General features: G+C 36.7%; 4 protein-coding genes across 9 annotated transcripts; all 4 read right to left on the reverse strand.

The window, feature by feature from the left end:
• Nucleotides 1-922: 922 nt before the first annotated feature.
• Nucleotides 923-6,769, reverse strand: LOC123869069 (WD repeat, SAM and U-box domain-containing protein 1-like). The gene is made up of 11 exons (XM_045911805.1): nucleotides 5,907-6,769; nucleotides 5,463-5,843; nucleotides 5,103-5,212; nucleotides 4,881-5,028; nucleotides 4,351-4,526; nucleotides 3,787-3,956; nucleotides 3,287-3,474; nucleotides 2,592-3,236; nucleotides 2,015-2,121; nucleotides 1,667-1,796; nucleotides 923-1,161 (listed from the first exon to the last, which is right to left on the reverse strand). The coding sequence occupies exons 1-11, from the start codon at nucleotides 6,454-6,456 to the stop codon at nucleotides 1,016-1,018; spliced, it is 2,751 nt and encodes a 916-aa protein (XP_045767761.1). The 5' UTR covers nucleotides 6,457-6,769; the 3' UTR covers nucleotides 923-1,015.
• A 3,473-nt stretch (nucleotides 6,770-10,242) lies between these two features.
• On the reverse strand, nucleotides 10,243-26,895 carry LOC123869212. Its single transcript, XM_045912031.1, has 6 exons — nucleotides 26,725-26,895; nucleotides 16,614-16,762; nucleotides 14,607-14,721; nucleotides 13,531-13,729; nucleotides 12,883-13,045; nucleotides 10,243-11,449 (listed from the first exon to the last, which is right to left on the reverse strand). Exons 1-6 carry the CDS (start codon nucleotides 26,729-26,731, stop codon nucleotides 11,342-11,344), a joined length of 741 nt encoding a protein of 246 aa, XP_045767987.1. The 5' UTR covers nucleotides 26,732-26,895; the 3' UTR covers nucleotides 10,243-11,341.
• Nucleotides 26,896-34,468: 7,573 nt separating this feature from the next.
• LOC123868692 (sodium/potassium-transporting ATPase subunit beta-1-like) lies at nucleotides 34,469-35,477 on the reverse strand. The gene has a single exon (XM_045911243.1). It carries the CDS (start codon nucleotides 35,411-35,413, stop codon nucleotides 34,505-34,507), a length of 909 nt encoding a protein of 302 aa, XP_045767199.1. The 5' UTR covers nucleotides 35,414-35,477; the 3' UTR covers nucleotides 34,469-34,504.
• A 5,241-nt stretch (nucleotides 35,478-40,718) lies between these two features.
• On the reverse strand, nucleotides 40,719-110,231 carry LOC123869027 (chaoptin). 6 transcript variants are annotated; one of them, XM_045911749.1, is made up of 28 exons: nucleotides 109,820-110,231; nucleotides 78,596-78,660; nucleotides 63,701-63,790; nucleotides 63,095-63,299; nucleotides 60,261-60,431; nucleotides 57,117-57,325; nucleotides 55,721-55,875; nucleotides 55,488-55,590; nucleotides 54,931-55,131; nucleotides 54,508-54,647; nucleotides 53,749-53,787; nucleotides 52,888-53,107; nucleotides 52,579-52,800; nucleotides 52,251-52,492; nucleotides 51,987-52,159; nucleotides 51,778-51,819; nucleotides 51,543-51,624; nucleotides 51,268-51,433; nucleotides 50,921-51,063; nucleotides 50,596-50,737; nucleotides 49,665-49,793; nucleotides 47,839-48,036; nucleotides 47,292-47,435; nucleotides 47,010-47,150; nucleotides 46,657-46,899; nucleotides 45,910-46,145; nucleotides 45,139-45,265; nucleotides 40,719-44,695 (listed from the first exon to the last, which is right to left on the reverse strand). In XM_045911749.1, the coding sequence occupies exons 2-28, from the start codon at nucleotides 78,596-78,598 to the stop codon at nucleotides 44,591-44,593; spliced, it is 4,071 nt and encodes a 1,356-aa protein (XP_045767705.1). In that variant the 5' UTR covers nucleotides 78,599-78,660; nucleotides 109,820-110,231; the 3' UTR covers nucleotides 40,719-44,590. The 6 variants fall into 6 exon arrangements, with proteins under 6 accessions (XP_045767705.1, XP_045767706.1, XP_045767707.1 ...); XM_045911750.1 differs by lacking the exon at nucleotides 53,749-53,787; XM_045911751.1 differs by lacking the exon at nucleotides 51,778-51,819.
• Between the last annotated feature and the right edge of the window lie 19,728 nt (nucleotides 110,232-129,959).

The raw sequence follows: 129,959 nt of genomic DNA on the forward strand, positions 1-129,959 counted from the left end.
TATAAGTATCAAAACATTTCTCTAATAGGTTTTGGGTGGATACCAATAAGTCACCTGACTCAAAAAGATATAGGTAACAATCATCAAAATATTTGTTTTAAACAAGCTTTCATAATTAATTGTTTTATCTGATTCGTTCGTATGGAAATCCTACATAAAATTATGAATAGAAGTCTCTAAATATTCTCTATTTTTCCATGGATTAGCATAATATTTCTCCGTGATCAAGAATCAAAGTGCAAATAAAGTTATCGCTCCACATTACTTCCACAATTGGATCTTAAAACCGCAACGGATAGACAGATATATTTTCTCATTTAATTATATTAAATTTAAGTATGAATTTAAATAAAATCATAGTAGATAGATAGAAAATTTTATTGAACACAAACATGAAATAACCCAGACATAGTAGGTAAGTAGACAAAGATTACTTTTCCTGGTCGTACAAGTCTTTAAAGCAAATAGAAAACGCAAGAAAAGGGTTGTAGAGTGTCTAACAAAAGCTGAGTATTTTTAGCATTTTTAGAAAAATTAAGGATCGACGGCAAATGTTACATGTTGTTTTTATAATCTCACCTGGTTTTGATACTTAAAATGTGAAATCTAACTGTCCGTCCGTCTAATGTCTGTCAATCAGCGAGCTAGTTTTACGAACCGAATAGGTCGGGAGTTTAAACTTTTAGTGTTTCTATTGCCGCTATGATAAGTAAGATGAAAATGGCCATTTAATACATTTATTTATGAATAAAAAAACTAAAAATTAAATACATAATCTTGTGGATGGTACGGAACCGTTCGTGTGCGAGTTCGACTACACTTGACTGTTTTTTAAAGCAGACGTTTCCCACAAAGCTTTCTCTAGACAGATTCTTAACAAGTATACAGTTTAAGATTTAAACTGCACATTTTTACCGGTCAATCTCCTTCAAGCTACTTGAGACTGGCAAAGTACATTGTGCTGTTGTGGCACTGAGAAAAGCCATATATTATGAGAAGAAGAAGAACAAGTATGTCACTGGTCGCAGTGTTGGTCGCTGGTTGGTTGCGGCTGCAGTAGTGGCCAGCTGAGGAAATGCCGCAGCGCGTCCCGGACGCCGTAGTTGGGAGCCACGGCGGCGCTGAGCAAGCGGCGCGCGGTGACCGGCGACACCAGCTCCTCTGAACATCAACAATACAGAACGGATCTAGTTGAAACTTCTTACTTTCAGCATGACTGCTAAATTATAATTACTTTCAGTTAATGAAATCATTATTTTTCTTCCCCGCGATTTCACAAAAGATTTTTCACGGAAAATGATTTTCTGCACCATCGTATTGCTGCAACCAGAATTCGTCAATTTTCAACCGAGTTCAAAAAAGGACTTCATTGCGTCGGCGGTGTAGCAAAAATTGGTGTGACTCGTTGGGAAATGCATCGAAAATGTTTTCCCAACGAGTCACACCCACAGCTATGAATTAATAATCAATTTTCAAAATAAAAAGATATTCAAGGACCCTAAATTGCAAACATCAGTGAGTTTGCAGAGAACAAAAATAACATCAACAATTATATTTTCCTATAATATTATGTATATCTCCTGAATGAAATCATTGCCCACTATCTAGAGCTCAGATATACAGAAAATATGCGCTATTATTGTTATCGATTCATATGCATGCTTACCGCTGCCACTCGCTAGCCGCCAATGCAGGAAGCTCTGTCGATCATACGTGAACCCATCCGCTGCACGCGCCGGCTCGCGCATCACGCGGTGTGACAGCGGACAACGCAGCGCGTGCGGCGCTGCACTCTCCTGCACAGTCACATTTTACTCTTCCTGTCATCATACCTCCCCATAAATAAAATGGCAAATAATAGTCATTCATCTTATTCAGTTTTTGGCTAGTCAACGAATGCTCAAAAAGGGTAAGTAGTGTGCGTGGAAGGAGGCAGAGTTTTTGACTTCAGGGTTGTGCTATGCTGATCTATATGTGCTGTGCCGTGTTGTGCCGATGATGCATAAGTACGTACCAGCTCATCGGGCAGAGCGTCCCGGCGGAGCCACAGGATTTCATCCCGTAATCGCTCCAGGATTGCATCTTTTCCATCTGCTTTTATCGTTTCCTCATCCTCAGATCCTACAGTATTACAATTTTAATGAACAGAACTTTTTTAACTAAAGATTTTTTAAATTGAAAAATTTACAACAAAACTTTAAGCTAGCCTTATCTATGTAAATACTGTAATCATGTGGCATGGTCTCAAGAATACTGGCTGCATTTCCGTGTTGGATATAAAAAGAGCCAGCCCTTCTACCACCAGGTGACGCAATAAACCACGATGAAAAATCTTTTTACCATTAAGACTCCACGACCCCAAGGTGTCCACGGCAAACGGAACAAAAAATTACACTAGATAAGAGATGCATACTTACTTGCGTCAGTTACCAGTTTCAGCCAGTTTTGCTGCGAGTGTCTTGATGCTGTATCCCTGATATAATACGGGGTCACGTTGCGTTCAGGACCCGGTCCCGTTCCCAGCCAGCAGAACTAAATAAATCTATGTTATCTATTCTATAAGAATGGGTCAGAGAGTGCATGTTTCGTACCATAAGTAAAGACTTGCAGCAGCTCTTGCAACGGTGTATCCAGCAGCTCCGCACCCGATAACGCGGCTGAACGCGCCGAGTCCAACAGCCGGGTTTCCTCCGCCTCAGATATGAAGGTGCCTGGCGGTCTGGTGACATACTCGCGCAGCCACCGTGTCACTCCAGCCGTCCCCCAAACGCGGGGCTCAGCACCTTCGGTTCTATCTAGCTCAGTGTCTGTTGGAAGCTGCCACAGGGTCAGCGAGCCTGACTGCGAACCCACAGTTAGGAAGGGGGCAACAGAGTCCCCGAACAGGCACACGGCGAGCGCACCGCCAACGTCTGTAGGTACGGCGAACAATGCACGCACTTCTAATTGGTCTTTATTCACTTCCACGCTCCACACGCGTGCCCAGCGGTCATTACCACCAGTGGCCAGCACGTCCCCGGCACTACTCCAGCGCACGCATTGTACAGCACCTTCGTGCGCCGCCAGGGAGTGCGCTTCCGTTAACTGCCCATCATTATCATCCACGACTGCCCACCAAAGCTTCACCAGCGCGTCCTGTCCACCCGTCGCCAGTAAATATGATTCACTTCCCTCGTCCTCGTCACGTTTCTCCACGCTAGGGTTGAAGTCACAGCTAAGCACACCTGCACCATAATGAATTTATGAAGTTAGTCATAATCAAGCTACTTTGCTCTGAAATCAGTACTTTGTATTCTCGTATTATTCGAATGCAACTCGCCAAGATCGTGCGCGTCGGTGCACGAGGCCAGCACAGCGGGGCGCGGTGGCGCGGCCAACAGCAACAGCTCGCCTGCTGCGCCACCACATGCGCATGCGCGAGCTCCACGCGCCCACGCGCAACACGTCGCCGCCGCAGACAGCGCCGGGTATACGCTGCAACACATGTCGTGAATACCTTAACATCGCTTACAACTATGGGGATTGCAATCCAGTGGCATTTTCAATCCAGTTGGATTTATGCTGGATCGAATTAAATCCAGTGCGAATCCGCATCTATCAGTTTTAACAAAGAAATCAAAGAGTTTTTATTTTACTGTAAAAACTTTGGGAACTAATACTAGTAACTACATAGACTAATACTAGTAACTACCTATACCTACATACTTTCTGGATCCAGCATTGCAAAATTCTAATAATACAAGTCGATGCCGTTGCGTTACGACTCTATCTCAGCCCCAACTTAACTGCAAAGGATCCGGGGTGACGGGGTCCACACCCCACACGGCCGCCACCCCGTCGTCACTAGCCAGCAGCAGCAGCAGTGGCGAGCAGCGCGCGCCCCTCACCCCGCCCCCGCCGCCGCCGTCCGGCGCGCCCAGCCCTGCCACCGACAGCGCCGCCAGCGCACAGCCTGACTGACGCCACAGAATAATATTATAATATTACTATACGTACTAACGCATAAATATACACCTCCCTACGGGAGAAATTTGAACGCCTCCACCGTCCACACGCGTTGAAGTTGACGGGCAGCAGGGGTTCGGGTCTGCAAGCAGCTCATGCTTATAAGCATAGGTATGCCGCGTAAAAACCGATAAAGTATAGGTTATATATTAATAAAACTGTCATAACCTTTCCAAGTTAGCCCGCTTCCATCTTAGACTGCACTATCAGTTACCACTAGGTGAGATTGCAGTCAAGAGTTAACTTGTAAATAAATAAAATCTCGTCGGAATAAGAAAAATCTCGTTATCTTAATTTGTACTCTTTGATAAGTCCTGCTCATCCATGTGCCCGGCAGCGTCTCACCTCCACGTCCCATAACCTGGCACAGCCATCTAGCCCTCCACTCAGCAGCACGGTTCCGCTCGCGTCGAAGTCTACGGCCAGCGCGGGGTACGCGTGCGCGAGCAGCTCATGCTGCAGCACCAGCATCCCATCCGCCGTCTGCCAGCCAAACACTCGCACCCGCCCGTCGCTGAAACCTCAACGCGGAACTCGTCAGACTCAACACCAAACAGCGGCAACAAGTCAAACAGAAACCGTTCCGTAATACACAACCCCAACATCGTAGGTGCTGCCCAACAAGTCACACCCAATCGAGTCACACCGTTACTAGTTGCAACTTTTTTATACATTAGCATTCCCAACGAATCACACTGTACCTGTGGGTGTGACCCGTTGGGAAAAAAAATCAATGGATCCCCAACGAGTCACACTGTAATACTGAGTGGGACTCATTCGGAACCCCACCTAGGTTTAAGTTGCTACATTAAAGGAGTTGTGAATTATGGGAAGGAAATGAATGATACAGCATGCTCGTATTCATACATACCTGCAGGCGGTGGCCAGCCGGTCCCCCGAGGCGACGACGCAGTTGACGGCAGCGGGGTGCAGTACCCGGTGCACGCGCTGCGGCTCCAGCACCGTGCCCGGCGTGCTCTCCGCACCGCCCGCCGCCGCCTCGTCGTCCACTGGCCCGATGCCCTGAGTCAAACCACGCTAAACAGAATCTGTCCACGGAAATAAACTTTGTATCACTTTGTCTGTTAATGTTGTACCTCGAGATCGCCCAGACCGAAATGGTCGAGGGGCATACATGTCGGATCCAGATCGTCATCCAATGAGAAGCTGCCCAGAGACCACGTGCGGATCGATCTGTCATTGGAACCTGCAACGACCGCACAAAATTATTAGATTCCCACGAAATTCTTTATGGCCGAATCACTACCTTGCTAGTTGCTACCCATATTATAAATGCGAAAGTGTTTGCTTGTTTATTGTTGGTTTGTCCTTCAATCACGTCGCAACGGATCGATCTGATTTTTCGCATGGGTATTTATTATAGTTGGGGAGCGACTAAAAACCTAAATTCACGCGAAGTCGCGTGCATCAGCGATAGTATTGCTATAAGTGGGTACCTGTGACAATATATCGTAAATCATCAACGAGGGCGATACAAGTGAGATAGCGTGCATGCGCGTGCAGCACGCACAGACACGCGCCGGAGTCCGGCGTCCACAGGCGCGCCGTGCGGTCCAGCGACGCGGACGCGAGCACGCCGCGCGCCCAGCTCAGCGCCGTCACCGCCGCCGTGTGCCCCGACAGCGTGCCCGCCGCCGCCACACGTCGCGCGCGCCCCGCGCCAAGCACGCGCCACACGCGCACCCGCGCGTCGTGCCCGCCCGTGGCCGCGCCGCGCGCCCAGCCCGCGCCGCACAGCGCGCCCAGGTCGTGCGCGCCGTCCTCCCACAGCAGCGGCGCCGGGCCCGTCCCGCCCTCTGCACCCGCGGACGACAACTCTGAACACGATCATATCAACATGAAGTATATCCTCTGAATGCCGCTGATCTGAACAAACTAACGAAGTAATATGCTGAAGTATTCACCTTCAAAATCATACACTTTCAAAACACCCTCCGTGCAAGCGGTAAGCAAGAGAGCCGCTCCTGCGAGTGCCACCACGGCGTGCAGTGCGCCCTCGTGTGCGCGCACGTGTGCTAGCAGTACACCAGTGCGCACCGCCCACACGCGCAGCGCGCCGTCGTCATGGCCGACGCACAGGCGCTCGCCCGTAGCCCAACGCACGGCGCGCGCGGCGGCCACACCCGGTGCCGCCAGCACGCGCCGCGTTTGCAGTGTGCCGCGCGCTGCCCACACGCGTGCTGCGCCATCCACGCCCGCCGTAGCCAGCAGCACGCCCGAGTGCGCGAATTGCACCGCTGTGACGCCGTAGCGATGAGCGCGCGTTTCGCCCACCGCCAGCCAGCCCGTGCCGCTGCGCCAGCGCCACAGCCGCAGCGCGCCGTCACCGCCACCCGCCGCCAGCAGCGCGCCGCACGTCGCCGCGCACGCCACGTCGCCGCGCTGCACTACCAGCGTCGCTGTCAACGTCGGCTCGCCGCGCAGCGCCATCCTGCCACCGCCGCGCCGACTCGCTCATGCAACGCCACGCTTCATTGATGACTATGACGAACCATGTATTGATTCAATGTGTATAGAATACATAAATAATAATATTATTGTAAGTTACCTATAACAAATGATTTTTCAATTGTGCCATTGAACTTATGGGAAGCTATAATGTAAAGATATCGACGAGCTGCCACCGCGCCACGGTGTGGGTGTATGCACGCGTGGTAGCGACCGCTGACGTGGTCACTACTCACTGCTCGTATCGATTGCAGATGCGACCTCGCACGCGAGGGCTCGTTAATGTAAGTACATAATAATATATGTATGTACAAACTTAACAGGTGTCATGTAAAAAGCTTTTGCCCTAAGAGCTTGTGGCGGGGATGTGTCCGCGCATGTGTGTATTCTTTTCTACAGTGTATGAAACCAACGACAACCAATGACCAATGAACCAAGACAATGAATGACTGACGAACCAACGCGCGGTTAGACAATCGACCCCGCCACTGATATCACATCTCTCGCCGTACCTATTATGCCACTGTTTCAAAGGATATAGAATAATGGCTGAATACCTATAGAATATAGCATTTATTTCCTCCCCACTACTACTGCCCCGAAAACGTAGTTGTGCTTTCGGCTGTACCTGAGCGCTGGACTCTAGAGTGCAGATCCCCCGTCTACTAGTGTTTTCAGACCAAGTTCTGTACCAGGAGTTACCTGAAGAGACCCACTATAAGCTCCCGTGTTATTTATTATGCCACTATTCCAGAGGATGCCGAATAAAGTTTATTTTGCATAATTTTTCTTTGTATGCCTTCCAACCTACCTTTGTGCACCTAGTTATTTTGGAAGTGTTTTGGAATAAATCTTGTATACACTTTCATATTGGATGTTTTCTTCCATGAGTATGTCGCTTAAATTACTGTAGTCAAGGACGCAATCTCAACAGGCTTCCTCCCTCAATTATCAAGGGAGATATTGTAGGGCTTAGGCGAGGTTTATGCAGAAATTCAATTATTTATAGAAAATATACTGTTATTAATGATAGAAGACGGAATGGCAAATATCGCGAACCACTTTCTTTTAGCTGTGCTACTAAGCAGGTTACTTATATCTTCCTTCCTACTACAGCTAGGTTAAACTTACATTATTACTTATACAATTACTTATACAATTCAGATTCGAATCTTGTTTTTGCAAATTGGATTGACCTTGTAAGCAGCCTCTTTTTCTTTTAACGGCTAAACCATATCATGGTGGCGAGGCGTTGCTAGATAAGAAAGTTTGAAGACCGGGTGTGGTTGCACTCATTAGGACACAGGTCTTCATTATAAATTACGACGTCCACAAGCTGACCATGATGATGAAGACTGGAAGACAATGAGATGATGCAAGCTACAGGTGTGCCGTTTGACTGGGACGAATCGTGGGGAAGGGTGACAGCGATGTTGAATTCCTTGACTCTTACATCGACTGTCAACCTCCAGTATCTCGCGCTCTGTCTCACAAGCCGTGTCAGTAAAACGTTATTCAAGTCCCGCTGTCCCCGTTAACGGGGACACGGCTAACGGGGACAACGGGTTTACACCTACCTACCAATATCCATTTCAGATGAAAGGGTTACCCTAGTTCTACATTGCGATGCTGTTCAAGCGCCAAACTCCAAAGTATAAATCCAAGCTAAAATAATCGACAATAAGGCGCAAGAGCGCACGCAGCGCATTAATCAGTTTGAAAATACGTCTGACGTTAATAGCATGATTCAGCGGCATCGGGCGCTTGAAAAAATTCTGATGATATATACGAGTAGAGGTAGGCACTGACGTACTCTGTTTGACGACCTCCCTGACACAGTGGTAAGCGCTGTAGTTATGAGCACTACCACTTTGGAAATTATTATTTTCTAAATTGTCTCTGGTCTGGTCTGGTGGGAGGCTTCGGCCGTGGCTAGTTACCATCCTACCAGCAAAGTCGTGCGCCAAGCGATTTAGCGTTCCGGTACGATGCTGTGTAGAAACCGAGCATAGGTGTAAGTTTAATTTAACTGCCATAGCCCTTCCAAGTTAGCCCCTATCCATCTTAGGCTACATCATCACTTACCATCAGGTGAAATAGCAGTCAAGGGATAACTTGTATAAGAAAAAAAAAATCCCTGCTTACGCATTTTGACAGCGCGCCCGATGCTGCCAATGTCGCTCATAGATTAGTTTTATGGATCTTACGGCTCTTGCACTTTCTGCGTATCTAGCGGCGAGGCGATGTGCTATGATCTTGCAAAGTACTTACCAAAATTTTCTTGTTATAAACTTCTACTATTAAATCTCTTTATACTTCAACCGACTTTTTTCTGATAAAAGTTAGCAAGTTTTCTATTTACGTAGCGAAATTATTATCATGAAACTTGAAGATATTTTTCTTACAAGTTTAAGATAAGAACTTGATATCCTGGGCCAAAATCTGTTGATATTGATAATAAAAGAGTTCGCAACTTTTTCGATTCCGAAGATTTTTATCTGTCACCTGGCTTTTAGTAATAGAGTCCTGTTGTTGGCACCCTTCGAGTATTATTGAGCCTCCGCAATCTATTCAACTTTAAGGGTGTCTTGCAGGGGGTTGCCACGATCCTGAGTGTCTGGCAATGCATAACGTGATTTGTAATACTATTTTGATGAACTATAAAAAATTTGACTTACTTATACTCTGAGGAAAGATTTTATACGCCTTTGTTACCTATTATCTGCCAAAGCCACCATAATCCAAACATCATAGTCACTGATCGCTCCTCCCTGTGTTGGGGACAATGCGCAGAGAAATTTTTAGCTTTTATAAAATAACGAGGGTCTAGCCCTCCCGGGCTCTTAGTCAATTTTGTACAATCTTGGAAACAGATTAGAGATTAATAAAAATGACAAAAAGCAATGGACGACCTAAGTGCTTTTCGTCATAAAAACTTTTTTTCATTTTAACAATTGTCCTGAAATGGTTGTGAACTTCAAACTTCGTAACTTTAATAACAAATGGGCGGTCGGGTCTCACTCCTACATCTATTACTCCTTTGTCAACTGCTACGTCGACGGAATTTTGTATTAAATGTATACTTGCGTAACTAGTCTGCTGCTTTACTTATAAATAAAAACCTCGAACAAACATTTTGCATCTCTAGAGTATAATATTATATGATTTAGTAAATAATTTTTTTCGTGAACACGATGTAACCATAAATTCATGGTTTTCGAATATTTTTCTTTGCTTATGCTATATTTAAGACCTACTTGCATTGCCTTGCTAATTTTATGAATCTAGGTCAACGGGAAGTACCTTTCTACCCTATAGGTTGTTTTCTTGACAGACACGACGGACAGGCGGACAGACAACAAAGTGATCCTACAAGGGATCCCTTTTTTTCCTATTGTGGTACGGAACTACACTAATGGTAGAACTTTGTTACCGCGAAATGATAAAGAAATCATGATATTATGAATGAAAAACCTAATTCCTGAAGTTCTTCAGGCTAATGGCGTCGCTTGCTAATCTCCGAGCAGGTTTCTGCAATTTGTGTATCTTTAAAATCGGCTAAGGAAAACTAAAGTACTTTATAAGGCCTGGTGGAGTTTGGACTGGGGCAAGAATCATACAAAAGGACTCTTTATTTCTAGGTATACAGTTACAAATCTTCAATATTTTATTAAAAAACTTGACACATTATTAATTAATTTTTGTCAACATAAAAGTCCCTCTATTTTTTTTGTGGAGATTAAGTAATCAATAAATAGGTAGGTACATAAGTATAACATAAAAATAAATTTTTCAGCTCTATACATTTACACAATATATTATTTTACAGACAAATATACGTATTTAGCTTTAATATACAATTAAATATTTATCACATTATCTTTTACAGGTCATGATCCAATGACGAGTCTTCAATACCACCACACCACTGTATGTATGTGGTTAAATTCGATTGTCAATAGCCCAAATATTGTAAACAAAATGTATTCAGTGTGACGTAGGTACCTATTGCCTGTGTGATTTTTAAGGCCTCATTCAGGGAGACGAGGGTAATTTTGCCACAGTTATGGTTCGGTGGCGTGGCCTGTCTTGTAGTTCTTTCGTTTATGGAAAAGCGGGTGGTGGCGCTCACAGTGATGCCTGCAGAACCCATAGCACCAACAGTGCGTATGTAGGTACGTCAAGGTACGCTCGGACGGGACAATGACATCCCAATAGCACGGAATTATTATTTGAACAAGTTTATACAAAACTAGATGGTGCCTGCGACTTCGTCCACGTGGATTTAAGTTTTCATAAAAATCCCGTGGGCTTTCTTTGAAATTTGGAAGTCTTTGCTTTTCCGGGATAAAAAGTTGCCTATGTCAATTTCAGGGACGCGAATTAAGTAGGTACTTACCTCTGTACTAATCGGTTAAATGGATGGACCGTTAAGAATTCCGTGGGTACTCTTTGATTTTCCGGGATAAAACGTAGCCTATATCCGTCCCCGGCTAATTCTGCACCAAACATCTGAATCAGTTAAACTATTGGGCCATGAAAAGCTAGTAGACAAACAGACATACAGTCAGACAGAGAGACACACTTTCGCATTTATAAATTAGTATGGATGTGGAAGTATGGATGAAAAATTTCACAACCCAAAGGAACCCCCATCAGGAGTGTCTTAACAGCACTTAATTATTTCTCGATCATTCGTTCGGATATGTTGGTGCTAAGATCGTAAAGTTGGTTCGTCCACGAACCTCAAGGGCGGGCGTCATCTCTCTGTGCGTATTTACGCTGTATGAGCTTTCTCGCCAAAGGATCATCGGTTCACATTTCATCAAACACCCAATATTTACAGTCCATATTTGTAAATTGCACATCAAGTGGGCGGGTCGGGCGGTTGGTTCTTCTCCCTGCTGAGAGGGCTGCCTTCAGGACAGCCGTCGCCGCTGTTGCCGCTGTTGATCGCCACTGATGTTAGAGGCACCTGGGAAATGATTAAGACACTTCGCTTTATTAGGGCCCTAGTCGGAGTGGGAAAGAGGGTAACTCTAACAAAGAGATAGTAGGCATTATATAATAAATTATATCAAGCGGACGAAGTTTGGGGTAAAAGCTAGTAATGTATAAAATTCAACACACGCACAACCTAAATTACTGCGTTTAATTATATTTGCACACCTCAGCTATAATTTTCACGAAGTGATTAAGAGATATCTTTCCTTTTGTCTGAAGATTCAGGAATCTGTGATTCTTACGACGCTGACAATAAAGATCATATTTCTGTGGTATTTACCTAGTGTTCCTATTGTTTTAGGGAGGCCACATACGTGAGAGGAATTTGTTATGAATTGTCTGAGACCCCGTTAATCTGGTTCAGAATATCTCTGATGGCTTTTATTTCTGAGGTTATTTCAGTCAGTAAGTTTATTTCACAGTTGAAAGATGAACCGCAAATTCCTAAAACATACTCATTGATAAGTCTAAAACTTTTGAAGATTCTTGTTCAAAATATTTTCTGAAGAATTCTTTGAAGTTTCTCAAGATTTTTGTTCAAAATAAAAATAATAGTGTGGGGCTGTTCATCCGTGCATCTTGAATGCATCTGACAGACAGGTATACAGACAAACAGACACTTCGTTCGCGCAATTTGGACTTTACACTTGGGAATAATGTAGCTATCAATCAGTGAAATAATTTTCAGAATCAGAGTATTAGTTCCGGAGATTACGCCCTACATCCAAACTTACACACTTTACCCCTATATAACATAAGTGCAGATTAGGGCTTTAGAGCTAGTCTCAATGTCCCTCGCACGTCGTATCGTGGGTGTCATCGATAGACCCTGACAGCAATCAAACGACGATTAAGGTTGGACAAACAACATCACAACCAATATTAGTTCGATCTTCGATGCTCGTGCAAATGAATATGGCTTCGTTAATTACGCAGGCTTTTGTACACGACTGTACAGCATGTTTTGATTCGTAATAACTCTCTCTCTCTTTGTTGTATTAATTATTACTAGACGATGCCTGCGACTTCGCCCGCGTGGATTTAGGTTTTTAAAGATCCCGTGGGAACTGTTTGATTTTCCGGGATAAAAAGTTGCCTATGTCAATTACAGGGACGCAAGCTACCTCGGTACCAAATTTCATACAAAGGTTAAGCGGATGAGTCTTTAGTAATCCCGCGGGAACTGTTTGATTTTCCGGGATAAAAAGTAGCCTATATCCGTCCCTGGGATATAAGCTAACTCTGTACCAAATTTCGTCAGAATCGGTTAAACGTGAAAAGGTAGCAGACAGACAGACAGACAGACACACTTTCGCATTTATAACATTAGTATAGATTATTTCTGAGGTCCGTTATTGATCACATAATAGTAGGGGTTTATGGAAAAGTAGTTTTTATACTAACCATAGATACAGCAGTACAGATATTGGCGTCGGAATGCCGCGGCGGCGAGAACGCGGCGTCAAACCGGATGTCCAGCTGTACCATGAAGAAAGCCGCGGCTAACGTTGTTATTGACACTGACAGCTGCGCCACTGCTACTCCTATACAAGTTTTACTGCTGCAACTGGGAACAAAAAGTATTTAAAACCTAATATTTATTCTATTTAATACAGCAGATTATAAAGGAACTGACTGACTGACTGACGTAATGTCATCATACTTAAGCTCAAATCACTGAGTCTGGAAAGAAAAAATTTTGCGTATAGGTTGTCTCTGAAACATAGATGCCCACTAAGAAAGAATTTTGTGACTTCCAAAGAGAATCTTTATAAAATCTAAATCTACGCAGTCAAAGTTCCGGGGAAAATAACTATTTAACTACATGTCTGAACTATTAAACTAGCATTAACTTCTGCACAAAAAAAAAAACTACTTAAACAGAAAAATTGTAAAATAAAAATATCGTTTTGTACAACAGCCTCAAATAGACCACTCAACTTGTGTTGGGAGTCTACGAATCTAAAGTACCTACTTCTACGGTGATTTCAGTAGTCGCCTTGTATTTTCGCACGTTGGCGTATAAATATCGCATATGTTTGTGTTTCTCACCCAAGATTCAATAACGATCTGATGCAGAACGCAAGCATAGCTATATGTGATGCTATCGCGAGCGTCCACAGCAGTGTCAGAGGTATGGCTGCGCAGGGCGAAGGCCCCAGGACTCTCCACGGCGCTCCCCAACTCCTCAGGGCTCTTGAACGAGCTGATACCCAACCGCCGAACCCTCGACTGTAGTAGACTGATGTAGCTGGTAAACAAATTAAATGTAAAAAAACCGGCCAAGTGCGAGTCAGAGTTGCGCGCCGAGGGTTCCGTACTACAGTCGTATTTTTTCGACATTTTGCACAATAAATCGAAAACTATGATGCATAAAACTGTGCCAGCATGGCCAACTTATGGCAATAACCCTTATATTTACCATCAATCACAGAGTTCCAACTTCCAATCTCTATTTCACACCTCTTTCATCAGAGTCGCCTAAGAAACTATGTCATCTAAATCACACATGATCGTAAAATTTCAACTCAATTTAAAGTAGCTTGGCTTGTAGATAAAGATACCTACTCAATGTAAAGGACACTCTCTATGTGTATTTTTTTTTTTTATTCTTGATTTTTGGGAGTTTTTCCATTTGGAAAATGCCACTCCGTAAGGCCACATTAGATACTTAACCACTTATCCACGTAAGGCCTTCTTGTACAGCCGTAACAGTGCCCTAGCCTCTTAATTCAGCACAGAGTCATCGAATGAAGCGACTGTGAGCAGTTATATCATTTTATCCAGATGAGCGCGTTCCTTAGATAAATTACTTACACTAACAATCAGTCTATTCAGGTGAATGAGATTGTATAGCGTAAACCTGTTTTCGATAGCATCAACCTTTTTTTAGAGAAAAATATAGAGCCTATTTTTCTAAAAATAAATGTACGTACCTAGTAGCAGAAAAGTGCTGCTGTGGGAAACAATTTACTGAATCGGTTCACTATAATTTAATTTTTAATAACCTCTTGAATCTAAGGAAAACTGAACCTAACACTAGTTTTATATGTACTTATAAATCATTTCAGAAGATTTTAGCAAAGAAGCTGTCTACCAAATATAAGATTATTAAACTAAAAACGTACCAGCTGCAAGTACAGTGACTGCTCCTGCTGGCACACCAAGTCCAAGTTCAGGCTTCTGTTTCTCTTCCAGCCACCCGACAGCGCCGACGACCAATCCTCCAATACCGCAGACTATCTAGAGTAAAAATGTTTGAAATTTGAGTTCTACATCTTTGGTTTACGAATGAGTTTGTTATTAAAGAGGGGATCAAGGCGCGGACCGAAAAATCCAAAGTTCTTAATTCTTTAAAGAAAATGAAGAGTTTTTTGGAAAGGATTAACCAGCGTCAACCCTCAGGGCTTAGAGCATTACAATTCAGTTTATCTTAAATTACAGATACAATTTTCTCTGTTTATTCTCCTGGAGTTAATCCACTTATGCGTTGAAGCCCACATTTGTCAAAGTCTGCGTCTGTACGAGTATGTTATCTAAAACCCTTGAAGTCGTTTGTCAGAGTTGGCGGTCCCGATTATTATCCCTCATAACTGACAACAGTCGTTAAATTAGCTCGAATATTAATCTTCTGAAAGTGTTGGGGATAAAATCGTGTAACAGGGTTGCTAAGTTACTAATCGTAGTAATAATATTATGTACTAACTACCTACCTACTTTGGTATATAAGTACATATAATTTTACAAGATGGTAAGGAAAATTTCTTATTTAATGCTCTCTTAAAATCTCTTTCTTAATGCTAAAAATCTAGTTGGTCATCAATCAGCTATGTATCGTAAGAGACTATATTTAATTATATATATATATTATAATAAATTAATTTTATTTGGCAAACCAAGGCTTAATAAACTAGATAGTCTTAAAATTAGATAACTTGAAGCTAGTTTTAATTTTTTTCATTAGCACTAAATTACTAAATTTAGAATTAAAATTTAAAATGGAAATAATTTTTTTTTATTCAAGCAAACTTTTACAAGTGCTTTTGAATCGTCAAGTAAGTAAATCTTTTTACAGGTAGTACCTGGTTCGGAATACCATTTAAGGCAGGCATTACTATAAAAATATTTTTTTTGGTAATATTACAACCAACCAATTAGACTTACATTTCATTACAATTACATTACATTACAGACCAATGTGTCAAGCTTTAATGTGATGTGTGTGTGTGTCTGTGTGTGTGTGTGTTATGTGAAAAACTCTTATGAGTTCAGAAGTCGGTACCTACCTACTTGGTAACAGCCAAAGCTTTTCAGACTCTATTTATACCCAACCACAATCCCAAGAAACGATTATTTCCAAACAAATAACCGTACCTACGTTTCCATGGATAATAATATTTTGCTATTTTCATACAAAGAAATCACGAACTGTTATAAAAATAAAATAGTAAATAATATCGTAGAATGAATAATCCATTTTCATCCTTAAGGAAAAGATTCTGTGAAAGTATCCCAGATATTTAAATGTCTTTTGTCGGTGGCCATATTTTTTGTTCCATGAATAAAAGGATTAAATTTACACGCACTAAGTAGTGCAGTTATTTATATTTCGTTTGAGACAAATTAATTTCTGTGATAGTTATGGAGGATAGAAAATATAAATGCTAACATAGATTTTGGACTTAACAGGATTTGTATAATATAATATAAAATACTTGTAAGAATAGCTTTATGCTATACTTACCTTTTGAATTTCATATGAAAAGAACAGGCAAGAAAAGTGAAGTTAATTGATGAATTAAATCCACTGATCTTTTTCTTCTATCTTTTCATATTCGAAAATTCAAAGGCCTCTTATGGGATTCTTTCAAACATACCAGCAGCCTACCAATGCCCATTTCCCCATAATGTTTGTTTAATAACTGATGTGACAGCTCCAGATTCTAGTATTTTGATCTGCCACTATGACTAGGCAATCGTTTAAAAAAAACATTGGCAAAGTTAAATGGGCTAACAAGCTAAGGTGCTTACTTACTTGCTTGTAGAACTGAGAGAGAGAGAGAGAGAGAGAGAGAGAGAGAGAGAGAGAGAGAGAGAGAGAGAGAGAGTAGAGAGTAGAGAGTGGGCTTACTTACTTGTAGAACTCTAACCCGGAGAGCCGTAGCGAACGGATAGATGCGTAGTCCGGCCGGCAGCGGCGCATCTTGCTCGTCGCCCTTGGACGCGCCGCTGACGGCGCTGCAGACGGACTGCTTGCGCGACCACATCGCTTTTGTGTTGATTACTGATAGAACAAAGAAGCATAAAAAAATAAACCAACAGCAAAACCTGGCCAATAGCCATTTAAGCAGTGACAGATGTTTTTTGTTAAGGGGCGGCAGGGGGGAATCTTCTATCGAACATCCTGGAAAGGATACGGATTAAGATTTTTACCTACTAAAACCCCCTCCCCTCGGTAATCAGCGCATAATGGAAGGCTCCGAGATCCTAGTCGTTAAGAGCCCGTTTCGGGATTCGGGAGATTGGTAGTTTAATCCCGGGCACACATATTTTTTTAATAAAAATAGCGAGCAAACAAACGTCACCTGATGCTAAGTGATTACCGCCTTCAGTGTGTGTGCCAAAGTGCACCAGGCACCCAGGTAGTGAGGTTGAAATTGCTTACGGTGGCGTGCGGTGCGGTTGTAGAAAAGATGGGTGGAAGTGGTGAATAAACAGTTAAATATCGTTTGCTTTAGTGGTGAAAGAAGACATCGTGAGAAAACCTGCATACCTGAGAGTTCTCCAGAATGTTCTCAAAGGAGTTATTTGGCCAGTTTGGTGGACTGAAGACTAAATTTTGCAAAAATTTTGATAGGACACCTGTGCTCAATTAGTGGGCTGGCGATGGGCTGATCATCATGATGATGAAAGTCTTACTGCACGTAGACGCTGCACATTGACACAAAATACTAACTATTACCCACTAATATTGGTAAAATATCAAAAGTTACCCAGTGAAGGCAAAGTCGTAAAAACCATGTTTGTAAAATCGATTGCTATCTGTGTTATTATCACTGAATATTGAGGCCATCAAAAAGATTGCAGATAAAATCCTTTTTTATTAAAATCCTGTTTATCCAACAATACACGTGTCATCTATCATCATAAGTTGAAACTTTGTGTAGTTGTTATTGACACTTGCTTGAAGGTTTCTGACCTACTTACGTACAACAACGTACAACAGGAGGCGCGCGAGATGCATTAGCTAGTAATTACATAAAATACTTATTTATTATACCTAAATGTGAAATTTTGTCTGTTCGCTTATTATGTTTTTATGGCTCAATAACTCAAACAGGTATAGGTTCCTGGAGAAGCAAATAGGTTTATTACGGGGAAGAAAAAGATAAAGCAATCGCGAGAAAATAAAATCTATCAGTCAGCCTGTTAAAAATTAGTAGCTACCTACTGAAAAGTTTGTTTCGAGTTTTTACAATTTTATTTTTGTAAATATTACAGCCTCATCTAATTACAGTACAAATCATGCCCATGTTTAAAAATATTTTTTTAATGAGAAGCACTTGACTGTTATATAACCTGTCCGGCTAAAAATTATATCCCCGATTATATCCACTGATTTCTATGACATCAGTGGATATAATCGGGGGATATAATTTTTATCTACTGCCCATGCTAGCCGGGCTGGGGGTAGATAAATTCATGATAATGTACTGCGATGGAACAAGCTTGATTTGGAAAGCGTATGACAACTAAATCCATCTTTATCATAAAAACACACGAAGCCAGGCTAGGTCAGCTAGTATTACAGTAAAAAAGAAAAACAGGAAAAATTATGGATTACGTGATCAAGGAAGTATCTTATCTGAAAAGCTGAAAGCCCGTGAAATTTAATCAGACCACGTTTGATTATTACCGAAAACACGGTTCGATGAAGGAGCTAACAAAATATAGCTAGCTTAAATTACGTATTTATACCTGCTGCGCCTAAAACCAGGGGCGGACTAAGGAAGAAGTGGAGTGGAGTTAAGTGGAGTTACCCCGGGTCTAGGGGCCTTCTAAATCAATAAGACGTCTTTTAGTGAAATCCCAAATTATTATGTTCAGTAAATAAAAGCAAGTTTGGAGTTGGAGTCCCCATTAAAAATTAAAAAATGTTAAAAAACTTATGAATACCTGCCTGTTTCGAAAAAAAAACACGCTTTGTTGTGCTCACGTTTTTATTTTGTACTAATATTTTGATTTGATCATAGTTTTTAATTTAGGTACAATTTAAAATTTTGGAATGGCTGTGCTAGTTTCCTTTTTTCTTTCAAAAGATACGTAGCCTAAAAAAATAAATATTTGCGCTCACTACGCTCTGGCTCTAATTTGGTGTTTAGATAGTTAAGATAAATGTTCATGTTACTGCCAAATTGAATGACAAAATTTTACTGACCGGAAAATCTTTTCTCATGAGACGGTTCGATAAAAAATTTAGCCCTGAAAAATCCCCTTCAAGAATCAATTCCTTGATGAGGCGACGCTTGTCTGAATAGTGCAGATTCCTCTATAACTTTACTTAAGTCTAGTAAATTGTTAAGCACAAGCTTCAAACTAGCTTGATAATATAGTATTCCCATGGCCACACAACAGTTAGCGAAGTTTAAATTACATAGTTGGTAATAGACGTTTAATTAACTACGTATTAACAATGTATTAGCAATAATACAACGCTTGCCCGGTGCCGACCTTGAAATTATTATTCAGTCTAATAAATATGTACCTACTTCCCTTTAATAATAATGTGATCCCGGTAATTTACATCAACCGTGAAAGACAGGCGTGTTCATAACGACCTACTTCATTTAACTAGATGTAATATTGCTTACTTATATAAAACCTACTGACATTGTGGCATATTATTGTAAATTGTACATTTGAAAAGAGCAACCGCCGAGTTTCTTGCTGGTTCTTCTCGGTAGGAACAGCATTCCGAACCAGTGGTAGATTATTTTGACGATTCGAAAGCACTTGTAAAAGTTTACTTAAATAAAAATGATTTGATTTGATTTGATTTAAGTCCTAATTCGCACGAGCGTTAAAAAAGCGTTGCGTTAAAACCCAGCGTTACGCTGACAATACAACAGTTCGCGATAAAAAAGCGTTGACGTGTGAACAGATTTGGGAATGCATTTGTTCTATTTGAACGCTTTTTTAACAGACGTTAAAAAAGCTCTCGTGCGAATGAGGCCTAAGTGTTCGTTAACGTACGGAGTGATTTTATTGTTAACTTGGCGGTGATTTAAGGGGTATGGTCACAGAAATCAAGGTATCTCTTCACTCTTGATTCGAAGGTGTATATTAAAAGCGGAAGAGAAAAGTTTCGGGGAAAACTGAAGCCGGAAGGGCAAGGTAAATAACTCAAAACTCAATACTACATTGTTATGTTAAGTTTTGATTCAATAGGCAATGTGGATGGATAAAATGTCTCTATGCATTGAAATATTAATTTATCTTCAATTAATTCTCTACGTGTGACCTAAATTGGTCAGGAGTAGAAGTCAAGATCTAAGTAATTACTATACCTACCTATCCACTATTCATGCCATTTAACTTCCCAGGTAGGTTATACAGATAGCTTTCTGTAATTGTATCTAGGCCCTTGATCCGAGTAGCGAAAGTCTCTTGAGACGACTATTAGGATTGTTAGCTAGTCGTTTAGATGTTGACCTAAACCACTAGTAATTCAAGGGATATGGCCGCAGAATTCAAAATAACGTAATAGAAATACCTACCTCCTCGCGGACAAAGTTTACTCGTATGAGAGAGCTAATACGGCAATGGATTCTCCGGCACTAGAAATACTGCCCCGTAAATACCGGGGAAATTTTATTGCGAGAATTATTGACTTACGAGTGTATATTATTATGGCGAGTGTATATTATTACTTAACCGTAAGGGCGTGCATTAAACAAATATTTACATAAAATAATTATGTTGATCGATTAGGATTATGTTGATTGTTAGGATCACTCCGATGCATGTCTGTCTGTCTGTCGTGTCTGTCAAGAAACTTATAGGGTACTTCCCGGTGAATCATGTTAGGCAGGTAGGTAGAGTCGCTAACGCGTGACGCTACCGTCACGTACTGTTGAATTTTTTTTTTTTTTTTTTTTTTTTTTTTATTATTTTTTTACAAAATATATACAAATAGAAGCTTAACTAAAACACCGAAAAAACCACAGAGGTTTGTCCTCGGTGCCTAGCTGCAACGAAGGTACATAAGGGTCAATAGGATTAGCACTAATATAAATAATTATAATATAATCTACATAGACATAGAAGACTCAGCCATCTAACTTTGCTAAAAAATATTCTTTTAATTTATACTTAATGTTTTTAATATCTATTTTTTTAATCAGCGTTGGAGGTAGTTCATTTATGAATCGCGGAACCAAGTACGCGGTGGTTCGCTCGCCGTAAGTATTGTTAGCGCGCGTAGTGTGCAGGCGGTTAGCCGTCATCACTCGCGTCTGTACAGGATGTTCTATTTTCCGGAGTATCTTCTCGTTGAAGAACTCCTCCTTTATCAATGAGCATTTAAACTGTTCCTGAACGGGTAATGTTTTACAGTGTTTAAATAGCCCTAGTTCATTGCCGTCGTATTTCGATTTGATGGAACTGGAGACAATAGTTTTTAAAATTCTTAACTGTAACTTATATATATTGTTGAGGTAAGTTTTATAAGTTCGACCGTAGCTACTGAGACCATATTGTACGTAAGTTAGAGCAAATGAGTTATATAGCATTAATTTGGTTTTAAATGGAATCCGTCGATTCAAGATAATTATATTAGCGAGAAATTGCCTTAGTTTGTTACATACATAATCTATGTGCAAACCCCAGTTGAATTTACAGTCAATGGTGAGACCGAGATAGGTATATCGGTCGACTAGCTCAATCGAAGGGCAATTACAACAGTTCAGATTATCACTGTGTAGACAGACATGATCGTGAGCTATAATTTTTTTAAAGGGGAGATATTTTAGATAGGCTGATCTGATGTGAATCAATTTGGTTTTTTTGACATTAAGAACTAAACCCGCATCGTGACACCACATGGTCAGGGTGTTGAAGTCCGTCTGCAATGCATCACAGATCTTATCAGGATCCCGGTCAGCGAAGAGGATGCAAGTATCATCCGCGAATTGGTAGCATGAACAATGCTGGATACAGTTTCTCATGTCATTTACATACGACAAAAAGTGCAACGGGCCAAGGACGGAGCCCTGTGCCGTGCCTTCACTAGCCACACGGGTGTCGCTGTAGGCGTTACCAATCCGTACATTGAATGTACGATTACGGAGATAGTCTGCGCACCAAGCGAGCAATGGACCTCGAACGCCGCATGTTTCTAATTTACTTTGCAGAAGATTATGGTTCAGAGTGTCGAAAGCGCGTGAAAAATCAATAAACAGTGCAAGGACGTGCTTTTTTTGGTTAAGGTATTCATTTACTTGGTCACTGAATTTTGAAAGAAGATCTATTGTTCCCTTTCCCTGCTGAAACCCATATTGATTGTGGTAAATGACTTCATTATTCTTATAAAACGCGTGAATTTGTTCGCAGATAAATTTTTCCACAATTTTATCTACCGACGACAAAAGCGTGATCGGTCGATAGTTAGAAAAGTCATTGCGTTTCCCTTTTTTAAAAACTGGTCGCACACATCCTTTTTTTAGACTGTCTGGGTAAAAGCCGCTTTTGACACTGCTGTTAATAAGATTTGCTATGGCCAAAGAAATCTTGTCACTAGCTGTTTTTATATGGCTGACCTTGATGCCGTCCGCCCCTGGTGCTTTGTTTACATTTAAGTTTTTAATAATCTTAGAAATTTTAGTGCTTGTCGCTTTCTGAAACAAAATGGAGGAGTTTAGGGACTTTCTATATAAATAAGGATCCAGAAGCTTGTTAGTGCAGGTTGGAATTATAGACTTAACGGCCATGTCGAATTCGTTTGCAAAGCCGTCAGCAATGGCCTTACAGGACAACCCTTGTGCTTCGAAGGCTTTTAAAATTGAATCATCTATAGATAACGATACACGACCCATCATCTCATTTATTATTTTATAGATATTTTTAGAGTTGTTAAAGCTGTTATTTATACGTTTAAGGTAATATGAATTTCGCCGGTCATCTAGTACTTTATTAGCTTTATTACGCGATTTTATGTAGTCTAACCTTAGTTTGTCATCATTAGGATTCTTTTTCCACAAGCTGAACAGTTTGTCCCTTCTATCACAAAGATTTATTACGTTACAGTCGATCCACGGAGCCCTAAATTGTTGTTTCCGTTGTTTATGGGTGCAATTTTTACTAGCCGTGACGCAAGCTTTCGCATGAGAATCAGTAATAAATTTAAGAATTTGATTAGGACAATTCATTGAATTAGTTTGCGCCCAGTCAACTTTATTTAGTTCATCAAATAAAACCTCGCGGTCAACGTACGCTTTCGAAACAACCTGTGCATTGCTAGGAGTAGGCACGGCGTCGTTTGCGCACGCGAACACAATAGCGCGATGGTCCGCCAGTACGACGTCCAGCGCAGCGGAGTACGGTTGTAATGTGGGGAATCGCGCAAAAATGTGGTCTATACATGATTTTGTTACTCGATTAAGTCTCGGTTCTATTCTAGTGTATGTCGTGATTCCGCACATTAAACCGGCCTCGCTCAATGTGTCCAGATATGAATCTGTGTATGATGATATGTTTTTTAGGTCGAAATTGGTGTCGCCGATAAGAAGAATATTGCTTTTGTGATCGAAGTGTGAAACATACTTACTTAATTCCTTTACAAAGATAATTTTGTTAGTACACGGTGGCCTATAAACTGCACACAGGACTGTGTCCTCATGACCTTGAAGTTTAAGAATCCCTGTAAGGTTTTCAAATGTGTTACTTTTATACAGGACGGGTGTGAATTTTATTGAGTTGTTGGTATAAACAATAATACCGCCCCCTTTCTTATTTATTCGCAGTCTTGGGTGCATGTTATAGCCAGTTATATTATATAAATGAACGATATTGTCAGAAATTCCAGCTTCCGTGACTATTATAACATCCAATGGAAAACTACAACTGTGGATTACTTGCAACAGTTTTGTAAAATTTTTAATAATGGATCTAATATTGATATGTAGGCATGTAAAGTTGAGTTTACTATGGCTGGGTATATTTCGAAAAAAATGATTAATAGATTTACAATCAAAAATTTCATTAACTTTAGACATGATTTATCGACAAAAATATGAATAATAGGTATATATAGTTATAATAAGAGACGTCGGGTAGGTACGCTTAAAAGATTAAATTGCAGTTTCCCTTAAGACTAGATCAATGTCTTGAAGACAACGAATATAAAAGATTTTACTATTGTTACTTTTCCTAGCACAAACCTTCCCGTCTTTGCACCATACAAATTGAAAAGAGTTGCGCAGTTTTAGTTTAGCATTAAAAAGTAGGGTTTTAACGTATTTAGTTAACGCTTCTCTCACAAACACACGATCGTCGGCCTTTTCTTTAACAACATTAGGCAGCACCTGCGCGACTGTAATACTTTTTTCCTTACTAGCTGTAATCCATTCGTTTCGAGCATTTTTTGTCTTGAGTTGTAGTAGGATGGTGCATGGTTTATCCTTGCCACTAGACAAACGTTGGGTCGACTGTATTACGCCCTTGTCTACGTTTAATTTAGATGCTACCGCGGTGATTACGTTGTCGAGTTCCACGGGAGGAAAGTCAGGCAAACCGGCGATTTCAAGCGATGCTGACAGCGCGTTTTGCTCGTTCTGCCTCGCGCCTTGTTCCAGAACCGCAACGCGAAGCTCCAGGTGTTTGTTTTTGTTAAATAAGTCTTGATTTTTGTTCTCGAGGGTTTTAATTTTAGTATCTTGAGCTTTCATCGAATGTTCCATATTATTGAGCTGATCATGTAGGAACTCTAAGGATGTCTCCAATTGAGAAATTTCTTCACGGAATGTTTTTTTGAGTTCTCTGCTGATGTCCTGGACCAGCTTTCGTGTGTCGATGACGGATTTTGAATGCAGGGTGTGCCCAGAATCCGAGTCCTCGTCCGCGTCATCATCAGGGACAATGAACGACGACCTGCGAGTCACGTTTAGTAGGCACTCCTCACAACTCCACTCTATACCCGTAGCGTTTTTTAAGGTATGCAGCTGCTTGTTCGAGAGTTTAGTGCATGATGGATCAGCGTGGACCACTTTGTTGCACCTGCTGCATTCCAGGCCAGGAGACTTTCTCGTAATGTTTTTGTTGCACGATGCACATTTTTTAACAACCATTTTATCTGCGTCTTACATAAACCTTAAAATTGCTTTGAGTCTCTACAGACTCAAAGCAATTCAACAGCTGCCTTATCGCATTGTTTTGACCAAGGCTTTACCCACTTATGCTTTAATTTACCACTTTTTGCGAGCTAAATTTTGAGATTCTAGGTCAATGACAGTTATCATAATTTTGTACGCTTACGTAGGCAAGTTTGAGCTGTTGTTCATTTTCGTTTCGAATATTTTGTCGCTCTGTAGTAACGAAAAGTTCATGAAAGTGGCTTCTCAAAAATTTTAGATTACATTCGTCACTTACCATACCATACAACTGGTAATAAATACCAAGCCATTCATTCCAGGAACGGCTTTTTACAGGTTGCCGCAAAACTGAGTTGTGTTTCAGAGGACGCAGTAGTTTCTATATAATTGTTTTTAACAAAAGAGCCCACATAATATTTCATTACATAATATTACTGAATCAGCTTTTTGTTGGATCCCGCAAACCGGATGTTCGTTCGTACAAACGTCCACCACTAAACGACATCCTGCAAAAACTGTTCTTGATCAGAAAAGAATGTTTGCCTTGGAGGCCACTAACACCATTCCAAGAAGGTTTGGATTATATTATAATATAATCATCTTTCATACATATATAAATGATAGGTATAATGAGATATCAACATACTGTTCTAATGACAAGGTCAAAAACTTGAGATTTTGTATGTACTTAGTTATTGAAACTGCACTATAAAGGAAAACTAATAAATAATTAGTTTACAGTTAAACCTACCTGATCACTATCAATTTCCGGAAGTTTGCGATATATTTTATTGAAGCTTCAAATTTTAGCTTCACATATTTTTACTTTTATTATATTAGGTTCTCGTAAAACGTTTATAAAAAGATATGAAGCTAAAATAAAAAGTTCTGGTGTAAAACAGGAAACTGTGTATAACTAGGTTAAGCGGTAGGTACTTCATGTTTGGCTCTGAATTTTTTACTAGGAGTGGTTGTGCGATGGAAATCCGGAAAATTTTTGCATTGAATTTAGTTGTAAATGTCTATAAGGTGGCTTTAAATGAAAAGTCTACCATGTTTAATTCTAATTAATTTATTATATTGCCATTTCGGATCGTATTTACTCCAATCTTGCAGAATTTAAATTCGATATTTAAATTGAGATTCCACATTTATATATAAAAAAACTTAAAATAGACTCGTTTAAGTAAAATAAGAATTCACCAGCTAGTCTGTTCGAAAGCTGTAGGTACGTAATCACATTTAAATACCTAGCGGTAAAGTGATTTTGTTCAACTCTAATACTAGCTATCTAGTATAAGAGTTCCCCAGAACTCTATAGTTCCCCAGAGATTTTACTAATACTTTATAAGCGAAGCCGAGTACCCAAGTCAAGTAGTGGAGAATGTTGTGTTTGATTAGCGGGAGTCCTCGAGTTCGATTCTTAGCAGATGCAATTTGGCAACTATTTTCTAAATTGTTTCTAGTCTGGTTTAGTAGGAGGCTTCGGCCGTGGCTAATGACGTGTAGTTAGCGTTCCAATACGTTGTCCCCTAGAAACCGAAGGATTTCATTAAAATGCTAAACCCCTTCCAAGCCCGCTTCCATCATAGACAGCATCGTCATGAAATTGCAATTTACAGTAAATGGCTGTTAGTCAACTTGATTAAGAATAAATCTCTTATTATAAATGAGAAAGTGTGTGTGTTTGTTTGTTTGTTGGTTCGTCCTTCATCACGTCGCAACATAGCAACGGATTGACGTGATTTTTTGCATGGGTAGGTAAATTTAAAACCTGGAGAGTGACATAGCCACAGGATACTTTTATCCCGGAAAATCAAAGAGTCCCCACGGAATTTTTAAAAACCTAAATCATCATCAATACAACTCGAAAACTCACCGGGCATTGATAGCTTAATCCGATCACGTCACATTACAAAATAATCACATCAATATTATTACTGGAATCATCGCTTGATTGAAATCAATTTATTTATAACCATGTTATTCCCATCCTACAATTCCCGTCCAGCGTAAAGTTCGGCGCACTGCAAGGGGACACAAACACCCGTTCCCTACCGCATCGGAAAAGCTACTGGTGCCAAACTGGATTAAGCTGGAACTGGAAGGGTGGAAAATTGTTTTCACAATCGTACATGCTTTATATAGGTTTATATTGGTGATACGCTGTTGTCAGTGGTTGATAAATGATAAGAAAGATGGGAAAGAGGTGATAAAGAAGTTTTTATCCAGAAAATAATAATATGGACGGCAAAGTGGTGATAGTTTCAACAGCTTTCCTGGCGCAATGGCCTTATTAGTCGGAGGCCCCCGGTACGATTCCCGGCAGGGGTTTGGAATTTTCTAAATATCTTCTCTTGTGGGAGGCTTCGGCCGTGGCTGATTAGCATCTTACTGGCAAAGCCGTGCCCCCAAGCGATTTGGCGTTCCGGTACAATGCCGTGTAAAAACCAAAGGAGTATAGGTTTAATGAATACTGCCATACCCCTTCCAGGTTAGCCCGCTTCCATCTTAGACTGCATCATCACTTACCACTAACTAACTTGCATCTGAATAAATAAAAAAAAGTAGTGATTAAGACGTTGGCCTTCCATTCGGAAGGTGCGGGTGTTCGATCCCAGGCGCACATAGCTCCGAAAAGTTGCCTCTAACTTTTGGGAGCTATGCGCCTTTAAGCAATCAATAAATAATTATATTATTATCACTTGCTTTACCGGTGAAGGGAAACATCGTGGGGAAACCTGCATGCGTGAGAGTTATCCATAATATTTGCAAAGGTGTGTGAAGTCTGCCGATTAACGTTGGGCCAGCGTGGCAGACTACGGCCTAAACCTATTCTGATTCTCAAGGAGACTCGTGCTCCTTAGTGACCGGCGATGGGTTGATCATGATGAATATTATACATAGTTATAAGTATAGCACTTATCGGAAAACAGATTATTTTGAGAAACAGTTTGAGGTACAGTAGGTACCTGTGCGGTTTTCTTTTGAAGATACGGGTGAAATCCGCATTTGTCGATATTTTCCTTTGAAAATATCGGCACGAGCTTCAGCTCAGCGTTCAGCTATAAATTTTCCATGGCTTGTTGTCAAGACATAAAAGTGCTTTAGTTTTGTTCAGTGTGTTTTTGATATCATTATTTTTTCTAGTTTTTCAATATTAGCATAAAAGGACTGACTGACTGACTGATCTATCAACGCATAGCTCAAATCATTGGACGGATCGATCTGGCGTACAGTTAGCTATTTATATTATTATGACATAGGTATCCATTAAGAAAGATTAAAAAAAAAATTCAAAACCTAAGGGGGTAAAGTAGGAATCTGAATATGAAGGTCTGTCATGAAAATTGGTATTTCGTCTCTTTCGGTTATAAATGAAGGAATGCTTATTAATTAACTATTTTTGGATAATCCAAACCTAAGGGTTGATTAAATAAGGGATGAAAGATTGTATGAAAATCTCTCATTTTTCAAGCTACATCCATGAAAATTGGTATTTCGTGCTTTTGACTAAATAAAGGAATGTCGATGCAGGAATTTAAGGAAACTGTAACGGAAAGCGAAGGGAAAATTTAAAGTATTTCTTACAGGCAAGTGGAGGGTTACTACACGGGATTTTTAAGAACCAGATTCCCCGCGGGCATCATATTGTAGTAAAAAAAAACCGACTAAGTTCGAGTCAAACTCGCGCACCGAGATTTCCTTACTATAGAAGAACTAAGACGGTAAAATCACTTTTGTTACCCCAAACCAACTTTGTTTGTAGAGGTTTAAAAATATCAATACTTAAATGAAATGAACGTGTTCCGTATGCGAACGTAAAATAAACTATATTATATTATAGTTGCGTAATATAATATTGTGGTATTCACATGCCAATTAATTATTATCTAAATATATAAAAGGAAAAGTTGACTGACTGACTGATTGAGTGACTGATCTATGCACAGCTCAAACTACTGGACGGATCGGGTTAAAATTTGGCATGCAGATAGCCATTATCACGTAGACATTCACTAAGTAAGAATGTTCGAAAATTCAACCCTTCGGCTCCATCTTAGGCTGCATCATCACTTGCTAGCAGGTCTGATTTCAGCCAAGCGCTAGTCTGTAAATAAAAAATAAAAACGGATAAAATAGGGGTTTGTGTAGTCGACGTGGACGAAGTCGCAGGCATGAGCTGGTGAGGTTAGAAAATCAAAGCGATTTCATTTGGCATGAAATCAAATAGATTTGATAGAATCGGCTCATATCCGCCCGGGGGATGTTACTTCACGTTAGACTCAGCAAAGGGTCGATACCCAATTTGTGATAAATCGCGATGTTCGACACGCTTCTGATAATATGGCGCTGAATATACTCTGACAGTAATCATAAAACGTACCTACTTTTTTATCTACTTGCCATGTATATATATTATATACGATATTCCGCTATGCATTAATGATGACAGTTGTTTTTTATTTTATTCGTTTTTTTTATTCTGATACAAGTTAGCCCTTGACTGCGATCTCACCTGATGGTGAGTGATAGTAAGATGGTAGCGGGCTAACTTGGAAGGGGTAAGGTGGTTATATTAAACCCTTCATACCCCTAATTCACTATTACTTTAATATCTAAGCAGTAGGTACTTTGTACCAAAAATCTTTGTATAACATAAATCTTAATTTACTCTCGCCACGAGATTATAGCCTGCGTGACAATAAAAGTAAGACATAAACCATGCATTCTCGTTAGACGTATCAGGGCCACTAAATTCTTATTAATTTGGTACTTTCGGTAAATTGGGCGGGACCCCTTAGTGAGAGTTTTACGAGAGTATTACAGAGTTCACTACATATTTATCTTTTACGACATTGTCTAGAAACTAAGGTGGTTGTTAAACATCTATCAACATAAGAAGGTGAAAAGCTCACTCGGTGCAGAGTGCACAGTAGCATTAGAGGCGATTGCAGTCTTCTTCGACTTAGCATTTTCCCACCTACATTTTGCCACTCATTTTGCCTTTCTGAATCTATTGGCTTTCAAGTCTGCATTCATCATGTGAAGCCAGGACTTTCTAAGGCAGATTCCGAAACAGTGACAGATCAAAAGCACTTGTAAAATTTTATTTGATTAAAATTCTATTTCTATATACCTAGATAGTATATTACAATTTTATGTAAGCAATGCTACAAATCAGTTTAAACTGATCCAAAATGAACACCCCCACGGGAAAATAGCAATAACTAAGGTTTGTTTAACACAGAGCCATTAGAAACATTTTCAATCCCTCGCGCCAAAGCCTTCGTTATCTCCTATTTTAAGCTCCCGTAAGCCTTCATGTCCACTGCAACTACCTAGCGGCCGCTTACTCTATATTAAGTACTAGCTGATGCCCACAGCTTCGCCCGCGTGGATTGGTCAGATCCCCTGCAGCATCAGGATTGAGGAGTTGGAGTCCAAATTTTTTATGAAACAATGTCGCAAAGTTCCTCTATCGATTAAAAAAGAAATGACGCAAATCGGTTCAGAAATCTCGGAGATTTCGGTGTACATAGGTAGAAAAACACAACTCCCTTTTTGAAAGTCGGTTAAAAAAGTAGCCTATGTTACTCCCTGGTCAATTCTCTACTTGTCTGTGAAAATCCCGTCAAAATCGGTTCAGCCGTTCCGAAGATTACCCTTTTTAAACAGACAGACAGACAGACAAAAATTTTAAAAACGTGTGATTCGGTGTTGGTATCGTTCAAATAACCATATGAGCTTAATATGAGGTAGTTATTTCGAAATTACAGACAGACACTCCAATTTTATTTATTAGTATAGATATAGATTATTTAAAACAGGTGACTAAAATAAATAGCTGACCCACCCTAGCTTCACTCTTACTATAGACAAAACTTTCACGCAAAATCTCTAGTTTCTAAACAAAACATTCATTGATATGTTAATTTATTCTTGTCACTCGGTGGCTCCTAACCCGATCACTGAGTCAGTATTACATTTTATCGATTGCTGAGATTGAATCACTTATGTGATCAGTAATTTTGCGCCAGTGACTGTAAGAGCGCTCCCGCTACGTATAGTTTTAGTAGCTCTGTGTGCCCGAACTTTAAATAGATCATGGTTCTGGACGATTTTTCGCGATCCAAAGCTTCGTCGACTTTGATGTGGATTTAGCCGCTTAATATTTTCGTGTTTTTTTTTTAACAGTGAGCAAAGTGAATTAAGCAGAGATCTATAAAGATTTTTATAACATTTTTATACTTGGTAGGTAGGTAGGCACTACATTATTTTGTCTTTGTAAGTAAATACATGGGTTTCAAGCAGTAATAGCCTACTGGCTAAGAATTCACTTATTTTATACTTAACGGTAAAGGAAAACATCACGTTGACTATGGCCAAACCCTTCTAAGTCTGAGAGGAGACCCGTTCTCAGTAGTGAGCTGGTTGGTGATGATAATGATATACGTACTGTATAGTTGTTTGTTCTTATTTCTAGAACTGAAATAAAATGATTCGTAAATAAAAAAAGTGCTATAAAAATTCTGCACCTACTGCTGACTATTTCTAAAAGCTTTAAATAAGTATCTGCTATTTACTATCAAGACGTGTTAGTTACTTTATTATTTTTATTGGTAAACTTTTCAACACGTCTTCTATAGGGTCCAAACTGTAATAAAAAGCTTTCGTGAGCTTTGCGGTAACCCTTAAGTAGGTAGATACATTAAAAGCTCTTGAAGAATAAAATATTACCTACCTCACCATGTATTCTCAGAGGTATCTAGTTTAAAGGCATCTTTGCTTCTCTATTTTAAATTGTAAAACTTTGTCTGTTTATTTTTGTGCGAACATCACATAATATACCTACCTAACTCAAAAGTTTCATCAGACCGTTCCAAGTTTAGTTAAAATCGGTCCACGAGAACGTAGAGGTACGAGTAGGTATGTACCTATGTCAACAAAGCTCTGTACCCATGTATCGATTTCCAAAAAAATCTCGTAGGAAGTTTTAGGTTTTCCGAGATAAGAAGCATGCTATGTCCAAAACAAAGTCTCTGCCAGATATCGTTAATTCAGTTGTATAGTTAAAACGCAAAAAAGTAGGCAATAAACAACAAACAGACACACATCGATCATTTTAATATAAATAACTAGAAGATGCCCGCGGCTTCGCCCGTGTTGATTTCGGTTTTTAAAATCCCGTAGGAACTCTTTGATTTTCCGGGATAAAAAGTAGCTTATGTGCTAATTAAGGATATTATCTATCTCCAATCCAAATTTCAGCCAAATCCATTCAGTAGTTATTGCGTGAAAGAGTAACAAACATACACACACACACACATATATACAAACTTTCGCCTTTATAATATTAGTGTGAAGAAAAGTACCTATGGATTTTCCCCTTAGACTGTTATTTGAGAAGAGGAACTATACGAGTCACCAGTGCATTTTCTTCTTCAGAAAGATTTCGACAAAAGTTTATCCGTCCCATTTATCAAAAAATCCCAGCTCTGTGTTCAGTTTTTACCCTTCTTTTTACTCACTGTGTGTATGTAGTATATTGTGGAGCTATTTGACCGTCCCCAGCGTGCGATCTCATAGTGGAACATGCCGCTGGCTTAACAAGGATTGCCTTTCAAACTAATGCATCGCTCGCAGTGCGAACTTAATACCGTCACCTCACCACAAGCCTCATTTTATATCACGCTGTCTAGGGTACAATATTCTGGAGGTTATATCTAGATACCGTGTTACATTGCCGTCATCAATTATTAACCCCCGACACAAAAAGAGGGATGTTATAAGTTTGACGTGTGTATCTATGTATCTGCGTATCTGCGTATCTGTGTATCTATCTGTGGCATCGTAGCTCCTAAACGAATGGACCGATTTTAATTTAGTTTTTTTTTGTTTGAAAGATGGCTTGATCGAGAGTGTTCTTAGCTATACTATAATCGAAAAAAATCGGTTCAGCCGTTTGAAAGTTATCAGCTCTTTTCTAGTTTTCTTATACTTAGAGGTTTTTGTGTCGGGGGTTTTTAAATTTTAAGTTATTAAGACTAAAGAAACCAAAGTGAGGTAAATTTACATTTTTTTAAAACTATTGTGATACTAGACTGGATGATGCCCGTGACTTCGTCCGATTGGATTTAGTTTTTTAAATTTCCCGTGGGAACTTTTGATTCTTTGTCTATGCTCGTCTTCAAGATGCAAGTTATCTCTGTACCTTTCGCCTTTACGGATGGGTCGTGAAAAGCTAGCAGACAGAAGACACACTCTTATTTATAATATTAAAGTATGTTTAAGTATCTAAGTAAACAATATTCTCTTTAAAAGACAATAAAACACGAGATGTTTTAAAACCATAGCTCACTTATATCAATACGTGAATTAATCCAACTATTGACATAAAAAAAATGTACAGCTTATCTACCTAATTAAAAAAAATATGCGCTTGAATTTGAATCGTGCCTTAAATAATTCCAGCTTACGCCTCTGCGATGCGGTGCTCTGAGCTTTCCAAACAGCTAGTTAGTTTGAAATTCGACTGTAATAGATCCAACGAATAGAACGATAGAGAGTTGGTCCAACGAATTAACTTTGGTGATTAATCCTTTGTGTAGCTGGTATTTTCTACTTCCACTAAGCTTCCAAGACATTGATGTAGATAAAATAAATCAAGCATCGAGATAAGGAGAGTATAATTCAAAGCAATTTAAATAAATACCCATTTTGGATTGGGCTCAGCGTGATTCATTGCGACAGCTTAAACGAAATTATTTTCAAGGGAAAATCCCTTAATTTTGAGAGATTTATTGATATAAGCAGGAACTTATTATTAAGACCTACTAACTCTAAGTTATTATTGATTACTTGTGAATATGCAATCATATTAATACGAAGTCGCGAATAAAATCTAGTAGGTAATCTAAAATCTAGGTAATAAAAGCTTAAGCGTGTCAATCGGTCTTTTTGTAATCGATACAAGATGAAATTTGGTACAGAAATAGTTTGCATCCCGGGGACGGACATAGGCTACTTTTTATTTCGAGAATCAATTCCCGCGGGATTTTCGGGATGGCACGAAGTCGCGGGCATCCTCTAGGATATAACATTTAAATTTTAAATCCTTTCTATTGCAGTCCGTGTGACATCACAAGAGTTTTATTCAATATGCGCTCACAGCACACGCGAATAAAATCCAAGCTCGGAATTAGATTTCGTTTCAATGTACATAGTACCCATCTACCCATTCGAGCATTTTTCGCTTCAAAGTTCAACGCTTATTATGTATCCTTTTTACACTACATTGAATTCATTTCAGAGAGATGTCGGTGGCTGGATATGAGGTTTACAGTTTCACATTTGTAAAATTGATTTTCTATTTCGGTTTTTGTATTTTGCTTAGAAAATTTTCATATTTTCTTTGGCATAAACATGAATATGTATTAATCAATCAATGCGTTATCTTGAATTGCCTATATACACATTTACCATGTCGATCAAATTATTTGTATGCTTGCCTTGATTGGTCAGTAGAGTATTTTAGACCGTTGCCTGTGGGCTCGACGTTTTAAATGAAAGGAAATAAATACATAGTTATGTACAAGAAAATAATATTTATTGTGGTCATAAAAAATATCTAATCTTTTCATAATATCTAACATCCATCACTTTCTCTTGGGCGTCACATATAATATAAACTCTGTTGTTGAAAAACCTCCTTCATACCACAGACTGCACTGAATAGCTAATGATACACCTAATGTGAATTCAGAAATTTGTATCGCTATCAACGGTGACTGGCTATATTTGTCCAAAGGAAATGATTCAGGATCAAATCCAGGCGGATCAGGGTAATATCTGATCTTACCAATGTGCTCTTTATCATAGGAATGGTAACCATCACAATACAGCCAAAGTTTCTGTTTTCCCAACTTCAACCAATTCTGTACTTGCTTAGGAATATTTGTTCTAGTAGAATTTGCATTCCAAGGTTTCGCTGACCATTTTAGTTGTTTGTTTATCCTTATAATCACACAAGGTTTATCTCCATAACCAAAAGGAGGTTGGCTACACGGTCCTAAATCAGGGATATTATTTACATCTCTTTTCCGTCTCTTACTGAGTAAACTCTCCAAATTGTTGACGTATTTTTGATAATCTTTCGAGTCATTTCTGTACCAAATCAGTGGCATTGCGTTTAAAGATGTTGGAGTCGCCGTCAATCCAATACCGTTAGCTGAATATGTAAGAAGCTCCATCTTTTCAATCGTTTGATAAGTGTCCATGAGTTTGATCAATGATAACGTGCCGTATAAGAATATTAATGTGAATGTAGCCAAAAATATCAAGTATATTATTGAATATGTTATTATATAAAACCAACTTTTACATGTACGGCTGCAAAACGTTTTCTTTTCTCTATTATAGAAAAACTGGCAGCAACGTTTCCTCCAAGGTTTATTTGGTTTGTCTGCATCTTGAGCTGCTTCCGTTGTTGTTGAAGGACCAGGATTTTTAGACGGTCCGGGTATTGGCAACGAAGGACGTTTTCTGGTGGGCGCATTTTTGGTCATTTTATCTATTTTATTTATAAATTATATCCTAATTATAATATTATCTTAATAAATCTAAAATTTATTTGTGCGTACAATATGACAATCATTACATGTCACTTTAATGCCAACTCTACGTGACAACGGTGACAATTGAATGGATCCAACTGTAAGGCCGCGATTATTACGGTTTTGTATTATTAACCGACTTCAAAAAAGGAGGAGGTTCTCACTTCATCGAAATCTTTTTTTTTACATTAATAATCATTTAATAATAGACCATATACTTACTATTTAAAAATTCACCGATTCACTGCTTTACCTATATTTTTGTTAACTGCGAACTTTCCTTGTGTGACGTGATGCTTTGGTCTAAGGTAAAACGGTACCTATGCCTACTTACCTACCTTAAAAAGTGAAAAATTAAAATGGGACCATACAGCCGTTCGTATGGTATTTTAAAAAAAAAATCGTAGCCCAGGTTTCACTCGGGATGTAGTGTATTCTAACGATACCCCATACATTTTGTTCAGGCATTAAAAAGTTATGGTGGAATGAAGAAACTCACATTCATACACTTTGAAAAGTGAAACATTAAACTCGCATTTTTTGGGGCGTCATGTAATATAAAAGTCATAAAGTTAGTCGGTAGCTACCTACTCCAAATGAAATTAAATACAATTGCTTTACTCAAGCAGCTTGATCTTCAATTTGCTCAACTTGTACCTACCTACTTTAGAAGGCGGTGTAATAAAAGGGCAGAGATCGTTGGGTATTCCAAGTCCGTCACGTATTCTTCAACCCGAATGTAATTCTAAGAAAACTTTGCGACTGTGGCATGAATTCAAATAGACCATTATCATGGCTCGAGCTTTTGTATCCGGCTTTGGTTATATTCTTAGATCACGATCCTTGTAATGGGCTAAGTATTTTCATTTTTTCTTTATTTTTCTTTTCTTTTTGAAAAGCCATGCTAATCATGATTAATACTCCCCTTTCCCCTCCAATTAAGCGTAAAGCTTGTGCCAGGAGTAGGTACGACTATATTGCAACGGGTGGGGTTTGAACCACCGACCGTTGAGCTATCGAGGCTTTGTATCGAGATTCAAAGGACATTATAAAAAGAACTTTGGGCTTTAGTGCTAATGTCTAGGTACATTGTATAATCGAACCACGATGGATCGCCAAGGTCTGCATTCCTACATAGCCGAAATCCCATGAACCCGTACGAAGCGATTTGCTTCCTCGTTTCTATTACGCACTGCTAGAATATGGAATGCCCTATCGACCTCCGTTTTTTGCGCTAGCTATAATATTGGTTCCTTCAAAAGAAGTGTGAATAAAACCTTCTGTGCAGGCGCGCTCCAACTTAGGCTGTATCATCTCCTGCTTGATGTGATTGCAGCCAAGCGCAAGCCCATTTCGTTATTTAAAAAAACTTAGATAATAAAAAGAGTCACTCAGAGAGCGAAGAACGACAGTGATGTTCGGAGTTTTTCTACGTTTCAGAAAGAATCCGTAGAAGAACCAGAGTAACCAACACAGCGCATTGGGTTGCGAAGCTAAAGTGGCTATCGGTGGAACTGTATACCTACCGTATACAGTTCAACGAACAGATAAACAATTTTGTCAACATTCAAGTAACTTTCTCACAAAATGTCTGTTCTTTGTCTTGAAGCAGATGTCCTATTGAGATGGACTACCTACTTTCATAAAAATCAAATTACTTATTGCAAACCATCTGGATATTAATTACTTGGAAGAACTAATAAATCAACGGCAAGACTGTTAATCCGATTAGGGAGACCCAAGAAAATTGTTCTAATCCATCGGAAAAGAGTAGGAAATAGTCCGCCAGTCTGCAATTCTGTAATTGGTGGATAAAGTAGGTAATTGCTTTTTCCAAGATGAATTGCAGAGACCAAATTTTGATCTGACGTTTAAACATGCAACTTACTTTGCTTTTTGGACGGTCAAAGTTTAATAGTACCTAACCGTAACGTTTTAACCGCCTGCTGTGCAACTGGACATACCTAGGTAAAAAGTTCTCTCCAATTTTTAATGACTTTCAAACTTGGATGAAGGATTATATACTATCTCTATGCTTTCAAACGTCTGTCAACACACCTTTAGCCGTCTATGTCGACAGCTAAGACTGGTTCTACCATCGATGTATATGGATGGGCCCTTCGAAGAAAAAAAATGCGCTCACAAGTTAAAGAGAATTGGCAAAAGTCTCTGCATCACGCATCAGTCGGCCGCACACGCTTTATCGTATCGCACGTGTTTTTGACTGTCGAAAATGCCGTCATGTGCGGTCAAATCTTGCAAAAACCGTACGGAAATCCATCAAAAAAAAGATGGAATAACATTTCACTCGTAAGTATATCGTTTTCTCATTTAATTTAACGTATAAGCTGGGTATATTTTTAATTTTGTTATGATTAAATATTTGCCGCAAAAATATCGTACAATTGGAATACAGAAAGAATGGAGTCGTGTTATTTTTTTTGAAGTAAAACTTTTTATTCGCGTATGACAGACTACTTATGATCATGAATATATTTAACTATGATTGTATGTTTGTAAGTATTTAACTATGTATGTTTGTATATAATTAACTGTTTTACTATGTATGTATATTTGTACTAGTAGACTAGCGATGTTTCCGATATTCGCATCCTCACCCGCAATTGTGAAGGTTACGCATTGATTTGGGCATCCACATCTGCATCTACAATAATAATAATCAATGCGGATAGTCACGCGGATGCGGATGTTGCAAGTCGCGAAAACTATATATGTATGTTTGAGTGTATACATGCTTATATGTATTTTTTATGTATTTAACTACTAGCCGATGCCCGCGACTTCGCCCGCGTGAATTTAGGTTTTTTGAAATCCCGTGGGAACTCTTTGATTTTCCGGGATAAAAAGTAGCCTATGTGCTAATCCAGGATATTATCTATCTCCATTCTGAATTTCATCCAAATCCATCCAGTGGTTTTTGCGTGAAGGAGTAACAAACATACACACACACACACACACACACACATACAAACTTTCGCCTTTATAATATTAGTGTGATGTATCTTTATGTATGTGTTTAACTATTTAACGATGTGTGTATTTTGTATGTATACGTCGTACGTACGACGTAGCTATATTTTAGCGATTTTGCAGATAAAATTGACGAAATATTGCACAAAATAGCTCCATTCCATCCTTGTTCTTTTTTATAGTAGAGAGTTGACGCTCGCGTCAAATTCACTGACGAGTTCAATGACGTAATATTTATTTTTTTATAGGCTCATTTTTGTAAACGGATTTATATGGGAATGACTTATCCTTATACATCGATGGGTTCTACACAATAATTTTCACGAATTAATTAATTAATTTCATTAATGTAAATTAATGTTGGCGAGCGTGTGTCAAGGTAATCCCTCTTAACTAGTTGTACACAAAGATTATTAATTAATTAGATAAGTAATTCATATTACGACCATAAAGAACCAAGTCATTTTTGTAAAATAGGTATATATTTATCATCATAAACCTGACAGTGGCATGTGCCCAATAAAAACCTAATAACATGTTATATGACAAAATGGTTGAACAAGTAATCTAGCGTGTGACGGACTGATGCCCCTTATCTCATTTCGAGCCAGCAGGACACCTCATTCAATTAGGTACCCGCTGAGAGCGTTTGTTGATGAAACACACCCAGAACTTTTCATATTCGTTATGTTATTGTGTTAGAAATAAAAATAAAATTAATCGCACCTGCTTGAATTAAACAGCAAACACAATTTTTAGGATTGCTATTTTAATACAACAGGCGCACTGAACAGGTTACTTGTCGAGTAATTAATGATATGGAAAAAATACTAATAATGGTGGCATTTCAATGGCTTAACTCTCTAGTCCTTTATAAATACTTCCATTGCATCCAACGTATTACAAGAAAGTTAATATTATGTGTGTTTTATACATGCAAAACCAAAATATGCCTTAGTTGTACTGAATTTAGCTGGGAACACGACATAAGCCACACAGTCACAGCACAGGCAAGGTCATTTCTAATAACGTACGGATTTCATCAACAGCATCATCCATATTTATATAGTAATGAGGCTTGTACAAAAGAATAAACCTAAATAAGATGCTTTCACTATAGTGACAGAAATGTTTATAGCCAATATATTTTAACAAACTAAATACACAGTAATTGTAGAAAATGAGCAAGTCGAGATCAAAAGAAATATGAACCATATGAAAATATGACTTTTATATCCAAAATAATTTCGTTGATCATAAGTGGCTATAACTTACTTTACTGTTATGAGAAATAAACATTGTTTGTGTATATCGCCTACGCAATATATATTTTGCAAAATTATACTATTCCAACCCTTCTCTACCAATTCTGATTCTTAGAACCTTACACCACCTGAAATAATAGAAATGTTACGAGTTCTGAATAAAATCACAGGCACTAAAAATCAAAGCACTTAAGTGAGAATAATAATAAAAACAATATGATTATGGGTTAATGTAACACCTAATATTAACGTAAGGAAATGGATCAATAAAGTGCTTGCTTATCATTGCATACTAACGATTCACTTAATTATTAAGTACTTGATAACTGAGCTTTGTGTCGAAAACAACATATTTGTGAATATTATTACTCAACTACGGTAAGGTATTCAATTCGGTTTAAGTGCTGCACTTAGTTTAATTATTGCACGCTTGGTTCTTCCAATGAAATATCAAAGTGGAATCTAAATTTCGGTCATTAAGTTCGTTTATCCAGACTCAAAGTTAATTTTACGAGACAGTTTTATTAAAGGTCGTTATGATATTGTGACCGATAAATTAGTAAAACAGAAATTATTTTGTGTGTCGCTAATATATCCATAGAAATTGATTATGAAAGTTGTCACGTCATAATTTATTTTTTTGATATCTACAGATTGCCTACAGAATAGAAGGTATGTATTATTCTCATCTGAAAAATCCTCAAATATGAAATGTTTATGAATTTTGTTTAAAGCCATCGAGATCAAACACTATACATCTGGTGTAAGTTTTCAAAGAGTAAGGTAGTGCGCAGTTTATTTCTGATTGGAACATAATATTATTATTATTGCAATGTGGAATTTTGAGTGGATTTATCAAAGAGAAAATAACCACTAAGGGATTACCAATTTTTTTTATATGGGGTATCTCTATCATTAGGTAATCTCTGGCCTGGTAGGTACTCAGAGCAAGGTGAGAAAAGTAAGAAGAAGAAAGATAGGAGAAATTAGACAAACATAAGTATTAACTCAATAATTTATTTATATGCTAATAATTCAATGATTACTTTTAAATTCACACTATTTAAAAAGTTGTTTTAAGTAGTGAAGACATTACAATCCTTGCCCTAATCCTTTTCAAGGTACATTTACGACAAACCCATCGACACATCGAGACTAATATCCATCGGTAGCTTCAATATTTACAACATTCATAGGCATTATAAATAAATAAATAATAAGTAATAGATTCAGTTATTATTTTTTCGATAGGAACTCGAGCATTTAATAAACATCATGATATACAATTTTGAAATACCGCCTCCAAAAAACAAGACGCTTTATCTCTCAAACACAAAACACAAAAACATATTTTTGGATCCTCTTTAATGGTTAAGCACCTTTTAGCGTTTGTGAAGTGCAGAAATGTAAAGCATTATAAGAAGTATTTTTAATTACGTCATCTTAAAAGTAAGTGGATTACATTAGTGGCCATCTATTTTTTCATTACACGAAGAAAAACTAGTATCACTGGTATATTTGAAGATTTTATCTCAGTTTTCTTTATGATATGACTCAAGTCATTACTTTTTAGAATTTTATTTTGGGTGGCTATTATTTTTCCTGAACATTTTTGTAAATGCATCAATAGTTTTGAAACATGATAAAATTTAAGTACATATCATTGATATCTTCAAGTATTTAATCCCAGTTTTGTTGATGAGTTATTTTACTAGATGTTTTGTTTCGGCTAGCAATTTTTTTTCTCTTCAACTGTTTTCTGATTTTGTTCAGTTTTGCAACATGAAAAATTTTGGTACCATTTTACCAAATGTATTCACTTGATTCATCAAATAATAGTCCACTATATTAGAATATAATATTAGTGTTTATTTAGCTCATTCAAGATGATTAAATACAAAATGCTCGGACAGTTTTTATCGAAAAAATAATATTTTTCCCGAGTATTTGATAAAGAATATAGTGGTAATTTTTAAATATTTTAAAATTATTAAATTTCATTATTTACTTTAAACTATTTATTGGCACTAGCTAATTACTATCACATTCGGATCTTGCGTATGAAAATAATATGGAAATATCGAAAGTATATATTCTATACTTCACAACAAATTAAATTTTAAACAAGTATATAGCTTGGTGTCGAAGAAAAATCAAATAAAAACCGTAACTTATAAAATAACATGTTCAAACAATTAATTATATTAAAGCCTTACTTTAAACGAATAAGTATCAATGAAGAGAAATAAATTCTATACTAGATAAGAAATTAGAACTTTTTGGTACATGGTTGCAACCATTACTAACTAGGTAATATTACTTGAAATTGCCGAGTTTGTTTGTAAGTTAAAAACTAAAATAATAATGTTACACATATGTACGTAAATGGATTCAAAATTGTCTTATTTATATATAAGCTCAAACACTGAATTTAATTTTACTTTTATTCATTTGTTGAAGTAATGAGGTACGCCTACGAACATTATTTAATACTTTTGTATTTATATTGTAATTTATGATTGTATTTTTAACTTTCATATGACTTTTTGGTTTAGTAAAAGTCAGTTACTGAAGTACCTATCTTTAAAGATTTTTGTAATTAGCAAATCGGCAATTTCAATAAAATTGACATGCTATTCAGGAATCTAAAATCTTAAAAGCTGTATCCACTATATTTTAGTAACCATTTTATCTCCTGCTATACAATTCCCATAAAGATTAGCAATATTCATTGTAGGCTTATCAAAAATAGAAGGATTAAAGTTATATCACAAAATATATTCATTGTCACAACAAACGATAACGTTTTGTTTTCATTACCACAATCAGCAATACAATTAATTTCTGTTTGGCAAACAAACGAATACTTCATACGAAATAATCTTGCCCAGAATAGTAATTGCTAATCATATAATTATATATTTTTTAATAAAGGCATCAATCGATGATACAAATTATTTAGATATTAGATCTGTTGTTGTTGAAATCTAAAACATAAGACTAACTGCTAATGTGTAAATATTATAAGTAATATTTCATTAAATTTAAGCACATTTTGAATGCATGAAACAATGTAACAATGCTTTATGATGGTATTGAAAACAAAATTCAACATGTAGGCCTGACACCATTCATTATGGACCACTGGAAAAGAGGTATTCCATTTATTCACCCATTTTATTAGAGTTTAATCAAGCTACTGACTAACATGCATTTAGCTAGAGACAAAAATGTATTGAAAAACTAATAATGTGTAAGGATATTAAATTGTTTTGAGTGACGTAAAACATAACCAAAAGGAAAATATAATTAAGTTTCATTATTAAACACTAATATGTGGTCACAAATATCGAAAACCACGTTACTAAGCACTAAATACATGTATTATAACTGGAGTAGTCAAATTCAGTCAGTATAATCCTAATTAATGACATATATTACAGCATGATTTGTATAATATCCATTATATTAATAGCTACTAAAGTAGAAACATACCTAGATGATAAAATATTTTCAAAAGAGATAACCAGATAGACTTTGAAATAGAAACAATCAAAAAGAGCGTACACGTTAAAAGCAATTTTATTCAAGATAAACTCTGCGTAAAAGTACAATTTGTCAATAAAGTGTATAGGTAAAGATTTATGTTTACGTATTTTATGAAATAATATTATGTTTGACGATGAGATAAAAGGACTTCTCTTTAAATAGCTACAATTATAATGAGGCTAAATGTGTTTTACAATATAATCTCTAAACTGAATTGACAGTTCTAAATCTAATGCTATGTTTTTCCACATGATCTGTCACTTTAGTTAAGAGATTGTGTACAGTATCGTTAGCCACAATGTCTGGTTTTAACAAAGTTAGCTACTAAATAAGAAATAAAATCACATCCAATGACAATTTAGGTGAAATAATGAGTGATGATTATTCTAATACACAAACACATATAAATAATATTAATCTTAACAATGGACGAACACATGTCATTCGAGCGAATGCAGTCTATTCAGACAATTTAATGAAAGTCATTGCTTTTAGTGAACTTGTAAGTTCAAATTGCGACTGTAAGATCACATTAAGTGCACTTCACTCACAATGCTTACTTCATTTTACTTACATTGTATAAAACATTACACATATTAATTGCAAGATTATACGTAAAATATAATTAAAACCTTAATACATAAATAAGTAAAATGATAATTTAATCTATTTTATTGCTACTCCGTGGGGAAGCTATAAGGTACTTAAACAAATTAATCCAATTTTTGTTATTAAACGGTAACTTTGTAAAACAATTCATTGAGATCACACATCGCTTTCAGAATATTGATAAATCACAATTTAGTAGACTTCCACGTGATTTTATGCAATCAAGTCTCTCTTTTTGTAGCAACGTACACGAATATCTTCCGTAGTTCACAGTCGACCTTTACAGCAAATACCTCCAAAATCACTACACTAACTAGGATTTGGCTATTCAGTATCGTCCCAAAATTACTGAGTAGGCCACTTGACAGGTACAGTATAAGCAGTTGATGAGATATCACTACACCATCTCACTCATGTTTCTTTAGTATTTTCTTTATCAAGCAGATTTTTAACTAAACTTAACTTTACTTGACTTACTTTATATTATAGTTAAATTAATTTTGTAATCTTTATCAATCAAATGTCCTCTTAGACGCCCCGCAGTTGTTCGAAATCACTTTATTTTACTTGAGATGACAATTTGGATCTTATTTATCAGGTTTAGTTAAAAATCATTTTACTTGCTTGTGTTACACTTCAAAGTCTAATTACTTTCATACACCTTTGCTATAACAATGTGAAATTCTTCTGAGATTCGAAACAGCCAAAATAACCCTCAAATATAGAGGCACGTCAAAACTGCCGTTAGTATAACAACGTAGAAGTTAGGAGATCCCCAAAATCCTTTGCTCCAACTGCAATCTAGATCTTTTGCAATTACCTACGAAAAAGAAAAAATAAGATAAGTCACTATTTTTATTTTGATATTTTTTATGTTGGCCTGTAAGTGGGGAGTCTTGAATTTTCACAGCTGACTTAGTCTGGCAAACTTTGATATCTAAATTGAGTGTCTGGTTGCACATACTGCTACAATGTAAGTGGAAGATTCTGAATTCAATACCTGGCAAAGGCAATCTGGAAATTTATAATTTCTAAATCATCTCTGGCCTGGTTTGGCAGAATTCTTTGGCAGTAATTACTTACTGGTAATACCGTGCAGCGTTTTGGTACGACGCCACGCGTAGAAACCAATAAGTGTATCAATTAAATAAAACTGCAATAATATCTCTTCAGGGTAGCTTGGTACCATTTCAGACTACATTGCTACTTACTGCAGTCAGATCTCAGTCAAGGGCTAACTTGTCATCAATAAAAAAAACTTACATCACTAAAGGTCCTGTTGTAATGTGAAGGGCATTTTGCAAAACGGACATCATCTCTCGTCGCTACACATTCTGATGGGCTCTCGCATAGATATTGTCTTCGCTTACGATCCCACGCTTGAATCCACCTGTTAAGTAAAATTAAGTTTAATTTTAAAGAACGTGCCAGAAAAAAGGAACTCGATAGGAATGTGAAACTTTCCCGTGGTTTAAAAGCTTTGCATTAGTTTGAATTGTACGTTATCATTCCGTTGAAATTGGTGACTGATTTTTCAGCTGCTTTCAACTGTCTGATTGAATTAAAATTTTCTAGACACGTGTAGCTTGGATGACAATAGATGATTATGGTATTATTGAGCGTCATTGGTGATGGTGGGGACATTGGAACTCTGTTGGAATATGGCGGGCTGTTGAATTTCTACTCATTCGTTTCACTTGAGTTTCATGAATCATCAACATCATTCTTATCTATCAATATCAATTAGACATAGGTCTCATGTATGGACTTCCAAACGCCACGGTTTTTCATGAAGATTTTTCAAAAAAATTATGGACCGGAGATGAAGATGTAAAGTGGACACTGGAACTGCCAAATAGACTATTTGAGAGTTGGCAGGATAGTTGTGTTATGACCTATTTACATATTTTTGTATTCAAGAGAAAATTACAACTTTTCTTAATACATTAAAAAAGCTTTGATTTGGAAAGTTTTTTTGCACGTAACTTGTTCTGCATATATTTTCATAGTATTCATGAAAGATCTTTTTCTTACCCAATACGACAATCACAATAAAGAGGGTTGCCCGCAACAAATATATCATGCAGGAACACTGAATTGGGAACACCAGGCCATTCATTTCTAGCAGGGTTAGGTGCTCTCGTGATTAAATTGTCTCTCAAGTCCAGGGTTAAATTCTCAATGCGACCTGGTCTCCAGAATATCTCGCCTTCAATTTCCTCGATGCTTGTGTTGAAAATTGTCAGCGTCATCGTTTGGGACATGACACCCTTGAAAAACATAATGTTAAATGAATAATTAATAGTACAAATATTCTGATGGTAAAAAGCTAAGATCAAACGTAGGTACCAAAAACTTCCAAATTCTATTGCTTTAGTGAATAAAAATTACGCTTATCTATCTGTCCAAGATTATGTCCGCGTGGATTGACTAAAATCTTGTCAAAAAAATGGTTTCTAAAAAAATTGGTTGTCTGTAAAGTCGGTTTACTGACGATAGTTGAACGTGACAACAAAGGCCGATTGTGCTTCTTTGTCGCTCGTTCCGCGCTCTCGCTTGCACTTCAGAAAGCCTTACATGGAACGCCTCAGAGCGAGGTAACGCCGCATGAGTCATGTTTTTTCGTGCGTGCAGCCGGCTCTATCGAATTATAAGACGTTGTCACGTCAAAAACAAACAGACAGAGTTTTTTCGCTATGAAGTTAATTTGGATTTGTCAATGAATAAAGATGAAAGCTAAGAACTTTAAAACGAAGACAGAAAATCGTATTTGGTACTTACGCTTAAAACATGTTGTGAAAGAAACTTCAAAGCCTTTCCAGTTATGGTAATATTGTTCAGCTTGGAAGGCAATTGTCCAATCATTTCTTTGCCAAGATCTATTTGGTTGTTAGACACTTGTATGTATAGATTTTCTAAAGCGTAGTTATGTGTTAGGATTCTGGGAATATTGAAATCCCTGATGTTTCCATTGACAGAAATTTTTAAGGTTCTTAGTCCATACATTTTGCTGAAAACGCCATGCTATAACAAATAAATATTTATTTAATCATAGATAATGCCTCAAATAATGGTGTAATAACAAAAGTTATAAAAAATCGTACTATTTTAAAGTTAACGATCAGTTAACTTACCTCCAGAATATTTAACCGTAAATGGGTAACGTCAAGATATTCCAGGCGTGGTGATACTCCATACATACTCGTGTTCATAAGAGCTGGTATAGGGTTACCAGATAAAGACAGCCAACGGAGGTCACTTAAAGAGTGAGTTGCCTAGAAAATAAGTAAAAAATATATGTTTTTCACATTTTGTTTTATGGATACACAAAATCACCATGTTGCATTCTGCTGTAGCTAAAAGCGTTACTTATAATTAAATTTTTTTTATTTTTTAAGACAAAATTATATGTTTACCACAGGCACGGTTGTCAAATCATTGTATGAGAGGTCCAGGGCTCGAAGACGAGTTAAGTTTGCTGTTATGTCCGTTGGGACTGATGGCAGATTATTGTATGATAAATCCAAACTTTTTAGCTTCGGTAATGGCATCGATGGCACCTTAAATGAAATACGAAATAATAAATACTACGCCAAGTCTTTCTTTAGCTTAAAAAGTAACTTTCCTCTGAAAATACTTTAAGATGACGAAATATTCGATAGCTATGATTTAACTCATTTGAATTTGAAAGTAGTAGACACTTAATATGAGTATTGAGAACTCAAACAAAGATTTTCTTTATTTTATTTAGATATGTAATATGATGTTGTAGATATGATAAAACAATTGCGCCTGATTGAATTAAGTAGCAAACTACTATCCTTTGAATTGCCATTTTAAAATGGCAGGCGTCCGAATACAATTGGGTGGGTTGCGTTTGACGTTAAAATCAAGGAATCAACGTCGCTACAACACCTATAATAGAGATTATAATTTAAAGAATAACAAGTAGTGTATGCTTACATTGGTTAAACTGACGTTCTTAAGGCCTAAATGTGACAACCTTCTTTCCAGTCCTTTGAAGATACTTCCACCTCTTTCACCGTTTTGGAAAGGTGTATTCATGCCTAGATCCAACCAGCGCAGTCTAGGCAATGCTGCAAATGAACCGCTTTCCACTCGCACCAAATGATTGTCGGAGAGATCCAACCAGGCCAAAGACTAAAAAAAAAACAAAATGTGTATTCCTAGATGGCAGCATATTAGCAAATAACAATATTATCTAAAGCTGGAAGTCAGCTAAAAATGATTACCATAGTAAATAATTATTAGTTAGCTCAAACTTTTATTTTGTTAAAGCATTAAAATATGTGAATTTTCAGACATAATACTAAAGTTGTTCGCCGATATTTTTGCTTCTTTTATAAGTAGGTACCATAAGATAACAAAATAAAATTTAATATTTTGGTTTGCAGGCATATCAATTTCCGAATGCAAGCTACAATCAATCAATTTCCGAAGCATTCTACTGTGCATTTTCTCAATTAGTGATTAAATTGTGTGCAATTACGACTCAAGCAACTGACTACACAATAAGCAAAATAAGTGCATCAAAATTTAAAACAAAACAGACTAAAATTGTCAAATTATGAGTTCAGAGTTCAGACATCATATCAAACCGCACGTGTAGAACATTTTTAAATTACAATATTATTAAATATTTCCAAGAATCTACTTAGAATTCTTCAAAGAAAAATATAAGATGTGCAGTGGTGTAGTGAATACGATTATCTGAATCTGGCCTCACACGAATTATAATAGAAAAGTTACAGATCGCGTAAAACTTCTACGCTAAGAATCACGGAATATATCCATTTATCCGGGTAAAAGTTTTATGACAGCAAATTAAGACGGCGAAGACGTTTCTCTACCTATTCCCAAGTTCAGAAATTCATAGAAGTTTTTCGTGATCTGGACTTCCTACGAGATTGAAATCGTATTCTGCGTAATACGCGACAGAATCAGTTACTCATACAAGAAGAAGTCACAAAATGCAGTTTAAAATGTGTTACGATTTGAATGTCGTAGCGAAAAAGTAGTCAGAGCCCGGGTTCTATAACTTTTTTGACATTTAGCGAATTTTTAGATTTGACAGCAGTTTTGCTATGACGCAGTTTGGACAGCAGCCTACAGTATGATGATCGCTTTATGATTGGCTGTTGCTCACTCACTATTGACTGTAATAACGTACCATTCTCTAATATATTGTCAAGTAAGGCCTGTGCTTGACGACAATCATGCCTGACGAAAGGCAATGATGAGGCCTAAGTTAAGGGCAGGCTCGCTTGCCTAGAACATGCCTATTCAATCTTGCCTTGAAAGTACGTACATAAGACGTGGAAGGAAATATGGCTGCCAGAAGGGCGTTTAGCTATTTGCACCTTAGCGATTTTTATTAGAAACGTTGAACAAAAATATTTGTGCGGCCAGATTGACTCTCGACCGCATTTAAAAATGCTAAAGGTCACGGTTTTGCGCAATTCTATGGTAGAACGGTAAATATTATTTTAGCCAAACAACGATATTGCAATTAAGTATAGCAATTTGATAACAAAGTAGAAAAACTCCTGGTATACAAAGTTCATATTTCTTATTTAAAAAGTGAACAGAAATACGTACGTTTGTGTATGACACGCATTTGCGTAGCGCCATATACTACATAAATACTAGCGCGGTCCAGTCTATAGAAGTCATTTGATAATCACCGAGCTGAGGAAAAATCGCTAAATTTCAAAATAAGCTAAAGAAGCAACGGGTAATAATTAAAGTATATACATAGGGCGGTCTACCTTAAACAATATATTCTGCGGGTATTGCTTTTTTTGGTGGAACACCCTGGTGTGATCTCGCCTAGCCGTGTGGTACATGTATTCGTCGCTGTAGTCGGGCTCCTCCGGCCAGTAGTCGCCCGAGTCGTGCTGAACATGCGGGACACGCCACATTAGCATCTACCACACCTCACACCTCACACCTCACACTGGCAACACATAACAACTGCTATCTATTGGTTAGTAACGTTCACTGAGGGTGTTACGTACTGTTTCATATCCTGTACGTCATTCTTTTCAGTCTTTTCTCACTTAGATTAGCCTTCAAGTATCGAGATTAATTAATAGACTTCTAAGAGTTCTAATAACATTGATCTAGAATTTCCTTCCTCAGAGAAGAAGTTTATTGAATTTCATTTTACGTGGAATTTATTTTATGTAATATTTAAAATGCAACACCATAATTTTTAAGCACAGGTTTGATTCGTATTCTATTAAGTGCATAGATAGGAAAGAACATTACTTTTAACGGATGAAAATAATATGTATCAACTATGAATTTCCAATATGCAATCTTCTTATAAAACCATGTCACCATTTGGACAAAAAATTCAAATGAAATCCCAAAAAATTATGCAATGTGTAGCTTTTAAAATTCAACGCAAAGGATATTAAACAAGTAATAATTTTGTTAATATCTAATTATTTTGTTTTACAATAGATTTAAGATAAATACAATCAAATATCACAATAATATAAATAAAACATATCAAAGTACAAGTCCACTCAATTCAAATACATTACCTTAAAACAATTTAATTACGTGTGGCAAAACTTTCTTTATCATTTTATTAATCAAGCAGTTAGTATCAAAACTACGTCAAAATTTTGTGTATGAATATCAGTTATACTGTATAAAAAGATCAAACTAATAATACATTGATGGGCTTACTCTAAATCTTTGGACCAGATCTGCAATAGCCACGGCTGGTATATGATTCCCACTAAGGTCTAGTTCAACCAAATTAATGGCCGCTGCAGGGGATAGACAATTAGTCGGTATTCTTGACAGTTCGTTTTCAGAAAGATCTAACCTGTTGATCATACAATTAGATAGTAAAAGTAGGTTTTTAAAAGTAGGTATATTCCTCTGAGAGACCAATATTATCATATTATGATCCTATATTACGAGAAAAGTTAATTGTGTGTATGAAGCATTTCATTCATAAATATTAAATAAATTGTTGATTTATTTACCAAAGAAACAAAAATTTTACCTTTCTAAAGCCGGTGAAATAATGAGATTATCCGCAATATTTCTTATGTTATTATCAGAAAGATCTACCGAAGTCAATCCATGCATGTCATGAAATACCTCTACCGGCATTTCGATTAAATAATTATGCGATAGGTCTATAATCTGAAATATAATGTACAACACATATTAGTCATCTTGATCATATTATGGGTGTATAATTATTATAAGTTGAAATCATACTTCTGAACCATTCAAACCTAAAAGGAAAGGAAAAAGAGATAGATAGAAGAAAAAACAGAGAAAGAAAGTAGAGAGAAGAGTAAACTATAGTTTAGTCATTAGAATGTCGTTATAATATTAACTTACCTGTAAATTCCTCACTTTCTTAAAACAATCATATTCCATATGATATATTTGGTTATGTGACAAGTCCAAGTATTGCAACATAAGCATAGAGCCGAAAACTTCCCTTGTAATGTTTCTAATCAAATTATGAGACAAGTAGAGTTCTGACAAGGTTAAATCTGCGTGTCTGAAAAACAAAACGTATTTCATCATCATAGATACCTACTTATTACGTAATAATGATAATATCTCTAGATATTTCAAGGGCCTTTACAATAATGAAATATATTATATACCTGAAGTAGTAAGGTGCAATGTAAGAAATGTTGTTATGTGATAAATCCATGACTCTAATATTAACTGACACAGTACCGAGACCTGAAAAATATAAATTGTCTTATAAATGAAAAAAAAAAATAGATCATATTCTTGAAGTCTAGATAAATCTAGTCTTTCTTAAATAAATTACGTAGGTAACAGTTGAAAAGGTTGCAATATAAATAAATATAAAAAAGCAAAATATAAAATCACCTCTTTCTATACGTAGAGGACTGGGATCCTCAGATACTAATCCTGTGATTAAAGCAAAAGATAAGACAGCGTGCAATGAAATAAAAATAATATTAGTAAAGAAAATCACAAAGAGAAGAAATACGTTAAAATAAGATTTAAAAAAGTGAATATTATTGAAATCAATGAAGTAAAATGATTAAACGAAAATTATTACATTCATTACTTACTCTGCGCTTTAGGTGGAGGGTAGAAGTTCGACGAATAAAAGCTGGGAGCATTTGAATCCGCCAGTGCAATTATTCTGTTGTACGAAACGTTGACTTTCAATGCCGTAGCAGATCCCACTTGGTCAAATATAGAGAATTTAAAGGTCTCTAACTGGTTAAACGAAATATCCAATCTGAAAAGAAATAAAACGCATTAATAGTATATTCTTAATACCTTGTGAAAGTTAATTTACTAATTCCTTCGTTTTTGGATGCTTTACTTACTCTTTCAAAGCTGGTAAATTCTGAAATGCCTCTTCGCTAATTTCAGAAATAATATTTCCTCTCAACCTGATTACTTTCAAATTATCCAAACTTGTAAATGATCTTCTGTGAACAGTTTCTATCAAATTGTCCTCTATCAAAATTTCCTGCAGCTCTCTTAAGTTCACGAAAGTATGCATGTCAATCCTTTGCATTTGATTTAACGACAGGCACACACTTTCTAGCTCTTTATGTATGTCAGTCTACAAGAAAAAACAAATACATGAAAGCCAATAATAATCAAATACTTAACAATTTTTTTTGTAGGTATGCATATTATAAATATTACCTGTAAAGTTCCTTTGGAAAAGTGTTCAATAAAGTTGTCTTGCAAATTAAGAGTTTTTAATTTATACAAAAAGTGGAATGAAGTATCAGGTACATTTTTTAATTTGTTATTGCTCATGTCTAGATTTTGTAACTCTATTAGAGCTTTTAATGGTTCAAATGGTAATATTTTTACTGTATCTGCCAAACCATTTGCCATTTTTAACGTGGTTAAGCTGTGTAACTGAAATTTAAAAACACATGAATTTTAATTAGGTCCATCGAAAGTGAAAACTAGTTGAACTAACGACATATTTTTTGTAGTTTTTACCTCAGCAAATGCATATGGATCAATGTATTCGATATTGTTTTCTGAGAGTTCTAACGTTTTTATCGTACGAACGTGTTGAAAAGCACTGGCTTCAATTCGATTGACCGTGCTCCCGATGATTCTTAGATCTTCCAAATCTACACCAAATTCAAGAAAATCTTCTGAAGTTATACTTCGTCTTATTAATTTACTGACTGATAAGGATCGAAGCGAGCGCATCCTGAAAAAGAAAAATTTGAGAAATTGCATAGACATTTTGAATAAACATAATACAAAAACCATTAAAGTAAGTATTTGAACCCTTGGAAGTTTGATTTTTTTTGCATTTACACAACCTAAAAATTGCTAGTTCGATCAATATTCTAAATACGACAGTAACTAAATAACATCACCATAACAAAAGTAATGGCAAATGAATACCTAACGCATCATTTTAACTCAAGTTAAAGCAGAAAAATAACAAAAAATATTGATAAATGATTTGAACGAATACCTCTAACAATCTAAAGTTTTGTGTAGAACATGTCGGTGATCGTGTTGTGAATGATTATTGGTAGGAACAAAATAAATCCGAGTGGTATTTAGTTGTATAAAGTACAAGAAGAAAATATATAACACAAACATAAAACACAAATTGTATAACAGCCCAACTGAATAGTAATAATAGCAGCAAAAACATTCATGTTTCATGATAAATATTAATAGAAACTATATTATTTGAAGAAAATATAAAAACGTGCAAAATGTAACTGCATTTAACAATAAAAAGCAGTTCTACGACATCTAAGTTGCCATTAATAATGTGATATAGGTACAACGGAAAAAGCCTCAAGTTGGTACAAATAACATACCGTAACTTACTTGCTTTGATAGCGGCAAAATTCAATGTCTGACTGGTTTCTGCAATAAAAATGTAATAGCAGTCTTGTACGAAGCTATATTTCTAGAGAAAAATCTTTATACTATCGACCTACAAAAATCTATAAATGTTCAAGCTGTGCCATATTATTATGTATTTACTAAAAAAATTACACGCACAAAAAGTATTTGTAAAAATTTAAAAACTAGAATTACCTATTCTATAAAAATTCCAAATCTAACTAGATTCAAGTACACGTTATAAGTGCTAAATTTCATGCAGGTGAAGAAACGAGTTAAAATGAGGGTAGAAAGATTAAAATTATTATAGAGATTAAACAGAAAAAAAATCTGTCAATTTTTGCAGGGCAGACTTTTTATTAATTTTACTTTTAGGCAAAACCTAATCAAAATCAACGCTGTTAATATCCTTATATAAGGAAAGTAACACTATTGTTTTATTCGAAACAAAACATTTCGTAATCTTTGTTGACTAAGGTGGAGTCTAACTAAAAGCAGTCGAAAATTTTCTCAAAATTTTAACAAAGGATGACTATTGCCAAAATACAGATCAAATACAAACTAAATAATATACTTGGTACTTATCACAACTACAAATTCTTTACCTTCTAGTTATAATCGGAACAACTGGAAACAGTTTTTAGGTTGTGTAAATTTTATATGGATTGTTAGTCTACTAAGAACTATTTAAATTATTATTGTTCTATTTTGTCAGTGTTGTTTGTTCTCTCCAATACGAACCTCCGAACGTCTTGCAAGCTCATTTCCAAAGAAGAAGATCCGCTGATGTCCAAAAAGAATAGTTTGTATTGAAAATGATTAACTGCTGGTGATTGATACTGTTCTGGTGGGCTGTTCGTTGCTAATAAGTTGGTGTCCACCTGAAATGGAGTGTTAAATTAACGTTCGATTTCGTATTTTAACTATAGTTGTTATTATACTATATATAGCTCGTTGTATTATATAGTTATTTATTTATTGCGCTGTAATAGCTTATTCGGTCTATTATACATTTTCATTTGTCTAGTATCCAAAGTTCGTAGATTTATTATGGCTTTGTACAAGTGACATTTTCATCTTCTATATCAAATTCTACATGATCACACAAGAGGAAATCATAATAATCAATATCACTGTCAACAGTATTGATGAGATTGTCATTACCTTATTCTCTCTCAGGTTCAAGAACCGCAACGAATCCAATTTGTTCAGCATGAATTTGGAAATCATTGTCAAGTTATTCTCCGAAAGATCTAGATATTGCAGGCTATTCTCGAGGCCGGCGAAGGATGCTGGAGATAGATCTGAGATGCCGCAGTCCCGGAGGGATAACGTTTTGATCTTTGCATTGCGGAACGCGTCTTCCTGAAATTTTATATTTTGACTTTATGCTGTTATCAAAGAGAAGTTCTTACTTTCTTGAATAATTTTTCACTATCATCATGCTAAGTTACAGAATCTCTTTGTTCTTCATTTTAAGTTTAAATTCAATATTTATTATGTATTCTAATAATATGCCATAGTTTTCTTATTTTATCTAGATTTCTTAGAAAATCATTACCATTATTATTACAGTTTATCTCAATTAATACAAGGCATTAAGTGGCAATTGTTTTATATTGAAAACAATGTAATCTTTAACGTATTCCTGGATTTATGTTATCGATTCAACATAATTTTCTTTGATATGGAATTGAAAAAATATGTTATATATAACTTACTCTGATCGAGTATATTGGATTTCCATCCAGGGTTGTTGTGTTCAGAACGTTGAAATGCTTAAAAGAGCCCGGTAGTATAACCCTTATATTGTTCTCATCCAATCTGAAAATTAAAATTGTTTCAATGAGACCGCTTAGAAAATATATATAAGATATGAAAATTATGAAGAAAAATTCAATTCAACTATTTATTCAAAATTGATTCTTAAAGATCTATCAGATGATACACATACTTCAAAAGATCCAGTGACAGTTTGACACCATTCAAGTCGTGAGCTGGAGGTATTTGCTTGATAAGATTGTTGGAAAGATCCAAAACACGTAACAGTCGCAGCGGGGATAGCTCCTCGTAAGGAATCAATGTGAGCTGATTGTCTCCAAGGAGAAGCTGAAACAGTTTTGGCACTTAATCATATGTATCTAAAAGCAACTAAATTAAATTACAATAATTTATGTATTGCAACTCGTGTCAAGTTTAAAAATAGAAAACCAGTGGTAGGCTTAACTGTCGTAATAGACAGTTAACTCTACCACTGGTTTTCTATTGATAAAAAGCACGTAGGAAATTCAGGAGTAACTCTTTACTATTGTTTAGTAGTAAAGTATTGATTTATTTAGTGCACTATGAAAAGTATCCAAAGAACAGCAAACGAATAACAGCCAAATTATTTTTTTCATTGATTAACATCGGTAACCAATCGAAATGACGAGTTTAAGCACTAAATCGGGTGTGATTCGCCGATGTAGATGTCAAGACCACCATAACTTTGTATTTTTAGAGAATTTTTCATAGTTTAAAACTAAATTAAATATCTACTGAAGTCGTGGACTTAAGTCTAAATTCTGTTCACCTCTCAACTGATAACAATATTCATGGCTTCCGTTAGTTCCACAGTTCCCAAAACAAAAAGCATTAAAATCTCTTCGCCGCTGTCCGTATTTTCACAAAATAAATTCTAAAATACGCTCCCGCGTAAAACTGCTCTACCTCCCAATTTAAACAAGCAAAACTTTTTCGAATTCATTATTTCGCAGTTTATATTGCATCATCAGAGTTTGTAGAGGAAAATTTTTGAATATATTTTCTTTTAATATCGTATTTTTAATGCTCATTATTTTAGTGGCTTTGAAGCATGGAGTGAAAATAAAGTTTTCAGAAAATGTTGTACCAAATGTGATTTTTAGCGTTTATTTCTTCTACACTATTCTCGTTTACTGGCAACATTATATTCTGAACTATTATAATATTATGATATTTTCAAATAGCCCCTTACTCTCACATATTAATTTTTCACTCATATTACAGTTCCTTAAAATGTTCATTAGAAGTATATAAAAACATCCTTAAAATTAATCACTAACGCAAATTGTGATTAACGAAAAGAGATCACGACCTTTAACACTGAACTATTTAAAACGCAGAAATGGAGTACTATTATAAAATGATATTATTTTGATGGTTTTATTTAAAATCGGTTTAATTTAAATTAAAACTACGAGATCTGTTGAGATAAAAGTTGGTCCAACTTAGATCGAAATCGATGCACCAGAATTCGGGATATTGCGGGCAAAGCCCAAGACACAAAAAATAGCACGACAAACAAAAGAGAAATTGAAACTATACTTTACCTTGCTCAGTCTGCTCATACCATCTCTAAAGACCCCACTGTCGATCACAGATAAATGGTTCCCATGTAAGTCCAATGTTTCAAGCATCGGTAGTCCAGAGAACGCATCGAGGGGTAGACTGGCTATCGAGTTGTCAGCTAGGATGAGTGTTTGTAAGGTATTCTCTAGACCTAGCCAGTTGTCCCCTGTTACATCTGTTATTTCATTTCCTGGAATAGAATTTATTAAATCAGTACCACATCTTACTCTCTTCTCCATCAAACGTATTACGCGAATCAATCTTTTTTTTGTTGTTCTAGAATCTAGATCTTAAATGAAGACAAATATTAATTAATCTCTTCTCTATCTATCACCGAAAACAAATAATATAATAAACATAAATAAATATTTATTTTGAAAGTAGGTAATATGGCCCATAAAACATTTTAATTTCAGATCAAATTTTGTATAACCCAAGTTAGGGCTACGGATGTTCCCTTGTCACAATCAGATGACATGATCAGAGCACAAAAAAGCAGTTGTCAGAGAAGAGAAGAAATGGATAGTCAAATATATCGCAACACTGTGAAATGATCACGACAGCCGTGCCAAGCGTAAGAACAAAGAATAAACCGCGTCGGAGATTCCTTTATGGAGAGTATTCGAATAAATAATTATTGATATACTTTTAATAACAGGTGTAACATTAATTGCATTATGTAAGTAGTTTACTTTAAAGGAAGAGTTTACTTTATCACCCACGACTCCCACGAGCCAAAATAATGAAGACCAAAAGGAAGAGTTTACTTTATCACCCACGACTCCCACGAGCCAAAATAATGAAGACCAAAATAAACTGAAACAGTAATGACGTGGGAAACGTCCGATTAAATTTTATGCTTATGCCTCGCAGCAATTAAAGTAATTCAAAAGCTCAATAATAATATCTTCAAGTAGGTGAGTACTTATAAAATATTCATAATTTTACATTGTTATTTGCCGCAGTCAGTGTTCACGTTGCTTTGTGGAATTAATTACTTGACAAGTTTAATGGCACTTCGGAACAAAGGCGTCATAATGTAGATACTGCTTAAACAAGAACAATTTACAAGTTAAGCAGACAAGCAAAGTATTAATTGATGCAAACGGACGTTAACAATGCAAAGTTTGGTTTGCAAAGGGACTTTACTTTTGCTGATAGTGAAAATGATATCATTTTACAAGTGTAAATTAAAAATTCATAACACCCCCGACGATCCAAAGTATTTGAGTTTTCCAAAACATTATTTTCAAATAAATTATTATGTATTTAGGCAACGTCCATCTTGACAGCTTGACATTTGTCTATTGACATAATATTATGAACCTAACGGTTATCTAACCTTCTTTTCTACAAGAAAACTAGAAAAGAGCTGATAACTCTTAAACGGCTGAACCAATTTTTTTAGATTATAGCTAAGAACACTCTCGATCAAGCCACCTTTCAAACAAAAAAAACTAAATTAAAATCGGTTCATTCGTTTAGGCGCTACGATGCCACAGACAGATACACAGATACACAGACACACAGATACACACGTCAAACTTATAACACCCCTCTTTTTGGGTCGGGGGTTAAAAATAAAATAATATATATCTGATGCTAAGACAAACCGTCTTAACTCCCTAGATAACGCGAACGTTAAGTTGATGATGAATAAGTATATTATTTCTTTTTCAGGTTTGCTTTTCCTGCAGTAATGTTATCATTGTTGGATAGATGTTCCACCGTCTTGTTTCTGTGGCTATAGACCATAGATTTGACCATGTGTGACCATAGATTTAGTAAAACGAATTCTACCATCTATAGGTACTATATCCTACAATGATCTTAAGTCTATCATGACTGAGAAGTTGCAATTCGGAGTTTTCATTGTATTGTATTGGACCGTAGAAGTAATTAATAATGATAATAATCCATCGCAAGGTTTGAATCAAATACATGAAAGCAACTTAAAACCTGTTGGTTTCTATCAGATAAATCTTGCTCAAAATAAACGATTCTTTGCCAAGGAACTTGAAGGAATTTTTGCATCCAGTTTAGCTTTCCTACAGAATTTTCCGCATTTCTTTCTCTGTTGAATTCTAATGCACTTTTATTCCTTGCTCATTTTTGAGAGTACTCTATCGAAAATTCTCTCTCACTGATTGCCAACTTTGCATCAGGAATTTTTATACTATACATTAAAATATATATAACTAAAGCGGGCCACAATATCTACAAATAAAAAATATAATATTATGAAGTATGTATTAGAGATTATGAAGTATATTTCGGTTTGGTTTGGGGATAATGACATCTGCACATGGCTGCTTTCTAAATCAAATTATGGGTAGTGAGAAAGACTTATTTTGTTAGGTTAAGAATTTTGTTGTATTGTTGTATTTAATTAGATTATTATAGGGCTGACATGTACTTTTGAATGTATCAAAGCCCTTAAATAAATAAAGAAAAAAATAATACCAGCAACTCCCTTTTGCGCCGATTCAAATATACTTTGAAACAGAAAGAAAAGAGATTATTGCAATTACGAAAAAATTCAAAGCTTCAAAATTAAGCAAACAGTGGGTACGAATATGCTAAGTTGAAGGAATTTTAAATGAACCAATCAATTAGTGGAGTACGTTGACTTAGATCGTTTATTGAAGAGGCCAATATGGCTGATTTAATATTTCCTTATTAAATTCCTTTGGGTCTTTGCGTACATAACAAGCTCTTTGTATGACCTAGTATGTGTTTCACGAAAGATCTACGTCTATGTGGCTTTTAGGCTATTTTTACCGATATTTCCTTTATTACTTTTTATTATTTTTCATTTAATAAAATTGCTGGTGACCTTAAGTAGCAATCATTTTTAGTTTAAAGTTTTAACCTAGACCTTAAAAGCAAGCGTAATATAAGAGTAGATAATTTTTATTTATTTCATTTAATTTAATAGGAAGCTAACGGTATACAAACACATAATATACTAAGAGACATTAAGAGATAATAATATAACAATAGTCTAATGAATGGAATTCGAAACTACGGATCTTTCGGATTTAGTCCGTCTCCTTATCATTGAGCTTATTATTTGGTACTGTTAGGTACTTTAATTTTGGTGCTGGTAGGTTATTCCTTCTTACCTGTTAAATCAAGCAGCCGCAACTTCTGAAGGTATCGCAGAGCACGGCTCGGCACCTCCGTCAGTCTGTCTTGCTTCAGTTCCAACTCCCAAAGCGTGTTGTCGAGTCCGTAAAATGCTTCTTCATGGATGTTCTCCAGTGGGTTTTGATTTATTGCTAGCCTGTATAAACCTGGAATCCCAAAAGTAGAGGAATTGAGGACAAAAATATTCGTGCAATAAATGCCAATAAGATCAAAAAATAAAAAAGAGCTAAACATAAGGTCTTAAAGGCTCAAATTGTCAAATTGAGATCCTAAAAATAAAGATCTGGAACAATTGCTCACAGCCACAGAAACTGGATGAAGCATTTTTGCCAATGACCGACGATACGAACAACTAAGTTTAACAATTCATAGAAAGGTGAGAAAGCTTTACAAGATTAAAGGTTTTGAAACTAAAACCGTCTTAAACCCTGAAACAAAACCGTAAATCTCCTTCAACGAATTTCTGTAGTGACCCAACTAACTAAACTAGAGCGGTATATCGGTAAAGCGAACACTATCAAAGTTTGTCACCGAGATTGTGCTGTCACCACCACCTGGCTCTTGTTTGAACAGTTAATTAAGAGATCGTACTAACATGTACGTTGGTTGGACTAAGCAAGCTTTGGGTAGATTTTAGAAGCAAACTGTTTGCTTCAAAATAATTAAATTTTGGCTTCAAGCTAAATAAGCACAAAATAGTAAAACCGAGCTTAAAACAAAATTATAACGATACGATAATAATCACGAACATTTTCTTTTTTCAGTGACAAGCCCTTGTCTTATCTCACGTGCTGGTAAGTGATGATGCAGTCTAAGATGGAAGTGAGCTAGCTACTAGCAAAAACATTGAATTATTATGTAGGTAAGTGTTTCCCTACAGACCCCAAATCGGTTACTACGTTTCGCCGTTCCGGAATGCTAAATTGCTTGAAAGCATGCCTTGCCGGTGGAGTGGTAAGGGGTAACTTACCATGGCCTAAGCCTAAAGGAAGCCAGGTAAAGAAATTATAAATTATCCCTATATAGAATTGACACCTAGTTATAAGATCATAACGCTCTCCAAAAATTCCCGGTAGTTGCTCCTTAAAAATACTTATTTATATTTATTGGTGAACACCCAGCCAGACCACAAAACAGCAGTAAATTAAATATGCAAAAGAACTACCAACCAAAAATAGAGCACATAAAAATCCATAACATAAACAACGAGACTTTATTTTGATTGAAACAAGCAATTTCCCTAGTGGGCTACGATGTACTCTTTCACTATTCACGGCGACCGTGCATAAATCTGCGACGCTTTTTTACAAAACGTGGCACTGTGTAATATAACTACGGACTGAAATACTTTGATTTCAACTACGAACCTCTAGGGCACCTGCCAAAAAGAAATGAAATCCCACCAAAAACATTTTATGTAAAGGTTGCCAAGACTGACAAGTTCATAATGTTCTAGTAAAGCCAAGCCCCTAGCCAAGCTTAGATTTGTGCTGGTCATGGTTTATTGGTTTGCTCTTGACTGGAATTATTTAATGTTGCAGTCAAAGATGGCTTAAGATAATATTCTTTGCACCCAAGCCCCTAGCCAAGCTTAGATTTGTGCTGGCCATGGTTTATTGGTTTGCTCTTGACTGGAATTATTTAATGTTGCAGTCAAAGATGGCTTAAGATAATATTCTTTGCACCCAAGCCCCTAGCCAAGCTTAGATTTGTGCTGGCCATGGTTTATTGGTTTTCTCTTGACTGGAATTATTTAATGTTGCAGTCAAAGATGGCTTAAGATAATATTCTTTGCACTTAACAGCCTGTTAATTTAGCGATGGCAGTGTAAATACCACCAATCTCTGACTTCGGGAGTATTTTCAGATAGACAAGCCCGATAAATCAACATAGATAAACCCTGACACAAATATATCAGATATATTTATGTAATCACTCATTTACTGCAAGATAAATTCGGTCAATAGCTGCAAGTACGTCAATGATGATAGAGACATCCAATCCCCCTAATGGGACATGTCACGGGGTTCCCTTTTATTATTCAGATCGTCCACTGTGACCGGCATTTACTCCTGTTATCTATCTTCCAATATTCGGTACCTGATCCGATTCATCAATTTGTAAGTCCTTTTTACGGTAGGATATCATCTCACAAATTGATGACAGTAATGATGGCGCATTTTTAAAAGTCCGTTAAAAAATAAGACCTTCGTTTCTTTAATTTTACAATCTCGTAATTAAATAAAAGAATATTTTCATTGAAATAAAGGCTCACTTGATTGAGAAATAGTAGGTATCGCTAGCTTTACAAAAGCCTTAATTTACTGTAACTTTATTTAATTATTTGTGACTTATTTTGTTAAGCTGTGTCTTTTATGCTTATTAGGACTGTCATGCTGAAGGATAGATACATATGCTGGAGTAAAATGGACCGACGAACCAGACAAAAATAAATTACTCTTTAGGTACATGCAAACGGACGGAATTTGTCTAGTGTTAAAAGAAACAAAGATTAAAGTTCAAGAACTAAAACCATACTACGCTCCTTTTACCAACACCACCGATAAGAAGATTTGATATCAACCTCAAGAGATATTTATCTTAACATTCTCTATTCGAATATCGTAATTTTTTTTGGCCTATCCACAATATTCTTGGATTTGTCTATACGATACAAAATTCGTGTCCAGGGATGAGTAAGACGGAAGATATAAAACGCAAGAGAACACAAGATATTATAGCGCTCTACAAAATATGTGATGTGTGATGGTGAATATGTAAACATATTTAAGTTCTCAATCAGACTCACCGGTAGCCTGAAAGAACTGAGGCTCTAGATCTCTTATCTTGTTCCCAGTGAGTTGCAGCGTAAACACCTTGGAGCTGTTGACTGCAGCTGGCACTCGCAGGATGGGCACGTACTTGCAGGTCACGATGCCGAGGTCACCAGCTGGTTTGGAGCAAGTGCAGAGTGCTTGGAACAGGCATGGTGGATGACCTGTGTCTACGTGTAACTGGAAAGAAAATATACTGTGGAGAAACTGATTTTGGCTATCATCATCATATATCCAACGCCGAATCACTAGGTCTCCTCTCATAACGATACGGGTTTGGCCATACTTCTCCACGCTGGCCAAGTGCGGATTGGGAGACTTCACACACCTTTGAGAGCATTATGGAGATCTTTCGGGCATGCAGGTTTCCTCACGATGTGCTTTCTTCATCCACGTATCTACACGCATAACTCCAAGAAGTTAATGTCTGGGGTTTAACCGTTATCGGGAATGCTTTGCCAAGTTCTTTTTGTAAACTTAAGAGGAGTTTTTCTGAAGCGCTCTTTATAGAAACCAAGTTTGATTTCTATTTGAATTATTGATCAATCGTATTGTAGTAAAAAGAAGGCTTAGATACTCACTTCTAACGCCCTTGCGAGGGAGGCCCATATCATTAACAGGAAGGATACCACCACTATGGTGTATCCGAACTTGACTACCGCCATCAAACTCTGAAACAAAATAAAATAACCATTAATCATCAGTCACCTTTGGTAGGTATCATTTAGTAGGTACCTAATGACTAAATACTAATATTTGTAAATCCAAAAACAACAAAGCCTAAAGAAATGCCAAAGTTTCTTTTGGTTACAATTTTATTCCATTCCATTTCATCAGCCTGTACGCGTCCACCGCTGGACATAGGCCTTTCCAAGAGAACAACTTTATTACAATTACTAAACTAACACTTAACTCTTGGTAATAATTAATTAATAAACTTTTGTTAAAATTATAAGTATAAAAATTTTAAGTAAGGCCAACGATATGAGATAAAAAATGTAAACAATCTGAGAACATTATTGTGTACGAGAGATAAGGACAGAGATAATAGTTTTATCTTAGTCGAGAGATAGAGATGATAATAACGATAGTAATTATTATCTCAATCGAGAGATAGTGATGATAATTACAATAGTAGGTAATTATTATCTCACTCGAGATTTCAGGACAGATAAAAAGTAGGTAATTATTGTTATCTATTTCCTAATCTCTCGTACGCAATAATGTTGCCAGTTTGTTTACATTTTTGACGTGACAACGTCTTATAATTCGATAGAGCCGGCTGTTCGCACGAAAAAACATGACTCATGCGGCGTTACCTCGCTCTGAGGCGTTCCATGTAAGGCTTGAAGTGCAAGCAAGAGCGCGGAACGAGCGACAAAGAAGCACAATGGGCCTTTGTTGTCACGTTCAACTATCGTCAGTAAACCGACTTTACAGACAACCAATTTTTTTATCTTCTCGTTGGCCACTTTAGTTTTATCACGAATACAACAGCTGTTGAGTAGTAATTTTAGTGATGTTTTTTAGTAGTGAAGAAATAGTAGCCATGCTAATCATGACTAATACTTCCCTTTCCCCTCCAATTACCTTCGTAACAAGAACCACACGTACGAACCGTCAAAAATCAACACACACGTCTGTATGACCTATGCAAATATTACGTCACAGTAAACAAACTCCATTTTGGAAACACAAACGTTGCCTGTGTTCGCAACCAGTTAGCCAAGTTATCAAACTCGGGCTCTATAATTTCGATGCTGGTCAAAGCTTTGCAATAGCTGCAAAGCTCCAATGTTTGAAAACTTTACCGTTGTCGATTTGCAGGAACATTTTCTGCTAACCCACTACACTTGCTCTTCAAGGCTCAATGCACATTGCGGCAGAGCCGCAGACGCAAGCGAAGATACGCGTCTTTTTTAAAATGTCATAAAATAACTAAACTTTAACTCTTTTATGTAAATATACATCTATTCTTCTTCTGAAAGTTACTGAAAATTAGCGTTGGTGCGTCTGGTACATTCATTTATATTTGTGTGAAGTAAAATAAAAACAACGCTGAATCGACACTTGTATTCACTTTTAAATTGTTCCCCACAAAAGTGACAGTGACATAGCGGAGATAAAGTTAAGTACCTAATCTCCCGGCACTTAAAGATACGTCGCGTCACTTCAACACATTCAACAGTACCGCAGTATGCCTTGAGCCTAAAAGCAAAGTACAAATGCAATAAAAAACGATCCGAAGACCCTTTTATTTTTACAGTCTGTCGTCAATTTGCCAAACGAATTTTACGGACGTAGATACATTATCGGGAAGCTCTGCTGAAGTCCATTATCCTGAATTATTTATGCAAACATTTTCTTTTACAAAATGTTGATGCCAGCTGTTGCCAAGATAGAAAAAGTATTTAGTTCATCGAAATATTACTGCCCACAATATAGCCTTTATTACGTTAAAGCCTAAACACACAAAGCGCAGCAATAATATTATGTTCAACATCGCTTCTAGATCTAGAACTGCGCATACGGCTTTCATAACGTCTTCCTTCGCAGTGTGACGTGGTTTATATACAGTTCTCTATATAAAGGTATATTTACATATTCGTCAGAGAGACAGCGATGGGTGGCGAGCCTAGACGTGAACTGTGAGAATGTGTGACAGTAATAATTATGTCGATGACATTAACCGCGCCGGCGAGTGGCAAACCACGCTGCTATGGCTAACATAATATATATGTAAATGCACGGTAACTAAATCAGATAAAGTTACATGCACATTCAACGTAACATCCTACTGCGCAATTTACGTTGCGCCGCACTGTCGCCACGCGTTTTGTATGTTTCAAGCTTAACAGCTCGTTTACACAGGCTGCGTAAGCGTAGACGCAGCGCGTACCATTGCGTTGTAAAGTATGGAACTGTATGAAACATGGCATACCGCTTGCGTGGCGTGCACGTTCACGTAGACGTAATGCGTGCAGTATGTCTACGGATTCACGCGCGTCACTACTCACGTGTTACGTGTACGTGCTGCATACGCAATGGGTGTGAATCGGCCTTTAATTCCTATGCCATTGAATTCCTTGCTGAGTTTCTTCTCAATATAATCAACTTTAAATACCTACGCACAGACGTCCAGCGAATCAAAAGATTTTGTACAGCTTCTAATTAGAATCTTACTTCAGATTTGTCTTTGTAAATTCCAGCAAGGTTTCTGAATTTATTTGTGTGAATTACAATTCGTCCATCCGACCGTATCTCAGAGCCTTATAAAGTTATAATTTTTGAATTAATGTAGGAATTAATTCACGAAATTGATTTCAAGTTTACATAATACAAGATATGTAAATCAGTTACATTAATGAAGTACCTACTTATCAATAATAACACTTTTTCGACGGGATGCTAAAATGTCGTTAAATCGGTTATATGGACGGGCCGTGAAACTCAGACAGACAAACAAACGCATTTATAGTATTAGTATTGATTATTATCCACAAAAAGGTAGCAGATAGATAGACTATACTTACACACTTTTGCATTTATATCATTAGTAGATATGGATTTTTTTTTTTTTAATCAACTAAGACTCTTTTCCATTTAGCTCGTTCCATAGCCAAATCGCGACTTCCATTTCAATGTCAGTAAGGCAGTCGTACAATCAATGTAGGAAAACTTCAGCGATTGGTGCTCCAAACTCATATCCAATTTCGCGAAGCGTTCTCTCTCAGCCCACTGCACATTCGCTTGAAACGTAAATACCTTTAAGTATCAATATTGGCGATCAACCCGGCATTGTATGCTTGATTTCTACCGATAAAGATTTCCTGCGTACCTACTAGCTTTTAAACGTGATGGCTGATGGATCCGGTAAGTTTTAAAGTGGAGACCACGACCAAGTAGGTAGGTAAGCGTAGTGCGGAGCACCTTTCCCTGAGGGAGGAGACAGATGAACCGAGGATTTAAAGAGAGTTGCAAAAAATGACTGGATGAGGAAGGCTAAGAACCGAGTGAGAACCAAATGAGAAAGATTCCCATTGAGTTTTCCTAGACGCAACAATTACCTACACGTATCTACACACTGAAAAATAATGTCATCACTATGTAAAATGACGTCTTAAGCGCAACTGATTACTTGGTCAATTTGTCTGTTGTTTGGCGGTACTAGTGTAAAGCCAAAAAGAAGGGTGATTTTAGCAGTCTATGTATGTATAAGTATGCATGTATGTATGTTTGTATCTATGTGTGTTCCACCATAGTTGATATTAAAATTAATTCCCAATATTTGATGCAGTTTTTAGAATAAACTACTCTTTACGACTACTTTATAACAATTTCCATTAAGCTGTATTCTGAAACCACAATGGAATTTCCTAAATCGTTGAGCTAAAAATAAAAAAATGTTAACAAATTAATTTTCCGGCCTCTCCTAAACACAATGGGCAACTCTAAAACCCCGCTCGCTGAAAGAACGCTGAACTCAGTGGAATTAATTTGGCAAGTCTAAGGCCTATACACACACACACACACACACAACGCGCGTCGCTGTCATAAAACTGTTGGTCAATTGCGGAAAAACTGCATTAATCATTATTACAACTAAAATGGTTGCGATTGGCTTAATTCATGTGTAATATGTAGGTTGCTTGCGCGTTGAATTTGAACAAAAGGCGATACAAAATTATGTAAATATCTTTAAGACAATAGCTTATAAGATTTTATTATAATTACTGTTAGTTGGTAATAAGAGTCGATCATAAGCCTCGACAAATAAAGACGTCTACCAACAACGTCTCTCCATCATTTTAATCCACCAAAAGATTTAATATTTCATGGCGACCCTGCCAGTCGGTGCGTGCCTAAACTAAGTGCGCGCACCGGCTGGGCACCGATGAAGATGAAGTCCACACGATTCTCAAGAAGATTCTAAAGAGAAGATATATTAAGAAAGAAGCATAAACATATTAATTCCAAAAGAATCAAGAGTCAAGACCCAGCTATTAAGTACAGCGAAAAGAAGAAAACCATAAAATCAATATCAAATTTAAAAATCAAGAAGCACAAAAAAGTCAAGAAAGAAGTCAATTAAATTAAATTAAATTAATCCCTAATGAGCAACAAAACTTCTCAAGCTACATTCATCGGCCCAGCATCGTCGTGCGTCCGGGGTTATCCCGGCCACAACTAGGAGGTGTCCAGGGTATTCCCGGCCCAGTTCGAGGAGTCCAGGGTTTTCCCGGCCCACCAAGACGCAGCAAGAAGAAGCCCAGCGTCCAGACCTTCGGACCTGATGTCACTCCTATCGAAGACGATGACTACGGCGACAGCGACTTCATAGCGGTCATGGAATTGAATAATTAAATGCATCGCTAACAGTTAAAGTAAGTGCAATTTATCTCTCGTAATGGGCATTAGGTAGGTAGAATAAATACTTTGTAGGTACTGAAATTTTTTTCTTCGTTAGATAGTTTAATTTTGCACACATTTATTAAGATAGTAACTAATAGGTACTTACACCACTATCTACTAATAAGTTCAATAATTCGTACTTTGTGTGTAAATTTTTTTTTCTCATATTATAATGTAATACATACTTTAGAATATTTTGCAAATATTCTGTGTTAAAATCGAAGTTACATAATAATTCACTGAATTATTACGGTGTCATCGCGCGGTCAACGACACACGCGTACCCAAACATCATTGCATTGTTTTATGAGACAAAGGTTTTGCTTGAGATGCAATTTGTACATAGGTACAAGGAAATTAATATGAAGTTAGGAGATTTTTATTTTCTTCGTAATGAAGCACGTAAGTTTTTCGTCTAGTTTCGTGCTAATTGTAACGAAAGTTAGAGATTTACTCGACTTTGACAAAATAGGACTCTGCAAACCCAAGGCTTGATCACCCTTCGGCTGTAGAAGTGCTATATAAAAATAATTGATATTTTGAATAATGTTCAAATAGTTACTTCGGATTGAGACATATTGACGTTGAAGATGATTGTTATTTATTTTTATGTTGAACGCGATATTTTGCGCATATTTTGTACCTCCTCATTCAACTATATATTTGTCTAGACTCTTGATCATTATCTACCGCGCTGGTGTTAGTGAAAGACCTAGAATCTTTATGAAAAGTTGAATGTTATTGAAGTACTTATTGAAAGAAATAAGTTTGATGAAGATTATGAGAGTTATGAATAATGCTTGAAAGCATGTTATGTTAAATATTAATTAGGAGAGTACGCGCCGCGTTTGTTTATGTATTTATTTATATTATGTGATATCTGAAGAAGTAACTTGAACGGAAGATGGAGATTAGGAGAGATTTTGATTCAACAGCAGTGCTGTATACCTATGATGACGACTTGATAAATAAAAGAATATTTTGAGATAATTAAGTCGATTAGTGTAATCGATATCTTAGACATATCTAATAGGTACTACGATGATGATATATTGAGATATTTTTGAGAATTTAAGATTATTTTACTATGATTTTTCAGAACTTCACGTTCAACAAATCCTTGACATGACGTATAATCAATTACCATTTTTCTGTTAAAAGTATGCCCATACGAAGTAAAATAATATAAGATAAATTGCACTTGAGAATAAGAATTTGCGGTTAAAAAAAAATGTTTCTTTGTGGTAATTTTAATTTTTGATTAGAATAGATTTTATTTTTGTAATTGTATCAGCTTTTCTTCTCATTCGCAATAGCACCTCACATTTTTTTCATTAAGAAGAGGGGTAAACAGGATACATTTTCAGGGGAGATGTAATATGTAGGTTGCTTGCGCGTTGAATTTGAACAAAAGGCGATACAAAATTATGTAGGTTAGATTAAGAAATATCTTTAAGACAATAGCTTATAAGATTTTATTATAATTACTGTTAGTTGGTAATAAGAGTCGATCATAAGCCTCCACTGAATAAAGACGTCTACCAACAACGTCTCTCCATCATTTTAATCCACCAAAAGATTTAATATTTCACATGCAGTTCTTGTTGCAACAATGCGTTGTAGCCAATAGTGAGTCAGCGTCAACCAATGAGAGGTGGTGGCGATGGTTACATTGTAGCTGTCACTTTAGCGTAATCGAGCCGCTCGCACTGCTACGCATGCGTACATGACACTGAAAGTATCACGTAATACGTTTATAGGTAAGAACAAATAGGTTTTAAGATTTTCAGGTAATGCAGGTCGCAAGCGGCGGCTTCACATCTGTAAGAGCCGCGTTTAAGCCACGCCGCGCTGCCGTGCCGTGGCGTTGCGTATTGTATATTGTGTTGACGCCTTAACTAATATTTTGCAAGACTTTATTTTAATAAAATTTATATCTTGGTTTGGGCCTTCTTTTTTACATAATTTTGTTGTAAATTAACCAGAATACAAATTACGAAGCGGTTTTAATAAAACCCACTCTCTAAAATACGAATCTTTTACGAAGCTTTACCTATCTGGAGTTTTATAATGTTTTAACGTATCTAGCAGTAGGTACACAACTACTCGTTTCTCTTTCTATTGAAAAGTACACTACAAAAAGAAAATATTCGAGCGAACCACATCCGAGCAATGTCAAGGTAAAAACTCTCGACCCATTACCCGCTAAAATCCACGTGCCTCACTATACAACCTCATTCGACTGTAGATCATTATCACACACTCAATGTGTCACACAGTGTGACTCTTTGGGAACATTGACACTGTGACACGATTGATTGTGACTCGTTGGGAACATCAACTCATCGCCAGCTCACTACTGAGGACAGTCTCCTCTCAGGATGAGAAAGGTTTAGGGCACTGGTCAAATGCGGATTGGCAAACTTTACAACTTTGAGAACTTGATGAAGAACTCTCAGGCATGCAGATTTTTTAACAATATTTTCCTTCACCGTTAAATCACCATTAACTTTTTGGAGTTATGTGCGTTATAAGTAATCACTTTAGCTTAAAAAGCACACTACCCCGAAGAGTTAAAAGTGTGTGCCCGGGCCGGTACCCCAGCCTCTTATTGGACTATCATCGCTTCTAATACCTTACTATCACAGACAAAGTTACTATAGACACAAACAAGCAGAGCGGTAAGAGTCTTTGAATGCAGAGCTCCAAAAAGCGAAATCAATTTTGCTCGACGAGGCTGTGTACCTTTCGAGAACAAGTGCAGTTAAACTGTTCCAACAACTCCTTTAAATTTGAAACGAGTTTCGAAAACCAATCGTTGAGGTTTTCCGACGATCTTTCTGTGGCAACTATAATATCACTGAGTTTGATAAACGAATATTCGTATTTTTATATTTATATATTCTCAAATGTTTGTTATGTCTGTCAGTTCGCACTACATGGTGGACTATGGCCACAACCCTTCTCATTTCTTAGCGGAGACCCGTTCTCAGTAGTGGGCCGGTGATTGGTTGATGATCATGAAGATGATGAATGGCAGTCAGTTTTTCTTTTTATATGTTTCGATTAATAAAACGATATATTTACATAAATAAATACCTGGGTAGGTACCGTACGTAGGTACATGGTACATGCAAGTGAAAGCTTTAATATTGCGAGCTTACAGAATTTTCAATGTATGGAAAAGCTGTTTCGTATGAAACGGCTTTCAAAAGGTACGCTTTTTTATACGTTCAGTTTTCCAAACTATATATTTCATATTTTAATTTGAGACTGAGTATTTTATACTACGATTTAAATTATTCTGTCATCTCGGTTCCAAATATGCACGAATACGAAGCTCGCAATAGACATCTCTTTGCCTATCTTCCGTTTATAGAAATACCTATTAGTGGTCCACGCCGCCTTGACTTCGCACGGGTTATGGTATCTAGGAATCACAGTTAATATTATAAAGGCGAAAGTTTGTGTGTATGTGTGTGTGTGTGTATGTATGTTTGTTACTCCTTCACGCAATAGATAATATCCTGGATTAGCACATAGGCTACTTTTTATCTCGGAAAACCAAAGAGTTTCCACGGGATTTCGAAAAACCTAAATCCACGCGTACGAAGTCGCCGGCGTCAGCTATTCATTATTATCCATCCAAAATAATGTAAGTATCTTCAAATTGTGAAGGAATTTTTGGTTTGGTCAAACGTTTGGTCCATACTTCCGTTCCATAGGTACGTCAACCAACGCATCTATACTAATTCTTAATTCTGATAACGAATTAGCGATTAGGAATAACCTATTCCTAATCGCACACGTAATAGGAAAAGCGATCCTGGTTCCTGCGGTTATAATTAAAACGTCGGGATAACGAGTCGCGGTTTAATATATTTCGAAGTTAAATCGCAGATTAACGCTCAGTTTTATGGGTCAGCCGTTATTAATTTGTTCACTAGCTCATCCCGCGACTGCACCCGCATTTCTATTCTTCTGTTTTCTACTATGATTGCATGATTTATGACTTTTCATTCATTTCGTTTCATCTTTGTTTTATATACGTCATCATTTCAAAATCAAAAAAATATAATCAAAAATTATTTTTTTCAAGTAGGACAACTACATGGACAACTAATGTCTCTTATGTTGATGTCTGTGATTCTACCACACAGTTCGGAATGAATTTCTACTGAGAAACAAGTGTAAATTAAAAATTTATAACACCCCCGACAAGTGAAGGTTACAGTAACTAGAAAAGAGCTGATAACTTTCAAACGGCTGAACCGATTTTCTTGAATTATAGCTAAGAACACTCTCGATCAGACCACCTTTCAAACAAAAAAAACTAAATTAAAATCGGTTCATTCGTTTAGGCGCTACGATGCCACAGACAGATACACAGATACACAGATACACAGACACACAGATACACACGTCAAACTTATAACACCCCTCTTTTTGGGTCGGGGGTTAAAAATTATTTTTTTCAAGTAGGACAACTACATGGACAACTAATGTCTCTTATGTTGATGTCTGTGACTCTACCACACAGTTCGGAATGAATTTCTACTGAGAAAAGTCGGCAAGAAACTCAACAGTTGCACTTTTCAAATCGTAAAAAGTTGCAATATTATGTAACAAAATAACTACCTACCTACCTATGCCATTCTGTGGGTAATTGAAAACTCAGCAGGTTGCTTTCACGCAACTTTGCCACTAAGTATGGAATTCATCAATTTGTAATAGCCTCGACTTGACTCAATAAGAATATTTTTACAAAATGTTTGTGTAATGGCAAACATAAAATTCTTTCGAAACTATCACACTTAATATTATAAAGGAGAAAGTTTGTATGTGTGTGTGTGTGTGTGTGTATGTTTGTTACTCCTTCACGCAAAAACTACTGGACGGATTGGGCTGAAATTTAGAATGGAGATAGATTATACCCTGGATTAGCACATAGGCTACTTTTTATCCCGGAAAATCAAAGAGTTCCCACGGGAATTGTAAAAAACCCACATCCACGCGAACGAAGTCGCGGGCATCAGCTAGTAATATTATATAGGATCAAATACTCCACAAAGTATTTCTGAACTATACGCAGACTTTTTGAACTGATACACGTAGGTACATATTTACATACAAAATAGCTAACATGAAGTAGCCTTTCTTCTAGATAGCTTACATTTCGAGGGTCCTACCTACCTACGTCACCTGGATTGAACTCCATAAAATTAGTATGTAAATGTCAGTTCAAATAAAGGTGGGAAAGGTCACATCTTGGTTTAATATTATGTGGACCTTTGCTATATTTAGTCGAAGTTCATATTCCAACCTTAATAAGGTTGATGCTTTAAATGTCAAAATATGTTCTCAACAAAAGAAAATAGAATTTTATTAGTCATCATCATCATGATCAACCCATCGCCGGCCCACTACTGGGCACGGGTCTCCTCTCAGAATGAGAAGAGATTAGGCCATAGTCCGTCAGGCTAATGAAGTGCGGTTTAGCAGACTTCACACACCTTTGAAATCATTATGGAGAACTCTCAGGCATGCAGGTTTGCTGACAATGTTTTCCTTTATTACCGTATCTACATTATCAAAAAAAAAAAAAAAAACAAAATTCAAAATATCTTTATTCAATTAAACTTTTACAAGTAGGTATGTACTTTTGAATCGTCAAGAGCAGCTATCACTGGTTCAGAATGCCTTTCATACCGAGAAGAACCAGCAAGAAACTCGGCGCTATCCGTATTGAACTCTACATTGTAAATGTCAATTCGAATTAATATGAGAAAGGTCACACCTTGATTTAATATTATTTAGTTGCTATATTTAGTTGAAGTTCATTTTCCAAGATATCTACTAGAAATAGGTTGAAGCCTCAAAATGTCTCAACAAAAGATATTTGAACTTTGTACATTAGTGAAAGTTAGGATCGTACTACTATTAAGTATATTATATTATGTGAAAGTGTGTGTTGTCTGTTGGTTTGTCCTTCTATCACACCGCAACGGATCTTTTTGTTATACTATTAAACAACCGTTTGTGGCTATCTAGTCCCTTCTCAAGATAAATGTTTTGACCCAACTTTATTATAAGTTATAACTCTTTGTATACCTACGTACAACAAAAAGTCTTTCATTTGCTAAGAGAGTTCGCGGATTAGCTGGAGTGTAGGAAAGGAAGGAAATATAATATTAAAAGGCGCTTGTTTTGCCCGTCACTGTAAGCATGGCTAGGGTTGCCATCAGTAAAATATATAAACTGGGACGAAAATCTTAAAACACCGGATTTTCGAGTGTAATACCCGGACTTATATGTGTATTCTTGTTTATAAATCTCACATATAAAATAAAATATTTACTTAAGTATACATTTTTAGCATTATTATTATTTATAAAATAAAGAGATTGGAGAGGTTTGTAAGTTTATATTTAGATGTAGGAGGTAATCTTCAAAACTACTCATACAATTTTAAAAATTATTTTTCTGATAGATAACTGCATTACCCCGAGTGCTATAGGCTATAAATTATAAATATATCACAGACATAGTCGCGGGCAAAAGCTAGATTATTTAGAAGCAAAATACCTTCAATATTGATGACAATATCATACAAAAATCAAACAAAGTCTTTTCTCTCATCATGCAAATAAAAATTTGATGTTTTAACAATATTTCAGACTATTTCCATCACGCCGGATAGATAGCGCACCCAAAAAGAAACCCCGGACAGTATTATAAAACTCTGCGCAGACGCTCCCCGGACGCCCTCCTAACTAGGACAAAACTCGGAAGGATGGCAACCCTAACCAAGGCGGAATTTTTAAAATTTATTATTAACTTCTACCACAAAAGTGAGTAAATCTTGTAAGCGCTTTCTAAAAGAGCGAGCAATTTGTAAGATGTTTAACGGTTTGTTGGTCCCTACTCATATCATGTTAAGCTTTTCGACGTAAAAGCTCAAAGCAACGTGTTTAAACCTACCTATTTAATCTCTTTTTACGTCGTAGGTATTTCTCATTGCTGAAAGTTGTAACCCTTTGTATTAGTTTTTAGTTTGTAGTTAGTAGGAGATTTCTTATGATAATGAGAATCTTGATGATTCTTGAGGCGTTCTTCCAGATTTTTTAAAGTTGATCCATAACTGTTACCTTCTTGCAAAATATTCACAATACCCATAGGAATCTCTCGCCAAACTAGTAGGTCAGTTTGACAAATCCTAACGATCGATATTAAAATCGATCTTTCCAGACTCGACCAAGAGAATAACTATTTCATCCTTTAGGTTTAACAACCTAACAGATACTATTTCATATTACCCCCAACATGTTGATCGATTGCTGAAAAGCTAAACTGAAAAACTGCATCAATCATTGCTACAGTGCAATCTTATTGTTGTGATTGGCTGATATTCTGGTACCTACCTACTCTTGCGCAAGAATGAATTTCAGCCAATACACAATAGTAAGAGAGTGTCGGCCAATCGGCTGATCTATTACGAAACAGCTGCATCAATCATTGCTATTTGCTACAGTCTCAATTGTTGTGATTGGCTGATTTTATGGTGCTTGCTGCAACAATGAATTTCAGCCAATATCGAGAGAGTGTCGGCCAATCAGAGATGAAGCTATCGTCATACTGTAGCTGTCAAACTATGGTGGTAAGCACTCTGCTTTGGGCAGTGTATTAGGTTAGAAACTGCCTTTTAAACATTTCCTCCGTTTTAAACATAACAAATTCACCTAGGTATATAAGTCCCTATTATACACAGATAGGTAAACTACGAAGCCTTAGGCTCTAAATGCAGTTATGCGCTAATTTATACTGGCATTAGTTACACCACGGCACAAGTACTTAGGTACTTAAACATGACTAAGACACGGCAGAGTCTTAGCAACTAATACTCGAACTATTTATCAAGTTATAGGAGCTCAGCGTTTAATCTTCTTAACTGTCTGTTGTTATGTGATAGCTAAGTAAAGTGTTTATTCTGGAGTAATTTGAGTCAATACATTTTACGCTAATTACCTACCTACTTAAGCAGTTCAGAAACAAAGGAGTTGATTAGATTGATGAAGGAGTTGAATAAGTAATTTACTAAAAATATTTATTTTTATATAGGTTGGATGTTGTTAGTTGGTAGTTGGATGTACAAAAAGTTCACTAAGTATCTACTTCCCGTTGACCTAGAATCGTGTTTGGCAAGGAGCAATGTCTTATAGCACAAGTAAAGGGAAAATCCCAAAACTCGTGAATCTGTGGTTAGGTTACGAAAAGAAATTAAAAAGTAAGTAAGTACTTCTTGTACGATGACATGGAACCCTCCGTGTGTGAGTCCAACTCGAACTTGACCGGTTTTATACAATATATATAGGAACCCCAATACTTTCCTTATATCAGTGTGTAAGTACTAAGTAGGTATTCTCGTACAATATTGCAGCCATTTTATTTTTACATAATAGTTCCATAGAAATAACGAGATAATTAGGAGGCATATTAAGTGTGTGAAGAAAGATATATGAAAATAATGAGGAAGGTATAACAGCAGAGGAACTATTTATGGTAGAGATATTTTTGTATCCTTAAGTAGGTTACCTTGCTGGTAATTACATTTCTATGTTATAATGAAACTTAAAGTTCGACGCATACCGACGGAGTGCAGTGGAGCCGAGTTTAATTATTTTATAACAACTTGAACTCAGCTTTATGAAAATGAAATAAGATTTTTATTAAATATTCAAATAAATAACCCTTTATAATTATTATTATTATTATTATTTTAGCCTACCTCTAATTTTTTTTTTTTAATTATTATTATTTTTTTTTATTTTTTTGTTGTAATTTTTTAATATATTTTTTCCTTTTTTTGTCTTTTTATATTTTTTCTCAATATTATGTATATGCAGGTAAATATATATATTTTTTTTTCTTCAAATTAGTAAGTATAAATAAACTTTTTTTTTTTTTTTTTCTTCTTCAGAGGTCATCCCAAATGCGGGCAAAGGCCTCCCCCCTTTTCTTCCAGTAATCTCTGTTCGCTACCAGGCGCGTCCCGAGCACTCCAAGGCCGTCGAACTCCTCCAGCTCTGCGCGCCACCGCGTGCGGGGCCTGCCACGGCGCCGCGCCCTTTATAATAATAGTCATTTATTTCAGGCATTTTTAATCGTCAAGTGCTTTATCGTCAAAAGAATTTACCACTGATCCAGAATGCCATTCTTGCCTAGTCCTCTACCGTCTAATATTATTAATGGAAAAGGGTCACGACCCTCATAAATGAGAACGCAAAGGCGCAAAGAGAGAGAGAGAGGAACACAAAATAATTTAATGCCGCGACCAACCATTCGTACATTCGTTGCAGTAAGTTCGGCGGTACACACAGCCGGTACATAATCAATCAATTAGAATATTAATTAATGAATAAATGTTGATATTACAGTAGCGTTGGTCATTTCATTTGGTAAAATTTATTATTAATGCATCCGATCTGATAATTAATTAATAATTAAGTTGTTACGAATTGGCTTGTGTTAAGTGTTATAAAATTGTTTATATTTTAAATGTAATGCCGGTGGGACTTTTTGATTTTCCGGGGAAAAAAATGACTCGTATCTATACTTATTCGTCTGCAAGATATCGATTTCGTCCGAAATGCAAGATATCAAAATCAGTTCAACGAACGCTTCCTGAAATGGTAGCAGACAGACAGACAGATAGACACACTACAATATTAAGTATGGAGTATATATTTACTCAGAAATGGGGGCAATGTAGGATAACTTTTTCAGTTATCGTGAAAAACTAGTGTGTGTTAAATAGTACTACTAAGTACGTAGGATTAAGATTTCATGTCGGTATCCACGTTTCAGCCTCACAGATAGGACATAGACTAAAAAAATTGCCGTTAGGAACATCTGTTTTTTTTTTGGCGATAATCTATTTCAGTCAATAGGTTTTCAGATATAGGGCGGCAGTGATGCTGACGTTTTAACTGATCTAAACACGCATACGCATTCCCGGCGCTTATATTTGAAAGATATCTCGCCATTATCACTTCATAAAGACTCACCATGACTGCTGTAAGTGCACTTCCCCATAAAACAGCATTCGGGCCGCTCGCCGCTCGGTCAGCCCCTGAAACGAGAAATCGAGGTGAAAATGGGACACGCAGATTGCTTTATTGTGTTTATTTATAAGTAAAATACAGTTGGTAGCTTTTGCAACTGCTGGACTAACGAGATATGTCATTTCGTTTTTTTTTTTTAACTTTCTTTTCTGAAAATGTTATAAGCTAGCCTTGAATAATATTATATAGGTACCTACGAGTATATAATATTATTCAAGGCTAGCTTATAACATTTATTTCCTTTCCGATACAAATCCCCTTGAATGCAATCTAACCTGGTGGTAAGTGATGATGCAGTCTAAGATGGAAGTGGACTAACCTGGAAAGGGTATGGCAAGTTTCATTAAACCCATACTCTTTTGGCTTTTCTTATTTTCTACATGGCATCTACCGGAACGCTAAGTCGTTTTGCGGCACGGCTTTACCGTAGTAACTAGCCACGACCGAGCCTCCCACCAGACCACACACACACACACAAACCTATTTAAAATGGATAATAAGGATATATGCTTTCAGATAAGGTCGTGATTTTTTGATAATGTATTTTTTATTTAGATACACACCATCAACACTGTAACCGTTACATTCTATTACAGAATAAAATACAATAGTAGGTACTAGTTTCCCTTTTGTGGTTGAGCAAGTGAAGCTTCAGCTGAAACAATAATCCAGAATGGATGAAAAATGTAGGACAAAGTACGTAGGAAGGTATTATAGGCAGGTAAAAGTGCCGGGCAAAGTTGTGGGCAAAAGTTTTTAATGTCAATATGTTGTAACTACCCACTTATTATTGAAGGTATAGTAACGGATTAAGAGAAAAGTGGGGCGTTTAAATTACCACTGGATGTAGGATGTACGCAAAGTTCAAAAAAATTGAAAAGAATTTGGCCTCTGTATATTTTTGAATATTATACTATATTTCTTGCATTTTGCATAGACATAACTGATGACCTGGAAAGTTATATAGGCTACCTTAGAATTAATTAGGTATAACAAAACCTCAATTGTTCGACCCTAAAGCCTATCTACGCTAATAACTAGTTACAAAATATTTCAATTATAAAAGAATATGCTCCAAAATGTAAATCGACCATCAGCATGGTAATAAAGCTGTCCAACTCGGCTAGAACGTTGAATGTAATGTGTAATTACTACAATTTGTTAGGCTCGAGCCTCGACGTGACAGTCAGATTCATTTCCTCTTTTGTGACATTCCCAGGACATTTTACGATGTACTACCATCATCACGATCAACCCATCGCCGGTACTGAGTATGTATTCTCTCAGAATGAGAAGTTCGGCCGGATCAGCAGACTTCACACACCTTTGAGAACATTATGAAGAACTCTCAGGCATACATGAAGAAAAACGTCATGTGTAAACATTTTAACGGCCTTCCTGGTGCAGTGGTAAGCGCTGTGCTCTTTTTAGTGGAAGGTCCCGAGTTCGATTAACGGCCCAGGTTATCCTTAGGTTAGGTTAGGTCACTTTGACACAATGACAACTTACGAACCAGATAAGCTAATCCAAAGAATCCATTAGGAAAATATATTAAGAATAAATAACATTAGAGTCCGATTCAGTTACAGATGGTAATAAAGCTTTCTAGGACAGACAGAATGCTACCTGTAATTCGCAATTAAAACAATTTAAAAGAAAACTATTTCCAATGTGTCTGTAATATATTACAGTAATTCAATTACAGGTAAAATATATGCTGCGACGCAAATAGCTGATCAACATGGCAATAAAGCTGGCTCAGACAGGTTGAACGTTGGCTCATGGCTGTAATTCGTAATTACAACAATAATTAAGTGTTGGAGCGTTTCATTTACCCTCGAGTCTCGCATGACATTCGTCTCACGTTTTACGACGCATACCTTCTCTTTACTAGTATTTTGTAGATTTAATTTGTATGTACTTGAAAATACCTATAAATATGGTATGGTATGGTAATGGAAAAAAAGTAAAATGGAAAAGAACGATAGCTGAAGAATTAGCTGAAAATTAAAGATAAGCTTCAAATCTAAATACAGGTGAAATTACAAGTGATGATAGTAATGATGATTACTGTTAAGATACCATAAAAAGAACACGACAAAATTCGTGAATTTAAAAAAAATTCGCAATGTATTGCCAATAAAACATCTGACTGAACCTAGAGGTCAATGAACGTTGCGTAGATAGGTGCTGCGGGCAGAAGGCAGGACCGTAACCCTGAGTTTGGCACGCTATACATTGCGGGTTTGAAAAATTGTAATTAATTAAGACTAAAACTTTAATGTGAACGGTCACTGGTATTGGTGGATTGTGTAAGTTTTCGCTACCTACCGTTCTAATAACATTACCCCCTGTATACTTAATAAAAATTATAAGAAATATAATGAATGGAAAGAAGGTATACAAATTTAGTAGGTAAGTAATTAGTAAAACAAGAAAATATTCTTAAAAAGAAAACGAAAAAATTCTATGCCTAAGTACCAAACTTCTATTATTCATCATGAGATATTATATCATTGAAACCACTTTGTACTGTACTTTCCTATTTATAAGCATATGAGAATAACCACTAACCTAAATTATAAAAAAAAATCAAAACGAACCTACAACCTGAATAGAACGAGAAATAAATGGCTGTAAATAAATGAGCCTAGCTATTAGCGCTAAATGTAAACCTTAGGCTCAATTTACATAGCCGCGGAACGGAATGGAAGCGAATTTTTGTAACCAAATTCGTATAGTGAGTTTTATGTGAACCGTGTAACGTGCAAACTAGATACGAATCAAAAAAAACGATCGCACGTCTTCCGGGGAATTCTCACACGTTCTCGAGGATTGCTATAGCGGCTGTCGGTGTCGCGCGTAGTCTATAGAATAGGGGAGTCGCAGTGCGGCGTTTCTGAACATCTTCTATAGCCTCAAGGCACAGCCGCGAGAATTTGCGAGCATTTTCGGGAATTCGGGCGCCTCTTTTTTTTCCCTTTTTCGAAAGGGTGAAATTCCTTTCCGCAGCAATGTGAATTGAGCCTAAAGGTACTCCACGAAAAAGAGGCTCTACAAATGGGCTGCCGTGAAATCCCCACAGGTAATAATTAATTCCTCTGCTAATTTCCGCTCCCGAACTCCAGTTCCGATAAACAGGAAATTCAAGGGGCGGTTTTGGAATGGCCTAGATTGAAAAATACGTATTGATAAAGTTGTTTATTTAGGGTTCCGTACCTCAAAAGGAAAAAGGAACCCTTTTAGGATCACTTCGTTATCTCTCTGTCTGTCGTGTCTATCGAGACAAGGAAATCAAAACCTATGGGGTACTTCCCGTTGACCTAGAATCATGGAATTTGGCAGGTAGCCAAAGGTGGTTTGGTAGGTCTTACAGTACAAGTAAAGGAAAAAATCCGAAAACTGTAGATTTGTGGTTACATCACAAAAAAATTAAAATGTGTTCAAGACAAATAATAATAATAAAATTAGTTTACTAAATAATACATAAATGGTGCTGACCGTCATTAACTTGCAGTGTTGTACATAAAAGTGTTATATCTTTTACGATGATATGGAACCCTTTATGTGCAAATCCAAGTCGTACTTGACTGGCTTTTATAATGAAAATACTATTTACCAAGCTTTCATATTTATATTTTATATTTATATTTATATTTATATTTAGAAAAGAAGTGATATAAATCAAAATTTGTATGTTTCACATACTAGTTCAGGATGTCGTAATCAAAAGTGATAATAATAATAGTACGAAGCTACTCGAAACAGGCATCCTACGAAATCCCACACTTTGATAATATTAATCAACTCCGCTCGTAGCTAACTTCCATTCACATTTTAATACTAGCTGATGCCCGCAGCTTCGCCGGCGTGGATTGGTCAAATCCCCTGCAGCATCAGGATTGAGGAGTTGGAATCCAAATGTTTTATAAAACAATGTCGCAAAGTTCCTCTATCGATTAAAAAAGAAACGACGCAAATCGGTTCAGAAATCTCGGAGATTTCGGTGTACATTGGTAGAAAAACACAACTCCCTTTTTGAAAGTCGGTTAAAAAAGTAGCCTATGTTACACCCTGGTCAATCCTCTACTTGTCTGTAAAAATCCCGTCAAAATCGGTTCAGCCGTTCCAAAGATTAGCCTTTTCAAACAGACAGACAGACAGACAGACAGACAAAAATTTTAAAAACGTATGATTCAGTGTTGGTATCGTTCAAATAACCATATGAGCTTAATATGAGGTAGTTATTTCGAAATTACAGACAGACACTCCAATTTTATTTATTAGTAAGTATAGATACCAGAGGTACACCCACAGAATGTAAAATGTCAATGAAATGAAACTTTTCAATTTTTAACTTCCGACCCAAAAAGAGGGGTGTTATAAGTTTGATGTGTGTATCTGTGTGTCTGTGTATCTGCTGTGGCACCGTAACGCCTAAACTAATGAACCGATTTTAATTTAGTTTTTTTTGCTTGAAAGGTGGCTTAATCGAGAGTGTTCTTAGCTATAATCCAAGAAAATCGGTTCAGCCGTTTGAAAGTTATCAGCTCTTTTCTAGTTACTGTAACCTTCACTTGTCGGGGGTGTTTTAAATTTTTAATTTACACTTGTATCATTGAAAATGTTACAATAAAAGTTATAGCTACTTATGCTTATGCAAATTTTGTAGTAATATAAGTATAATAAGTATTTATAGTAATCACTAATTAAGTACTATTGTGCAAATCATGCCCGCGTTGAATAGCGAATAGAATACTGGTTGCATTTCCGCACTGGACAGCCAGGCCGAGTTTTTTAATTAAGTTTTCTAACGCTGAAGTAACGTGAATCCATACAAAACTCCATGGCTATATAAAATCCTGACATTTTCCTGTGACAAATTTACACTCAGCTAATATACGCGTGAATTTAGGTATTTTATTAAAAACCCCACGGGAATACTTTAATTTTCTGGGATAAAAGTAGTCATGCATGCTCCGAGATGCAATCATTACTGTACCTTTCGTCAAAATCCGTTAAATGGGTGAGCCCTGAAAAGGTAACAGATAGATAAGCAAACACACTTTGGTATTTATAATATTAAATGTTACCCAGGACAAGTGGTTTTTTTAAATCCCATGGGAACTCTTAAATTTGTCGCAATAAAAAGAAGCCTATATCCGTCTGCAGATGCAAGCTATGTCTGTACTAAATTCAATCAAAATCGATTTAATGGATTGGCTGTCAAAAGAGGAGAGACAGACGGACAGGCTTTTGCATTTATAACATTACTTAGTATGGATTAGACATAATAGGTATTTTTATAGACTAGCACTTAGCTGCAATCAGACCTACTGATATGTGATGATGTAGCCTACGATGGAGCGCACTTGTCTACAAGATGCCTATTCACTCTTGACTTGAAGGTACCCACATTAAAATTGCATGGGAAACACCTGATGCCAGCAGTAGTTGTTTTCCCCTTCCATATCCTAGACTAGCCGATGCCCGCGACTTCGCCCGCGTGGATTTAGATTTTTCGAAATCCCGTGGGAACTCTTTGATTTTCCGGGATAAAAAGTAGCCTATGTGCTAATCCAGAGTATAATCTATCTCCATTCTAAATTTCAGCCCAATCCGTCCAGTAGTTTTTGCGTGAAGGAGTAACTTAACAAACATACACACACACACACACACACACACACACATACAAACTTTCGGCTTTATAATATTAGTGTGATGTAGGTTAGCGTGGATCTAATGTAAATGGACCATTACAAAAGATTCCGACGAATTGAGAACCTCCTCCTTTTTTTGAAGTCGGTTAAAAACAGCTTACGAATAAAGACAGAAACAAGAGCAAGTGTTGTAAAAACACCTAAATCCTCAATATTTTGTAAACGATCATACGCACGTTAGAAGCATAACCGACGTTAATTTATGGCCCATCTATCAATCAAGCTGTTTCCGCTGAGTTTTATACACAGAATATTGTTATAAATTATAAAAGCGCTGTATGGGATCATGCGAGATGAGATTTTTGTTTATTTTATTTTATGGAGAAGGCTTGTTACCTATTTATAATGAGTACACTAAATAGTTACTAAGTTTGAGAGGTTTTAAGTTATGTAATTAACTATCACAACTATATTCGACCATCAAAAGGAGTACAATTGTACCTACTTCGAATAAATGATTTTGACTTTGACTTAAGAAAGTTAAAATGCGCATTATTATCAGTCAGTAAGTATCTAACACTATAATTTATAAACAGCGGAAAAAAGAAGCATGTTCGTTACCTATATTAAGTTAGTATGTTGGTAGGTAACTAGTAACTACCACCGGCCATGAACTTCACTTCGAAGAAAACGTTGGGGTTCCAAGGTGCTGGAGAGGTGACCTCGCACCGAAAAACGTAGCGTTGGCATTGCTTCCACTACGAGGACGACGACTACAAATGGTCATAGGGAACCGTTGTTGGATTCCTAGAAGTCTCTACAAGAGACAATTTTTCCTCCCTCCCACCAAAACTGAATTAACCACTTTTAAATAACGCGATATATCATAATAAATTAATGAACCAAACCAATAATATTAAAAGCACATACGAAAACATAAAGCATTACTAGGCAGATGGAGTGAAATTGCCAATATCTAGTCAAATAGAGCCAAGGCTTCAAGTAGGTCATACGAGAGCGTCTTTGACGCATTTGAAGTCACAGAAATCTCTATCCATACTACTGATAAATAAAATTGAAGTGTCGTGTCTGTTTGAACGGGCTAATTTTTGGAATGGCTAAACCTATTTTGACGGGACTTTCACAGACAAGTAGAGGATTTACCAAGGAGTAACATAGGTTACTTTTTTAACCGACTTTGAAAAATGCAGTTGTGTTTTTCTAACTATGTACACTGATATCTCCGAGATTTCTGAACCGATTTGCGTAATTTTTTTTTATTGTTAAGGCAACTTCGCGACATTATTCCATAAAAAATTTGGATTCCAACTCCTTAGTCCTGATGCTACAGATCTGACCAATCCACGCGGGCGAAGCTGCGGGCATCATTTAGTATTGTAATAATGTCAGATACGGTAAAGCTTTTACCAAATAGCTATTCGTACGTTGCTTATATACGTAAAAGCTTTGATTATTTCAGAAGAAATCCCGGGGATTTTTCCCGAGCTGTGTCAAATATTTTCTCGGGAATTTCCGAATCACGTGCCCGATACACTCCCTCTGGAGAATTTGTTATGAAGGTGTTTCAAAATCATCCTATTTACGTAACTTTTAATAAAAAATACCAATGTGGTTATTTAATTATTTAAAAAATGAGCATTTTCTTGGAATTCTAGATCTCATAAAATACAAAACTAAAAGAAAATAAAATAACATTTCTGTAGATAAAAATAAGTAATTAAAATAACAGTACCTAGATAAAAACTACTAAAATAAAATGTAATGTACTCTTTTCACTTTAAATTTTTTAAACGAAACAAGAAAAATAATGGCAGGCTTTTTAAAAACATGGCAGTTGAATTTACGAATTTGACTGCGGGCTAATTTAAATTTAAAATTCTTTCGGTTGAAAACTTCCCACGAATGACAATGAATATTATAGTTTCCAATTTAAATAAAAACTATCACTTGATGCAAGCCATGCACAGTTTTAGATAAAAAATACAAAACAAAAATAGTCAATTTTAGGACATGCCCTATGTCGTCACAATGATTAGGAATCCGTTAGTATTTAGACGGGAATGGAACCCTAAAAATGGCTGATTTTCATACAAACTTCCGAACTACTGGTTCGGAATGCCTTTCCTACCGAGAAGAACCAGCAAGATAAGATATAAAGCATGTAATAATGAAGAAGCCTTGAAATACCCACCAAAACGAACAGAGCACCGCGGAAACGGTTCCCCATATAAACAAACGTGATAATATACTTGTCGGGGAATCTACTCGCGATTGTAAACGGGCGCGATGAATGGCAACACAAATAAATTAGCCGACGGAACTGGGGCAATCGTTCTGGGCGTTTGCACTTCTCACCGTGACCTGCACTTTCAAGGTGGGCTCAGTCATTCCTTAGATCCTCAACACATGGTGCTTGTTTATATCGTTCAAACAAATCCTAGCTATGTTGGGTATCTTTCTCGCGGGATATAACCCGGAACAAGGAAATTTGCAGAAGAAAAGCGACCGACATAGCTCAAAGGATTAGCAAGCTGAAGTGGCAATGGGTAGGTCATATCTGTCACAGAACCTACATCCGATAGGGCAGGCGTGTTCTGGAGTGAAGACCATGTACCGGTAAACGCAGTGTAGGACGAAATGATCTGAAAAAGGTGGCGGGAAGCGGTTGTATGAAAGCGGCGAAAGCGGAGTACCATATTGTTTGGTGGCGCGCTCTTGAATTTTTATGTAGTGTCTTCAATTAGTGATTAAGTTTTAATATAAGTTGATTTGTTTATGGGGGCAACGTAAGCACGAAGTAATAAAGACCCGGCTAAAAATAAAGATTAAAAAAAAGAATAATTATCTTATAGGCATATTAAGACAGTAATTGACGCATCTATCTTTCTTGATTACAGTGACACTTTGTACAAGTGTTTTTAATGTTTAAAAAATTATGTTTTTACCATCATTAGAAGCTAAAAGCTAAAAAAAGTACAATTATTAAAAAAAAAGAGTTCTAATTACGTTACACTGTTTATTTATTATATCAAACATTTTGGGTTTGTCTTCTCACCATGATTTGCACTTTCAAGGTAAGCTGATTCATTTTATTGGATCCTTTACACGTGGTGCGTATTTTTTAACAAATCCTATGATTTTCTGTATCATCACGTTCGTGTTCAACGAAAGGATAGAGGGATATAGGAAGTTTTTTATATAGGAATGGCGAAAGCCGTTACAAACACACTTTCACATGTATAATATGGATAGTGAATTTACAAACCTATATTTAACGGGTTAGTCTTTATACGGAATTCTTACTCTGCTGCTTTTTGTTGGACTAATCAAAACCTTATTTAACAGGCTAAGTACCTTGTTTTTATACGGAATTTTTTCCTACATCTGTGGGAAAATAAGAAATGCTTTTCTTTCTTTTTCCACACTTCGGGAAGAAAAAGTAAAAGTGTATGTACCGGTAGTCCTTTCAGGTCACAAGTTAAAAGCTCTTGACTCCCGCAGTTCTGCCTTTGTACGTAATAAAGTGTAGCGTTTGTTCTTCCCCGCTGGAATAAGAATCTTAACACCTAGAGGTTATAAAAATAACAAGATTAAGTATTTTATAATAACACTTATCTTGATTAAGATTTTTTGAAAAAAAAATGTGCTTTGGATTTACAAAAAAAAGATTAAAAAGACTAAACCACGAGCCGATACTGAAGAAGAACAATAAGTACACGACCGATAAATTCTTTAGTGATTTGTACAGGATTTTACCTATTAAGTACACAGGACTCGAAATAAAACTTTTTGTTTTCTAAAACTAAAAAAAACCAAAAAAAGAAAATTATAAAAAAAGACAAGATAAAAAATAAATACAAAAAGGGAATAAGTAGCTTACAATTAAAACTGTTTCAAGTTTTCGATATTCCCAGTATTTTTTAGTCTACGGAAACTGCTCAGGCGAGCTGTAAATGCCTCTACCTATACAAAACAATAACAGAAGAAAAGCTATAACTACGGAGGAATAATAAAAAAAATATTTAAGTAACTAAGCTCAAGGAAAACAAGAAAAATTAATAGTATTATATATAATTAAGCATGACACTGACGACGAAGAAAATCTTATAGCTCTTATTAAACACTTAGCCCGATGATATTAAAAGGAAGCGTAAAATTGGCTTCGTTATAACTTATAAGAGACCAGGTGCTTAAGATCAGGGATGAGGTTTTATTAAATTTCGCCCATACTCCGCGAGTTCACTGAAAATTTAATGAAGTATCTTGTTTATTAAAAACACATTTATTTCACTATATAAAGGCGAAGCAAATAGCTTCAAGTCTAAAGTATTTTAATGTATAAGTGACTTGTTTTTACCTATAAAAGTATTTTATATTAAAAATAATAATATCTGTTGCTTTCTTAGACCATTTACAGACATCTGACTTTATTTCAGAATGAAAAAGCTCTAGTGAAGGGTAAATAGGCAGTTTTATCCTTACAAGTCTTGTTTTATAAATTCGAAAGTGTGTTTGTTTGTTGGTTTGTCCTTCAATTACCGGCAACGGAGTAACGGAGCAACTGACATGGTTTTTGTGGAAATATAGTTCAAAGATCTTTAAAAGACCTGTTAAGTGGCATGGGGTACATTTTATCACGGAAATTCAAATAGTTCCCGTAGTATCCACGGGATTTTTAAAACCTATACCCACGCGAACGAAGTCGCAAGCATCACGCAGATTTTAAAAATAAAAACTAAAATCATTTTTTGTTTAAAACAAGTTTAGAAATATTATTTCATAAAAACATAATATGTATTCAAAGCAGCTATCGTGATTTCGCAACATGTTGCGAGCTGAATCCCTGTGAAAAAGATCCCAGTTGGGTTCGAATCTAGTCGGGCTTACGTCAACAAACTACTTGAGTAGCACCTAATATTTAAATCACTCTGTTATGATACTTGTTTAAAACAATGCCAACCCTGATCGGCTAGTATTATACATATTCATATTATATTAAAATGTATTAACATATCAGTTCGTATTGACATGTAACTCATTCTCATTGTACGCTTACAATAATAACGTCTATTTCATTATTAAATTCAACAAAAGAAAAGAAAAATACGCAGTGAACAATAACATCGCTGCAATTAGGTTACGACTTTCTTTCAAAGGTTTCCATTAACGCGATTTAGTTTCCAAGGTTTTGCTACTGTTTACTTTCGTAACGTGTGTGGTAATTAGTGCATTTCTAGGACTTCACAAAGGAGTAAGTTTTATAAGTTCCACGTCATCATTTTTTTCTTTTTTTTAGCAATTTTTTATTTTTTATTCATTCAGCTTGTCTATTACATGATTTTTCTTAGTTTTCTTTTGCATTGCAAAAATAGGAGGAAGCCAAAATTTATTTTACGGCTTTCTTTTATTGTTATTTGTAATAGCAAAGTTAATGCAAATAACAATAAAAGAAAGCCGTAAAATCTTCACTTGGTCTTAAACTTCGCTTAGTCACGTCGAGTAAAAATGCAGGGAATTTTTTTAAAGTTCCGACTTCCACGGTGAACTTCGCAATCTAAATCACAACTTTGAACCAACTTTCTTTTGTACCGATTTACATAAAATATATCTGTCGTGCAAATTTACTGCTAACTTTCGAACTTTACAAACCAATATATTCCTAACCATCAGTTTTCCCCTCGACTTTTAATACAGAACCTCTAAATCAAGAGTGAATAGGCATCTTCAAGACAAGCGCGCTCCATCTGGCTGCATTATCACATGCCAACAGGTCTGATTTCAGTCTAGTGCTTCTCTATAACGTAGCGGTACGGTGGGTATGTATCTATAGTAAATCTAAGAAAAGTTCTGTATAAGTTACAGTACATCTCTTCCAGACCAATCATCATCAATATCATCGTCAACTGATAGACCTCCACTGCTGGAGGAGACCTCCATAGGTCGCTTGTAGAGATTTCCACAGGCCACGGTAATTGTGCCACCTGAATTCAGCGGCTCCCTAGTTGGAGGTCTACCAACACTGCGCTTTTGTAGTGCAAGGTCCCCATTTCAGCACCTTGGGGCCTCAACATCTATCGGTTTTTCGATATCATTTTCGGTGTCATTGTCCTAGATAGTTTTTAAAAAATCTTATTGGTTTTTTCAGTTAAATAAGTAATCTAATGTTATATTGAAAAGCTGAGCTGCCCAACTTTGGAAGGGAAAGCTAATAATATGGATAATATTCAACATTGTCGAATTCGGAATTCAGTTATAAACTGATTGAACTCTGTCTGCAAAACTAATAGTAGATATACTAGAAGTTTCCTCTGATTTGATTTTAGGTATAGGTATGCAAGCAAATGAATTCTATAACAGTGTAAAAATACTATTAGGTATTATGTTTTTGTATGGAATTATAATAGATGATGTAAAGCAAATTATACCTTATTGCATGCAATCATGTAATTGTTAAGATTGGCACCGACCTTGCAACAAGCATCAATGTAGTTGTTGCATTACATATTATTTCTTGTTATAAGTTGCTAACTGGAATGTCTCATTTATATCAAACTAGCTGAACCAGACGAACCAAAAATTCTATTCTCGAAAAACTTTTTTTTAAAACTAAAGCATGCGCTTGACTAAGGTGGAGCGCGCCTAGAAGGTGCCAATTCAATCTTCCTTTGAAGGTCACAATATTGTAATTGGCGGGGAAAACGGAATCCAGAAGGGTATTCTATGTTCTAGCAGTGCGTATTGTAAAAGAGAAAGCAAAGTACAAGTCCGTGGAATTTGGACTATTAGGTTCGGCATCTACTATACAGGCTCGCTTGTTCACTTTCTTTGGTCACATAATTATTATGACGCGTCGATATCTCCATTGACCGTCTAGTAGCTGAAGGAAGAGAAGATGTGGTAGATTGCCCACGAGATGAGCGAACCAAGTAAGGCTGCGATGGACGTTCCCATACATGAGTATACAAGGAAGGCAACCATCAAAGAGGAAGATGCATAGTTAAGCGTGTGACATCACTGCAGTGACGACCACGACCGCTTTGCCAAGACCATATCGATAGAGTCTAAGCTGACCCCCTCCACCTTCGTTCCGCTGAAAATTTTGAAAACCCATTTTAGTAGGAACTAGCCGATGCCCGCGACTTCGCCCGCGTGGATTTAGGTTTTTCGATATCCCGTGGGAACTCTTTGATTTTCTGGGATAAAAAGTAGCCTATGTGCTAATCCAGGATATTATCTATCTTCATTCTAAATTTCAGCCAAATCCGTCCAGTAGTTTTTGCGTGAAGGAGTAACAAACATACACACACACACACACACATACAAACTTATGCCTTTATAATATTAGTGTGATTAGTGTGATTTACATTACAGAGAGAATCTACATGTATAATCTCCTAGTACCAGCGGTTTGACTGAACTAACGATAGAGGGCAAAATCTTTTTTGACCGTAGTCCTGAACGTAGATATTTCAGTTCAGTTTATCACACTAATATTATAAAGGAGAAAGTTTGTATGTGTGTGTGTGTGTGTGTGTGTGTGTGTGTGTGTGTGTGCGTGTGTATGTTTGTTACTCCTTCACGCAAAAACTACTGGACGGATTGGGCTGAAATTTAGAATGGAGATAGATTATACCCTGGATTAGCACATAGGCTACTTTTTATCCCAGAAAATCAAAGAGTTCCCATGGGAATTTAAAAAAAACCTAAATCCACGCGAACGAAGTCGCGGGCATCAGCTAGTAAGCTATAATTTAGCAAGTCAGCTAAGAAAGGATTATAAAGGCGATAGTTTGTGGCTACTATTTATCCCGGAAAATCAATAAATTCCCACGGGATTTTTAAAACCTATATCTACGCGAACGAAGTCGCGGCAACAGCTTGTTCTTTCATATTTTGATATGTATCCATATTCAAGCCTTCCTGGTATGTTAATTTTAAGCATTTTCTATTGACTTACCCATATCTCTCATGATGAGACTTTCAGTAAGATAAGGCATGAGCCAAAATGAACGTAAAATAAAAATACAAATTGTGTCATACTTGCCTACCATCTATGTCTGTTCCACAAATTCAATTCCAGCATACATATTGAAAACGACGCGGATACCTATTTAGGGCAGGATTTCCATTTGCAGCCAAAATCTGGTAAAATCTATTTGGCTGGAACTAGCACGGATCTATCATTGTACCGTGGCGCGGCCTAATAATACTCGAAACGAACCAATCGCTCAATGGATTTTGCTGTTTGTATGCCTCTGAAGCTAAATAAGCCTCTTATTTAGGCGTATTTTGGATTTTCGAATCAAAGTTAAGTCTAATTTTTATTAGCTGTTGCTGTTGTGGATATTTTGTTTGATGTCAATGGTTTATCCTACTTATGCTCATTGAATAACTTCATATTTACCAAATTTAGATACTAGGTATCTTTACCATTTCCATCATCGGTCCCAGTCAAGTGGGAATCAAAACGAACGATATAATTGACTCTTGTAAATAAATGATTGATTGATTGATTGAAAAATATGAAAAAAATGAACATCAAGTTAGGTACGTCGCTATTTATTATCGAACTTAAATTTCGATGCGATAAAAATAAGCCTTTAAAATTTCACAAAGATTTTGAGTTTTTGTGAATTAGGTGCGCAATTTAAGAATTTGAAATTGTTGAATTGCATAATTCGTTGGAAAAGTATGCGCCTTTTGGAATACTTCACTGTCACCAACTCTTCAATTTCACTAATTGCTGTCGTATAAATCATTTCTATTGGCCTCGTTAAGCGGTTTAAGGAAACTTCGGCAAATCCTGTCCTCTTTTGCGATATTTCAAACTATTGTCATCTCTCTCTCCAGGAACTACCATCGCTTCTGTAATTTCTTTCACTTTGTCATCGTTTTCGCCAGTTTTATCAATGTCTGCTCGTTTATTGTTATTCTCATTAGGTAGTATTAACAATTCGTATTTTGATACTAACTAGTGCTCCCTCCATTGTGTATTATTTAAAAAAAAAAACATATTTCCGGTAACATATATATACCTAAGCACTTAAAGTGTTCTTAATATAAAATCAATAAATGGTTAGGACGTTTTGTTATAAGAAAAAAAGAAGTTACTACCAAAGTGAAACGGGCTTTGTTTGAAAGAATTTTTTTTAAATAAAATACTAGGTATCAAAATTCATTGGAAAATAAATACTAGTTTACTAATTAAAGTTCTTTGATATTATTTAGCATTGATTTTTACTTACATTTAACAGCGTTTAAACTATCTTGAGTGATTTCCAATATGAATACCTAATACCTAATACCTAATTCTGGCTATACTCGCGTATAGCTGAAATCATCTATATTTATTTACATTCTTATTATAATTTTTCATTTTATAATCTCGCCGAGAAATGAATAGATCGAGCCCGTTTAGTCCACGTCTAGCGGAATTAAGGCCAATTTATGGGGTCATAAAAGTTATGGTAGGCCAAGAGGTAAAGGTTAACCCGGTCGATTGGATAATTTCGTTACTGCGATGGCCGCTTGGTTTATGCGAGGTTTAGCTATACTGAAAACTAATTTAAACTTAATATAAATTCAAGATTGACAATATAAATATTTAATATTTCAGTAATGTTAATTTCATTATTTTAATTCTTATACTATTTGTAAAAAATTGTATGACCTTGCAGAAAAATAAAAAAATTGCTATAATATAACGATCGACACCTAAGTATTATTGATTATTATAATTTCGGTCAATAGAACATCCATACTTAGGTAGGTACATATTATACTAATAATATAAATGCGAAAGATAGTTTGGAGTGGCCGTCTATCTATCCGTTACTTTGTTGCATGTATCGGATAATATTTTTTAAATTTTTATAAACATACGATAGGTATGGTGCATAAAAAAATTTGAATCTGTTCAACGTGGGTATAGGATCCGGTTATATTATTTGCAATTTCTAATGAAACAAAAGATCTTAGGTGATTATTAGGAAGAACCTCATTAAATTTTCGTTTAAAGCGTAAATTAACACTGTAGAAAAGTAAAAATAAGCAGTATCTTCAATTAAATAGGGAGACGAAGCGCAATCGTAGCACGAAACTTTGACGCAGTTAAGTATAACGCCTCAACGCATTTGCATAATATTGCCATTGAAATCCTTGCAACTTTGTCCTGGATTTAGCCGGCTGCTGAGCTAGCTTGAGCACTTATTTTAATACTAACTTGGGAAGTGTCAAATGAGAAAAGAGTCAAGTGTAACAGAAATGTTATAGCATATTATTTGGAGCAATCTTTGGTTGACGCTTGCTATTCGCGACGTCATTCTCGTTGAATTTCTTATTTTTCGGTTTTCAGTGTAATATAATATTGCTGGCAGTCAAAAAATACCTACTTAGTCTTACTAACTCATAAGAGTCAGCGTATCTTGTACCTAACGTAGTGGCAGCACACATTACTATTCGAACCTATAACCTTGACTTGGCGGACTATGGCCTGAACCTTTCTCCTTCTTAGAGATCAGTGTTCAGTAGTGGGCCGGTGATGGGTTGATCATGATGATCATCATCTATAAGTCCTTCTCCCCTCATTTCATGATGAAAATAGGATGAGATGAAATATTAAAACGAGAAAGGTTTTCTTGTCCCAATTTTTCTAAATGAATACTTTGTTCTAACATAATACCTACTTCTTCTGTGTTTTCAATAAAGATGTTTATGCGAAAGTACCTAATAACCAACATTATCTAGTCTCTCGCAGACAATAACAAATTCCTCTCCTAAGCTCGCATAGAATACGGGTAGAGTAGGTATAGGCCTGCCCATGAATATTTTTATACAAAAGAAGGGCCTATGCCAGACTTCGCGAATTACATAAGAAACACTGAGGTCGAATTGTCTTGTAGATATTACATCCCATTATTTCTGGGTCACCTTTATAACTATGAGCAAAGAGTTCAAAATTGAATTGTTGTTTGTCTGAGTTCTCTTCAACGAGACTAACATAATATTATAAACGAGTAAATAGGTACAAAGGCACTCTGATATTAAAAATTATTATGAGAACGTTATGTTGTTTCGTATTTTATTGTGTGGACGCAAAATGGTAATGGAATGAAAACATGTGATTTTTTATTGTGGGAATATAAAACTTTGTTACAATGTAACTTAATTAATATCACGTGCCACACACTCCTTTCACACTATATTTTTTACTGTTTAACAACAAAAAGAAGAACTCTGAGAAGAATGAAACACTTTTGATACGCTCTCTGCCAGAATCGTACCTATTCCTTATTGCTAAAGGCTGAGACCCATTTTTTCAATATAGTAGGTAGGTTTCTAGGGATAACAATGCAGTGGAGTAATAGATCCCTCCGCAAAGGACTTGACTAGAAATAACGAATTAGTAATTAAATTTGAACGACCTGAAATCTGTTTTTTTTTTATCAACTTTCCCTATCTTTTTCACAATGCTCGAACAAGCTTACGATGTAATTGAAAGATTTCTTATTAACGATAAGAAAATAATATTATTATCAGGAGTACAGATCTATACTGTAGACCGACGACAATGTTCTGTTATTCTATAGAATACACCTTACTTACCACAACGGCCGATTCCGCTAGGCAAACTGATCAAGTGATCAATTCATAACAAAATTATATCGATTACATGCATGAAATCTTGGTGCCGTAAGCCATTATACTTATTGGCATCATAGCAACATAATATTGTACCCAGTAATACAACGGCTCTTAAACTTGCTTAAAATTAAAAAAAATGTGACTTTGCAGACTGCAACTACTTTTTTCTAACAACATGATATCAAGTTCAGTATTGTACTAATTTTGAATTGTGGTAACTTCATAGAACACGAGTTTTGTTTGAAATGCTGTTGAAATTACAGAACAATGCTAATACCCTAGAAGGCTGACTATATAAGTAGACTAATCTATAGCCCTTACATCAGTGGCTGAAATAGACCTTCTTTAGGTACTAATTATTTAGTTCAATGGTTATAAAGTACTCATGTTGGCCGTGAAATAATGTAAATATCTCACATTGCAACGGTGTGACAGAAGAGTAGAAGAAGAAAACATGTTGTGTCAAACCCACTTAGCGTGGGATAAGGTCCGGTCGGCAAGAAGAGGATACGTCAACGGCGATTTCAGGCGGGTCGAACCGACCGTATTGATATTTAAAGGTTACAAGCAACGACTTCTAAATCCACTTTTTCTTTAAGCAATTTTTCTTAATGGCCACTGAAATTTCGCAGGGCAACCGACCTAATTTGCAACCCATTCCAGCAAAGGCACATAAAAATAAAATTCACAGCAAGTGGGGGAGGCACGCGGCCTTTTCAAATGAAATACACACAATGAGGGAATTCTATGGGAGGCTCCAGGGCGAACGCGGAAACTGGAAAGGCATGAGAGCGATTAAAACAAAGTATGCGCGAAATGAAACTAGGCACGTGCAGGATTAAAGCCAAAGGAACTTAAATGGCAACTGTATTGAGCGCTGTGCTATATGATATTTTAAATGAAATAAATCTCAAAATGGTATGTCTTTAAAGCGTTGAGCTAAAACTCTACAACTGCTCTAGCAGCCTGAAAAGCTCAAGCTTTTCGACCATTGCTTTGGTATCCATGCAGACACTTGAAAGAGATATCAATATAAAGGTAGATAATTGTTGAACGGTGAAGGAAAACATCGTAAGGAAACCTGCAGGCAAGTTCCCTTCAAAGACGTTTATCGTATTATATAGATACGTAATATTCTCAAAGGTGTGTGAAGTTTGTCAATTCGCGTTTGGCCAGTGTGGTGGACAATCGGGTAAACCCTGTTCATTCTGGTAGGAAACCGTGGTGGAAATCATGATAAGTTTTAGTCAGAGAACTGCTAAAAATCAACCACTTCAATTAGTGAAAACATCTTAAAAGCAATAGCTCAGGCAGTAGTAGCTAATTATTTTTGCTAAAGAATAATATGAATTTGAAAGGTGTACAGTTTTCAAATGAAGGTTGCTGAAGATTTGATAGTACCAAATATACAATTAGGATGACCAAATTACTGAATTTCTGAAAACCCCTTCTTCTAAGTTATAAAAAGAGCCTACAATAAATGTAAACTCAAGTTTCTAACCCAGCGATTTCAACTATACGTTGATGTGTCAGTCAGTTTCACCTTTTAAATATAAAAAAATAGACTGGTTTCTTTCCAGTAATTTTCCCACAAAGCTTGAGAGTTTGTTATTGCACAAGCGTAGAAAGTTTGTACTATTACAAGTAGGTACATCGCCTAACTCTTATCGCTTACTTTATCTCTCTCTCAGAGGAAATAAGAGTTACGCGAGTACCGTCGAAGGGAGGCGCCACCGTAGGTATGTTATTCAGATCATGTAGCCAAGTGGCCTGGTTTAGGTCCAAGCCTCAAGTGCGTAGAATATGATTGAAAAGACTGAAAATTTCATTAGCGAACCTTTGTTTTTTGTAATTCCTTTGTCTTTTGATATCTTTGTTAGTTTTCTACGAGTGATCTAGTTTCAGCTGTGCGACTTTTGATGTCTTTGTCTTCTCGTTATTAGTAATGGTAGAGCTGATGTACGAGATAGTTTTAAACCTACATATTGTGACTTGTCAGCAATTGATGACTGTTATATTTTAATTTATTTTTTATTTATTCGTACCAACATCAGAAAAAAAATGGGTAGGAAAGTACTTATCCGACCACATTTGGTCTTAAGTGTCCTTAGCCTTCCTTACTTCCGTCTTTATTTATCGTCGGTCCATCGTGCTTCCTAAGAATTTCTATAGCTAATTATTATATTTCTCTTTATTATAATAATATGTATCCAATAAATAATCAAAAATAGCCACATAAAATGAATATTTCGTCAGTGAAGTTCTATCAACTAAACTAAAATAATCTTACTTCAACAAGGTTTGGACGTTCATTACAACAGAAAAATATTAGTAAAATAAAATTCATTTTAACAAAAATAGCCAGCCAGTGAAAAAAAGGTCGTGCCTGAACTCTGAAGCCCGTCTTTGACGAGGGTACGACCACCTTTCGAGGTATTGTTTTATTAGATCTCAATAAGATTTATTATACCGTTTTTCTCCTTAGGAACAATGAATACGGCATATTAGATCAAGAATATTTACCTGTTAGACGATAAGAGAAGTAGGTACCTAACCCTAGCGCGCTCCACAGCAATTCCCACACAAACGTAAGTTTGGTTATCATTTGAATAACAAATCAAACTCAATGTGTAAATATGTTCTAGGAACTCTGCTAAAATATCTAGTTTCAAAGTTGCATGGCTTCAAGAATTTACATACAAATATTAAAATCCGTGTAACTTTAAAACTAAAATATATTTCTTAAGTACGGAAATTGATGAACCACATGAAACAGATATTAGTTTCTAGAACCTTTTAGTACTAAGTACTAGGTACTACTAGATTCTACTTGGTTAAAGATTTTGACTTGTAAATATTCAAATGAGAATCAAAGCTTGTTTAAATTTAAGTTTGTTAAAATTTAGTTTTTTAATAGTTAGTTTTTTTAAACTATGTACATTTGAGTACATACACTGCAGGAAAGTGCGATAAGAAAACAGCTCTTGCCAATTTCGAGTTGCATAGGAATAGAATAGATTTAATTTAAAAATTCTATTAAGTAGTACAAAAGATCTACACATAAGAAGCCAAATTTACCTACGCCTATAGAGTAAACAGGTAAATGTAATTATCATTTAATTGACTTGGGGAATAGAAATAGAACTCATGCAATACGAGATTTCCACGACGTTCATACGCTTCGGGACAAAATACAACGGCATTCAAACAACAAGTGCAATATAAAGGGAGTGGTTTAAATGCTGCATTCGCATGAACCGTGAATTAAAGCAAAAATGCATCCTTTATAATAGGTACAACAGGCACCTACTTGCTGGAGTTGAAATCGTGCTATTTGGGATATCGAGGACTTTTGCAAAATACGTAAGTTCTTTACTGTCTCATTGGTCTATTTAATTGGCTAGCTTGTGTAGCTTAGCTATAGGTCAGGTCCTGGGTCAAAAAGTCATTGGGATTTTCTGTCTTAGCACCAAACTTGGAAAGACTTGTCAAGCCATTATGGCCTTGCGTCTAATCTATCTCCTGTCTTTATTAGAAATTAGTGACTACGGTTTTCCTTGGCAAATATATAAATTCTCTTTATTTCTCTATCCTTTGGAAATTAGGACGAAGAAGCGACTAGCTATCGGTTATTTTCTCGCTCAAGAAACGTAAAATCGATGCATGATTCCGTGTCAATAAAAGAGATAAATATATATTAATAGTTGATCGCTGACTGTGCACACTGCTGGAACTCTTTCTTTACTAGTTTGTCACCAACTTGTTTCTAGTTTTTAGTTTAACTCGTTTCTCATTAGATAATCATCGGCTAACGGATAGGTATTGCTGTAAAATCGATAAGTAATAGACAGAGTGTTTATTAATAGAGTAGAAGTAAGTACTTAATACATTAAATTATTATTTGTATTAATTAAAGAAAGCGGGAAAATGAAAATGGAGGTTTCCAATCGTCGTCCCGGCCTATAGAATTAGGGCGACCCATAAAACGAAATTACCTTCTTCTGTGGACTGTGAAACAACCGAGAGACAAAGTATTAGATCATTAAGCGCGATTTATTCAAACAGTGCCGTAGCCCATAACAATTTTACCTACCTATATAGTATTGTATATAGAGGTCATTCGGAAAAGGGTCCCGGTAACTCCTAACCCAAAAAGCGTCACTAAATCTACTCATTATAGTAATCGTAACTTTTACTATGAGTTAATTCTTAAATTGTATACTTAACTAACTGATGATCGCGACTTCATACGCGTGGATTTATGTTTATGAAAATTCCTTGAGAACTCTTCGTTTTTTTGAGATAAAAAGTAGCCTATGTCACTCTCCAAGTCTTTAACTAAGTACATGTATAGGTATCCATGCAAAAAATAATCCGTTGCGGTGTGATTGGAATACAAACCAACACACTTTCGCATTAATTATTTTAATATAGGTAGTAAATTGATTAATAGAATAGAAATAAAGATTAAACTTTTTGTGTTTCTGAAGAAAGCGGGTAAATGAAAATGGAGGTTTTCCAATCGTCTCGTCTATCAATATATCTAAAAAAATTCAAAAAATTATGAAAATTGGACTACATTTACTAGGAGAAAAACGTTATCGCTTTTTGTATGAAAATTTACAACTACGATCCTCTTAAAAGGTGAGTTTTTCAGAAAGGCGGCTAAATAAGAAAAGTTTATCGAGATAATTTCTCTGAGAGACCTAAGGTAGATAAGCCTGTAATGTAATAAATAAAAAACGTTCTTCATCAAGTTGTTTGCCACAACGTTTTTAGATAAAAGAGTCGACACAATTTTAATAAGTTTTGTAATTGAATAATTTTTCCAGGACTTTTGTTATGAAAATTTTCTTTGAAAACAGTTTTAGTACGTTTGAAAAACTCTAGTTGAATTTCTAAATACCTACAAGGTACCTACTTAACAGGGTTCTCTCCGTCACTCGTTTCATACAATCGTCGTTCTAATTTCATTTGAATATTAAGCAACCAAAGTCCATGAAATTTTGCAGTCATATTCTAGAAAATAATATCTGTGTCTGTGGTGTTTTAGATTTTTCTAAAAATATGTAGTTTTAAAATTACAGGGCTCAAAGATTTGTATGAAATTTTTTAAGACCGCGTAACTTTGAAACCGAATATTTTAACAGAAATCTGGAAAACCACAGACATAGATATTAGTTTCTAGAAGATGTCTGCAAAATTTCATGGACTTTGGTTGCTTAATATTCAAATGAAATTGGAACTACGATTGTATGAAACGAGCGACGGAGAGAGCCCTCTTAATATCTTCCTAAATCGGTATCGAAGGAAGTAGGGTAGCTGTCACACGATGCCCGTCTCTAAAACTTACCCTGTATAGATTTATATTGTTGCCTAGCAACTAAGTAGAATATAGGTTAGTGGGTGGTACTGACAAAGATGGGCCCTTTATAAAATTGTTTGAGTGTTTTGCGTCAACTGAGAGGGAAGATGCGTGTTTTATTGTATCACATCATACTAATATTATAAAGGAGAAAGTTTGTATGTGTGTGTGTATGTTTGTTACTCCTTCACGCAAAAACTACTGGACGGATTGGGCTGGAATTTAGAATGGAGATAGATTATATATACCCTGGATTAGCACATAGGCTACTTTTTATCCCGGAAAATCAAAGAGTTCCCACGGGAATTTAAAAAAACCTACATCCACGCGAACGAAGTCGCGGGTATCAGCTATTTAATAATATATTAATGTGCCTACCTCTCTGTAATAGGAATACATAGCTAATGTATGAACTTATTTAATATAGTTTTTTTTTCTTTTGACTGGTGCTAAATGATTATGATTCCATAAATGCATATAAAATTGAGGGTTGGCAAATGCTTTACTTTTAACTCAAGGAATGCATTTTTTATTCTTCCTTCAGCATACATCACAATGTCATGATCATGTTTTAATTTATTAGGTAATAGGTAGGTATGTGTAGACTGTACATATTTACCTACTTAGCTAAAAGGTCAATCGTAATCATATATTAGATATACGAGTATACCTACCAATGCATTTATTTATACTTAGGTACTTGAATGAAGTCAAAACATACCTAATATTCGAACATATCATTGAAGATCACCATTAAAATAATAATGATGAATTCCTATAGGTAATAAACATTAAACAATATAAGGACCAGTTCAGATAAGTTAAAAACGCACGGATGCTAACCGCTCTATATGAACTTCGGTAAGCCTGTTCAAGCTATGATAGCCCAGTAGACGTTGGCCTGGTAAAGTGCGTTTTAAGTAATTAAATTATCACCTTGATACCTGAATGAGGAAACCTGCATGCCTGAGAGTTTTACATGGTTCTCAGATATGTTAAGTGTCCCAATTTACACTTGGATAGTAGTGGACTCTCCTTATTCTGAAAGGAAACCCATGCTCAGTAGGTAAGTAGACTGCTGATGGGTTGTGATAATGATGAAGCTTGTTCAGACTTTAGACAGGCTCATTGAGCGTGCGGGTATGCAAAAATGGCAACGATTCCACGCATTTCGCTTATGAAATGCACGGTTACCGCAAAGTTTTTTTTTTAAAGAATATCAGCCATTTGAATTGTGACTAACATTCCCCTTTCCGCTCCAACTAAGCGTAAAGCTTGTGCTAGGAGTAGGTACGACAATAGTGCAACGGGTGGGATTTGAACCGCCGACCTTTCGGATTTCAGTCAGCTCCTATAACCGTTGAGCTATTGAGGCTTAACTGAACGCTCGCTTTAGGCATTAGACAAGTCATAATAACAGCGGTCGTCGTTTTTATTGTATTACTGTGTAGTAGCCGCACAGATGAAAAAACCGCGCGGTTTTATAAGTGCGGTTTGTATTAGCCATAGATAACACATTAGCGCTGTCTGAACTAACTCTAAGGAATTTTTGCTTACGACTTGTTTACCAAGCATATTATACTATATTGATTATATCGATATTCTTTGATATCTAGCTTCTTAACTACTCGCTATTCATCAATGTTAACAATAAAACCTGTTAGTTAAATACAACCTGTTATAAACTCGTTAGTTAAATGCCATGTTACCTACCTTCATGACTGGTTAACTGAACTTTATAATAGTCTCTACCTCAGAACCATTTAACTACGTTAATAATTTATTAACTTCGAGTTTAGTATGCTACCAGGGAGACAAGAGATATGAGGCCTTTACGTCATATGACATTACGTGAGCAAACCACAGTTTTTGAATATTATACCTATTAGGTCCCTCAATGAATACTTAAAAATCTCTGAGTTCATTAGAGCACCTTGATTAATCGACTACAGTGAAGGCAGAGTGCCTAAGTAATAAGTATCTATCATGTGTGTCCGTTGTTTGATATACCTAATGATATATGATATATTTAATGTGGTGATACCAAAATGAATTGTAATTTCTATTTTAACCTGCATTTGAGCAAATAAAATGATTTGATTTGGAAGAATCTACTGCAACCTGTGATTGACACTGGTTCAGAATGCAATCGTAATGTCAGTGGGCAACACGCACTGTTCGAAGACATTGGGCTGGAAATTCGTCGGGTGGACATTATGTCAAATCTAATATGGCAGTTATATTGCAATTAGGCTGACTTCCTATACTCGTAGATGCAATTTCCGTTGGCTCGTTAACCTCGTTAATTGCGTCGGTGACTCTCAAGGCGCCGATGTTAATTGTTACCAATTTTACCAATTCCGAGACGTGCGTTGGCGCAAGGCAGGTGCATGCTTAGTCTCCCGTGAAAGTTAGTACTTTCTTACTTTGATACTCAAGATTCACATTACAAAATAAAAATATTTTACGTGTTTATTAGGGGGTTTAAAAATACAAAGGAAGTTCCTTGTAGTATATTCTTTGGATATGCTATACTTTGTTTAATGTTGTAATGTCTTATTTGAATTCCGGAATTTGATGAAAATCAAGGCACTGAGGCTTAAGTTCAGCTAACATTGAAAAAAAAAACACTACTTAACTGCGTCAATATACCAAAAAGAAGTTCTTGGCTTACAAACTTATAACTTCGTCAAAATATAACTAGGCCGCAGAAGAAGTTCTTGGCTTAAAAACTTACTTAATGGAAAGAGAAGGATGAAACGTAAAAATCCCCGACCATTTTCAAAATAGACTAATATTATTGCTAACCTCCGACAGAAAATGGGACTTCAGGAAGAAATAGATGAAGATAGGTAGTAACTTCATAGCTTGCATTCAAATAAAGGTAGAAAAATATAAAAGGTACATAAAGTATCTAAAGATTTTTCAAAAGCATAGCTAATAAGAACTTTTAAAAAAGTAACTCTTAAAACATCAAAAATAACGTACTTAGTCAATATAAATCAGAGTTTTCCGAAGCAAAATATCTGTCTGCCTTAGTTACTCCGAACTTTTCAAAGGCTTTACTCAGTTGAGATAGGTATCGTGGCAAAGTTTACGACGTTGGCCGTTGTATGAATCTACAAAGTACAGACGTGAGGTACCTACGAGATACAATGTGGTTGTTTATTGGAGGTTATTTGTAAATGTTTAACGTGTTGAGATATGAGGACATTGAGAGTAGATAAGTACATAGTTTTCTACGTGAAAAGTGCCTGCTAGAGTTTGTAGAAATAACTTGATTATACAAAACGTTTTTTGTTTTTCATTTTTTGCTGGCTGTCCAGCGTGGAAACGCAGCCAGTATTCTTGAGGCGCCAGCCAGGTAACCTCCTAGTGTGCCTGGATGCTGTTGGTCCCTTTTGGATGCGTCCGAGGGGAAGAGCAGTGTTCGGGCCGGTGCGCCCCGGTAACATGGCTAATAATTTCTCTTCGGAGATATTGTTGGCTATGGCTAATGACCTGGCAGGGGAGGAGGTTTCTCCGCGTGTCCCTCTGACTAGCAGAGGGCACAGTGGACGAAGCGGAGGATGGGACGCGGGCGACGTGCGCGTCCCAAGGTCGGGGGACGCACTTCGTTGGTGCGTCCCGGAGGTGCGGTGTTGGGGACCGAGCAGGTCCCCGGTGGAGGGTCTGCCTCGGCAGACGTCGCTGGCTGGGTCGCGGTTGTTTGCTTCGGCGTTCCCGTGACCCAGTCGCCAGGCGACGCGCAGTAGCGCCGCTGGGGTTTAGTGGGTATTCCGGTCGCCTCTCGGCCGGCGAGTCCCACATACCCTCCCTCAGCTGGCTGGCTGCCTCACGGCTGGCTGGCTAGCTTCCGGGGGGGATGCGTAAATGCATTCCCCAGCGTCAACAAAAAAAAAAGCCAGTATTCTTGGCACTATTCTACGTGGGCATGATTTGTATAGTAATTAGATAAGGCTAGCTTTAAGTTTTATTGTAATATTTTCTTTAAAAAAAAGACAAAACTGTGTAGTTACTACTTATTAGTTAGGTACTCCAATCTCTTCTATGCTCGGTTAGATTTGGTGGCCTCTGCTGCGATTTGGATATTAGATGGATGAGCTAGGTTATTACCTATAGTTTGCACTTTGCAGCACTGCATATTATTATGAGGTAGCTATTAGTTGCATTAAGTAGGTAGGTATACTACCAACCTCGGTTATTTCGTGGTAAAGTAAATGAAGGAAAAACCCTGAAAACTGAACAAAGTTAATAATACCTACCTGCGCCAATGCAGTAAGTAGGTATGTATACTAGTGATTGTTAGGTCACGTATTGATTGTAGACATTTTTTGCGATGCGTTTACCATTCACGACCGCGACTCATAGCTAACGTTGGTACTTGTACGTGATTGAGGTCAAATTTTATTGTACGGTTTCTATGACTCTTTGCTACACCGTACAGTTCTTTGTGTAGAATGCATTAAAATGTAGTGACTAGTAAATTATATTAGACTAGGTAATACCCGCAACTTCGTACGTGTGGGTTTAAGTTTATTAAAAATCCCGTGTCTCGTGGAAATTCTTCGATTTTCCGGGATAAAAGTTATCTCTGTACGTTTCGCCAAAATAAGTTAAACGGATAGGTCTTGAAAAGGCAGCAGACAGACAGACAGACGGTCTACATTTTATCATTAATTATAATCCTACATACTCTAGTATGGATTACACGATTTACGAGTCAAGTAGGTACAATGTTAGGTACATAGGTAATCAAGTACTTACCTATATTATGTATCTACATAGGCGAGAACCTACTTCTACTAGGCAGGACCAAGGTTTTTAGTTAGTTTTTAGCTTGGTCCTACATAAAAAAAATTTTAGAAACATTTCTCTAAATTCCCATATTTTTTTACACTGCAGAAATACACACAGTCTGTTTAAAAATCAACAAAAAGCTAATTTCAATCTAAATTTCATTCAAATGCAAGTTCAACAGAAAAACAAAATATGGTAGATACCTTCCACCACTCCCACCATCCACGCACCATCGGTTGTACGATGTCAACACACGTTACGCAATAAGGCCTCGACCAAATCTCTAAAACACACCTCCATTACTTTCAACCTTATTTCCAAGCTTTTAAGTTCAATGTTACTTGTCTATTATAAATAGTATCATGTTATACTAAAATCTATTTTATCTAAATATAGTTAAAGTTCAATGTTCCTTGACAGTTGTAAATACATAATAGCACCTTAAAAGCCTTAATGAAAGTTGAAATAAGCTTTGCGCGTTTTGTATTAAAGTTTATTCTTCTTTAGCAAAGTAAGTGAGTCAAATGCTAAGTATTGGTGCTAATAGTGGTTGCGAAATAGGTGCGTATGAGAATTCTTATGGCAGGTTTTTCGTCTGTTGTTGCAAATGGACTTCAAGCTTGGTAATCGGAAATTAAAATTAGTATGTTATGATTTTTGGTAATATACCTACCTATTGATTGAGATGATTCAAATTCAGAGACTTAAAAACTCCGTGGGAACCCCTTGAATTTCCGGGACAAAATCCGGCTTATATTATTTCTGGGATGATATAAATAAATGATGCCCGCGACTTATTCAGCGTGGATTTGGGTTTTTTTAAATCCCGTGGAAACTATTTGATTTTCTGATACAAGCTATCTCAGTACCACGTCAAAATCGGTTAAACAGATGGGCCGTGAAAAGCTAGCAGACAGACAGACACGATTCACTTTCGAATTTATGATATTAGGTAAGTATTTATATTTTAATATTTTATGTTTTATTATATCGGCAATGGGACCCGGAAGTAATATGTTACAAAGGCCAGGGCATTATCTAAGATGGGGTGATTGATTGATACAGTGGACCCGCGGTAATCCGACAAACGTTTTGCAGGACACTGTCGAACTATCGAATTTGTCGGATTATAGAGTACTGCCTGACCCCCTATAGTCCGGATTTTTTTACAAAAGAGTACCTTGTATTGTAATCCGATAAATTACAGATGCAATGATAAGATTATATATATGTTATACATACTCTGATACATATATATACATACTCTGTTACATTATATGTTGTACAAATCATACTTTACTATGTATGTCAAATTTAATAAATTCAATAATAATAGACATGTCGGATTACAGGGGGTGCCGGATTAGACAAGGGCTGGATTACCGTTGGTCCATTGTATTGGGGTATTTATACCGGGAAGACACAATCTTTAGCAATTTTTTTTAAATCGGTAAGTACGATATTGCACCGATATGTCTCATTATTTTACGAATGAATCAATACTCGTGTATTTGATAAAAAATTACATTAGTCATAAGGTACAGTCATTTTGTTCTTGTACCTACCTATGTAAAGATTTCCCGCTACCTAGTGGTTTTCCTTGACGTTAGGTAGGTATTTAAAAATACATGTAGCTAGGAAGATATAATGTTTTTTATTTAAAACACCTTTGATGCCTAGTTGAATAATTTACCTATAGTTATTGAAAAAATATACTTTCCTAAACTTTATTTTAAATGGAGGAAAAAGCAATCCGAAATAATTTATTGTAAAAGCTCAAAGCCTTTCAAGCCCCATAACCAATGGTGACACAATTCAATAACCGGATGGATGGCCATGAATTGTTACTAAGCATGTTCTTGTTATGATGGTATTCTAGAGACATTCTTTGGACAGCCTTGAAATCGATGTATCTACCTAGAAGTGTTAATCAAATTATTATGACTTATGATTCAGTCCGCAAATATGCAAAATTACTTAGGCACCTATAGAAAAATAACTTACTTATAGTTACTAGGCAGGTAGCGCAGGTAGATACTTTTTTAGTCTTACGCTACATAGGACTAATTATTTGGAGTTATACAAACATAAAATTTAGTTTTAAGACTTAACTTTTTACTCTGTATCCTCAAATTAAATTTGAGTGAATAGGCACCTTCTAGGTAAACGCGTCCCATCTTAGATCACATCATCACTTTCCATCAGGTGTGATTGTGGTCAAGCGCTTACCTATAGTGAATTAAAAAAAAAAAAAAAAGAGCCTCAATAGCTCAACCGGTAAAGGAGTGGATTGAAAACCGAAAGGTCGACGGTTCAAACCCCGCCCGTTGCAGTATTGTCGTACCTACTCCTAGCACAAGCCTGACGCTTAGTTGGAGAGGAAAGGGGAATATTAGTCATTTAACATGGCTAATATTCTTTAAAAAAAAAAAACTGTAAATTTTGATGAAAGCAGAACACTATAAAAAATAACCATCCATCCAGAATAAAATTGCACATAGGTATAATTATGTAGGGTCGGTAATAGTAGGCATTTACTCTATAATTTTTTCTTCATACATAGCTAATAATATTATGGTTGGTAGGTATCATGTAGTAGGCAGGCATTGTCTAACAATCTAGCTAGCATTGTCAGTACCTGAACCGTAATTCTAGTGTGATCCATTGTTCGATTCGTCCTTGTACGTCTGTGACAGTCCTGAAGGGACTTGTTTGACTGGAGATATTATAGTAAGACAGAATAGAACAGGTACACGTACCTACTTCTAGCATTGTACTTTGAAGGTAAAGAAGTACTTACTAGGTAGGTACTTAGGTAGATAAGCAGTAACATAACAATAGTAATATTAATGCCCTCCTAAACGAATTTCGGTCAAGGCGACCAATCACAACTGAGAAAATAGGTGCACTTAGTGTGTGCACAAGCATGTGCACAGTCTATTCCATCACTCTCACAGTCCAAGGGACGGTAATCCAACACGACCGGAGAAACATAAGGCGCAAGACTCACAGCTTTACGTGCACTCCAAGGCACAGGGGTGTCACACCACCAACTTGTCAATTCTGGTCTGATACTAAGAAGTTCTTGACAGGAAACCCCAATACTAATAGCTTTTAGCCCAACCCCGGGCTCGAACCCGGAACATCAACCAGCAGGCGAATGAGCTAGCTATACTTAGGTACTAGACCAATGAGGCAGTAGATACCTAATGCCTAAGTAACATTCACCTGAGGCGTCGAAAAGCGTAAAGTAGTTACAATAAGTATACCTACCTACATGTACTTAGACTTTTATCTACAAGTAATGCCAATGACGGTGACGTATGTATGCAATGATCAATAAATAGGTACTTAAGTACCTACCCATTAAAATAAAATACATTTCTATTTTTTATATCTACGATTTTCTATTAAATAACACAGATTTTGTTTTTAATGTAGAGAAACCTTTCACTTTCGAAGAGCAACGTAATTTTTGTTGCGAAAGAAATCTTTTGTGATATCTCACTTTAGATAGACAAAATGTCATTTAATGTACATAATTAAGTTAGCTCAATTAACTCTAAGTACCTAACTACCAAGCAAACAATGAATCACCAGATCAATGATAATATATGTAAGTATTATCTAAGTATAATATTTTTTTAATTATTTTAGGTATATCAGCATGACACAAACCTTTTTATCCGAAACGTAAACAAAAACGAGACGGGAACAAAGCAGCACGAGGGATGATTATTGAACCAAAATGCACCAACCGCCCCTGAACTTGTTACTTGACGTCATCCGTTGCTATAGCAATCCCGGGAAAAGTCAAGCATCCACTTCCAACAATTTTCATTTAAAAAAAACTTAGAACTTTTAACTTTTTTTAATTAAAAAAAAAAACACACTGTTACATACGAGATCCGGACATAAAAAGCACCTTAACTGTGTCGCGAAAAAAAATAATTTGCGTTCGAATTTCGAATTTGTATTTAAAGGCGTGTACAGACGCTCGTCTATGCGGCGGCACGAGGCTCACTACGTAAATGTCAGCGCAATCGGCACATGTGCGGGGCGAGGTAATGCGACGTCCACATTGCCACTGATTTTCCGACGACTGAGGCGGCAGCTGTTGACGTAATTGAGTCGCACGTGCCTTATGCAATATTATTATATCGACTGACGATCAGTAAAGTAAAAGTATTCTTTATTTTACACCAAATTTACATAGAAATGTATAACAGTGAATGTTCTTAATTTGATTAACTTACGAGCTTAGTTTTTAACTAACTTGAGTGGAATTGATTTTATCCTATTCAAAATTAGTCTAAAAAAATATGCCGCTAATCACAAATTTTCATAGTTGGAAGTTATATGAGAAAGAAAAAGCTCGGGCGGGAAAAATAAATAAAAAGTTGCCCTTGCAAGCCCTTGGAGCTAGAAAGCTAAAATTTGCACAGAGGTTCCCTTTATAATGTAGCCAAGGCATATGGGTGAATCTTTTAGAATTCCCATGGTAAATGGAAATATCCTTGACAATAACTAATAGAAATATTTTTATCCACTTATGTTTGTAACTTTGTTTTTGTAAATATTGTTTTCATTTGTAAATAGCCACTACATTTAGCAAGTAATATTATGTTTAGACTAAGTACTATCTTTAATATAATATTATAATGTAAGTAGCTGTAAGTGAACCTAATAAATAAATAAAAATTACCGCGCGTTCCATAGATTTATTAGTTTAGTAAGGAAAAGAATTATTTCAACAATAGATTGATCGGAAAATTCGCGTCCGTTCCACCCTCGGCCTAAGAATGCGCGAAAGGGACGGCAAATCGCCGGGGTAGTACATCCGCTTTCCCCAGCGTTATGTAAGCTTCAGCCCCGGAGCCTGGCGCCCCTCCCCGGCGCGCAATCCACTGTGTTGCTGTCTTCGAGCGCGACGGTTCGCAATTATTGCACTCTTAGTTCCAAAAGCTCTCGCAAACCGGCTAGATTTACGGCTAGTTAAAGATTTGTACTATTTTTTATTTAATTTAATTGTTTTGTTCAAGCCCAAACAATTAACACAACACTTAAAATCCCTACTAATATTATAAATGCGAAAGTGTGTCTGTCTTCCTGTCTGACTGTCTGTCTGACTGTCTGCTACGTTTTCACGGCCCAACTCAACCCATTTTAATGGGTACAGACTTTGGATATATCCCGGGGAAGGACATAGGCTACTTTTTATCCCGGAAAATTGAAGAGTTCCTACGGGATTTAAAAAAAACCGAAATCCACGCATGCGAAGCCGCGGGCATCCTCTAGTTAAAAATAATACACACACCAATAAAGTGGCCACTGTAATTAGATGCCATTATATACTTACTACATGATGCCCGTGACTTTGTACGCATGGATTTAGCTTTATAAAAAACGGTCAAGTGCGAGTCGGACTCGCGCACCGAGGGTTCCGTACTTGGGGGTTTTTCCGACATTTTGCGCGATATAGGTATCAAAAAATATTATGCATAAAAATAAATGAAAATCTGCTTTAGAATGTACAGGTAAAGCCCTTTCATATGATACCCCACTTGGTATAGATATCTTACTTTGAAAATTGGAACACATTATAGTTTTTTTGTTCTGTGATGTATTATCAGCTAGTTCACCCTCAGATCTAAAAGCTGTAGTAAACGGGCTGTATATTCGGCAAGTTATAGATGCAATTGTATAGCTGGCCTGTTTTCCTGCGGTTGATTTCTCTCCGGTCGTGTTGGATGCTAAATTAGTCGTAGTCCGATGGGACTGTCCACTGCAATTCGAGGTGATCCGAATGACGAAATTCTGTGTGCACCTGTGCTAGCGAATGCATTTATGGATGTCTTCTGCCTAACTAAACCACGACAGACAATCCCATTGAAGACCAAAAACTAGTCTAGTCAACTGTCTTAACAGAAAAACATATTTTTTTTTGTTTTTTCTACTTAATGGTGCTTTTGGGAAAATGATTTGGCCTAATTGTTTAGTTGATGATAGCACCAATATCAGAATGACAGCTCTATAATAACATATAATTTTTCTTGAATAGTTTTGATATAGCAAATAAAAATGCTGTGACAGCCTAGTGGTTAGAACGTCCGGCTCCTAATCGGAAGTCGGGGGTTCGATCCCGGGCACGCGCCACTTACTTTTCAGTTATGTGCGTTTTAAGCAATTAAATATCACTTGTTTTAACGGTGAAGGAAATCATCGCGAGGAAACCTGCATGCCTGAGAGTTCTCCATGTTCTCAAAGGTGTGTGAAGTCTGCCAATCCGCACTAGGCCAGCGTGGCAGTCTATGGCCTAAACCCATCTTACTCTGAGAAGAGACCCGTACTCAGTAGTGGGCCAGCAATGATCCTAACCATAACTTTATTGCTGGGCTATACTTGACAGCGAGATTTACAGCAAGACACAATATTTATAGCCCGCTTAGGAACCTCATGTTGTTTAATGAAACGCTATGTTTAACTGCTAAAAGTTTCTGCGTTAACTGTGTCGTTACTACACCAGCTTCGGTGTTATTGGACAATTATTTGATTGTTGTATTTGTAAGTTAATCATTGATCATTTCAATCTAATTGCCGGCCCTCTACTGAGCGCGGGTCTCCTCTCAGAATTAGATAGATTTTGGTTATATAAACACGCTGTCAAGTACGGATTGTAAGACTTCACACACCTTGAGGACATTATGGAGAACTCTCAGGTATGCAGGTTTCTTCACGATGTTTTCCTTCATTGCGAAATCAAGTGATCACACTATCACACTTCACACTATCACACTAATATTATAAAGGCGAAAGTCTGTGTGTATGTGTGTGTATGTTTGTTACTCCTGCACCCAAAAAGTACTAGACAGATTTGGCTGAAATTCAGAATGGAGATAGATAATATCCTGGATTAGCACATAGGCTACTTTTTATCCCGGAAAATCAAAGAGATCCCACGGGATTTCGAATAACCTAAATCCACGCGGGCGAAGTCGCGGGCATCAGCTAGTATGTAGATAATTATTTAAAATGCCCACTACCCCGAAAATTTCCAAAGGAACCGATCCGTGCTTGGCCAGCTTAGTGGACTATGACCTAAGCTTCTCATTTTGAAAGAAGACCTGTACTCAGTAGTGCACCGGAAAGGATTAAAGATGGTGATAGTGATTAATTTAGCCATCGATATTGTAAGCAACACGATACATATTATAAAAATAAAATTATGGCTCAGTTATGTCGTCTTTATGTGAAAGCGGAGCAAACAAACCTTGATTAGGTACCTACCTACTTTGATTCATCGCCATAAACTGTTGCGTAAACTTAACGACACCGGACTATATTATTATCTACCTATACTTACATCTATATTTCTGTACCCCAAGATATTATATACACTCCAGCCCGGCTAGCATGGGCAGTAGATAAAAGTTATATCCCCCGATTATATCCACTGATGTCATACAAATCAGTGGATATAATCGGGGATATAATTTTTATCTACTGCCCATGCTAGCCGGGCTGGAGGGCAAAGCTCATACAGTTACGAGTATATTTAAAACTAACTGATGGGCGCGACCTCGTTCGCGTGGATGTAGATTTTAAAAAATCCCGTCTGAACTCTTTGTTTTTCCGGGATAAAAAGTAGCCTATGCGTTATACAGGGTATAATCTATCTCCATTCTAAATTTCATCCCAATCCGTCCAGTAGTTCATGCGTGAAGGAGTAACAAACATACACACACATAGTCACACATACACACAAACTTTCGCCTTTATCACCTATATTAGTGTGATTGTGTGATTAGTGTGATAGTGTGATATGATGTGAAGACAAATTCGTACGGTGTGTATGTGACACATAGTCGTTCCTAGGAGTATTGACACAGGTTACCAAGACATTTGCGTGGGGTTTAGCACCTTTAAGACACCTTCGAGCGTGCTTCAGAAATGGCGGTCCGTTACCACGGTTGATATCTGTCTATATTATGTTTCCCAAAAAATAATAGAACAACTGTGTAATGATACACTTGTGGTCTGATCTATACAATACAATAACCTTCAGCCATCTGGTAAATTGATGAAAGGTCTATTTTATGGACCACAGTTATAGGTACATGAACCATTACACCTAACTCAAATGATGCTCGAATGGTTTTCTTAAAGAAATCAATTCCAGGCAATCTAACCGATTTTTGTCGATTTTTTATGTATCTTCAAATCTTGACGTTCAAGTTAAAACTTTAAAGCGCGGCAACCGATTCATGACCGGATTTTTTCAGGTAACTTTCCACTTTTTGCTCCTTAAATGCTTCCTGCTTTTCATTGGTATTGAATTAATTCAGATAGCGGGTGAGTGTGAATATTGCCTAAATGAAACCTTGAAGCTCGGCAACCCTGACCCTTAAATGGTTTTCCTTAGGCAACCTTGTTTCTTACTATTTGCTTCCGGCTCTCAACTGATATTGAACACGCTGGGTTATTAAATGGGTGAAGAAATTGAAAAAAATTGGTTTCTTTAGTTAACCTTATATTTAGTTCTTTACTTCAGGGCTACATCTCCTGAGAATGCTCCGGTGTCGGAGTGAAACATGCGTTTTGGAAGATTTGTGTGGTGTTACGTGGTGGTTGTAGTGAAACACGCATGGCTGATTCAATACTCATTTATTGAGTACCCACATATTAATATCTATTTCATTATACCTACATACACCACAGTGGTAGTACCTAATACGTATTGTTTGTTGGTAGCTTGCTTTTCCTGCATGTTTAGCAGTGGGAGGGTTGGCGGTGTACATCGTATGCTCAACGTCGTACCATAACGATTCGTCTGCTTTAGCGGATTATAGCAAATTAAGCTTATGATTTCTTTTGAAACAAGAAAACCCTCAGCCTTTACAACGCTGACGCAGCGATGAAATAAATTTTTCCACTGTAGCATAAAATACACTAAGCAATCAAAAGAAAAACGTACAAATCCAAACCTGAAGTTGTAGCAAAGTACGTCTATTATGTAAACACCTATAAGTTTACCTGTGTAGGTACTACACCACGTCTCTACTGAAAAGAAACCTTACTAAAAGCGTCAGGAAGGTTTGCAAATCGAGTTATTTGAAGCCCCATTCATGTGCCGTACGTACCTCCGCGTTAACTATAATATTGTTAGGGCAATATTTTCTATGACGCATAAGTTTTACCGGGTAAAGATAGGCACCTATACTCGCGAATCGCAAGCTGTTGCAATGTCATGGCGAAGGTTGAGTTTAAAGCGATTATTTTTCTATTCCTTGTAATAATTTTACTTAATTAATGACCTTGACTTAATTTTCTGAAGCTTTCGTCAAACAGAACGCGTGATCAGCGAGCGACGCGGACGTCGCGACGATATCTTTGCTTTAAACTTTAAGGTATTATCTTTCTACGCCACAGTCTTGACAACTTAACACGCACTATATATGCGTTCTGTATGACTAAGTCTTTAATATATAAAATCAGAATTGACTGAATAACATAGGTACATAAATCAACGTAGTAAAACTCAAACCACCTGCTGGGTCTAGTAGAAACTTGATTCGCATGCATTCCGTCTATAACATTGTTCTCCACTAAGAAAGGATTTTGAGAAGTTCCAATGGGGTATTTTAAGGTCGAGTGACACCAATTGCGTACTCGTGACACGTGCGTAGTGATGTGCGACCCCTTACGCACCAGGTTACGCATACGTCCACGCTTTATGCAAGCGGTGTGCCATGTTTCATACAGCTCCATACATTACAACTCAGTGATACGCGCTACGTCTACGCTAAAGCAACGCTTACGCAGCCTGTGTGAACGAGCTATTAAAAGCCAAGAACGAAGTCGTGGGATAGATAGGTAGCATTTTAAGACTGGTCTTTAAAAAGGACAAGGACAAGGATCTAGAAAGGACAACAACAGAAGAACAAGATTTGCTTAGAAAACCTTTTTTCGGTACTTTCCAAGATTTTCTTAGATTACATATTGAATCGTTCTAAAAATACTATTTTCTAGAGAAGACCAGCGCAAAAATATAGAAAACTGTGATTTTTTGAGAATGAGTTTGGTTTTTATATTTCGCAAATCTTCCAACGTTTTACAATTTGCAAATCCCTATTTCTCGAAAGCTTAATCTGCGTGAATTCTCAGGTCAATACGAAAATGCGGGGAACATTTTTTTATTCTTTTTATACTTACTTATTTACCAAGCTAAAAAGTTTTCTTTTCAACTTTGATTCTAGATTTACATGAATAAATGATTATTATCTAATTAAAAAGTAATCGCTGTTCAAAAGTGCGCATATCTTAGATATTTATCAAAAAAATACTTATGGCAGCCAACTTATCAAAAAAACCGCATTGTATTGAAAAGAAACTTATTTTAAAGTGCCTCAGACTAAAACTAAAATCTTCGAGATAGATCTCCTTTCGACCGTCGCGTTCCTTGATTACAGAAAATCGTAGTTCTAGCGAAATGCCAGTCTCGAGAGAAACAGTAGTTTTCATTAGACCGGGTCGCAGATGAATTATTTTCAAAATATGAGAACAGGCGACTTCTGTTATGTATTCTATCCAATGAATGAATGAATGTGCAAAAGAAGCCTCTATGCTACTTTCTAATAACCCCGCTTTAAAATTTCTAAACCCTCATTTTGACCTCTAAAACTATTCCAGGAAGTGGTGGTAGTTTAGTAGTTAACAATTAAACCTCCTATTAGGGAGATCCAGAGTTCTATCCCAGGCATGCGTCCTTAACTTTACGAAGTTATGTGCGTTTTAAGCAATTAAATACCTAGGCCTCACTTGCTTTAAAGGTGAAAGAAAACATCGTGAAAAAGCTTATATGAAATTGTTCTCTACCGAAGTCTAACCAATGCACACTTGTTCAATATAGTGGACTTTCGCCCACCATTTATTTATTTATTTATTTTTCATGTACCAAAATTGTAGTTACAAAGTTATGATAAATTAATCTATGTACAAAGGAAATGCCATTCCATTCTCATTCGAAGAGAATAACTGCACCACGATAGGCTGAAGATGTGAATTCGATAGCATACTCAGCAGGTAAATAGTTACCCTTCTGAAATAAATAGGTGTGACAAACAGACGCACAGACTTAGTTGCACTAATAAGGGTTCCTTACAGAACTCTAAAAAAGTAAATACTGCTCCCCTTTAGATTTTCTAAAAAAAACTGTATCGCCTGGGGGTTGCAATCAAACGCTAGTGAGAATAAAATGCCTCCCATCGCGTAGTTAGAGTAGCTTCATTATTTCCAAAAGACCTCAACGCTACGTTTTTATTGCACAACTCCGGAAGATGGGGGCAATTTTTGTTCAAGCGGGTGGTTGAATGGGCTTGCCCATTGCCGCATTCCAAAGCGGTCTCCATAAGGTAGGTATAGTATAACCATGTTCCATTATAGCACACTATTTGGAATCGTACACTGTTTTTTTGTAGGTTTGTCCTTCAATCACGCCGCAACGGAGCAACGGATCCGCGTGCTTTTTGCATGAATGTAGATACTTTTGACCCGGAAAAATCAAAGAATCCATAGAGCAAAATAAGAAGAAGAAATCAAAATGGGATTTTAAAAACCTAAATCCACGCGGACGAATTCGCGGGCACAGGTAATATTTGGAATGACGATCCATATTATAGCGATGATAGCTTAGTGGTTAAGAAGTCGGATTCTTATACGGGGGTTCGATTCCGGCCACGCACCTCTATGACGCCATTTTTGTCCGTAGAGTGGTTCTTTTTAATCCCGGAAAATCAAATAGTTTTCACCCTGAATTCACGCGGAAGAAGGCGCGGGCATCATCTAGTAATTTCAGATAGTGTTGAACTAGAACTGAAAAATACTTTGGTCAAAAAACTGCAAATAGGTTGTACCGTGTAGGAAACTGCGGCCGACAGTGAAGCTGCTCGCATCCATAGAAAATTCAATTTTAAATATTAGCGCTATATTTGCCGCAGAGCCGGTTTTTTTTTCTAAAAATGTAGGCATTAAGTCGCATACAGACTCTACCGAAATGAGGTCGGAAACCCCCCGGGGCACGTATTGTACTTGTTAATTATATGTAGTATAATTTCATGAGTTCTAGATTTGTATATTATGATTTAAAAGTGTCAATTTTCACTTCTCAATCTTGCATTAAATTAACAAGTGTAAATTAAAAATTTATAACACCCCCGACAAGTGAAGGTTAAAGCAACTAGAAAAGAGCCGATAACTTTCAAACGGCTGAACCGATTTTCTTGGATGATAGCTAAGAACACTCTCGATCAAGCCACCTTTCAAACAGAAGAAAAATAAATTAAAATCGGTTCATTAGTTCAGGAGCTACGATGCCACAGACAGATACACACGTCAAACTTATAACAACCCTCTTTTTGGGTCGGGGATTACAAAGGTTGTCACCATGTCAAAGAAAGAAGAAGTCACCATGATTCATTGCCGGCTCACTACTAAGCACGGGTCTCCTCTCAGAGTGAGAAGGTGCTTGGTCATAACTCATAATCTACCACGCTGGCCAAGTGCGGATTGGCAGACTCAGGCATAGGTACACGCGGATAACTCCCGTGTGTACCCGGGATCGAACCCCCGACCTCCGAATACGAGGTGGATGTCCTAACCGCTAGCTAAAACAGTTTAGAAGACGGGAGTAGTAGAAGAAGTACCACCCATTTTATTCATGAAATCGCAATCGCAGCACCCTTTGCTGAATTGTAACGCCTAACATACTCGTAGCTAATCAATACGGCTCAGTAGTTTTGAGGCAAATAATTATCAACCCTTCACTACATTACTGAGCACGAGTCCCTTCTTAGAATGAGAGAACCAGCAACTGCCGAGTTTCTTGCTGGTTCTTCTCGGTAGGAACGGCCTTCCGAACCAGTAGTAGATTATTTTGAACGCCTTTTATCTCCTGGTAAAAGACGACCATGACGACGCGACGCTTCAACATAGGAGCCTAACGACATAGGTAGTTCCTTCGTCCTACACTTACCGCTTCATCAAATCTCTGTGTCTAATATCATATGCTTACTCTATGACTTAGATACCCTAGAGTCGTAGTCACTCTACGGTATGAACTATGAAGCTTAAAAGCAATAACCGGCTGTATATGGGACAGGTTCCTTAGCCAAGATTTTTTGACCCAATTGTCTAACGGGGACGCTGGGCCCGGTACAATGGAAGCTCAAGGTAGGACCCTAACCAGGCAGTTTAGGTCGTTCCTTCGTCTCGCACTTACCGCATGATTGTTCCGTCAAGACGGCTTCCCTGAACCTTTAGGTATATCATTACTCTGTGACCTAGGTATACCCTAGATACCCTAGAGTCGTAGTCACTCTACGGTATGAACTATGAAGCTTAAAAGCAATAACCGGCTGTATATGGGACAGGTTCCTTAGCCAAGAATTTTTAACCCAATTGTCGAACGGGGACGCTGGGCCCGGTACAATGGAGGTCATATTGAACGAGCCAGTTCTCACGATCAATGGCCGTAGTGTTGTTTATTCCACTCACGTACTGTTTGGATATAATCATGGCTGAGTTAGTTCGGTATTATTCTAAAGTTTTCGCCTGTAATGTTCTTCAGGGTTTTCAAATTCTGCCAAACAAACTTTTTTAACCCCCGACCCAAAAGGAGGAATGTTATAAGTTTGACGTGTGTATCTGTGTATGTCTGTGGCATCGTAGCTCCTAAACTAATGAACGCATTTTAATTTATTTTTTTGTTTGAAAGGTGAGACTTAGTCGAGAGTGTTCTTAGCTATAATCCAATAAAATCGGTTCAGCCGTTTGAAAGTTATCAGCTCTTTTCTAGTTACTGTAACCTTCACTTGTCGGGGGTGTTATAATTTTTTTTTAGTTTTTAGTAGTTAGTAATTTTTTTAGGTCTACTAAAGGCCATTATTTTAGTACCTACATTATACTGTTTACTATTTATGTATGACGGACTAGACGGACCATTATTAGTCAGCGCACGTGGATAGCTCAGTACCTAGCGCTTTTTCTTCTGGCTTGCTTTACAATTCCCGGGTGAAATTTTATTGTTAAATATACTGCAATACAAAATAACTTATGTTATTTAGTAACATTCTAATGGTAAAAGAATTATTAAAATTGGTTCAGTAGTTTCAGAGCTTATCGATTCCAAACAAAGAAATCTTTCCTCTGTTTGATATTACTAGGATGGATATATTATTTATTATACAGATATTTCGGACGTTACTCTACAGTTTTTTTTAAAAGATAGGTATGCAACGAAATTCCAAAATGAATGGTACAATTTAAGAAGGTAATTTTCATAAAATCTATATATAAATTATTAATAATTAATATTATATTATCGTACATATACTAAATGAAAGATTTACACACATTAACTTGAAAAGATACCTAACAAAGAAGTTTGAAGAAAATCGACTCTCTTTTATTAAAATGTACTTAGTTTACACAAAAAAAAAACAGGATTGAAACTTTTCCAGCAATCGAATAATAATAATCGTCGGTCGGTACTTTCTGTCCTTCGCTAGCAACTTCTAACGTTTTTACGCTCAAAGTTTTATGAAAAAATATTCTAGAGAGAGAGCCCGCGAGGGCCAGACCTTCGTTATTTTATAAAAGCTGAAAGTATGTTATCTGCGTGTTATCCCCCAAACCGGGAGCAACGATCAACGACTATGAAGTTTGGATCATGGTAGCTTTGGGGGATAACAGGCAAAAAAGGTGTAAAAAATTTATTTTTTATTTTATTTGTCACAGGTGAATTAATATGCGATTGACTTTACACTTTGTCCTAAGAAAATTCTTACGACAAAGTGTAAAGTCAATTTTTTTAGGTATATTTTCTTAAGAATAGTATTAGAAATCACGTCATGCAGACACTGTGTCGTCAGTCGTGGCAGCCACCAGCCAGACACCCTTAAAGTTTAATAAATTGTTTAAGTTAGAAAGAAGTTTAGAGTTAAAAAATTTGACTTTATGCTTTGACGTGAGACTTTTTACATCTTTGTTAACTGCTATCTTCAAAAGCCACCAGGATCTAAACTTCATAGTCGCTGATCGTTCCTCCCGGTGTTGGGGCCAATACGCAGAGAAACTTTCAGTTTTTATTTTATAAAATAACGAAGGTCTAGCTCTCGCGGGCTCTTAGTCCATTCGACAACTTGAGATGTAAAAAGTTTCTCTCGAATTGAATATTCTATAAATGGTGCTGGCATATTTTCTTACACAAATTTTCAACGATAGGATGTTTGTGTTTGGAATTAACTTTTCGTATTGTTTGTTGCTTCGTTGAAAGTCAGGCTGAATCCTACTAATATTATAAGTTAGTTAATGCCCGAAACCTCGTCTCCATGGATTTATGTTTGTAAAAATCCCGTGGAAATTCGTTGATCTTCTGAGATGAAAAAGTGGTCATTATGTCACTGTCCAGATCTTTAATTACCTATATTAATGCAACCATTCCGGCGTGATTGAAGGACAAACCAATACAATTTCACATTTATGTTTTGCATAATATAGTGTTATTTAGTACAAATTTGTATGTGTGATGTAAAAGTGTGTTGATTTTTTGCATGGATATGCCTACATGGAGACTTGGGGAGGACTTGGACTTGGAATAGGATACTTTTTATTCCGGAAAATTAATGAGTTCCCACGGGATTATTCAAAACCTAAATCCAGTGATGAGTTGAGTAGGGCCATAGTCTGCTGCGCTGGCCCAATGCGGATTTTCAGGCTTCACACAGCTTTGAGGACATTATGAAGAACTCTCAGGCATGTAGGTAGATGAACAATGTCAAAAGTTTATCCGCTGGTAATGTTCTTACAACTAATTCCAAAATCGAAACGGTAAGGGAAATGTTATGTAGCAATTGTATACTTATGTAATACGATATTATATCAATTAAAAGGACTCGCCCCAGTTCTACTGAATCGCACTTTTCAGGTTTCGCCCGCCGCGAATCGACGGGGTTTAATTACTTTTCACTGGAAATTGCTTACTGTACTATCCAGTGTACCGACCTAACTACATGGAACTTTTATTTACCCGTGACATTATTAGTATTTGCACTAGCAGGGTATCAAAAACTTAATTGACCAACTGGGAAATTGGATGTTCAAGCATTTTTAAAGTTTCTTCTTTAAGGCCAGGCCGGTTTTATTGATTTCAAATTACATACTTACTTAGATATTTATCTTCAAAAAATGTATTTACTTAGTATGTATCGCATGCAAAGTCAAACCATTGTTTTATAATTATTCATACTAGATGATACCCGTGACTTCGTTGGCGTGGATTTAAGTTTATAAAAATGTTGTGGGAACTTAAACTTTCGGAGATAATAAAAAAAACTTAAGTAAAACGTAAAAATAATTTAATTTATTAAGTACCTATACTTACAAGAGTTAATATAGTTCTATAATAACAATTTTTGGAGTTACTCTCTGAAGAGTTTGACGATTGGTTACAAATACCTACCTACTTCAATTTTAACTTTTGTGTAAGTTGGAGTGTTAACCATCTGGGAATTTTCGATCTTCTGTTCTTAGCTTAGGGGGTCATTTTTACCTTCCCCTGTCTTTTTTTAAAAGGAAGGAAGGAAATAGGTAGGTATAGTTAGGTCTTGTAGCGACATCCGTAAGTCCTCATTAACACGGATAGCTTGCGGGGCTTCGGCGACATGGCCAATTTAGGGGATCAGGTAATTTGATGCCAAGTTTTTGTCGAACACCCAGTTTTGGCGTGTCAAGGTTATATGGGAACATTGCTGTGTTTATAATAGGGGGTGAGGCTGAGATGACGTAGTGGCTGGAGTAATTTTGGCTTGGCTTTACTTATGGCTATACAATATGGCAATATGTCCGTTTAAAGTGATCATAATATATCACTTCCTTCGTCCCTTTTTAGGCCTGACGTCGCACTAATAACCTCAAGTGAGATAGAGCCTCAATAGCTCAACCGGTAAAGGAGTGGACTGAAAACCGAAAGGTCGACGGTTCAAACCCCGCCCGTTGCACTATTGTCGTACCTACTCCTAGCACAAGCCTGACGCTTAGTTGGAGAGGAAAGGGGAATATTAGTCATTTAACATGGCATTTAATATTTAACTTTAAAAAAAATTATATAAAAATACTTGTCTTGACTAACTGACTGATGTAACAACGCACAGCTTTAAACAGTTGGGGTTAAACCTTATGAAAGTAGATTCCTTTTTAGAAGAAGGCGCTCACTAAGAAAGGATTTTTAGTAACCATACGAGTCCGTCCAAGTGGATTTTGGTTTTTAAAAATCCCATGGGAACTATCTGATTTTCCAGGGTAAAAAGTAAATAAGTACCTATAGCCTATGCTCGTCTGCGGAATGCAAGCTACTTAGGTATATCTTAACTTTCGTCAAAATCGGTTAAACGAATAGGTCATAACTGTGTAACAGACAAACAGATAAACAGATACCTACTTATCACACTATCACACTTAATATTATAAAGGAGAAAGTTTGTTTGTATGTGTGTGTGTGTGTATGTTTGTTACTCCTTCACGCAAAAACTACTGAACGGATTGGGCTGAAATTTAGAATGGAGATAGATTATACCCTGGATTAGCACATAGGCTACTTTTTATCCCGGAAAATCAAAGAGTTCCCACGGAAATTTAAAAAAACCTACATCAACGCGAACGAAGTCGCGGGAATCAACTAGTACACAATATTTTCCAGTTTATATAACATACTTTAATATTGATACAACATGACGACCTGCCTGTTACAGTAGTGGGCGCTGTGATCTTATTAAATAAGCGGGAGATGCCGGGTTCGATTCCCGGCCAGGAATTTATAATTTCTGGCCGGGAAAGAATAAATTTAAATTTTAAACTGTTTTTGGCTAGGTCTGGTGGGAGGCTACGGCCGTAGCTAGTTACCGGCAAGGCCGTGCTGTCAAGCGATTTGGCGGTTCGGTAAGATGCCCTGCAGTAGCAATATGGGGTATGGAATCAATACAAAACTGCCACATCCCTGCCAAGTTAGTCCCGCTTCCACCTTAGACTGCATCATCACTTACCACCAGGTGAGATACGCAGTCAAAAGCTAACTTGTAATCACTGATTTATTAGATCGCGAAACTGGTAAAACTGCGCTTGTAATAGATCAAAAAATAAGAATAAATAAATATTAGGTAGGTACTAGCTCCATATTCGTTTCTGAAGAAATCTCATTAGTTTCCCAGACAGCTGTTTCGCACAAACTATACTACTATACTACTACTATACTATACTATACTATATATACTACTATACTATACTGGGCCAAACATTGTCGCCTGGATAATTGGATCAGGTCAGAGGTGACTTCTGACGCAACTGTAGCCTGCCTGCTGACTAATATTGTTAGCGAGTGAGACATTTTTTTAACAGCTATCTAGTGTCTTAGGTATTATGTTTTCCTTGTGTAAGTCCATAGGTCGCTTTATGCGTTAGTTTGTAGATGTGACCACTCGCCATCATCATTATCATCATCTTTCACCGGCCCACTACTGAGACATATCTATTTTCAGTATGAGAACCATGGCCGTAGCCAGGAATTGGTTTCAGGTGGGTTTTAATCGGGTCTTAGCCGAATTTTTTCATGAGAAAAAACCTTTACTCGACTTGACGGGGTAAATACCTGGTTGGTTGGTGGTTGGTTACTCCTAGATTTCCTTGGTGCTTGGCTTTACATAGAGTGACCTAGTTCCATTTCAGCCAAGCCGCAAAGCTGCACCATAAATTGATAGATTGGATTAGCAGGCATTTAATCCTTTAATAGAATGAGCTACTGTATCCGACTGATTCATTTCATGCGTCACGTTACTTATCTACGATTCGACCTTGTCACATTCAATTAGAAGCGCAGTCGGTTACAGTAACGGCACATAACGGGATTTATAGAAAATCTAAAAACCGGTCAAGTTTTTTTTTTTTAAATTGAAATATAAGTTAGCTCTTGCCTGTAATTTCACCTGGTTGTAAGTGATGATGCAGTCTAAGATGGAAGCGGGCTAACCTGGAAGGGGTATGGCAGTTTTCATTGAACCCATAACTACCTACTCCTTTGGTTTCTAAAAGCATTGTATGCTAAATCGCTTGGTGGTACCGTTTTGCCAGTAGGATGGTAACTAGCCACGGCCGAAGCCTCCCACCAAACCAGACCAGATATTTAGAAATTATAAATTTCCAACACTGCCGGGAATCGAACCCGGGACCTCCCACTAATAAGGCACCAGGGAGCGTCAATTAAATTGATAGATTGGATCCTTTAACAGAATCCTACATCCTAATGATTCATTTCATGCGTCACGTTACTTATCTACGATTCGACCTTGTCACATTCAATTAGAAGCGCAGTCGGTTACAGTAACGGCACATAACGGGATTTGTAGAAAATCTAAAACCGGTGAAAGTCGGACTCGTACACGAAGGGCTCCGTACCAACGTACAAGAAATAAGCCTTTTTTTTAGGGTACCGTACCTCAAAAGGAAAAACGGAACCCTTATAGGATCACTTTGTTGTCTGTCTGCCGTGTCTGTCAAGAAAACCTATAGGGTACTTCCTGTTAACCTAAATCATCGGCAGGTAGTAGGTATTATTGCATAAGTATCTAAAGGAAAAAATCCGAAAACGAATTGTTGTTTATTTTTATACATTTATTTATTTATTTATTTTATTTGCTTTGGAACCGCCCACAGAGTTACACATTTAAATTATACATGTTATTCCTTACGTTCTATGGCGCTTATGTAATGAATGTATGTTATGTATGTACATAATAGTTTTTGATTTATCGTGCAAAATGTTGGAAAAATACCCGAGTACGGAATCCTCGGTGCGCGGGTCAGACTCACACTTGTCTGTTTTTTTTTTTTAATTTTCATGGCTGCCGTTTCGATATTATTTTTATTTGTTATTATATCGGCAATAGAAATCCACATTCTGTGAAAATGTCAAGTCTCTACCTGTCATGAGATACAGACAAATAAACAGACAGACACACAACGAAGTGATCCTATGGGGGCTCTTTTTTTTTACTGGAGACACGGATATCTAACAAACATACATACATAGACTGCTAAAAATATAACCCTTCTTTTTGGCTTTGCCGTAGTCGGGTAAAAATTAACATTAAAGCGACTGTCAAATTTATTCTTCTACGGTAGGCAGAGTTACATATGTGTGCTTATTAGAGTGCTGTATGGATTCATATCACGCGCCTGTCATGTCGTATGTCGAATTTACAATGCTCGGTACACGAACACAGGCCGTTGGAATAAATCGTACATCAGGTGATGTTCTATTCATGTAGGTAACCAGCCTGAACATACAGAGTACCTATGTACATTGAGTAATTTCAGCATGAAACAATACTTACCTGAAAAGAGTTTTTGTAGAAGTACTTTGAAGTCTAGTAGGTACCTACCTACCTACCTAGCGAATCTCAGGCGGATATCTATAGAGCGCACTTTGACTTTGCTCAGACTTAAGATTGAGTTAAAACGAGACAGGTTTATATGAAAGGCATACCTCTATCTCGTTTTAACTCTGTCTTTCCAAGTCAGAGTGCGGTCTTTAGACCTCACCCTCAGAGTCGTCTTGAAGTGAGTGACGTCACAAAACGTTAAAAACACGCCTGCTGTGATAGAAAACTAACTAAAAAGTAAAAAAATCACTTTTGAAAATGTTTTCACATTTGAAAATGACGCCATACGCCATTGCCAGTGTCATACGGGATGATGTAAGGATTCCAACGATCAGTGGCGTGCACAGATTTTGAAGCTAGGGTAAGCAACAGTTTGTTGGTTTTGATGAAAATCCGCCATGAGCTATTTCAAATTGGGTAAGCAACGCCTTTACGCTTCTATAAAGCGTACGCCACTGCCAACGATATTCCATACAATACATCCAAATGTGTTCAGGCATTTAGAAGATATGGTGGATACAATGAACCCAGAAAACTTTTTTGAGCAGTCTTGAAGTCTTGAGTGAAGACTGTCTAACAGTCGACCGGAACGAGTATCCAAACAATCTGCGAATAGCCCATTAAGATTGAGTAATACACGATAATTAGCGCACGTGGCCCGAGGGCGCCCTCTGCAGTGTAAACATGATACGGTAGAGATAGGAAAAAAACTTCCCAAAAGCATGTAAATAAATTAAAAGTGAGATGACGCCCTTGATGTTTGTAGACGAGCCGGCTTTGGCCGAAGCACTTACTCACATAATCGAACGATTGATCCACTATAATTTATAACCATTAACCACAACATACTTGGGCGGAGATCTATAGAGCGCACTTTGACTTTGCTCAGGCGACGCTGTTAAAACGAGACAGCGTTATACCGCTGGCATAAATCTATCTCGTTTCAACTGAAACTTATGTCTAAGCAAAGCTATGACGAACCAAAATATACACACAATAGGTTGATAGGTACAGTCCCTCCCAATCGACTGTGTTCCTGCAGAATTGCTCACGAGGGACGTCCCCGTCGATCGACTGGATGAAGTACATAATATAATATCTATCCACTATATTATTATCATCTTATAAATCCAACAACTGACTATCAAAATAGTACCCACTTTGAATAAATGACTCGACTTTTACTTTGACTATCCCTTTAAGCTGGAAAGTTGAGAACATTATATAGAACTCTGAGGTACCTATATGCAGGTTTCCTCACGATGTTTTTCCTTCATCATTGGACGAAAGTAAAGCATGCCCGGGATACAATCCTGCACCCCCCCGAATTATTATATAGAAGGTTGACGTTGCTATTACCGCTTCTAGGCTATCATTGTTCAACTTTAAACCTTTTAATGTTTAGTTGCCAAATCTGTGCACTTTTTTGCCGACCCTCGTTTATTATCAAACAAAACTTCAGCACTCATTGTATTTAGGCATCATACTTTAATACACCGAAATTGGGGTAACGGGGCAGGGGAAGTGTGAAATATTTATACTTTATGCAATATCGCCGATATTTTAACATGTGTTTTGCGAACGTGCCCAAAATAACGCGTTTTGTGAAACTTTTATAAACATTTCGGATCCAAAATCGGAGTTTTGTTGTTTTGGCAACGACATCGATTGTTGTTTTAGAACAATCAACATTTATTAGTTATTTGCATTTGCAGAAATGCATACTTAAATTAACTACAGCAAGTTTACTACTGCTAAATAGTCTTAATAGCGGAACCCGTGTGGATTTAGTTAGGTTTTTAAAAATCCTGTGGAACTTTGATTTTCCGGGGGAAAAAGTACCTACCTTATGCCCTTCTTCAGGTCTTTTAACTATACCCATGCGAAAAATCACGTCAAAGAACAAACAAAAAATTAACCGGTGAAGGTTCCGTACTCGGGTATTTTTTCCGATATTTTGTACGATAAATAAAAAACTATTATGAATAAATATAAATAAAAGTCTGTTTTAGAATGTACAGGTAAAGCCCTTTCATATAATACCCCACTTGGTAGGTATAGTTAGCCGAGTTAATTTTTATCTTGGAGGTGTATACTGCCCTTTTATGGCAAAAGGCATTATTATTTAGGCGGCAACTCATCTTAAGACAGAGTAAATTGAGAAAATGTGAAAATTGACTATGAAGGTTGATTCATTATTGTTTCTATATTTATTGTGGATAGGGTTCAATTTATAATAATAAAGCTTATTTTGTTTATAATATTGTGAAACATCACCTAATAAAAATATTATAAAATCATTTAAGACGACTCTCTTATCAAAGTCGTATGTGGAAGGATGTAAGAGTCCACTGCATAATTAACTCAAGAAAACTCCTACCATTGCGTATAACGGAACAGGGTCACGACCGTCAACAATGAGGAATGCGATGCAGAGAGAGACTGCGTATTTAATTGTACCTACTTATTCAACAAAATGTGGGCCAAACGGGAATCGATTCGGTTTATTAACCTCGCAGATCAAAGTGCGTCTGTATAACCAGCTATTTACTGACATAATGGTTTTTACTCGGCAACTGTATACGTTGCTGAATGGCCTTTGAAGTTTTATGTTCCTGGTTTGAAATGTCGATACAGAATGGCTTTAATGTTAACCGATTGAGTTCGGGCTTCTATACAATTATAGTTGGAACTGCACGGGGATAGGATCACTACCTATGGGAAAGTGTTTGTTTGCCAGTTTGTTCTTCAATCACGCCGTAAAGAAGCAAAAGATTTTTTAAGTTGTATGATAGTGAAGATGGGATCATGGTGGCTTTGAAAGATAACAGGTTATAAAGGTGTAAACAATCTTACGTCGAAGTATAGTCATTTTTTGTTTATATTCTTTGGAATAGTATAATTCGGGAGGGCTCTCTCCGTCACTCGTTTCATACAATCGTAGTTCCAATTTCATTTGAATATTAAGCAACCAAAGTTCATGAAATTTTGCAGACATATTCTAGAAACTAATATCTGTGTCTGTGGTTTTCCAGATTTCTGATAAAATATTCGGTTTCAAAGTTACGCGGTCTTAGAAATTTTCATACAAATCTTTGAGCCCCTGTAATTTTAAAACTACATATTTTTAGAAAAATCTAAAACACCACAGACACAGATATTAGTTTCTAGAATATGTCTGCAAAATTTCATGGACTTTGGTTGCTTAATATTCAAATGAAATTGGAACTACGATTGTATGAAACGAGTGGAAACGAGTGACGGAGAGAGCCCTGTTAAAATTTAAGTGTCTGCCAATGCATGATGTAATGTCTAATACTATTCTGAAGTAA

The sequence above is a fragment of the Maniola jurtina genome, chromosome 10 (genome assembly GCF_905333055.1).
Source record: "Maniola jurtina chromosome 10, ilManJurt1.1, whole genome shotgun sequence".
Classification (NCBI taxonomy): domain Eukaryota; kingdom Metazoa; phylum Arthropoda; class Insecta; order Lepidoptera; family Nymphalidae; genus Maniola; species Maniola jurtina.

Coding starts and splice junctions, on each gene's coding strand:
- LOC123869069 (XM_045911805.1), bottom strand. CDS start 6,456: ATGGCGCTGCGCGGCGAGCCGACGTTGACAGCGACGCTGGTAGTGCAG. Junction 5,844..5,906: donor ATACTTCAGCATATTACTTC/GTTAGTTTGTTC, acceptor GATCGTGTTCAG/AGTTGTCGTCCGCGGGTGCA. Junction 5,213..5,462: donor TTTACGATATATTGTCACAG/GTACCCACTTAT, acceptor CGGTCGTTGCAG/GTTCCAATGACAGATCGATC.
- LOC123869212 (XM_045912031.1), bottom strand. Junction 14,722..16,613: donor TCCGGGTTAGAGTTCTACAA/GTAAGTAAGCCC, acceptor TTTTTACTCTAG/ATAGTCTGCGGTATTGGAGG. Junction 13,730..14,606: donor AGTCACTGTACTTGCAGCTG/GTACGTTTTTAG, acceptor TTTGTTTACCAG/CTACATCAGTCTACTACAGT.
- LOC123868692 (XM_045911243.1), bottom strand. CDS start 35,413: ATGACCAAAAATGCGCCCACCAGAAAACGTCCTTCGTTGCCAATACCC.
- LOC123869027 (XM_045911749.1), bottom strand. Junction 52,493..52,578: donor TTTCCAAAGGAACTTTACAG/GTAATATTTATA, acceptor TTTTTCTTGTAG/ACTGACATACATAAAGAGCT. Junction 51,820..51,986: donor CCCTCCACCTAAAGCGCAGA/GTAAGTAATGAA, acceptor CTTTAATCACAG/GATTAGTATCTGAGGATCCC.